At 44.4% G+C, this 110046-nt stretch overlaps 2 protein-coding genes across 3 annotated transcripts; both read right to left on the bottom strand.

The window, feature by feature from the left end:
• Nucleotides 1-761: 761 nt before the first annotated feature.
• LOC137546953 (septin-5-like) lies at nucleotides 762-71952 on the bottom strand. Of its 2 annotated transcripts, none has more exons than XM_068270033.1 (12): nucleotides 71742-71952; nucleotides 46202-46954; nucleotides 39178-39271; nucleotides 37945-38031; nucleotides 36359-36482; nucleotides 31324-31458; nucleotides 26424-26541; nucleotides 16099-16200; nucleotides 13040-13136; nucleotides 10220-10382; nucleotides 4108-4207; nucleotides 762-1314 (listed from the first exon to the last, which is right to left on the bottom strand). In XM_068270033.1, the coding sequence occupies exons 1-12, from the start codon at nucleotides 71742-71744 to the stop codon at nucleotides 1255-1257; spliced, it is 1836 nt and encodes a 611-aa protein (XP_068126134.1). In that variant the 5' UTR covers nucleotides 71745-71952; the 3' UTR covers nucleotides 762-1254. The 2 variants fall into 2 exon arrangements, with proteins under 2 accessions (XP_068126134.1, XP_068126133.1); XM_068270032.1 differs by lacking the exon at nucleotides 71742-71952 and adding an exon at nucleotides 54808-54888.
• A 19874-nt stretch (nucleotides 71953-91826) lies between these two features.
• On the bottom strand, nucleotides 91827-98447 carry LOC137545227 (fibrinogen-like protein 1-like protein). Its single transcript, XM_068266350.1, has 5 exons — nucleotides 98406-98447; nucleotides 97530-97633; nucleotides 95939-95972; nucleotides 94834-94846; nucleotides 91827-92470 (listed from the first exon to the last, which is right to left on the bottom strand). Exons 1-5 carry the CDS (start codon nucleotides 98445-98447, stop codon nucleotides 91827-91829), a joined length of 837 nt encoding a protein of 278 aa, XP_068122451.1.
• Between the last annotated feature and the right edge of the window lie 11599 nt (nucleotides 98448-110046).

Here is a 110046-nt window from a genome sequence, read left to right as displayed (position 1 = left end):
AAGTGTCCATGTCAGTCAGTAGTAAAGGAAACCTGAGATTAGTTTCCTTGGTCTATTTATACTTACCTGGGGCAGCGAGGAAGGCGAGAGACCCCACGCACCTCATGGAGCTGGAGGAAGCTTCAGGTAAGCATAAAGACACCAAGGAAACCCATCTCAGATACACTATAAATAACAGAACTCTATAGCTATTTACTTTTCTGTCATGCACATTCAAGGGTAGAGATAATCAATGGGATGCACATTTATTTTTTTGACTTGTTGCCGTTTGTATGCAACTTAGAACTGGGCCAATCTAGATCATCTCTGACTGCATCTGACTGGCCCAACTGCGGCAAAGATACCTGTGCCAAGGGTATTCTTCAGCTCTCAGAAGGTCTGCAGAAATATGACATCACAACAAGTGAGAAGGGTGAAGGCCCAGCACTGCATTCCAATGTTTGATGTAACGTATCCACTAAGTAAGCATGCTGTCATAAGCAGGTTTTTGTTGCTGTTACAGACCCTCTTATACCTATAATTCTTTTTATGCCAAACTGATCATTAATACCAAGTGTTGTGTTCAACCAAAAGTATTGTTCTACTCATTAATTGTCACAATTAGTGCATATATAGGCCTCTTGCACACTGCAAGCAATTCAGATTCAGATTCCGCTTTTTAATCTGTTTTTACTTCCGATTCAGATTCAGATTTGCAGTTTGCTCCTTGCACACTGCAAATCTGAATCTGAATCAGAGGTAAAAACTGATTAAAAAGCGGAATCTGAATCTGAAATTCTTGCAGTGTGCAAGAGGCCTTAGGCTGTAAAAGGTTAGAATGTGTGGCTTGAGCATGTAGTCTTTAGACTATAACAGCAGTCACAAAAGCTGCCATATCTGTGTGCTTTACTATACAAAAACAAAACAAAAACAACAACAACAAAAAACATAATGGGCAACACATAGAAACCTACTGCAATAAATCAATTTTTTTAAAGTGGTCAGTGTTTTACACGTAAGCAGTCTGCCACTTAAATGGTAACAATACAAGAATATCCTGAACAAAATATATTTGATTTTCCACTATATTCAGCCTAATCTACAATGTGCCCCAGAGGTGCAGTGAGTAGATCATTTCACGGTTTGTTTGGATTGGATGAGCCTTCAGCAGGCACCCGTTCAGTATTCCTGCTCTTGTAAGCTTTTGGGATCTGTCAGGTGGGAAAATTAACAGGAAAATGAGGTCACATGACACGAGGGTAGCACAGGGAGGGTTTAATGACAGTCTTTCATCTGTTTTTGCATTTGCTGCAGCACCTCTTGCATCCTCCGTAACTGTGGACATAAGACAATATCAGTTAGAACATCACAATGATTTAATAAATGGTATCAGCAGCCTAATGCACAGTAGCCCAGATGCCCAGATGCCGTGCGATCGGATATGTAGGCTGACATGCTTATTTCCTTTTAAATAATGCACATTGATTGGCTGTTCTGCTGATCCTCTGCCTCTAATACTTTAAAGTTTACCCAAGGTGAGAGTGATATGGAGACTTCCATATTTATTTCCTTTTAAAGGAAACATGAGGCATTATAATAAAAACAGATCTACTTACCTGGGGCTCCCTCCAGCCCCTGGCAGCCAATGTGTCCCTCTCCGCAGGTCCGCTCTCAGCCATTGTCCTGGGGTCCCCTCCTCGCCAGGTTGCCGGCTGCTACGGAGAGGACAATGGCCAGTAACGGAGCTGTGGAGAGGAACACATTGGCTGTTAGGGGGTGGAGGGAGCCCCAGGTAAGTAGATCTGGTTTTGATTATAATGCCTGATCTTTCCTTTAAAGAGGAGCTGTTAGGTATAGGGTCTCAGAGAAAAAAAACACATATATCAGTAGCTAAATATTGGCTGTACTTACATTACATATGCATTTCACTGTCCACGTTTTGATTTCACAGAATTTTTATATAGTATTTGCAGAGAATGATGCTCCTGACAGCTCATGGCAGGTTCCATGTTTGTCTGTCTTGTATGAAGCCAATTGTGATGTAATATCCTCCCTTACCCTGCTTCCTGATGATTCGGCTCACAAAAAAGATCCAGATCAAAGATTCGAATTTTCATGATCCGGACAACACTACTGTGTAGTGAATATTAATTAGCCATGTGACTAGGAACAATAGCGGACTCAATATGCAGTATACTATACTCTAACGGAACATTGATTTTTCAGTGCTGTGAGTTTAGGCTGCAAGATACAAGCTGCTGTAACATGAGCCTGTAACGTCTCACTGTGAAAGCAGCCTTAGGGCGGGATAGGGAAATGAAGGGGAGGACCAAGGGAGTGCAGTGGGGAGAAGTGGCCCCAACATGCTTTGCAGTATCTGTTATGCGGCCTGCCGGCCTCCTTAGGAGCTTGGGAATAAAGAGCCTTGCTGTTCAGCAAACATCAAAGTAAGAGAGATTTTTAACTTCAGTATTGCCTTTTTGGCTTCCTTCTAAACTGTTTAACACAGTAGAATAGAGGTTTAAATGAGCTTTTGCAGCTTGACAGTTACTCTTTAAGCAGTACTAGTTGCCTGGCTATCCTGCTGATCCTCTGCCTCTATTACTTACTTTCAGCCATAGACGCTGAACAAGCATATGCAGATCAGGTGTTTCTGGCAATATGACAATACTGACTATATAGCTGCATGCTTGTTTCCGGTGTAACTCAGCCATTCGGGGAAGAGGAATATGAAGGCTGCAAACTTAATTCCCTTATCTTTGTTGATGCTCTGACTATAAAGTAAACCTGACGTGTGTCCCCCCCCCCCCCCTTGAAAAAAAAAATCATATACTTGCACGTATTCAACCATCTGGTCAAATGCACCTTCGGGGATCCTCGGAAGCCTTTGAAAGCACTCCCATGCTCAAGTGCTTCTGAAGATGAGTGGCTTTGTACTGTACATGTGTAAGCACTGGCGGTATGCGCACTACGGAGCCGCCCATCCTCAGAAGCACTTGGGAACATGAGTGCTTCCAAAGCCTTCCAATGGCTCTTGGAGGCAGCAAATTCGAACAGGGGGCAGTGTTGGAACCAGGACACTGAGAGGGGACAGGGAAGGCTCTATAGGATTAATAGCCTTCCCTCTCCATAGGCGACCTTTTCACTACAGATTTGGTTTAATATGTTAAAGTAGACCTTAACTCTTGCGCAGGACAGAAGAAAAACAGAGAGCAATACACCCCGTATGTATTTAGAGAGTGTGGCCAGTCTAATTCCCCCTCATTTGTATCTAATCACAAGTTGTAATCTGATCTCTCCCCTGTGTCACATGGCTGCCTACGGCAGAGATGGCAGATAAGCCCATTTGAAAGCACTGGTTGTTAACAATATGTCTGCTTCCATGAATCAGGAAGTAGAAACAGTGCAAATTTATTTTAAGATTTGTATCAGCTGTAACAAAGAAATGTTTTTTTGTTTAAAGGTTATTATGCTGTTGTGTATCTTTCAGAGCAGAGAGGACTTCTGAGTTCCGGTCCACTTTAAAGGGAGTCTGAGGCGTAAAAAATAAAAATAAAACACAAATACTCACCTAAGGAGAGGGAAGGCTCTGGGTCTTATAGTGCCTTCCCGTTCTGCTGGTCTCTGCGTTCCCCGCGGACATTAGGAGTCTACGGCTGCTCGGTTGTAGACTTCTCTCCTCCACTTCCGGCTGAGCTTTGCCATTCTTCAGAAGCACTCAGGCTGCTCCTTACTGTGCACATGCGAGCGCCCTCCCTTGCGCACTCGTGTATGTGCAGTACAGAGCCGCCCGTCTTCGGGAGCCCAAGTGCTTCTGAAGACTGCCAAAGTCTCCTGCAGCAGGAGATTCAAACATAAGGGACCTGTGGGGGAACGAGGACACCGTGAGGAGAACGAGAAGACTCTACGGGACCCAAAACCTTCCCTCTCCTTAGGTGAGTATCTGTTTTGTTTTTGTTTTTTTTAATTTTGCTTCAGATTTTAAGTCTCTGGCCCAGAATGAGAATGCAGATCAGATGCTCTGGCTCAGGTTTGACTCCAGTGGCTGTTTGCTTTATGCTTTATGCACTACAAAGGAAAGTAATTGCATCATGATTTTTAATACAGTTATCATGACTGTTCACTCACCTCTTCATCTTTTTCCCTGATGATCCTCAGTGTGTCGTGATCTGGAGATGGAGGCACACTGGGGATTGGAAAGTCTGTACCACTCTCTCTGGTTAATTTACTGTAAGGAAAAGTGCAACAGTACCCAATTAAAGGTCTGCCTGTATAAACAGGGGGATTGAATATATTTAGTATTAAGGCCATACATGTAGCAATCCATTTGTTTGGAAGAGGAAAAGGCCCTTTGGGAGCATTGAGCGCAATCTTTTCAAGTTACATACACATTCTGATTATTATGATTGATGCTGACAATAAAATGAATCCGTAATCACAACACTAATTGTTAAACAACAGTTTGAATTTTGGTGAATACTTACCAGGTATTGATGGATTATAAACAGTATTGATGGATTATAAACAGTATTGATGGATTAAAAAATCAGATTGCTATTGTATTTTAATGCAGTCAGGTGATTTTTTTAGCACTGCACAGTGCACACGCACCTTCAATAATATCAGTTACCAGCCACAGCTATACTATATGGCATAAATAAGAATTTCTGCAGAAGATATTCACAAAAAAAGCATATTTTTTCCTAGTGGAAAAGTGGCAAACGATGGGCAGATTTCTCACTGATAGTGATGGGAGTTCCTTACTGTGGATCAGAACTATTTGTGAGATTCTTCTTGGACTGGAGTGACAAGTAACTGCTCACGTATCCCAGGCAAGGCTCGGACTGGCTGCCACACATTCCAGTACTGGGGGAACATGGGCAACCTTCAGCAGCATCTGTTTCATAGTGAACAGAAAGGACATCCAATGTTGTACACTTTCTTTTTCACCTGCATAGAATTTAGGGGCTCATTCACACTTAAGTGATTAGCAGGCGATTCCCACTAATTGCTAAAGCACAAGCGCTTTTTAAAGTGCTAGTGCTTTAAAACACTACAGCAGTGTTCTCACTGCCGTGATTGGCACAGATCGTGGGGGGTTTGCGATTAGCGCCAATCGCAAACGTGTTACCTGCAGCATTTTTAGGGGGCAATTTTGGAGCAATTGCAGTACAGTGCTACTAAAGCGATGTCCACGATCGCTCTGAAATCGCGGAAGTGTCCAGTCATTTTTACCATGCTAATTGCGGTAAAATCACTTGAGCAATTTTGCGATTTTAAGTGGGGATGGGCCCTAAACTCACTTGTTTAATGCAGCAGCCACCTAGAGCGACACATTGCTATTTGGCGAGTGTCCCTGGCCTCATCTTGTGTGTTTGCTTTCCCTTGTGTGACTCAAACATTCTGGTTTTCTACAATAAATATGACATGAACTGTGGAAGGGTTTTGGAGTGGTTGTTGAAAGTTTGACCCCGCCGTGTACTGCTGATTGGGTTGGTGCCATTTATCTGCTGGCTTAGAGCAGCTCTTCCTCTATGCCACAGATGTCAAACTCAAGGTCTATGGGACAAACCAAATGTTTATGATTGTAAGAGCATTGTCTCAATGCGGGAATATGAGACAGTAACCTGTGCTGTATACGTAATCACAGAAAACTGGTGTATGTCATTTCCATGGAGATAGCGGGATGTAACCAATGTATGTACACACACGGGAGCGTAACTAGGGGGGAGCAGCCCTTACGACTGCAGAGGGGCCCGGAGCTGTGGGAGGGCTCCAACTACTAACATTCCCTTTCTCTGATACTCCAGATCAGGTGTTTTTGTGGCTACACATGTTATGGGTGTAAAGATCCTGATGGCCACACTTGTTTTATAACCCTTGTAAGATTGGCCCCCAGACTGTGAGGGTCACCAAAAGGGAGGCAAGGAAAGGGTTGTGAATATTAAAGTGTACCTGAGCTTTGGCTTAAGAGAGGGAAGCTTCAGGATCCTATTGAGGCTTCCCTCCCTGCTCTGATGTCCCCCGCCGCTGAGTGCGGCCCCCCAGAAGATTAGCGACAAGGTATTGTCAGTAATCATATTGGGGCCAAGCAGCTCCACTTCCTACAGTGTGGCCGTGCACTAGCCGCGTGAGACGATCTGCACATGCAGTAAGCTGAAGCTGCGGGCTATGTGCTACTGCATATGAGCGAGCGGGCGGGTGGGCTCACGCGGCTAGTACGCGGCCAAGCTATAGGAAGTGGAGCTGCACAGTCCCAATGTGGAGGGGGGCGCTCAGCAACGGGAGATGATGGAGTAGCGAGGGAAGCCTCAACAGGATCAAGGTAAGGTAAGTATCCGAGTTTGATCCCAAGCTTTGGCTCCAGATCACTTTAAGAGGGCCCTATCAAAGTTTTGTTGGGGTTCCCCATGATTTGTAGTTATGCCTCTGTACAAACTGTACATGTAACTTTTTTGCCTTGTGCGCATGCTTGTTTGTACCTACCTCCAGAGGCGTAGGGTGGGGGGGCAGGAGGGTACATCTATTCCCCCCCCCCCCCCCCCTCACAGCATCGGGGCGGCTTCGGCAGGAAGTGAAGCCGACATTCTAATTTTTTGTACTATCCAGGGCCGTCTCTGCTACAGATAAACAGCTGCAGAGCATGGAACTTTGCTGACCCGCTCCCGTCTCTCCCGGCTTTGTCTAGCCTCTTCTCACTGCTCAGCCCGGCAAGATTTTACAGAAGAGGAGAACTGCCACCATGTGGTTGCTGGAGTAGCTTGGGCATGTGTTACGTCACCCATGCACTCATGTATACGCCAGCATGTATGCGGATTGCGGACGGAGCCTAAAGCCAGCGGTGGACATGGACAGGTAAAGTATAATGCACTGGGCACATTTTACATTAGGGGGGGGGGGGGAACAGTGCTGGGGGTTGCAGCATCACAAGGCTAATTTTTGACAGATTTCATGCTGAATTCGATCAGGAATGGGCCTGCGGTGTATGAGCACCTGACAGATCTCTTTCTGATCAGATTTGATTGGAGAGAGCTTTGTCTCTTTTTCAAATCTGCCCATAATCGCTAGATGTATGTCTACCTTAACTAGCCCAAAGGCTGGTACACAGGATCTTATTTCCTGTAAGATCGATGGGTCGGAACGATCATTTCCAGCATGTCCAATCTACTCCTGATCAAGAACAGGATCGCTTTTCAGATCATTACTTCACAGAATCCTGTTCTCTGGGACAGGTCGGACATACCAGAAATTATCAATTCGGCCCATCGATCTGACGGGAAATAGCATCATGTGTACCAGGCATAATGTTTTCCCTTATTTTTATCCCTATCCCCATAATCCTAATCCTTATTTTAAACCTATATTATCCAAATGATTAGAGCTAATTTCCCCTGACCTCTTGGGCAGGCCTACTTACCCCACTGCTAAGTTTATGTACATTTAGCTACACCGATGGCCTTGCCCACATTCTGTTGCATGGTCATGCCCATTTTGGCACAGTGGGGTGCAAAAATTGTCTTTGTCCCCGAGTGCTGAAAACCCTAGGTACGCCTCTGCCTACCTCATCTCCCAATGTGATTGTTATCAGAATATACTGGTAGAGGTCTGGTCTACAGTTGGCATACATGTGAGAAGTTGGGGAGGGAGAATGTATAAAGCACCTCATAGTGTTTTCAGTTACCCACTTCCATTATTCGACTATACCTGAACCCCCACGTGTGCTTCAAAGTGGATCTAAACTCAAAAGTTTAACTCAGCTAAGTAATAAAACATGACTGGACTAGGAAGGGTGGACATGGTGGGAGCTCCTGTAGGGAAATACACACTGAAACCCTTAAAATCAAACATAGTTCTATTCCATATGCTGTCACCAGAAGTGACAGTGCAACAAGAGGGAATAAAGCCTTGGCTGAACGTCACTCTCGGCCACAATAAAAATGTATGTACTGCAACCGCTGTTGTTTGAGGGGGCCTTGTTGTGGGAACATATTTCTCTTCAGTCTTTCTTCCCCATCAGAATCTCTATGTTACCTATTCTCATGACATATTTTATACAATTTCGGCTAGATTCACAGTGGGACGTTGCGTTTTGATGCCACGTTAAAGTCGCACCGCAAGCTTACAACGCAACGCGCCCAAAAAGTGGCAACGCAGCGTTACCGTCGCATACAGCAGATACAGTAAAAAATACAGGCAATGAAAAGTATGCTTCCATTACTGAGCATGTGCAAACAGTCCAACGCAGCTAATAACGTGTACAAAGCACTGCATGCAGTACTTTTACTTAACGTGCAGCGTTGGACACCAACGCAACGTGTGCACTGTGAACAGGGCATTGATTTTTCATTGCAGTGAGTTATTCTGCGTTAAATGCTGTTTTAACGCGCGACTTTAACGTCCCACTGTGAACTTAGCCTCAGTGTTTGAGGTAACTAGTGGAGATACAGGTGTGTAACCATGGAATCAGGAAATTTGGGAGCCTGCGGCTAATGGACTATTTGTGCGTTCCATAGGCGCTAGTGCAAAATATTGGCTATTGGGCACCAAAAGCAGAAATTTGGGCACCACAAAAATAAGGAGCGCTGGGTCTTAGGGTTAGGTGTCAGGAAGGTGGGTTTTAGGGTTAGGCATCAGAAAGGTGGGTTTTAGGGTTAGGCATCATGAAGGGGGGTTTTAGGGTCAGGCTTCAGGAAGGGGGTTTTAGGGTTAGCCGTCAGGAAGGGGGTTTTAAGGTTAGGCATCGGGGGGGGGGGGGGGAGGGTTCTACAGGTCCTTCTCAAAAAATTAGCATATTGTGATAAAGTCCAGTGTCAAGTACCCACAGTCAGTGATGGTCTGGGGTGCCATGTCAGCTGCTGGTGTTGGTCCACTGTGTTTTATCAAGGGCAGGGTCAATGCAGCTAGCTATCAGGAGATTTTGGAGCACTTCATGCTTCCACCTGCTGAAAAGCTTTATGAAGATGAAGATTTCATTTTTCAGCACGACCTGGCACCTGCTCACAGTGCCAAAACCACTGGTAAATGGTTTACTGACCATGGTATTACTGTGCTCAATTGGCCTGCCAACTCTCCTGACCTGAACCCCATAGAGAATGTGTGAGATATTGTGAAGAGAAAGTTGAGACACGCAAGACCCAACACTCTGGATGAGCTTAAGGCCGCCATCGAAGCATCCTGGGCCTCCATAACACCTGAGCAGTGCCACAGGCTGATTGCCTCCATGCCACGCCGCACTGAAGCAGTCATTTCTGCAAAAGGATTCCCGACCAAGTATTGAGTGCATAACTGAACATAATTATTTGAAGGTTGACTTTTTTTGTTTTAAAAACACTTTTCTTTTATTGGTCAGATGAAATATGCAAATTTTTTTACATAGGAAATTTAGATTTTCATGAGCTGCAAGCCAAAATCATCAATATTAAAACAATAAAAGGCTTGGAACTACTTCAGTTGTGTGTAATGAATCTAAAATATATGAAAGTCTAATGTTTATCAGTACATTACAGAAAATAATGAACTTGATCGCAATATGCTAATTTTTTGAGAAGGACCTGTATGTGCGAGTAGGTTTAGGTTTAATTGTAGTAAAATATTGGTAATATTTACCAATGTTTTACTATTGTCATTAACACTGTAAATGTTTTAAAATTTTGGCTTCACCCCGCACTCTTTTAATACCGTTAATTTAAAATATTTATTATTTTAAAGGAGATAAAGATGAAAAAAATGATTCAAAACATTGTTATAAATAATATTTTAAAAGTTCGGCTTCACCTCAAGCCCTTTTAACACCATTATTTTAACATATTTATTAATCTGACGGAGAAAAAGATGAAAAAACAATATTTTGATATTTCAGCTTCACTCCGCACCCTTTTTTCCTCACACCTTTATTTGATTTGCACGTGTAACCACACTGTCTTGTACAGTTAAAATGCCTTGACAATCATCTCTTGCTCATGAGTACACTATTAAAGAGAAACCATAACCAAGATATGAAGATCAGTAGCTGATAACCCCTTTCCCATGAGAAATCTATTCCTTTTCACAAACGGATCATCAGGGGGCTCTGTATGGCTGATATTGTGGTGAAACCCCTCCCACAGGAAACTGTGAGGACCATGGTCCTGGCAGTTTCCTGTCTGTGAACCTCGTTGCATTGTGGGAAATAGCTGTTCTAAATTTCTGGCGCAGTATTTGGTATTAAGCAAATGCAGCTGTCAGGTTCCCCCTTACATACTTGCGATTTCTCTCTCTCACCACTCGCTGAGTCAGGCTCTGGATACACTGAGCCCTGTAGTTCTCATAGTGTGTCTCTCGGGTCACATCCTTAAGGTCTTGCATATGAGTGCGAATCAGCATAGTGCGCAGCTTCACAAAGTCACAGTGCTGCTCATTCTCCACTGCAGAAGGCGACACAAGGTTTAGAATGGTAAACATACCTGAGCAGTGCATTGTACAAAGGTAGATTAAGATAGTATTCATACTTGAGTTACAGATTGCCCAGCAAGCTCGTGGTGAACCAGAACTCCTGGGAGTGTATGAAGGTTGGGGGTGATAAAAAATTACACCTTACAGGAGGAAAAAACACAGAGACAACAGGAGCCCAAATGATGCAGTATGTCAAAGTAGTGGGACAATATTGTAAGAGTGAAGGTAGATTAAACCCATAAAGGTGGGTTGCAGAAGGGCAACCAACCACTGTCGGCAGTTGGAGAAGTATAACCCCGACTCCACTCGGGTACCAGGCAGAGCTCCAGGTACCTTCCTCAAGGAAGCCACCTCACCTTTTTTTCATTTTATTTGTTTTTAAAGTATTTTATTACTCCTGGGCACCTCTTTCCACTATATTCCTAGCAGTGTGTAAGGGGCTAAAAAGAACCAATAAGCCCTCTTACTAAAAACACTATGCAAAACAGAAATTTGCCTTCTTAAAACAGAGGGTGTTTGCGATTATTCAAGTTGGAGTGAGCATATGATGTCTCCCACAATGCATCACTGCTGAATATGCAAATCGTCACTTTGGTGGCCCTGAAAGTCAAACACACCTCCAGAACTGCTGGTTGGTCTTCAGACTGGTTGGTCCTCGTGAATTAATACGGCTCTATGAAGTAGGACTTGAAACATCCAAAGTCTGAAACAATCTGTATGCACGTTGGATAAATGTGGTTGTTAAATTAACAAACGGACACATCATTGCATTGCAGTGGTTCTGGTGAGTGTTTGGTTTTCAGGGACAACTAAGGGACAATTTGCATATCCAGCAGTGATGCACTGTGGGTGACCTCATATGATCACTCCAACCTGAATAAAAAGCAAATACCTTCTGTTTTAAGAAGGTAAATTTCTGTTTTGCATAGCGTTTTTAGTAAGAGGACTTTTTGGTTCTTTTCAGCCCCTTACACACTCCTGGGAGTTCTGGTTCTAGTTAGTAGCACAAACTCAACACTAACTACTGACCTTTTATCTATCCTCCCTGTGTTCTGATCCTAGTATGTGTTTAACACGTTTGCCACCTAATAACGAAAGATGACAAAAATACACTCCATGCGTGCTAATATGTTATTCAGCGTTCTCTGTTCTGCAGCATTAGTAGATCAGTCACATCGGGGGTTGAGTCACAAAACTTCTCATGACTTATCTCACCTTGGCCCACATGCAATTCCCTTTTTCACCTGAGCTTTCTCCTCAGTGATATTTTTAAATATGTCAATAAAAAGCCTTTTAAATCACCAGCAAGGAAAAAAAATACTCAAAATAATTTTGATAGCCCCTTTTCACTTACTTTTTGGCATTTTTTTCTATTGCAAAGTGCTGGAAAGTTATTCTAAATTGAAGATAAAAAATTATCTCCTAGGAGAAAACTCAGGAGAAAAAGTTAATTGCATATGGCCCCTTATGTAAATGTGAAACTCAACAAAAATAGAATATTGTGCAAAAGTCCATTTATTTTCAGTAATTCAACTTAAAAAATGAAACTTATATATGAAATAGAGTACTTGAGAAAGGTCAGGGAGCCTGAAACGTTGTGCTTTCTTGTTGCTGTATAACCGCTGTTGAAAAGCAAATAAAAAATTGAAACTCACTACAGAAGGGTCGAGTCCAGATTGGATTGTATGTGTATGGACTTTATTTGATGGACCTCCTACCTCTATCTGTGACTCCCCGTGATAGATTGGACACAGTCTGAGGCGTGGACTTTTCTTTGTTGTATACTTATATATGAAATAGTCTCATTACATGCAAAGCAAGATACAGTACATCAACCCTTTATTTGTTATCGTTTTGATGATTATGGCTTACAGCTTATGAAAACCCCAAAATCTAAATCTCAGACCATTAGAATATTGTGAAAATGTTCAATATTCTAGTCTCAAAGTGTCAGTCTCTAATCTGCTAAGTAATCCAAAACCCTATGCAAAGTGTTCCAATTTTATATATTAGTTTCACCTTTTAAGTTGAATTACTGAAATAAATGGACGTTGCACGATATTCTAATTTATTGAGTTTCACCTGTATTTTTACCTCCACTACAATGACCCTTATCCAATTAACTTTTTCACCAGAGTTTACTCCAAGGAGCTAATAGGCCCATACACACGTCGGATTTTTGCGAACAACCCGTCGTTTGAACGTTCCGTCGTTCGCACGTCAAATCCGGCGTGTGTACAGACTATCGTTCGGGTGATAAGACTGGTTTTCAGCGATCCGCCGGGCGGATCGCTGAAAACCAGTCTTATCACCCGAACGATAGTCTGTACACACGCCGGATTTGACGTGCGAACGACGGAACGTTCAAACGGCGGGTCGTTCGCAAAAATCCGACGTGTGTATGGGCCTAATGTTTCATCTAAAAATGAGATGTTAGATAAGCAGGGATCATTCTTGAGATAAGTTAAATAAGGAGAGGTAATTCATGAGTTAATTCAGATAAGGAGAGATTACTAATGAGATAAACAGATAAGAAAAGATAATTAATAAGATAACCTTAGGGAATCAACCCCTACAGATTACCATTCATCCATTTATCCATCCATTTATGTGTAGGAATTTATTTTACCTTCCACAACTCCCCAAGGGTACAGTCGTCCTCTCACTCTTTTCCCATTAACTTCTACAATGGTGTTAGAGCCAATCACAGCAAATGGAATGCTTTTCTGAAATTGAAAAGTTAAAATATAAGATAAAATCTGATAAAACCACTTACCATACAAATTATATTCTGTGTTAAAGTGTATGCACAGTTTCCCAGGTTCTTACCTGTGCCCCCAACCACCCCTCAGTCAGCCGCCTGGCTGTCCTTCTGACCCTGTGCCTCTAATGCTTTAATGCCAGGTACACACTATACAATTTTCTTTAATACTGGGAATACACGGCTCGATTCTGAGCCATTTAGATGGCTCGATAGATCATTTCCCCCATATCCGATCTCCCGCCCGATCGTTTCTGTGCTCATTTCTGCATGGAGGACAATGGGAAAAATAAGAGAATCGAGCGGAAGATAAGAGAATCGCCTGCAGAATCGAGCACGGAAAATGATCAGGGGCGGAATCAAGCAGCAAAATCAAGCCGTGTATGCCCAGCATTAGATTTTCTGTTAAGGTGCCCATACACTTGCCCGATTTACTGCCGATAGACAGCAGATTCGATCACTGTGATTGAACCTGCTGTGAAATTGGTACGCAAACGCTGACCGTTCAAATGATTTCCGCCCAAACACGATCGATCCCGTCGATCTGTCCGTGCGGGAAAATTTCGCTTGATCACCGGCGGGTCAGGAGTGCGTCGATATCGGCGTTCCAATGTCCAACGACTGACGCTAGCGGCAATACATTACCTGTTCTGCCGACGCATGTCCCAGCTGTCCCTTCTCCACGCTGGGCTCCAGCTGGCTTCACTTACTTCCTGTTGGGGGAAGTTTAAACAGTAGAGCGTCCTCTACTGTTTAAACTTCCCCAGACAGGAAGTAAGCTGAAGCCCAGAGCAGAGTAGAGACAGCGGAGACCGGGGGCCTCGCGCCGGCCGGATCAGGTAATGCAGGGGATGGCAGCGGCAGCTCCACAGATTGTGAATCGGTTTTCATAGTGAAATCGATTCAAAATCTCTTTGCAGTGTAGGCAGCCAATAGATCCCTCTTTGATCAGATTCGATCGCAGAGGGATCTATCTGCTGGTCGATCTGGCGGCATAATCGACCAGTGTATGGCTGCCTTTAGATTTACCTGCCAGATAGATAATTTCCAACTAGTTGGAAATTATCTATCTAACCACCTATCTGCCTAGCAACTAGGCATTGTTCTACAGAACAGAAAATCTAACAGAAAATTGTATGGTGTGTAGTAGGCATAATGCTGGGAATACACCATACAATTTTCTGTTAGATTTACCTGCCAGATAAAGTTCAACATGTTGGAAATGTATCTATCTTACCATCTATCTGCCGAGCAATTAGGCATTGTTCTACTCAGCAGGAGATGACCAGAAGACAATGCACCAGAGATAATGACCATTCTCTACAGAAAATAATCAAATTATGCATTCTAACAGAAAATCTAAAGGTGCGTACACACGCACTACGGCCACCAACGACGGGTCCATCAGACCCTCCTGCTGGGCGGACTTTCAGCAGATTGTAGTGCGTGTGTACGCACTGTCGGCGGACTGATAAGGCTGTTCGTGAACGATCCATTGAGCGGATCGTTCAGGAACAGCCTTATCAGTCCGCCGACAGTGCGTACACACGCACTACAATCTGCTGAAAGTCTGCCCAGTGGGAGGGTCTGACGGACCCGTCGTTGGTGGCCGTAGTGCGTGTGTACGCACCTTAACAGAAAAATCGAACAGAAGAATCTAACAGAAAATTGTATGGTGTATTCCCAGCATAAGACACTGACGGAGAATGGAGTATGCGGATCAGGTGGTCTGACCTTGACTAAGGGTGCATACACACATTCAATCTTGGTTGGCAAATGTTACCATGCCATGCAGTGAGAGGGCCAACAGAGTTTGAATACTTGAAACAGATTGTGTAAGTTTCATACTCCATGGAAGTGGTTAGATTGATCAATCAAGACTGGATGTGTGCACTAGACTTAAAGCCCAACCACACAAACCACATGCTTGTTTCAGGTGTGTGATTAAGACTGTAACCAAAAGATCAGCAGGACAGTCGGCAATTGTGTTTATGTATCTAAATCCTCCGCCCTGCGCTTAGTGGAATCACTTCTTCATATACTGTACATACAGTATGCCCTGCAGTCACCAGTGCTCAATCAGATAGGTGACCATCACCAGAGATAAACCAAACAGAGAGTGAATGACTCTGTACTGGTACACTTTATTCATAATAAAAACATTCACATTACAATAATAGTAAAAACCATTTACATTGTGGGTCCCTATCACAAGGACCCAACAAGTAGAAATTGCTTTGAGCATGCTCAGTACGCAAAACCACAGGTATGAAACAGACAATGGCCAGTCACTCTTTCCCACAAATGAAGATATACCTCCCCCACGTGAAATGCCTCCTGTCAACAACGTGGGTCACATGTGTGTGAAGAAGAGTGTGGAGACGGAGGCAGCAGCGAACACCGACAAGTAAAGTATTCATGCTGGGGGGGGGGGCGACACATTTTGAACTGGGGGCACCGGGGCTTCCATCCTGTTCTCCGCTTGTCCGAGCATTGCACGCCATTACCACCAGACACCTGATTGAGCTCGTTGGTCCATGATTTTGCAGCATGTCCAATCAACCATGCAACAAATTTCGGCCTGAAATTGGTCACATTGTCGATCAAACATGCTCTTGGTGGCACTAATTTTCATCCAATTATAATTATCAAATCAGATGGTTGATCGCACAAGTCAAGTAATATCTGGGCACATTTATGTAGACATTCAGACATTTAAGGATGAATCTAGATTTTAGCTGTGACATTCAGATGGTAGGGTCAGAATGTGGTGTAAAGAACATGAAATCATGAATCCATCCTGGCAACACTTAAAGGGGCAGTATTGCGAAAATAGTGCTTTTTACTTCATTAAATATAAGTTATGTGCAAGTGGAGCAATACTTTAAACAAGTTTAGTGGCTAAACAAAAGTAGTGTATGTATCACCTTCAGTTCCATATCCTGGATCTTGAATTCTTCATCTTGATCTGAGTCACATTCAGGAAACTGATAGATCCGAATGCCAAAATGATCCAACTCCTCTCGTATCTGAGGAAAACCATAATAAGAATCCATATCATGATAAATATCACAGGTTCAAACTCTCCAGTTCTAGTTGGTCTGTTACATATGGATAGATATAATTGCTTTAGATTAGATTTACCTAAAGATATACAGTAGTACATTATAAAACAACATGCAATTTCCATGCATTTTGTAAGCTCCCTCTTTTAAAGGTACATGGGTGTCATTTCTTTTAATAGGTATTCACCAATTGTCTTCTTGTGTGCTGTAACCTCTCAGTACAGGGCTGCAGAAAATGCTCTTTATAAATAAGTGATAGTAATTCCATTAACTGATTTCTTGTTAAAGGCATGCAGAGAATGGTAATCCTGTGGCTTAATCTGAGATAATGAGATATAAATGCCATGCACTCAGACCCCAGTGATGTCTTATTGCCCAGGCAGGAAACAGAACACAGGGAGCCCAGAGAGGACTGGTTTTATTTACTTTTCATCAGTATCACAGTGCTGAAAAAATCACTTGTTTTCTCTGGATCTCTGTTTATGACAACTGTTCAAAGAAGAAGCCTGCGAGCCTGCTATGGTCAGACTGACAGTTCCAGCCAGAGCAGGTAGGGGGTGAAGGATAATCTGACAGCTCTCTGGGAACTGCAGCTGTTCCCTGTCAACAACTGAACTAAATGCAAACATGTACACTTAAAGAGAAACCGTAACCAAGAAGAATTGAACTTCATCCCAATCAGTAGCTGATAGCCCCTTTCCCATAAGAAATCTTTTCCTTTTCTCAAACGGATCGTCAGGGGGCTCTGTATGGCTGATTTTGTGGTGAAAACCCCTCCCACAGTGTGATGTCAGCGCCTCACAGCCCTGAGGTTATGACATCACCCTGTTACCTTGTTGCATTGTGGGAAATAACAGTTGTTTCCAAATGCAAACAGCATTTCCTTCCTAGTGACATCACCTGCCAGCATTAAACATTTCACCATGAGATACATTTCAGAATGTAAATCAAGGAGAGGAAAGATTTTACAATGGGCAAACACTGACTATATCATTTATACATAATTATTGTAAAAATTAAGCACCTTTTTATTGCATTATTTTCACTGGCGTTCCTCTTTAAGGCTGCGTTCCCACTTGAGCGGAAAACAGACATTTTTTGTCTGTTCTGGCATTCTCCGCTCATTGCTAAGTGGACAGTTAATGGCTCCAATTTTATAAATCGAAGCCATTAACACTTGTCAGGCTGCAGCGGATTCATGGGATCTGTGGCAGAAAGCAGTCCGCACTTCTGTGCAGACCGTGGTAATCTGGGGCCAGGCGGATGTATAGCCTATGGGGAGTGTATCTGATCCGGGCTCTAGCCAGACAAAAGCAGACCATAGGAGCAGACATTATACTGTTGTACAGTTTACCTAGCTGAACCTTTTGACAAACTAAAGGGAGAGATGGGCTGCATTTAAGGTGGACCTGAACTCTGGCACAGGACAGAAGGAAAACATAGAGAAATGCACATTGTATGTATTTAGAGATCTTAGCCTGTCTAATCCCCCTCATCTGTGACTGATCCATAGTGTAATTTTATCTTTCAGCTGTGTCAGCTCAAGAATATCTGCTGCCTTGGCAGAGCAGCTAATTTGTAAACACAGGATGTTAACCCTGTGTCTTCTTCCATGAAAGCAGGAAGTAGACAAACTGCAGATTTATTGTAGGATTTGTATCAGCTGTAACAAAAAAACATTTTCTTTAAAGGTTATTATGCTGTTGCTTATCTTTTAGAGCAGAAAGGAAGTTCTGAGTTCAGGTCTGCTTTAAGTAGCCTTAATGTCCGCAAACTGTGGACCACTCACTCTCCAAATTGTGAATGGGACACCCTGACATGAATTAATTATTTGTACTTTTGTTGTTTTATTTTATTTCTTATAAGTAACTTATTAATATTTTATTTATTTATACCATGAGTTAAATGAATCAAAAACAGAAGTTGGAGGAGCACTCATCCATAGGAAGGAACTGTTGTGTGCCCAAGCCTTGGATCCCTGTATCCTCAGAATCCTCAGTAGTCAAATGTAGAAAGGAGGCTGGCACCACCAGAAGTAGAAAAGTAAAAATTAGCTCTTTATTGATCAGTCATAAAATGACAGCATGGTCAAAAATAAGGCTTTGGCGGCGACAGCCCGCTGTTTCGAGCTGTTATAGCTCTTTCTCAAGCCGAACAGCCCATACAATGTTAGCAACAATGACCACACCCTTATATACTGGTCTATGCATCAATTAGCCAATCATTTCAAAATCAGAAACACCAATCAGAGTGCAAGGGCATGTGGATGGACCTGATGGGGAACAGGCAGTGTGTGATGTCATCAAAACATACCTCCCAGTCAACTGACCAAGGACAGCCCATCGCAGCATGGCAGAGAAAGTTCCACATGTAAAAGCAGGAAGTGCATTGTAAACAAAGATCACATGCACCAATAGGGACAGGCTCCAACAGCCCACCCATCATAATATGGCATGGTATACGCGTACAAATGTCCGCATAATATGCGTCCTATAGACGCGATATCAATGCATAATAGCCGCCGTAACTCGCCATCCAAACGCATTATCAAAACGATGCGTACAAAAAGACGCATAATGCGTAATAATGGACGCTAGAAAACCGCATACCGCTACTAATGCCAACGCAATAATAATGCGTACAAACCGACGTAAAAACGCCCCCTGGCCGCATAACTCTATAATGGACGCGTACAAAAAGACGCATAACGCGTGGTACTGAACGCAACATAGTCGCATACTGTTCATACCAATGCCATGTTAATGCGAAAAAAACGACGCAAAAATGCCTTCCGGGCGCATACAAAATGGATGCACAAAAAGAGGATATAATGCATAGCATCATGGCGGAACTCAAATCAAGTCACGCCTAGAACTAATACACAACATTATACACGTGGAAATCGCATAGCTAGAAAGAACAATTTTCACCAGGCCACAAAGTTCTTCCCTCCATCAGCTCACAGGGACAAAAGAAAGAGAAAAAACACATCACTGCAAAAAGTATCAGAGTATTCAAAAATATTATAATGCTCCCAACCAGTACTCCACACCTCCTAGCACAGCATAATAGTTGCCTCTTATCATTGTAAATATCCCACATCACTATTTACAGATTCAACAGGAAAATTAAGCACAAAAACTTAGATCGTATTCCCTATTAAGTCCTCCCTTTCCCATCACATGCAACCTTTTAATCCACCAGGCCTCTCTTTTGGCCAACTCATCCTGTCTATTTAATCTCCCTCGCCAATTACTCGGAACGCTGTCAATAACCTGAACTTTAAATTGGGACAAATTGTGTCTAGCTGAAACAAAATGGCTGGACACAGCCTGGGTCATATCCTTGCCACGTATGGCTGTCTTATGGCCAGACATTCTGACCTTCAAAGCATTGGTGGTCATACCCACGTATCCCAATCCACAGGGGCATTTAATTAAATACACTACGTAACTAGAATCACAGGTGTATCTGTGTCTAACCGTAAATCTTTCCCCTGTGGTGGGATGCGTGAAAGACCCACCTTTAGCTATATGGCTACAAAGATGGCAACTGAGGCACGGAAAAGTACCATGTCTGTTTTGCATGACTTGTGTCCTCGGCTGGTGATGATGGAAGACCTTGTCTCTAACAGTAGGGGCCCTTCTGAAAGACATTAATGGAGGGTGCCTAAATTCAGGTATCGTGGGAAACGCATCTTGTAACAGATGCCAATGGTGTCGAATTGCCCGTCCAACCAGTTCGCTACACGTGTTGTATGTAGAGACAAATGGCATACGAAATTGCTTAAGATCACAACGAGTTTTGTGATTTCTTGGAATCGGGGTCCTGTCAGGATAACCCCTGTCCAAAAACTTTTGTTTCAATATATTCTTCTGAGTTACTGCCTCAGCATCACAAGAGACTATTTTTTCAACACGCTTTAACTGGCCGGTTGGAATGGCATTTTTTATTGGGGGAGGGTGGAAGCTTTGGTAGTGTAGCAATGAATTTCTATCGGTGGGTTTTACATATAAATTGGTAATTAGTTTATCCTGTCTCCTAATAACACGTGTGTCCAGAAAAGTTGCCTCACAGCTGTCAGCATGTACAGTTAGTCTAATCGCTGGCTATAATGAAGGCTATACAGATACTACAAGCTATGGAGTATCTGTATAGCCTTCATTATAGCCATTATTGTTCATTGTTATTTTTGTCTTGTCCTTCATCAACAGTTAACCCCTTGTTTGCCTGATGAAGCAGGCTTGACCTGCGAAACGCGTTGCAATTACCATTTGGGGTATCGTATAATAAATGTGTTTATTTATATAAGAACAGGACGTCTGTTTGTTTGTGGAGGCAGGTCCACCACTTCCTCCAAACAATTTTAGAATTTTTATGAATTTTTATCCTGCTGGCGCCTCTGTATCAACTACAAATCTATTGCATCCACTCCTGGTGGATGGGAGTGCTACCTCCTTTTCCCAACTCTACAGAGAGCGACTTCTTAGCCCTGAGTGAGGACAGGCTTTATTTCCTCACCTGCCTTTATAGTGGTTACCTGGACGGTAACCCATGTTTGTGAGTATAATCTTTCTCACTTTACCTATTTACCAACCATTCTTGACATACTACACCATATTGGGCTCTCGGTTTTCCTTTTTTTCTCATCTCCAGAGATGTCAAGTGATCTCAATTTGGTAAGGAACATGTCAGTATCTCTAATGTAGGATGCAAGAGAGGTAACAATAGGTTGGAGTAAACCATCTACATATTGGGCAAGGGGTACAAATACAGAACCCACACCGGCCACAATGGGTCTCCCCGGTGGCCGGCGTGGGTCCTTGTGTATTTTAGGAAGAGTGTAAAAAGTTGGGATCTTGGGTGAGTCCTGTTGGAGGAAAGTAAAAAGGTTATCATCAATAATATTACAGGATTTCGCATCATCAAGTACAGATTTGCTACACAGCTGCACTGCTCTCGTCGGATCCCCCTCCACCTTAGCATATACATCCTGTTGTGCTAATTGTCCCAAGATCTCCTGTTCGTAATACAATGTATCTAACACTACAACTGCACCTCCTTTATCTGCTGGACGTATTGTTATCTCCATGCGTTGTCCTAAACCAACCAATGCTATATGCTCCTCCCTACTCAAATTAAAGTCCACACTAAAGGTACCGGCCCTTGACTCTATCCCACCAATCTCTTCCTTAACTCTCTCCATAAACACATCAATCATTGGGTGGCTAGGGGGTATAAAACGACTTTTGTTCCTAATGCTACGTACACACATGCGACAACGATCGTTCGTTAAGAACGACGAACGAACTTTTAATTGATGAAAGAACGACCTAAGTAAAGGTAGTTTTAAAATGTGTGTAACGATCTGATCGTTAGAACGAACGTTACATCACAGAAAGCAACTATTGCGCCTGCGCATAAAAATGAGAAGTTCCATGGAGAAATAGTGAAATGCGCATGTCAAGCCTAGTACGAACGATCGTTTCCAACGATGTACTACTTTTGCAAACGATCGTCGTTGGTTAAAATCCGCCGAGACAGAACTTTCTTTTGTAGCGATTTGGCTCGTTCGTCGTTTGCCTTAATAGTCGGTGGTTCGTTTTTTGTAACGATCGTCGTTGGTAAAGATCGGGGAACGATCGTTACAAACGACTATAGTCGCATGTGTGTACGCACCTTTAGTCCAGTGTTCCTCAGTGACAGCACATCCATGTTTTCTCTATTTTCCACCGGAAAGTCATGTCTAGTACCAAAAAAATGCTTTAGTTTGATGTTACGGAAGAAGCGAAACAGTTCCTTATCAAGCACAAAAAAATCTGGTTTATGAGTCGGGCAAAAAGAGAGTCCATAATTCAGTACTCGTTCTTCAATGGTAGATAATTCATAGCTGGAGATATTCACTACTAGTGAGGGACATTCTGCTCCTTTCTTTGTCTGAGGGTCATCTGGCCTTTGGTGCCTACTTTGCTTATACCTCCTGCCCCCTCTCCTTCTCCTCCTCCTCGCCCATTCGGTGAGACCTCCCGGGAGGATGGTAAAAAATCACTGGATGAGGATTGTGGCTCAGAGGTAACTGGTCTAGGGTCCCTCCGTTTAGGGCGTCCAGGTTTAGGATTCCTTCTGCCTCTCGAGGCTCCAGAGGCCCTTTGCCAGGCATAAACATAGCCTGTAGTGTAATCTGAGAGATCACGATGATATTTCAATCTCTTGAAAAAAAAATGGTGAGGAGATCACTACAGGCTATGTTTATGCCTGGCAAAGGGCCTCTGGAGCCTCGAGAGGCAGAAGGAATCCTAAACCTGGACGCCCTAAACGGAGGGACCCTAGACCAGTTACCTCTGAGCCACAATCCTCATCCAGTGATTTTTTACCATCCTCCCGGGAGGTCTCACCGAATGGCCGAGGAGGAGGAGAAGGAGAGGGGGCAGGAGGTATAAGCAAAGTAGGCACCAAAGGCCAGATGACCCTCAGACAAAGAAAGGAGCAGAAGGTCCCTCACTAGTAGTGAATATCTCCAGCTATGAATTATCTACCATTGAAGAACGAGTACTGAATTATGGACTCTCTTTTTGCCCGACTCATAAACCAGATTTTTTTGTGCTTGATCAGGAACTGTTTCGCTTCTTCCGTAACATCAAACTAAAGCATTTTTTTGGTACTAGACATGACTTTCCGGTGGAAAATAGAGAAAACATGGATGTGCTGTCACTGAGGAACACTGGACTTAGGAACAAAAGTCGTTTTATACCCCCTAGCCACCCAATGATTGATGTGTTTATGGAGAGAGTTAAGGAAGAGATTGGTGGGATAGAGTCAAGGGCCGGTACCTTTAGTGTGGACTTTAATTTGAGTAGGGAGGAGCATATAGCATTGGTTGGTTTAGGACAACGCATGGAGATAACAATACGTCCAGCAGATAAAGGAGGTGCAGTTGTAGTGTTAGATACATTGTATTACGAACAGTAGATCTTGGGACAATTAGCACAACAGGATGTATATGCTAAGGTGGAGGGGGATCCGACAAGAGCAGTGCAGCTGTGTATCAAATCTGTACTTGATGATGCGAAATCCTGTAATATTATTGATGATAACCTTTTTACTTTCCTCCAACAGGACTCACCCAAGATCCCAACTTTTTACACTCTTCCTAAAATACACAAGGACCCACGCCGGCCACCGGGGAGACCCATTGTGGCCGGCGTGGGTTCTGTATTTGTACCCCTTGCCCAATATGTAGATCGTTTACTCCAACCTATTGTTACCTCTCTTGCATCCTACATTAGAGATACTGACATGTTCCTTACCAAATTGAGATCACTTGACATCTCTGGAGATGAGACTCTCCTTGTTACTCTTGATGTCGAGAGCCTCTACACCTCCATCCCTCACGATGGGGGTGTAGAGGCTGTAGAATGGTACTTGATGCAATATGCAGATATGTCTGAACCTCAGAGACAGTTCATTGTGAAGCTGTTGAATATTATTTTGAGACGTAATTATTTCTCTTTTCAGGATTCCTTTTATGTCCAGCGACGAGGTACTGCGATGGGGTCGAATGTGGCCCCGTCCTATGCGGGACTTTTCATGGGTCAGTATGAAGACAGTTTTGTATACACCCACCCACTTTTTCACCAGCACGCTAAGTGCTGGTGGAGATATATTGACGACATTTTTTGTTTGTGGGCGGGGCCACATTCGACCCTCGTTGACTTCGTTGCCTCCCTACATTCTTGTTGTCCAGCAATTAGACTAACTGTACATGCTGACAGCTGTGAGGCAACTTTTCTGGACACACGTGTTATTAGGAGACAGGATAAACTAATTACCAATTTATATGTAAAACCCACCGATAGAAATTCATTGCTACACTACCAAAGCTTCCACCCTCCCCCAATAAAAAATGCCATTCCAACCGGCCAGTTAAAACGTGTTGAAAAAATAGTCTCTTGTGATGCTGAGGCAGTAACTCAGAAGAATATATTGAAACAAAAGTTTTTGGACAGGGGTTATCCTGACAGGACCCTGATTCCAAGTAATCACAAAACTCGTCGTGATCTTAAGCAATTTCGTATGCCATTTGTCTCTACATACAACACGTGTAGCGAACTGGTTGGACGGGCAATTCGACACCATTGGCATCTGTTACAAGATGCGTTTCCCACGATACCTGAATTTAGGTACCCTCCATTAATGTCTTTCAGAAGGGCCCCTACTGTTAGAGACAAGGTCTTCCATCATCACCAGCCGAGGACACAAGTCATGCAAAACAGACATGGTACTTTTCCGTGCCTCAGTTGCCATCTTTGTAGCCATATAGCTAAAGGTGGGTCTTTCACGCATCCCACCACAGGGGAAAGATTTACGGTTAGACACAGATACACCTGTGATTCTAGTTACGTAGTGTATTTAATTAAATGCCCCTGTGGATTGGGATACGTGGGTATGACCACCAATGCTTTGAAGGTCAGAATGTCTGGCCATAAGACAGCCATACGTGGCAAGGATATGACCCAGGCTGTGTCCAGCCATTTTGTTTCAGCTAGACACAATTTGTCCCAATTTAAAGTTCAGGTTATTGACAGCGTTCCGAGTAATTGGCGAGGGAGATTAAATAGACAGGATGAGTTGGCCAAAAGAGAGGCCTGGTGGATTAAAAGGTTGCATGTGATGGGAAAAGGACTTAATAGGGAATACGATCTAAGTTTTTGTGTTTAATTTTCCTGTTGAATCTGTAAATAGTGATGTGGGATATTTACTATGATAAGAGGCAACTATTATGCTGTGCTAGGAGGTGTGGAGTACTGGTTGGGAGCATTATAATATTTTTGAATACTCTGATACTTTTTGCAGTGATGTGTTTTTTCTCTTTCTTTTTCTTTAGTCCCTGTGAGCTGATGGAGGGAAGAACTTTGTGGCCTGGTGAGAATTGTTCTTTCTAGCTATGCGATTTCCACGTGTATAATGTTGTGCATTAGTTCTAGGCGTGACTTGATTTGAGTTCCGCCATGATGCTATGCATTATATCCTCTTTTTGTGCATCCATTTTGTATGCGCCCGGAAGGCATTTTTGCGTCATTTTTTTCGCATTAACATGGCATTGGTATGAACAGTATGCGACTATGTTGCGTTCAGTACCACGCGTTATGCGTCTTTTTGTACGCGTCCATTATAGAGTTATGCGGCCAGGGGGCGTTTTTACGTCGGTTTGTACGCATTATTATTGCGTTGGCATTAGTAGCGGTATGCGGTTTTCTAGCGTCCATTATTACGCATTATGCGTCTTTTTGTACGCATCGTTTTGATAATGCGTTTGGATGGCGAGTTACGGCGGCTATTATGCATTGATATCGCGTCTATAGGACGCATATTATGCGGACATTTGTACGCGTATACCATGCCATATTATGATGGGTGGGCTGTTGGAGCCTGTCCCTATTGGTGCATGTGATCTTTGTTTACAATGCACTTCCTGCTTTTACATGTGGAACTTTCTCTGCCATGCTGCGATGGGCTGTCCTTGGTCAGCTGACTGGGAGGTATGTTTTGATGACATCACACACTGCCTGTTCCCCATCAGGTCCATCCACATGCCCTTGCACTCTGATTGGTGTTTCTGATTTTGAAATGATTGGCTAATTGATGCATAGACCAGTATATAAGGGTGTGGTCATTGTTGCTAACATTGTATGGGCTGTTCGGCTTGAGAAAGAGCTATAACAGCTCGAAACAGCGGGCTGTCGCCGCCAAAGCCTTATTTTTGACCATGCTGTCATTTTATGACTGATCAATAATGAGCTAATTTTTACTTTTCTACTTCTGGTGGTGCCAGCCTCCTTTCTACATACAAGTTAAATGAATGTTTTTTTTCCCACACAGACACAAATATTGTTGCCACCAGAAGTCTATTTTTTGCTCATGCTGCAAAGTACTTAGGAGACCTGTCTCTCCTGTCCATGTGACCAAGTTATCATGCTGATCATGTGACTTGACCACTCTCTGTACACCTTTGGATCCTGCTGAAAGAGTGACGTCAGGTTCAGACATCTTGTGACAGCGAAAGGGCTTCAGGACAGTGGCTAAGCCATCAAAACCATTTCATTTTGCTTTTGAGAACCAGCCTTGCATTAGAAACAATGAAAAAATAACAAACAAAGGTTTCACATAGTGTCATTAGTTTCTCTCACCCTCTGCTTTTTCTGAATAAGCTCTTTAGGTGTTAGAGTGTCTGCCTTCCCCAGAATAGGAACAACATTCACTCGGTCCTGCAGTGCACGTAAGAATTCTACATCAAGAGGTCGCAACCTGCAAAAATATAAGATTGTTCCACTTTATAATGTTTACGCAGAGTGAAATCACACTCAGATTTATACAGGAGTACTTGATGGAATACTATGGCAAAACTGAACTGGAAAACTGGTCAGGTATGAGGTGGAAAAAATTAGATTTTCTTGCCTAGGTCATACCAAAAGATTGTAGGGGGTTACTGAAAGGGTAGATAAGATTTTACTGTGAATGGAACTGCAGTAAAGGTGCCTATTAATGAGACAATATTACCACTTCTATGTAAAATAAGGTATTACCTAAAGCATCTAATCAAAGTGTATCCACTCGGTTTATCCTTCTACTACATAGACTTGGTAAGATTGTGCAATCAAGACTGTATCATCGATAGGCACCTTAAAGCGTACCTAAAGTTACATGTGACATGATGAGATAAACATAGCTACATACGGTACTAGCCCTACTAAGAAACTGTCCAAAGTCCATTTCTGTTTTCCATTGTAGCAAGAGCTAAAAACTAGAATTAAGTTCCTAGTTAAAGCACTGAGACTCGCCTTAGCACTTACAGTATGCCAACATATTGCCCAGCACTAATATTTACACATTCATTTTTAGTAATGTTACTTTACTATCTGCACAACAGAATCAGGTAAGGGTCTTCTATAAGGTTTGGAAAAAGCCTTGCAGCGTAGCGTCATTTTAAAGAAGCACTATAGTGACATATTACTACTGTAGTACAATGCAGTAAAACATTCGGGATACCCACTGTAACTTTCCTGGTCTCAGTATCAGGAGCACGTCTTATATCTATATATTGCTGTATGTTGGTATATAGGCCCGCCTTACAGTGATGTTGTGACGCCGTCGATATGACATGTCGAATGCGTCATGGAGTTACGAACGCCAGTTTCTTCGCAAACCAACCAAACTGACATTTGTTGGTTTAAAATCCACTTTTTTTCTCTTACTCTCTGGCTGCTAACAAACACTGGCTAATTACATAGCTTCTCTCCAAGGGTGGAATTTGTCACCTAGCCTTGCTGGGGGTTATACAGCCCATCCATCACAGATACGGCTGACATAAATCGTAAATCCCAAGTTTCTGGGAAGAATGGTGTCTCTGGCATTCTCACCTCCACACAGAACTAGCAAATGCCCAGATCTTATCAGTTTCTCTCTGGAAGCAGCTGACCTGCTGTGACCTCAGGAATCCCAATATTCATATGTTCTCCATATTTCCTTCATAATTCCTGGCATAGCAGATCTCCCTGCCCATGAAATCTGCACAGGTTGTGGGATTCCGCAGGGCGCTGGTTCTGACAGGTTTACGGACCAATCGGGCTGCCAGATCTAGCGTAAGATTGTTTTAAAATAACCCTCTAATACCCCAGGGGTCTGATCCCCCAAGTTTGGTATCAACGTTCTTGATAAATTCTGGCAAACCTAAAAATGTTACTAGATGTAACATAACTTGTATGGTTTGAAGATTAGCACACCTATCATGAGTCAGGAATATTTTTGTGTTCATGCGAGGGGTGGGCAGATCTCCTGTTCCAAAGAGGTGTGTGATCCATGCCCCTATCCCCTCCTTGCTAGAGTGGGGGCTATAACCACAGAGAGCCCAGAAAGCTCTGGGTCCTTCACCTTTCATCTGACGTCGAAGTAACATCAAATCGACCAGCCCGCAGGACACGGGCCCAAAACCGCCATCTTGGACTTTACGCCAAAGACTTGCGATTGCCGCATGGACTACCAATAACGGTATTTGAACTGTATATCCAGACATTCTGTTTCTTTTCATCTCTACTCTCCATCAAACCAAACTGTTCTAAAGTAAGCTGTGTGGATGTAGTTTAGAAATAAACTAACGATTTTTATCGTTCAGTCGTGTGCCTGTTCTGGTCATCTGATTGCTGTTATAACGAATCTGCCCTCTGAAGAGTCAGTCATACTACCGCATTGTTTTATGATTTGCTTATAAATTGTTGATTTGCTAGCTAGGTTGTAAATAACCGTTTCTTCCTTCTAGGATTAGCTAGTACCAGATTTCCTGTGCGAAATTGATAACTTTCGTTTCTCAATTGTTAATACAATTCGAGATTGCATCATATAGGGACTAGAGATGTAGCGAACGGTTCGCCGGCGAATGGTTCCAGGCGAACTTTGGGGGTTCGCGTTCGCCTGGACCAAGCAAACTTTTGCGGAAGTTCGATTCGCCCCATAATGCACTATGAGGGTCAACTTTGACCCTCTGCATCACAGTCAGCAGGCACATTGTAGCCATTCAGGCTACACTAAGCCCTGGAGCCCCCCCCCCTTATATAAGGCAGGCTTGCCGACCATTACACTCACTCGTGTGCCTGCTAGAGACAGACTAGGGACAGCTGCTGCAGACTTGTTCTCCTAGGGAAATATTAGTTAGGTTCTTGGTCTTGGCTTGCTCCTGGCTGATTGTTATTGCTAAAATAGCACCCCTCAACAGCTCTTTTGAGAGATAATGTTTTCCATATGTGTTTTTTTGTGTGTGTGTTGCTCACTGACATTATACAGCCCTATCTGTTGCAGCTGGACCTTGGTAATTGTTATTACTGTGCCAGCCAGGCCCTGCCTTACTATCTATACTGGGACACCTACCTATGCCTACCTAACTACTGGGGCACCTACTTACCTATACGGGGACACCTACCTACCTACCTATACTAGGGGACCAACCTATGCCTACCTACCTATACTGGGTCTCCTACCTATGCCTAGCTAACTACTGGAACACCTACCTATGCCTACCTACCTATACTGGGTCTCCTACCTATGCCTAGCTAACTACTGGGACACCTACCTATGCCTACCTACCTATACTGGGTCTCCTACCTATGCCTAGCTAACTACTGGGACACCTACCTATGCCTACCTACCTATACTGGGTCTCCTACCTATACCTAGCTAATTACTGGGACACCTACCTATGCCTACCTACCTATACTGGGACACCTACCTATGCCTACCTACCTATACTGGGACACCTACCTATGCCTACCTACCTATACTGGGTCTCCTACCTATGCCTAGCTAATTACTGGGACACCTACCTATGCCTACCTACCTATACTGGGTTTCCTACCTATGCCTAGCTAATTACTGGGACACCTACCTATGCCTACCTACCTATACTGGGACTCCTACCTATGCCTAGCTAACTACTGGGACACCTACCTATGCCTACCTACATACAAGAAGATAATAAGGCCGTTGCTTCATTGTGGACAGACTAAATTTGATCAGCTGGACAGTCACTGTTGTTCTATCATTGAGCTACCACAGCCCGGCGACCATATGGGCTTGAAAACCGCCATGGCCTACACTCTGGCCATGTTGCGCATCAGTCCAGCACGGCCGTCACTACGCAAACAGCTGTTTGCGGTGCATTACACAGTGAGTTTGGTGTGTCGGTGTGAAGCAGTACTCTAATTACACTACCTGATTGATGTATACACATGCAAGATGCTTTAAAGCACTTTAGGCCTGCAATTTAGCATTCAATGTGATTTCTGCCCTTAAAACGATGCTTTGCGTCACATCCAGATTTTTCCCCGGGACTTTTGGCATCTATCCTACTCCGCGATGCCCCCCTCCAGGTGTTAGACCCCTTGAAACATCTTTTCCATCACTTTTGTGGCCAGCATAAATTTTTCTATTTTTCAAAGTTCGCATCCCCATTGAAGTCTATTGCGGTTCGCGAACTTTTCCGCGAACCGAACCTTCCGCGAAGGTTCGCAAACAGGGTTCGCGAACCGAAAATCGGAGGTTCGCGACATCTCTAATAGGGACCCAGTAACCTTTCTTTAACGTCACATTGCTCACAGTCTTTAAGCTGTCGGAAGTGACTATTCCCCGAACGGTGACTGGAGCATGTCGAACATGATTGGGCTGGCTACCATATTATGATAACGGGAGTCTCTTTCCTCCCTACTGAACTGAAAGAGTGGTGGCAGTGTATTTACCCACTTTCCAGCGGGAAATCAATATTTTTTTTAGTTTACAGATTGTACATACAATCAGAATTGTACATGTATGGGCACCTCCAACCGATCTTAACCGTTTACTACGCACACAGTGAATTTTCCTCCAGCAGTCTCTAGTGCATGAGACCTGCATGGCAACAGTGGCCTAGTAATACGGGATTCGTGGATGTTTGTTCCATTACATATTGTCGGCAGCTGCGCGACCAATCTTTATGATCAGTCTGTTCACCGTACTTCCTGCGTATGCTGACGGGAGCAGATTAGACGGGATTGGCACGCTCTGTCACCTTTTCTTTCTTACCTCTGATGATCCAGCCACCGGTCTTCATTCTCCATCTGCGCCCGTACTTCCTGCATACGCTAACGGGAGCAGATCTCGACGGGATCGCGAGGCTGGATTGTCACAGATGTCTAGTCTGATTAGATATGTGAAATCCCCCCCCCCCTTCCTCCATTCTGGAAGACCAGTTGTATTTTCTACTAGCTTTAGAACTTTTAGTAAACATTTTGCCAAGATCAACTGACAGGACTAAATCATTTATAAATGGATACTGAAAAAAATAAGTAATTTCATTTATTACGTTATTTTGACTACAGTTTCTTTTTAAGTATTGACTAGTCACCTTTATGTCCACAATGTACAGTTTCTTTTTTAGATAAATATATACATGGTATTTTAAAGTCCACATACCCATGGATTACATACATACATACATAGATTATAGTCTACATACCCATGGATTACATGCCGGTACATACAGTACATCGATTTTAGTCCACATACCCATGTCCAAGTGGTGACAGGAAATACAGACAGCAATGTACGCGGGTGTCTTGGAGATTCTTACGGTTTAGGCCACTCTCATCTCTAAAGTATTGCTCAAATTGTTGATCAAGATAGTCAGCAATTGGCTTCCAGCTAAGAGAAACATACGCAAAGATTAGAACGCTCAAATTATAGACATGCAAATATGTAAATGCTTCAGTGACCTTGCTGGGGAGATTTCCTCTCACATTGCTGAACCTTTTGGAGGGAGTGAGTGAATTGCTGTCCCACTTTACACCATCTCACTATACGCTTATGGTTCACCATAAGGTCCAACATGACTAAAATCAGTGGTAGAGCTTGTTTGGAGATGGGCTCACCTCAGAGCATCTGCAACTTGGGCATGTGTATGAACAGTCCTCTGACAGTGAGTGCAAAGCAGGTCCTTGCAAGTTGGTTGGCACATCACTGCTCACATATAACATAAAGCTAGTGCTCAGTGTTTTTTTGGGCTACTAAGGCTTTGTTAATCTTTGATATCACTCGCACTAGTTACTTCATCTTATATTTTGTAGCTCAATACTGCACAGCACTGGTCACTTTGGATTATATTTTTGCACTACGCACTGTGTCCAGTGTCTTTTTAGACCAAGAAGTTTTAGACCCATTTGTATCATCCCTGGAGCATATCCGACAAGAACCTGTCAGATGTGTGCCATAGTGAATAGCACTCTAACCTTACACTGGGTCTCCAGTTCAAATCCTAGCCAGGGCACTATCTGCACAGAGTTTGTATGTTCTCCCCCTGTCTGTGTAGGTTTCCTCTGGGTACTCTAGTTTCCTCCCACATCCAAAAAACATACAGGTAAGTTGATTTGCTTCTCCCTTAATTGGCCCTAGACTACAATACATACACTACACGATACATACGATATGACTATGATAGGGATCCGATTGTCTGAGGGACAGTTAAGTCACAAGACTATATATACTCTGTACAGAGCTTTTTTGTAAAAAAAAAAAAAAAAATAGTATTTGCATTTTTACATTGAAGATACTGGCCGCCGACTTTAGTGGTTAATAGCCCCCTTAAGTGCTAAAAACACCACATTTGCAGGGTATGTTAGAAAGAACAGGGGGAACAAGTGACTTTGCTATTTTTCACTCTAACTTTAACATGGATTTTCTTAATAACTATAAGGTCTACATTTTTTTTTCCTTTTGTACCCACCGTCCTCCCCCACATACCCTGGCAATTTGGTGTTTCTCGCACATAAGGGGACTTTGCTATTAACTGCTAAAATCGGCAGCTGGGGAAACATTTCCCACACTCTAAACGAGAACTTTAAAATTGATTTTCTTAAAAACGATACTTTGTTTGAAAAATGTTTTCCTCTTGTACCCACTGTCCTCCTCCACATACCCAGCAAATGTGCTTTTTCTAGCACATAAGGGGACTTTGCTATTTACTGATAAATTCGACAGCTGGGGAAACATTTCCCACACTTTGAACGAGAACTTTAAAATCAATTTTCTTAAAAACTATACAGTCTTTTTGAAAAATGTTTTTCTCTTGTACCCACTGTCCTCCTCCACATACCCAGAAAATGTGCTTTTTCTAGCACATAAGGACACTTTGCTATTTACTGCTAAATTCGGCAACTGGGGAAACATTTCCCACACTTTGAACGAGAACTTTAAAATCAATTTTCTTAAACACTATACAGTCTTTTTGAAAAATGTTTTCCTCTTGTACCCACTGTCCTCCTCCACATACCCAGCAAACGTGGAGCAAATGTGGTGTTTCTAGTACATAAGGGGACTTTGCTTTTAACTGCTAAGTTCAGCAGCTGGGGAAACATTTCCCACACTCTGAATGAGAATTTTAAAATTGATTTTCTTAAAAACGATACGTTCTTTTTGAAAAATGTTTTCCTCTTGTACCTACTGTCCTCCTCCACATATCCAGCAAATGTGGTGTTTCTAGCATATAAGGGGACTTTGCTATTAACTGCTAAATTCGGCGGCTGGGGAAACATTTCCCACACTCTGAATGAGAACTTTAAAATCAATTTTCTTAAAAACTATACAGTCTTTTTGAAAAATGTTTTCCTCTTTTGCCCAACTGTTCTCCTTCACATACCCAGCAAATGTGGTATTTCTAGCACATAAGGGGACTTTGCTATTAACTGCTAAATTCGGCAGCTGGGGAAACATTTCCCACACCCTTAACGAGAACTTTAAAATCTATTTTCTTAAAAACTATAAGCTCTTTTTGAAAAATGTTTACCTCTTGTACCTACTGTCCTCCTCCACATACCTGGCAAATGTGGAGCAAATGTGGTGTTTCTAGTACATAAGGGGACTTTGCTTTTAACTGCTAAGTTCAGCAGCTGGGGAAACATTTCCCACACTCTGAATGAGAATTTTAAAATTGATTTTCTTAAAAACGATACGTTCTTTTTGAAAAATGTTTTCCTCTTGTACCTACTGTCCTCCTCCACATATCCAGCAAATGTGGTGTTTCTAGCATATAAGGGGACTTTGCTATTAACTGCTAAATTCGGCGGCTGGGGAAACATTTCCCACACTCTGAATGAGAACTTTAAAATCAATTTTCTTAAAAACTATACAGTCTTTTTGAAAAATGTTTTCCTCTTTTGCCCAACTGTTCTCCTTCACATACCCAGCAAATGTGGTATTTCTAGCACATAAGGGGACTTTGCTATTAACTGCTAAATTCGGCAGCTGGGGAAACATTTCCCACACCCTTAACGAGAACTTTAAAATCTATTTTCTTAAAAACTATAAGCTCTTTTTGAAAAATGTTTACCTCTTGTACCTACTGTCCTCCTCCACATACCTGGCAAATGTGGTGTTTCTAGCACATAAGGGGACTTTGCTAATAACTGCTAAATTTGTCAGTTGGGGAAACATTTCCCACACTCTGAATGTGAACTTTAAAATCAATTTTCTTAAAAACTATACCTTTTTTGAAAAAGGTGTTCCTCTTGTACCTACTGTCCTCCTCCACATATCCGGCAAATGTGGTGTTTCTAGCATATAAGGGGACTTTGCTATTAACTGCTAAATTCGGCGGCTGGAGAAACATTTCTCACACTCTGAACAAGAACTTTAAAATCTATTTTCTCAAAAACTATAAGGCCTTTTTGAAAAATGTTTTCCTTGTGTACCCACTGTCCTCCTCCACATACTCGGCAAATGTGGTGTTTCTAGCACATAAGGGGACTTTGCTATTAACTGCTAAATTCGGCGGCTGGGGAAACATTTCCCACACTCTGAATGAGAACTTTAAAATCAATTTTCTTAAAAACTATACAGTCTTTTTGAAAAATGTTTTCCTCTTGTGCCCAACTGCCCTCCTCCACATACCCAGCAAATGTGGTGTTTCTAGCACATAAGGGGACTTTGCTATTAAAGAGACACTGAAGCGAAAAAAAAATGATGATATTATGATTTGTATGTGTAGCACAGCTAATAAATAAAACATTAAGATCAGATACATCAGTGCCCAACTGTCCTCCTCCGCATACTCAGCAAATGTGATATTTCTAGCGCATAAGGGAACTTTGCTATTAACTGCTAAATTCGGCAGCTGGGGAAACATTTCCCACACCCTTAACGAGAACTTTAAAATCGATTTTCTTAAAAACTATAAGGTCTTTTTGAAAAATGGTTACCTCTTGTACCTACTATCCTCCTTCACATACCCGGCAAATGTGGTGTTTCTAGCACATAAGGGGACTTTGCTATTAAGTGCTAAATTTGTCAGCTGGGGAAACATTTCCCACACTCTGAATGTGAACTTTAAAATAAATTTTCTTAAAAACTCTACCTTTTTTTAAAAAAGGTTTTCCTCTTGTACCGACTGTCCTCTCCCACATACCCGGCAAATGTGGTGTTTCTAGCACATAAGGGGACTTTGCTATTAACTGGTAAATTCGGCGGCTGGGGAAACATTTCCCACACTCTGAATGAAAACTTTAAAATCAATTTTCTTAAAAACTATACAGGCTTTTTGAAAAATGTTTTCCTCTTGTGCCCAACTGCCCTCCTCCACATACCCAGCAAATGTGGTGTTTCTAGCACATAAGGGGACTTTGCTATTAAAGAGACACTGAAGCGAAAAAAAAATGATGATATTATGATTTGTATGTGTAGCACAGCTAATAAATAAAACATTAAGATCAGATACATCAGTGTAATTGTTTCCAGTACAGGAAGAGTTGAGAAACTCCAGTTGTTATCTCTATGCAAACAAGCCATTAAGCTCTCTGACTAACTTTAGTCGTGGAGAGGGCTGTTATCTGACTTTTATTATCTCAACTGTTCCTGGACTATTTACTTTTCCTCTGCTAGAGGAGAGGTCATTACTTCACAGACTGCTCTGAAAGACTCATTTTGAATGCTGAGTGTTGTGTAATCTGCACATATTATAGAATGATGCAATGTTAGAAAAAACACTATATACCTGAAAATAAAAAAGATGAGAATATTTTCTTTGCTGCTAATCTTCTAGTAATTATTCATAGTACACAACCAATTCACTATATCATATTTTTTTTTCGCTTCAGTGTCTCTTTAACTGCTAAATTCGGCAGCTGGGGAAACATTTCCCACACTCTGAACGGGAACTTTAAAATTGATTGTCTTAAAAACTATAAGGTCTTTTTGAAAATCTTTTTCCTCTTGTACCCACTTTCCTCCTCCACATACCCAGCAACTGTGGTGTTTCTAGCACATAAGGGGACTTTGCTATTAACTGCTAAAGTCGGCGGCCATTCGCCTGCCATTTAAGTCTATGAAGCCCACCACAAATGGCCGGTTTGGGAACATTTGCTGCAAATTTGCATTTGCGAACTGAAAATTTGATGTTCCTACATCACTGCTCTGTGGAAAATACACTAGTCAGCTGTAGAAACACCCGCAATAAACAGCAGAAGCAACAGCAGCAACAGCAGCAAACACAGAGAGGAAATCCTCAGAGATTCACCCTTCTTTATTACTATATCTCCATTTATGTCATACATACCATTCTTCATTATTTACAGCATCTCCAAAACCTGGTGTGTCCACGACTGTAAGACGTAAACGGACACCTTTCTCCTGAATGTCCACCGTCTGCTTCACAATCTCCACAGTCTGTGTTACGCACTCTGTGAATAGATGATCATTTCTATTAGAACACTAAAGCTGGGTCTACTTCTTCACAGGTTGTTATAGATGGGGTGCTCTGCTGGTTTTAGATAAAGAAAAAAACATATTGCTTCACGGTGTAGAAAACTCCATCCAGGTCTCTGACACAACTGCACATGAGAACTCTGATTTTAAGTGCAGATGCACAAACTATAAAGCAAAGCTGTATGAATATAAATCACATTTTAATCTGGAGCAGCATCTCCATCCTCTCCCCTTGCTTTCACGCTGTGCTGGGGAGTGAATCACAATATATGCTTGTGGGGGGCGGAGCTAAGCACTGGTTTGGGGGCTGACCTGAGCACCAGTTAGGGGTGGAGCTTCACAAAGCAAAGGCCAGCCCTGATTGTTCCAAAACTACAGCCCGAAAATGACCAGGAAGGAACAATATCTAGTGTGCCTACTTGACTTTAGCTTACACAGGAAACATAAGTGCCACATGATAATGACTAGCAAATTGGAGTCTTACAAAGCTATCACCTGATAACACTGATCACATGGTTCTCCACTGCACACAAACACAAGCAATTCTAGAGATGAGCACAGTGTGATGATTTCTCCACACTGTCCCTCCCCCTCACCTTCTAGAAAAGTACATTCATTCAGATGCACTGGAGGTCCTATTTTTCGTACTTTACAACTTTTTGAGATAAGAAAGATAGACACTTTAAGACACACCCCTAATGATGCCCTTGTCATACCCCTAGTCACTGATACCAGAAATAATTCAGCAGCAAAAGACAGTTTTATAATTCAGACCACACTGGTCCTCGTTATCATTGTTAGTGCTCAGGGGCGGTTCTTCCATGAAGCAATGTGAATCACATGCTTCAGAGCGGCAACAATTAGAGGGCGGCAAGAGGCGGCTCCCCTCCCCAAATGTCCCCATCCTCGCATTCTCCACCTCCACCTCTTTAGATGCGCAGCACCACTTCACTCAACTGCTTTCAGCGTTCCAGTGATAGGATCTCCATCTGCCTGTCCAGTGTTCTATAGCCATAGCTACAGGAGTGCCTAATGGGATCTGTTATGTGCTGCCGGGACATATGAGGCGCCGCGGTAGTCAGAGAGGAAGCAGGACTTCAAGTGTTGGTGATCCCTTCGCTAATCTGCTGAGAATGGGTGAGTGCCTGCATTGCACAGCCTGATGTGCCTCTCCTCTCCAGTGTAAAAAAATACACATATTTACATAGATCTGTATGTCAGTCCTGACAGAGGGACAAATGAGGAAGAGAGGAACAGAGGGATTTAGTTCCCAAAGAGGGACTTGTCCCTCTAAAAAAGCACAGTTGGGAGATGTATTGTTCAAAGTTCATATCCTGTCATGTGTAAATGAGCTTGATGTGCACTGCAATGTATTTGCATACAGATAACATCAGAATCTGGAATGTGTTAATAAGAAATAGACGAGCATTAGAGTACCTTCTGGAATGGGCAGTTGCCGGCCGCGGTAAAGATCCGTCAGGAAAAGACTGTTTATTAGGGTGGACTTTCCAAGACCCGATTCACCTGTTGAAGAAAAACAACTGTGACTGCTGATGCCCTTACTACACTGTGATTATTGAAAGACTCAGACTTTTGTCACTGGCAGACAAATACAGTATAATTGTGGACACACTGGCCAGATTCATATAACAATATGAAAACAGAAAATAGAAGGTTCATATACTTTTAGTCCGGGAGCACACTTGTCTGTGCAGAAAGGTTTGTGCTTTGAGGCATGTGCATTTCTGCGTTTGCATTTTTCTATTTGTGTTTGTGTTTACAGTTGCATTTTTATGTGTTGGAGTTTTTAATAATCTGCCTTTTCAAGCAGGGAAAAAAAATACAATCAGATGTCATTTTTACTAAAAGGAAAGCATTGTATGCCAGTCATGCAATTCACATACTGTACAGTATGGGGGAAAAGGGAAATTGATGTGTGATTTTAAAACGCACACCAATGCAATATTTGTGCTGCCCATAGACCTACATTATAGGCGATTTTGCAGGTGTTTTCCCTTTCCACCATGCGGCAAAACACAAGCAGTTCCAATAAGTGTGCTCCTTGCCTTAAGCATTAATACAGATGAATAATGGAACAAACAGTTATAAAAAGCACTAAAACAGCACTATTAAAACAAATTAAGAGTTGCAAGACACGGGTTATTTTAGCGGCCCATCCATAACAGGTTCTGTTTAGGCAAGCAGAGCTCATCTATTGGATGTTACCATTTTGGCTTATTCAATAAAAAAACAATTTAAAGTGTACCCGAGACGACATAATGAATTCAACATGTGTATGTAAAGCACAAAACAAAATAATAACCAGGCTGTTTTTCTTTTTTATTTTGGGTACCTTGTCCGGAATATAGTAAACCTCATTGATAAGCAAATTACAGCCATAAATGTTTTCCTGGCAGAATATAACTTCTGAGGACAGGAGGGAGAACAACGTCAATTGCTCATGCATTTTAACTCTGGGACACTCAATAAGCTGCCATAGAGCAGACACAATAAAACATTCAATATACATTGTAAATATTGAAATATAAAATAAAACATGGGACATCTAACATGAAAAAAAAAATTAGGAATAGGAGTATAAAAACAATGGTTTATCTCATCAGGTTCTTTTCACTTAGGGTTCACTTTTAAATATTCTTTTTTTCTTACCTGCAACCATCAGAGTGAATTCAAAGCCTTTCTTCACGTATTTCCTATGAACCTGGTTGGGAAGGGTGGCAAATCCAACATATTCTCGATCCTCCTATATTGAGATGAAACAAGAATTGGGTGGAAATTGCTTGATATTATTAGTATTTTTTATTTATTATTAGTATTTTTAAACTACTCAGACCCCTGAAAGATAAATGCTTGCTGCTGGCTTTTGAGGGATTGCCAGGGATACAAAATGTCTGCGAGGCTTGACTGGTGATTTGCAGCCAGTACTACTGGGAAATATCTGTGACAGGTTCACTTCTGTACACTGTTGTTTCTGGTGCAAGTAGTGCAGGACTCATTCATATGGAGGCTGCCATATTTATTTCCTTTTAAATAATGCAAAGTGCCTGGTTGTCCTGCTGAGCATCTGCCATAGACCCCAAACAAGCATGCAGATCAGTTTGACTAAGGTTTAACTGGATTTGCCACATGCTTGTATGGAGTGTTGTATGATCGATCAGCAAGACTGCCAGGCAGGGCTGGATTTCTACTCTTTACCGCCCAAGGCCACTGTCACTAGCCACCCCCCTTCAGTATAGGTAGCGAGATAACCCCTCCCCCGTTACCTCCAGTATAAGTCACCAGATGACCCCTCCCCCTTTTCCTCCAGTATAGGTAGCCAGATGACTCCCTTAATTCCTCCTTTTCCCACACACCCCTTTCAGTATAGGTAGCCAACTCACCTTCACACCGCAGCAGCCATCAGTGTCACTTGTTTCTTTGCTCAAGCTTCCTCTTCCTTTCCGTCTCCAATGCTGTCCAAGTCCATAGCCACCGGCCACAATGCAAACGTGCACAGAGAGCAAGGTGGCTGCTGCAAAGGTGGCTAGCAGCAGAGTACCGTGGTCAGGCGCTCGCCTGATCTCCCTGCATTGCAGCATTTGCAAGCTTGCAAATGTTGCACCAGTTTAGCCTGCTGCTTTGGTGCCCTTGCTTCTGTGGTGCCCTAGACCATGGCCTAGAAGGCCTTGGCCTAAATCCGGCCCTGCTGCCAGGCAACTGGTATTGTTTGAAAGGAAATAAATATGGCAGCCTCCAAATCCCTTTCACTTCAGGTGTCCTGTAATGTTAATCTTTTGTTCATTGGAAAGCGCTGTTCTAAACTCTCCAGAAACATCATAATCTGATACGACATAGAATATGTGATCCAGTCCACAAGTCAACAGCTGAAGATGTGTCACATGGGACAAAGTTGTGACAGTGGACAACTGGACATACACCATACAATCTGCATTATACACGATTTAACCAAATCAATCGGTTTTCCCATTTTACGATACAAATAATCACTTGTATAGAAAAATAGTTTTTTATTTCCAATCATGAAAAAAAAAAAAAAAATGTTTTCAAGATTTTTTTGATAAATATATGATCAGGTGTGTTAGAAAAATTTGATAGAGAAATATAAAAATTGTATTTACTAAATCAATTTTTTCAACTTTTGGGAATAATTGATCTCACATGTATGTTTTTTTAAATTACTCAATCAAGCGAGGGGGAAAAAAAACACATTTCTTTGGTGCTTTTTCATTATTTTTTCTAAAATGTCTGCAAAACCAGCAAAATATTGATTGAAAGCAAAGTTCTATTTGATTTCTTAATTCAATTAATCATTTTACGCACAAATAATATCCAACTTTACAATAATGTTGAAGACTGAGCCTCTAGAAACAATGTCACTAAATACACACAAATCGAAACTTGTTATGGTAAAAGTATTATTGCATAACTTACTGGAAGTACACTCCAAGGTACACAGATTATACATGGAGAACTATAGGCAAAAATGGCTGGTATAGTGCTATCGTGTGCAATATAAGCAATCCACAATACATTATTTAATAATGAAAAGAGCTTAAAGCAGTGGTTCCCAACCTGGTGGCGATCGCCCCCAGGTGGGCGATTTGGGTTCTAAGCGGGGCGGTAAATTTGTGGGGGGCGACAGGGGGGCGATCAGTATGAAAAGGCAGAAAAAATAAAGTGTTGCAGTGTCACTCGTTTTTAAGAAAATTATGGGCAAAAAATATGATCTGTATAAAATATGCAAGTGTGCATGATAGAGTTGCGTAATTCCTCAGGGCTCGTTGGTCACGCGCCGGTGTAATGTCAGATATTGCAGCCCGGAAGCAGCCTTCCTCACTGAGTATCGCGCATGCTCAGTGGGAAGTTAGATATTATTTGCCTGAAATATCTCCGCTTCCGCACCACGTACACTCCCGAAATTTTCAGGGGAGGCAGGGGACCCCCAGATCTAGCTCTGTGTCAAATTGCAGCCCCCGAGCCCCGCTAGTTCCTGAGATAGGTGTGCTGCAATCAGTCTCGGGAACCAGCGGGGCTCGGGGGCTGCAATTCGGCACAGAGCTAGATCTGGGGGTCGCCTCCCTCCCCTGAAAATTTCGGGAGTGTACGTGGTGCGGAAGCGGAGATATTTAGGACGTTTTACGTGGCTGCACAATTTAATGGGACGCAGGCTCCTACTGCGCATGTGGGGCTGCACAACATGCGGGGCTGCAATAGCTGACATTACACCGGTAAGGGGATTGGCGCAAAGTAGTTGAGTCACCGGCTATTTTTAGCTGGCAAGGTCACAGCGCTACCCCCTCCACTGGCACCACCACCTGGCGTAAGGGTATACCGTACTAAAAGAAGGGGGGTGACAGGGGTGAGTCGTCTTCCCCTAAGGGGCGATACCTCATAAAAGGTTGGGAACCACTGGCTTAAAGTGAAAGTAAACTTAGAACTTACTCTCTGCTTGTAGGCCTCTTTCACACCAAGACGTTGCGTTTTAGGGGACGTTAAGGTCACATAACGTGCCCCTAACGCAACGCCTCATGGTGTTGAAGAAGGACGTCAGAGTGAGCCGCGTTATGCAGCTCTTGGTGCGCAGTATAGACTGCAGAGACCACGTGATCAGAACACTCCGCGTCACGTGGTCCCGCCAGCCAATAAGCGGCCGCTCCAGGAAGAAAACACTGAAGTGCAGTGAATATTAATTAGCCATGTGGCTGCCGACAATAGCGGACTCTCCCCCCCTCCTCTCCTGCACAAAAATATAAAAAAAAACAAATTACTGAGCATGTGCAAACAGTCTAACACGGCTAAAGCCGCTTAGAACGCACAGCATGCTGCACTTTCCAATAACGTCCAGCGTTACACTGTAACGCAACGTGGGTACTGTGAACAGCCCATTGATTTTTCATTACTGTGAGTTGGGCTGCGTTACAGGCTGCTCTAACGTGCGCCTGTAACGTCCCACTCTGAAAGCAGCCTAAAAGATAAGCCACTGCATGATAACCTTTAAGGGTTATTTATGAAAATCCTAAAAAACAGTAGAGTAATTCACCCATCAGCAATAGCCGTTGGCCAAATTACGTGTCTCCCCGAGTTGCTACAACTTGGAGGGGGAATAGCAATCAGTGCGGGCCTGGAGTTTGTGCAGGAGCAGGGTGAGTCATTTTTTTGGCTTCCCCCTGCGTCGCAATGGCCTGCACTGATGATGAATGAATTAAATTAGGCAATTTTTATTGTGTGCTGGGTAAGTGTTAATGTCTACTTTAAAATACAGCAGTGGCCTTCAGCTTCCAAAGCATCTTCAGGCCTAGGAATATTTTATAATATTTTTAATCTTGACAGAGTTTATCCTGCAGTCCCAGAACTACCAGCTCACGCTAAGTATCACTAGAGACTTCCTTTGGTACAGAAAAGCCACTTAGTGCCCCATAAGTAGCTTTGCGCGCAGTAACAGCCGCGCAAAGCTACATCGTGCATAACCCCGCTCAGTGTGCGCTCAGCACGGTGCGCCGGTAACACTGCGCAGTGCGACGATAAGGTCGCACCCGCTGCCCTGTAAACGTTGCACCTGATGTGGCGAAAACGACGCATTGTATGCGTACGAAACGACGCATTAATGCGCCACTTCAAGAGCACCCGATGCGCCGTTTTCATCGCACCGGGTGCGACCTTATCGTTGCACCGCGCACTATTACCGGCGCAGCGTGCTGCGCGCACACTGAGCGGGGCTACGCGCGATGTGTGGGTGTAAGCCACTTAACTCCGTGGTTTGTGCCCACTACCTCTTAAAGCTCACTAACCGGCTTAGCGCCGGTTAGTGAATCAAGCCCCATGCCTGTTATATACGGCCATGAATATCATGCATGGACCTGCATTACAATGAATGTCTATTTGAAGGAGTGGTAGCTATGAACTTTTCCTTTGATCTGGAAACAATACTACAATTATATTGAAATATCTGAGACTGTATGTGCACAGCTATGCTTACTGGATGTTGCAAATGGACATCTATTACTTCTTTGGATTGATGACAACAATGCTGTGATAGTATGGTCACTGTTGTTGCATGGATACTGCGATTGAGCATCCTTAATCATCTTTCTTGTTATGTGGACACTATGCCTTATGTGTTTGCCTTTCTTGTGCTAAGGAAAATGCTACCACAATAGACGCTGCGATTGGACGTCCATACAACTCAAACACTTTGTATTACCTTTTTCTTGGCAGTGCAGACACGCTGGACTTATTACAACAACTTTTTGTCCATTTTTTTAATAGAATTAACAAATGGGATACAGTGATCAAGAGCTTGCATCATATATAAGCATTACTATACTGGATGTTGCGATTGGACATCTACTGACTTCTGGAATTCATCAGAAATACTGTGCCAAAATATTTTGCTAATTACAAATACTGCAAATTGAGACATAGCTACCTCAGAATCAGCCTCCTTTATACTGTAGGTTTATTACATGTATTGGAAGCCAAATGATTAATATTATCTAGCTGGATTTTGGGTACTGCTGGGAATCGCATGCTCCTTCCCTGCCGTAGGGTGTATTTTTTATATTGTTTTTGTACTTAATAAATACTTTTTCGTGATTTTACCTAATGACCCATTGAGTGTGTTTGGTTTACAGACTGGGTTCTGCTACCACAATTTCAAAATCTGGGATTGCATTGCATGATGTGGGCTGCTAGTTTCCTGCATCATGCGCATGGAATGCCATATCAGTCACAAGTGGGTCCAGGGATCAAGCCGGTTCCGGCTCCTCCCTGCTTACATGTTTCACCCAATCACCTGGGCTTTCTCATCCAGTGTTGCCTTGAGAAAGCCCATGTGATTGGGTGAAACCCGTAGGCAGGGAGGAGGCTGAACCGACTGGATCCTGTTCCCAGGTGTAGATGATACAGTGTTCCGTGCGCCTGATGCACTACACTTCTGCATAACTTACCTCTGGTAAACCAGGCTTAGAAGCAGTTGAACTGACACTACCCTTTTTGTGATAATCATCAGGTGATGGATTCCAGCTAGGGTTTTCACAGAAGCTGGCCAGTGCATATGTGTGGTGTGGATGGTCAGTGCATGGGACTGGTGTGATTAGCCAGGGCTATGCATAGGGGGTCACAGGGTCCCCCCTCCTACCCAATCCCCCCCCCCCCCCCCGGTTTCCTGTTTTTAACAGGTTGTGTCATGATTCTCCTTAGTGTGTCCTGTTACCCTTATCGATGAATAAAGTTTTCTACACAGCAGTGAGCACCGTTTACTTTATTTTGTGCTATTCATGCTGGGTTTTACGGTTTGCTCCTGCAGTTTGCTGCAGTAACTGTGGTATAAATAGGAGTTGTGCCCGTTCAGGGGTTTAACAATAGACCCTGCAAGGGATGCAGCCGTAAGGGGGGCCTAGAACCCATAGGGGGCCCCATTCTGTGAGTCTGACAACTAAGGGAAGGAGAGAAAAAACTTTCCGTTCTTTGCACAATTGTTCTAATGACTGCATCTGCTAAGCCACTGATAAGGAATCATTCAAAGTTTTGCAGACAAAGATTTGTAGACAATCCCTATTCAGTGTTCAGTAGGGTCTTGTGTATAGCCTGTTCTACCACCAGCCTTTCTACCCCTCCCCAAGTGCTGTGTCCTGTAGTGATGCTTGAAAAGTCTACGCACAAAGAGAAGCGGAGGCCCCATCCAAACTTTTGCAGGGGGGCCCTGATTTAAACTTACGCCCCTGGCCCTGTTGCATTCTTTTGTGAATGCTTATATTTAGTACTCTCAACAACTCTTCCTTGGTGATTGAATTTTAATCTTTCTCTTTCCTGTTGTAGGCCTCTTGCACGCTATATGCGATTATGATTTTTTTTTATACGATCCGTTTTTTTTATTCCGATTAAAAAGCATACTGCTACTTTTTTTTAATCGGAATAAAAAATCGTGTCGTATAAAAAATCGGAATTACATGTAGTGTGCAAGAGGCCTCAGACTATTGACTCAGACTCAGAAGAAGCCAACGTAAAACATGTCAGATTGTATCTAAGCCGTATAAAAAATTCAAATCGATCCCCTGGTCAAATAAACCACAAGCATATCAATGAGTTCTCCTTAAGGAAAATGTGTGATAAATAGATCATCTCTTTGTTTGGGGGCTTAGATGCTTTCCTTGCTTTGAAAGACATCCATGGCTACAATTACTAGGTAATGCCTAATGATTTTGATCCAGGGATTTTATCTGATTGCCATCTGGAGTTGGGAAGGAATTTTTCCCTTTTGGGGCTAATTGGACCATGCCTTGTAAGGGTTTTTTTGCCTTCCTCTGGATCAACAGGGATATGTGAGGGAGCAGGCTGGTGTTGTACTTTATACTGGTTGAACTCGATGGACGTATGTCTTTTTTCAACCAAAATAACTATGTAACTATGTAACTATGTTTTACATAAATAAACAATATCCCTTTCACACTGAACGTCTTCTTAAAGTGGAACTAATTCAGAACTTCTGCTCTAAAACATTAGCCACAGCATGATAACCTTTATGGAAAAAGTATCCATTACAATTAATGGAAATCCTAAAAAAAAAAAAAATGAAGTTTTGGTCCACTTAAAAGTATTATCTGTTTTTACTGGCCTTAGAGAATTTTAGTACCACGATACATAAAAAATATTACATAGTTATTTAGCATTTTACCTCACTGGAGTCATAAGGGTCAAGCTTTCCCCACGGACTCTTAGGCCTAGAAGGACTTGGTGGAGGTACCAGTGGTGGACAACCCCATGCTGGAGCCTGGGTAGGGAGAGTTTGGCTAGAGACCTTTCCCTCATCAATGTCCTCTTTAATATGCTGAAGAGAAATGAGCTCAGACTCTACGTGAGGCTGCATGGTGTCATTATAAAAGGCCTTCTCATGCTCTCTACGAGTGTGTTCGTTGTGCTGCTCTCTAGGGTATTTTGATGGATCCTCTGTTTGTTTTGCCCTGTCTTGCGTCCACCAGAGGTTGTCTCCCAGATATTCTTTATGGTGATCCCTATGTTGCCTTTCTTCGTCCTGTTGTTCCCTTCTGAGAGTTTCCTCCTGATGTTGTCGGTGAAGCCTTTCTTCTTCTTCACGTGGCTGCTCCCTGCGGAGCTTTTCATCCTCTTCCCGCTGCTCTCTGCGTAGCTTTTCTTCCTGATACTCTCGGCGGAGTCTCTCTTCCTCTTCTTGATATTCTTTGTGCAGTGTTTGATCCTCTTCTTGTTCTCTATCCTCTTGCTGTTGTTTCCTCTGGAAGCCTTGCTCCTGCTCGTACTGCTCTCTTTGCACTCCTGCCTCTTGCCTTTGTTGCTCTATGCGATGACTTTCCTTTGGCTCTTGTGCTCTGTTTCTGCTTTCACCAGGAATTGAACGAATTATTTCTTTTAACTCTTCATCCTCTGAATCGTTGAGCAGAAAATTGCGGATCTGGAAAAATCAGACAAAAAGAGACAGGAAACTGTTTAGTTTAAGCAAACTGTTTTCCCAAGCTCTGCAGATCCGTTTCCCTCCTATGACCAATCATAACATGAAACAGCCCAACTTGCTTAGGTTTGCATTTACATCTAACGTAATTAAGACCTCAAATGGAGCACCGATCCAATTAGTAAGAGCAAAAAATAGACAATTGATGGTAGGTAAAGATCATGTCACAAGTGATTCCGCAAACTTGGACTGTATTTTTTTTTTTAATTTGCTTATGCAATTAAATGATGGCACAATCATCTTTCCAGTGATAGCAAACTTATATTGTTTTCCTTTGCAGCCCCAGCAACAGTATTCTCTGTACTTTTAGGGCAGGCATTCCATACAGTAGCTATAAGACTCTCCAGTAAAATCCCTGACAAGGACAGGTAAAGGAAAGTTCAGCAGGAGTTTATTTTTTTGTTTACTCTTTGGGGCATATACTGTATACCAGGAATTAAATGTGTTAGTATCTATGGCAACCTCTGTACTTACATTTAGAAAGAACTTGAATGCATTCCTAACTGACCCTCAGCTATGAGTGTTGTGCTACATGTGCGGAAATGTTACCTGGATCCAGCCAGAGATTTTCTGCCCCTGCGGCTTCTTTCCTCTGGAGTGAGGTGCAGTGGGGTAGAAATTGATGGATGCTTTTTTTTCACCCAGATGACCATCTAATTATAAATTTTGCATTTTACAATTCTGAATATATTTTCAACGTGCTTTATGGCACTTTCCAAGTTCACCTGAAACTAGCCCCCTCGACTCCCGGTACTGCAGGAGGGCCCGGGGGCTAAGGGGTGCCCACTACTGCAGGAGGGCCCGGGGGCTAAGGGGTGCCCACTGCTGTTGGTAGATGCAGAGTGCGTCAGCACCATACATTACCTGTTTTCAGCTGAGCTTCACATCCTTCTTAGGCCTCTTGCACACCACATGCAATTCAGATTTTTTTTTTATACGATCCGATTTTTTATTCTAAATAAAAAATGTACTGCATGCTGCTACATTTTTTAATCAGTATAAAAAAAATGTTTTTTATGAAAAATCGTAATCGCATGTAGTGTGCAAGAGGCCTTACTCCTTTCTTCAGCCGTGTACAGTTTAGAGACTGTACGGTGTGGCTTAAGACAGGGGTGAGGACAACATGTAGCTCAGCTGAAAATAGTTAATGTATGATGCTTCTGCTGCCACACTCTGCTATATCAATGTGGGGGAGGGGGAGGGGTGCGGGGGAAGAGTCTTAGGCAAAAATGCTGATCCTGGGGATAAGTAAGGGGGAGGGGTTTGGGTAGGTGCTGGGGTGGTAGGCTTCTGCCAGCAGCCCGGCTGGCTCAGTTTGCTGAGGGGCCCGCCAGGTTCTTGGTACTCCCCTGCACATGTATATAGTCAGGCAGCCAGTCACATATTGATATGGTGACATGTACCTTGATGCTAAGTGATGGTGACAGTACTACAAACACCAATGTTGGCGAGTTGTCAATTGTATTGTGGCATTCAGGTTGTCAAATATTTTTTATTTATTGTTACATTTTGTAAGCCTTTTCACAGGTAGGCAACTATTAAAAAATATACGGTAATTAACTTCCATCATTTCTGCTACTACTATTTGTTGGAGAACAAGCTGTTCCTGTGGGGCCCAGCGCATAGTTAAGGCAGATTATACAGTACAGTGTGTGCTTGTGTTTCTAGCAATGTTTTGTGAACATTAACTGAAAAACTCATTGATTGTGTCAGCAGAACCCATACGGAATACATAAACAAGGCAAGCAATCAATATGTTCAATTGCAATGACAAAGCAGGGAACATCAGTACAGTTCTGTCACAATGCGCTTTGCTCCCTTTTACCCATCCTGTCAGGCTTAGCACCAACGTCGTTTAAATTACACTACTGAGTCCTACTTTCACTTTCCATGAAAACTTTAAAGCAGATCCGAGATGAAAAACTAACTATAACAAGTAACTTGTCTATATATCTTATCTAAAGTTTAGATAAGCTTCAAAAGTTTATGATTATTTATTCCTGTGATACAATGAGGGCAGCCATGTTCTGTTTGTCACATTGTCTGAGGGCTGGAGATGCTATCAGCTTGCCTGTGTGTAAATTCAGTCCCCTCTTCTCTTCCCTCCTCCCCTCTGCCTCTGAAATCAATGGCTAGTAACCTCCTCCTCCTCCTGCCCAGACTGAGCTCCCATTAGCCCTTGCTACAGTGCCAAGGCCCAAAAGGAGCTGTGGGCAAGGCTTGTTTAGTTTTAAAGGGAATTAGAGTATTAAAACAAAACAAAAAAGTATTTGGCTTGAGGAATGCCCTATAAACTATATGAATTGAACACAATTATGCAATGAGTAAAAGTTTATCTCGGATCCACTTTAAATATGATTGGCCTGAGTCAGTATTGGAAGTTGCTGGCGCCACGTCCAGGTGGAGCAAGAACTATGCAAGATAAAATGTTCATATATTGTCGGCAATTTTTTTTTTATAGTTTAATAACTCCTAAATAACAATGGTCCAGTTGTTACGTGGTGGAGACCCGACACCTGCATATCAGGCTGCTGAATTTATGACAGTGGTGTCAGGCTTGCAAAGCATGATGGGAGCCTGTATCTGGAGAGTAGTGTATTGTTTCTTCTGAAATAGAGCTCAGCAAGTCCAACCAGAGTGCATGTATATTACAGACTGAAAACCCTGTTCCACTCCATGGGGTATATTTACTAAACTGCAGTAAGGTCTAACGAATAAGTGGTAGACAGAAAAGAATCCTACAGGTAATGTGTGGTCATACATAATGCACATAAGTAACGTACATTACACACAATTTACATATGCATTATGCGCAGTTATCATAATGTGCGTTAAACTCTATTAACCTGTGTATGCGGTATTACTGTATTGCATTAAGCTCTATTCATCATGTGTAAGACTTTATGCAAATTATTCTGATTACCACAGTTTAATGAACATATCCTCATGTCTAGAATGCTCAAACAGATATACCGTAGATATCTGGCTCATTAATTATTACAACTGAAACGTGAAGCAAACACAATTGTTTGTTACTCACTTTGACTTAAAGAGGAGCTGACAGCCATACTATCTCAGGGAAAAAACACATATATAAGTACATAATTACTTGCTCTACTTACATAACCTATGCATTGCACTGTCCACATTTTGATTTTAGTGATTTTTCTATAGTAAAAAAAGAAAATCCTTCTTAGGATTCTCCATCTTAACTGTGTTTATTTTGAAGCCAATCCTGATGTCATTTCCTCCCTTTCTCTCCTCTGCCTGATTGTGTATGCATTGCCCACCCTCCTCCCAGTCTTCAGGCACTCCCACCCAGCTCTGCAATAGAAAATGCATTGTTTCAGCATGAGAAATATTGGCCAGTCAGAGAGGATCAGAGGCAGGGGAGGGGAAAACAGGAGGGGAAGTGGCTTCAGCCAATCAGGCTGCATTAGTTAAGTCTGGGGGGAAAGTAAAGCAGCAAAATAGACAACCCAGCATGCCCTGCAACTTCCTTTGTGTGATAGATGTACCAAATAAGAGCTACGGAAACTGGGGAATGTTTTATGGATAAGAAAACAGAGTGATTTTTAACTTTTGGATTGCCTGGTTAGCATCCTTATTACTTATTTACCAGATAAAAATAGAGAATTGATTTTTGATTTGTATGCCCGACAGTTATTCTTTAAAGAGACACTGTAGTGACATATAGAATGTAGTAAATTATACATGATATTCACTTTTATGCTAATTATCCTGGTTTCAGCCTCATAAACACTTCCTATATCTATATATTTCTGTATGTTGATATGTAGCCCTGCTCTCCCAGTGATGTCACAGTTTAGGCTTATTAGTTAGGCAAAATTCTCCACCCAGTGCATTCTGGGAGACCAGGTATTGTTTCTACTGGCTTCAGAACACCACTTATACAAAAGTTCTGCGGAGCTGTACCTGGCACCATTAAAGTTGCCACTTGCCACCCGTGATACATTTTAGAATGTTAATCAGGGAGAGGAAAGGGTGAGAAAAGATGGGCAAACACTGACTAAATAATATATTAACATTGTAAAAAAAATTAAACAATTTTATTAATTACATTTTCAGTACTAGAATTTTGCCCCCTGAAACGATAGTTTGTGATAGACTCGACAGAAGGTCAGCAAGGAGTCTGCAAAATCAGCCAAGTTGACTGCTATTTTAGTCTCCATTTCATCTCAGAGCAAGACTCCTGTGCTCAGCTTTCCCTGTCCTATCTCCATAGGCTGCCCTGCAGACAGCTTGTCTTTACAACAATCATTAGTAACATTTTACCCATAATAAAACAACATCTATATATAGGCTTAATGCAAACCTTTGAGACTCACAAAAACAAAAAACGAGACTACTGGGAAACCAGGCCCTGAAACTGAAATATCGTAGGTAGCACATACGATGGACAATGTAATCAGAATGGCTAGCTACAGTATATTAGCTATACTGCTACCTCTAGTGCCAATACTACAACTACAGCTTCTAGTAAATAATAAAAAATGATTAGAAAAACAAAAACCTCTGAATAGAACATCAAAATAAGCATATGATTATTACTCTATTCAAGTGTAGCAAATACAAATGTTCTCACATGCCTCTATAGGCAGATAGTTGGTTTCTACTCTCTAGCCACTGCCAAGCTACCATTGATATATCGATTGGTACAATGCCCTCTGTGCGCTGACCTTCACACTGTCTAATCCTATGAGCTTTATTCAGATACATTTCTGTCTGGTTCCCGCTCCTACAGTGCAGCATTTCCAGGCCATCAACAAAGCAAAGACTCTGATTCTGTTATACAATCAGGTTCCTAGTAAGAGGAATACATTGAAGCCACTGCACAATCTCAAGAATATTTGAAGACAATTGGAAATCAAACTCCTCTTCAGAGGTCAGCGCTATGGTTGTAACTGTCCTAGACAGTGGTGTAGCAGTAAGGGATGCTGAGGTTGCGACCACATCAGGTCCCTTGGGCCAGAGGGGCCCCGTGGGGCCCTCCCTCAACCACAGTATTAGCTCTTTATTGGTCCTGTGCTTGTAATGACCACTTCTATAGATACTATGAATGATAATAATCATTAAAAAGCTGTTCCCCATCCCCTTCTTGCACCTCTGACACTGTGGTTGTCCTTGGCAGGGTTTGGTGCGCGGTATCAATTGTTATGTATAGAGTGCTTGGGAGGCCCCATGTACAACTCCCACCGGGCCCATAACTCCTAAGCTGCACCACTGCCTCTAGAAATAAAACTAGAATTAGTGTTGCTATTTAGATTTGTATAAGTTTCTACATAAATAGCAAGTTCCCTTTTCCCTTTACTAAAGTTCTTAGGCCCTATTCAATTCACTTTAGGCCTAATCCAACTCACTTTTTCACATAAGTTTTCTACTAGTAAATAATTTGTCATCTTCTGTTTAAAATAACTTTTCAGCAATTGAAAAAATGCCAAAAAGTATGTATGTGAAAATGTGCTTTCAAAATGACAAAAAGTACCAAAAAGTAGGTGAAGGAGTACTATCAAAATTATTCGGAGTATTTTCTGGCTTGTTGGTGGCTTAAAGGGCATTTTATTGGTAAGGTGGGAAAATATCACCTAGGAGAAAACTTAAGAGAAAAAGCGCCCAATTCAAGTTTTCGCTAAGTTAATTATCCTGGTTTTACCATCAGAAAAACTTCCTACACCTTTATATTGTATATTGGTATGTAGCCCCACCCTCACAGTTATGTTTAGCCTAGGCTGTTTAGCTATGTGGAATTCTCCTCCCAGAGCATTCTGGGAGACCAGGCATTATTTTCACTGGCTGCAGAGTTCTCAGAAATAAACATTGTGCAGAGCTGCACCTGACAGGACAAAAGATGTTGCAACCTGTGATAAATTCCAGAAGGTAAATGAGGGTGAGGAAAGCTTTTACAATGGGCAAACACTGACTAAATCATTTATAAATGAACATTGTAAAAAAGAAGCATTTCACTGTTATTTTCCATACAGTTCCTCTTTAAGTTGTAAGGGTCTTTCCAAAATCTTCCATTTCCCTTTCTCCAAGTAGTTAATGGTGAATTTTCAGGTATGTGTTGGCATACAGACTTCACTGACTTAGTGGAATCCATTCTTCCTTCTACCTATGATGCGTTCTGTGCCACTGGTTGTCACATAACCCCAAAAGATCATGCACTCACCACAATTATCAAGTGATAGGATGTATATTTTATAAAACGTGATGGTTTTCTTTCCAAACAAACCTCTGATAATTGTTGCCAGTCAATACATTTTTAAATATCAGTCCACAGCACTTGTTTCCAAAGTTGTTGAGTGACAACCCAGCGTTTGGTTTGTCAAAGACTTTTCAAGTTTGCTATTGTCAGCGATGAACAGCTCCTAATGGCTATTAAGACCTAATAGCTAATTAGGGTTAAGGACCTTGCAAGTAGTCAGTTGTCCAAACATTTTCACACGTTACAATTATCTGATTAGGTTTTATATTTGAAAGCCCATAAAATAAAATAAAAACATGTGCATTATATATGTATTTTTGAAACACACAGGACTTTATTCAATTCACTTTTTCTCCTAAGTTTTCTTCTAAGTGATATTTTCGCACCTTATTAATAAAATGTGTTTCAATCCGCTAGCAAGCAAGAAAATACTCAGAATAATGTTGACAGTACCTTTTCACCTACTTGTAGTCACTTTTACTCTTGCAGAGTGCTGAAAAGGTATTTAAGGCTTCATTTACACTGCAAATTGCAATTCCGATTCCGGTTCCCAATTTTCGCTGGATGTCAGCAACACAAGAAGAAAAACACAGAAAAAATACAGCATGCAAGACTTTTTTAATAGCATCAACAATCAGAATTGAAATCACGTGTAGTGTAATAGAACCCTCAAACAGATGAAAAATTACCTCCTAGTAGAAAACTTAGAAGAAAAACTGAATTGAATAAGAGCCACGATTTCCATCAGAAATTGTTTGGGGCAGTGGAGCCTAAACGCTTGCATGCAACTATAGGTGAAAAATAGTGTATCAATCTCAGGTTGTCAAGCATTGTGTAGATGGGAGGAGCAGAGATCCGAGGTAATCTCTTAATTATTAGCTTGGCCAATGGCCATTACAGGTTACACCACATTTACACTACAGTTTGCAATGGAAGACCTCTCTAACCATATTTCTGTAATTAACACTTGTCTTATACAGCTTTCTGTTGCAAATTTTGATAGAAAATGGCAATGCTGTAAAATGTAATAAAAGTGACTAATATAACCCTGTAGGTTGATTTTTTATTTTTTTTTTAAACTGGCAAATGAGATCTACCCTTACAAACAACCACAATAAGTAAGAAGACATTTTAAATAAAGGTTGAATTTTATACAAAGTAACAAATATTCACACTGTATAAAATCCAGACTGACTTTTACTTTCGGTGTGGTTATTTGTTACTTTGTATAAAATCCAACCTGTAAAAGCTCTTCTTACTTCCAAAGTAACAAATATCCACACTGGATGTAAGTCAGTCTGGATTTTATACAGTATGAATATTTGTTGGCTGGATTTTATACAAAGTAACAAATATTCTCACTGTATAAAATCCAGACCGACTTACTTCCAGTGTAGATATTTGTTACTTTGGAAGTAAGAAGAGCTCTTAAAGGCTGGATTTTATACAAAGTGACAACTTCATGCGCTGAAAGATAATATTGCAGGGTGTTACGGTGTTATAATTCAGACTTTAAGTATATAACACCTTTATTTTCTCAGTACACCGGTTGGTAAGTGCACCTCCTTACCTGGCTCTCTTCTTCTCCATCACTCCCTGTCTCGTCACTGCTGCTCTCCATATTCAACAACTAGGCATCCCTGGGGGATCATTACTGCTTATATATAGATCAGCACAGCTACATCAGGCACAGTGACTGCCCAGAAACACATTATTCCACCACCCCACGCCCCCCAATCACCGGCAGATTTACTACTGCATGATTTGCACATTCGAACAAGCTTTTTTTATGGTATGGCAAATGGAATTCTGACAAGCGCTGGACATGTACTTGCATAATATTAGCTGAAAAATCAATGCGATTTTCACAATGAGCATTCACACAAATCACTCACATTGTGTCACCTTGGATGGCTTTCACAGGATCTGGCAGACAGAATTTAGTGTATAAATATGGTTACATCTCAAACTGCGCACACAGTAGGATTTCTCTTCCATCCAGATTAGTATTGCTGATCTATGCATTTTACTTATATTACATTGTACTTATATTATTCATTTATAAAGGATGATTGTAAAAAAAATATATATATTTAATATTTGTATTATTTAGTCTCTGCCCACTGTAAGAAGTTACCTCTCCCTGATTTACATTGTGAAATTTATCACAGGTGGCAACATCTTTAGGCCTCTCAGGTGATCTCTGAAGAATGTTTGTGAGGGCCCTTTTCCACTAGCAATCGCTAGCGTTCGTGCTAAACGCTAGCGATTGCAATTCAGCAAAGTACAAAATTTCCCGGCGATTGCGATCGCAATCTTGCTATGCAATGCACTGTATAGCAACATCACAGCAAAAATCGCTCCGCGGCGCAATTGCGCTTGAGTAAAAAACAAATCGCGGTAGTGGAAATGACTTACCGTGATTCCTATGTTAAAAAGCAAACTGTAGCGATTTTAAAATCACTAGCGTTTTGCGATTTTGCGATTCAGCATCGCAATCGCTGCTAGTGGAAAAGGGCCCTTACTGAGATAAAAAATAATGCCTGGTCTCCCAGAATGCTCTGGGAGAAGAATTCTGCATAGCTAAACAGCCTAGGCTAAGCAACACTGGGAGGGGGGGGGGCTACATATCAATATAGAGATATAGGAAGTTATTCTGATGCTGAAACCAGGAAAATCACTAAAGGTGGGTATCCTGAATACTCAACTGCATTCTACTATATGTCCATACAGTGCCTGTTTAACCACTTGAGGACTGCAGTGGTAAACCCTCCTAAAGACCAGGGCAATTTTAACTAAATAGGCCACTTTAAGGCATAGCTGCAGGCCCGTACAACTCAGCACACAAGTGATTCCTCCCCCCTTTTCTCCCCACTAACAGAGCTCTCTGTTGGTGGGGTCTGATCGCCCCATCTGTGTTTGTTTGTTTGTTATATAAATATTTAGGTTTATATTTTTAATAAAAAGTGCTATTTGTTTAATGAGGCTCACTCTGCTCGGTCCCTCCCTCCCCCCAGGCAGCCAATGACGCGATCAGCTGTGATAGGCTTCAGCCTATGAGAGCCGATCGCTCTCTTGTGTGACAGGGGGACAGCCGTGTCACATGGCTGTCCCCAGTACAGCGCTGGTGCCGATCGCAGCGCTGTACTCAGTAGAAAGACGGCTGTTTCGCAGTCTAACAGTTTACTGAGCGGCAGTCGCCCCCCAAGCAGGAGATGCGAGCGCAGCCTGCCAGCCCCGCCAATTGGCGTTAGGTGGTCCTGGGGCTGCCGCCGCGGTCACGCCCACGGGCATTACCCAGTCTTTAAGTGGTTAAGACACAATCTTTAATATATTTTTGTTTTATTTACTTTTGTGAAGTGAAGGAATTGATAAGTTTTAAGTGTCACAAATTGTGCACCTTTGGAATCTCTCATAATGTTGTTGGTGGAGCAATATCTGACATTTTTTAAAGTCCAAAATGGGGCTGTTTTATGCACAGGGCCAATAACCATGTTCTATAAGCAAAGGGCTAGACCACATAAAGTGTAACTGTAATTGTAGTTATAGAGCAACCTTCAACTGAGATTTAATGATAATACTGCTATGGTTACACAAGGTAATTAGCTTCTACAGACTTGCTGGGGTACCCTTACACTGGGGACACACCATACGTTTTTCCGCTCGATAGATGGGTTCTTTAGATCATTTCCGACATCTTTTATTCCTTCCGATCGTTTTTTGGGTCAATTTCTCATAGAAGTGAATGGAAAAAGATAAAAAGATAAGAAAAACTAGCGGAAGATAAGAGAATCGAGCGCAGAATTGAGGAGATAAATGAGCGGAAAAAACAATTGGATGGAAAATCGTACAGAAAAATGTATCGTGTACCCTGCATCATTCCTGGGACATATAAAAAGTGGGTATTGTGGCGACTTAGTAAACTGTGCATGCAGATTCATTATAACAAGATAGGTAAAAGGAGAAACTGCATATGATAGTGAAAGAAACACCAACCTCAGACAGTTTTGTAATATATTTAAATCTTCCTCTCAAAGGTATTGTTTTACAAAAGGGACGCCTCCTAGATTTTCTTTGTATCAAATAATTTATTCACAATCACTTTAAGTGGAGCTACAGTCAAAATTCACCTTCTGTTCCAAAAAACTAGCCACAATATTATAGCTTCTTTAAGGTAAGTACACATGTCCAACTTTTTCGAACAACTTGTCATCCGACTTGTCGTTTGAATGACAAGTAGGACGTGTATCTGTGTGGGTCTAGGGTGCTCCCTTCACAATGGAGGGGATTATCCTTGAGCTGTAGAAAAGGTGAGACCGGGAGCCCTTATGGTGCAGTATTGTTAGCATAAATTGAAGATGTAGATTTGTGAATAAAGTATACTCACAAAGGTGGGTTGCAATCCTGCAACCACCGTAAGTGCGTGAGGAAGAATAACCGTCTCTGGGTGGTCGCTCTCCTCCTATGGTCCTGTTCCCCGGTAGATTGTGTCGCTCAGAGATAGAAGTAACACCTCAAAGAGGTGTTGGATATACAAGTGAAGCACGTCGGTGGAGGCGCCCAAAAGTATGTTATGGCAACAACTAGATCATTTTACTAATAAAAGATTAAGATAAAATAATAAATAATGAGATAAGGAGGTCTCTTACCTCCAAAGAAGACTCACGTAGACAGAAAAAGGAGTCTTTATTAAAATAACGGTTATACTGTAGACAACGCGTTTCACGGGACTCAGCCCGCTTCCTCAGGTCAATAAAACAGATAACCTTAATAATAGCCGTGGAGAGCTCGGGTGCATAGATCAAATTGGACGTGTGTACACGCTGTCAAGCAACTGATAACAGTCAGTTTTGCACTGTCCGCTCAGCTGATCCGTTGGACTAACTGTCGTTTAAACAACTGTCAGGTCCGTAAGTGTTTACAAACGACTTTTAGTCGTTTGTCCACCTAATAGATGTTCAAACAACAAGTTGTTTGATCAGTCATTTAATCTAGTCCATTGTTCTATCTAGTCCATTGTCCATTGTATCAAATTGGTTAACCACTTGCCGACCGCACGCTTATACCGTGCGTCGGCAAAGTGGCAGCTGCAGGACCAGCGACGCAGTACTGCGTCGCCAGCTGCAGGCTGATTAATCAGGAAGCAGCCGCTCGCGCGAGCGGCTGCTTCCTGTCAATTCACGGCGGGGGGTTCCGTGAATAGCCTGCGGGCCGCCGATGGTGGCTCGCAGGCTAAATGTAAACGCAAGCGGAAATAATCCGCTTTGTTTACATTGTACGGCGCTGCTGCGCAGCAGCGCCGTAAGGCAGATCGGCGATCCCCGGCCAATCAGCGGCCGGGGATCGCCGCCATGTGACAGGGGACGTCCTGTCACTGGCTGCACAGGACGGATAGCGTCCTGTGCAGCCCCGATCACCGGGGGGACAGGTAGGAGAGGGAGGGGGGAATTTCGCCGCGGAGGGGGGCTTTGAGGTGCCCCCCCCCCGCAACAAGCCTGCCCACCAGAGCGATCAGACCCCCCCTGCACACCATCCCCATAGGGGGGAAAAAAGGGGGGCGATCTGATCGCTCTGCATGAAACCTGATCTGTGCTGGGGGCTGCAGAGCCCACCCAGCACAATCCACAAAAAATAACGCTGGTCCTTAAGGGGGGGTAAAGGGTGGGTCCTCAAGTGGTTAAACGACATGTAAATTAGGTAAATTAGCATATCAGCTGCTTTGTTGGTCAGTGTGTACATGACGTTTGAACGACTGGTTGATTGCACTCCAAGTCGTTTAAACGACAAGTCGGACGACAAGTTGTTCGAAATAGTTGGACATGTGTACGCACCTTTACAGTGCTGTAAAGTGTTAATAAGCTTACTTTCATTTTCTGCTCTGAGCCATTACAGGCTGCCAAGAGAATTTGTTTAGCAGAGAGCTATTGTCGCTAGGTAAACTGATAGAAGGCTGCACATTTCAGGTGAACTGGATATTACATTAGGATGCAGGATGCCTGCTTTCATACAAGGAGCTGTGACCTCTGAGACATTGATTTTTCATAAAGATGACATTACTTTGGATAAAAGGCACTTATGATAGCTATGTAACTAATAAATAATTAATTAATAGTAGACAGGTTTTAATTGAATACTCTTTCAAACAGTTGATTCCCTTTGCAACATGGAGAGAAAAAACTACCAGTAACTGTCATTATTAGTATTGTGTCATCATACTTTTTATTTTTTGTCATTAGGTTGGACATGTGTTATCTTCACTATTTCACTTGAAGTTAGCACAAGACTGAGCTGGTATAATTTCATGGTTGAAAAGACCAGTACAGTGACTTCTTTTCCTCTCTTACTGCAATCCATTACAAATTATTTCCGCTAACTATACAACTGAGGGAAATCCCATAATCCTCTTTGTGTACTATGCTAGTCTTTGGTTGCCATAGCCACAAGTGTTTTGTAATGTGTCACTTCCACCTGGGATGCTCCCAGTCTTGGCTTTATGATCTGCTCTCTTCTTCTTTCCACAGTAGTAAACTATCATTCAATAGATATATTGAACCGTAATGACCACATTATGTAAGTGCTCGTTCATCATAACAGGTGATACACAGCCTGATTTACAAAGGTGAGGGACTGCAGTTTGCATCCCCTGGCTTTGCCTGACAGCAATCCTTGGGCTGGAAGCCAATTTATCCATTCCTGTCTGCCGGTGAGCTGCTGTGATGTGCAAAACTGTGGGCTATTGTTGTTACCTGCTCAATAGGAGCATGTGTCTGGCCCACATCCAGCTTTTGGTAGAAATGAACAGGGAAACAGGGCACATGCATGCACAGCTCCCTATTCACTAACCAACATTAAGCTAGTTATACATGTATCAATTTATATAACCAACTCACTCTTTTTTTTAACCCAAAACTACATGTGATAAGTGACATGGCATAGAAAGCAAAGTTTTATGGGAGAGGACCATAACGGTGACATAGACCACATCATCTAGTCATTGACAATGCACAGGTAGATAGTGTCACGGAAGAGCAGTGAGAAAAGAGAACGCAATCGCAATCGGTTTGCTGCACTGATTGTCGTTGCGTTGCCAGATCTAGATTGTATGTCTATGGATACCAGGCAGTCAAGCCTGGGGGTCTCTGTTGTCTTCATAGGTGTTAGCATAGTTCTTTTCATGAGAGCCAAGTATGCTTTCTGATAAGGCCTGTGTGGTTAATTAACTGGATCAAAAGAATTCCTTTCCTTGCCAGTGACACTGAGGTGTGAAAGCTCCAGCAGTAAGCCCCCAAATGGCAAGTGTTACTGCCTTTTGAAGAGACAGGTTAAACTCAGCATGAGACCAGACTGCCTGACTCCGTCAGAAACAGAGAGTAAATTAATGCTGTATATGATTTTTTGCCTATTTACGGAATATAGTATCTAGGATAGTTATGAGAGTTGGATCATTGGGTTTGTAGTGTTTTACTGAATCTTTTGATACCAGTCTTGAGGGGCAAGGGGTACTCTACAACCAAGTTATTAAACTTCTCAGGAACTGGACCCCCTACCCCAATCACATCTGATGTCATAGGAATTGTCATAATATGAGGAATATTATCAGCGCAAATGTGGCATTTATCAGTTTTGAATTACAGCGTTTTATAAGTTTAAACCTAAATCTCTCTCCAAGGGAATGAACTGTGATTGGGGGGCTGGCTTTGTTCCACCCCCAAAACTAGCTTCCATAAAACCATGGTGCATACAGGGAGGGGCAGTCCTCCAAATCCCATCTTCATGAGAGCATGCTGCTGCTAGCCAGAGGACCATGTGGTTAGCGGCCATCTTGTCTGAACTTTGCTCCTGAACTGAAACAAAGGAACTTTACGAGTTTTCCTAGAAAGGACATACAGTATTTCCACGAACTTAAGTATTTTCTCCCTTTTCATTTTTTTTACTGCGCTACTAATGTCTCTATAATTGTTGATTTTAATGATTTTCTGTATATATTAATTATTTATATTGCATTTTTAATAAACAACGCTAATGTCATTTATTTGTTCGGCTACACCTATTATTCAGCAACACAAAACTGAACCCTGGCTTCTGAGGAGTCGCTACTATTGTTGATAGCTAGATAAAATAGAGTGTGTTTAACTGTTTTCTATTTGCAGGTCTAGAATCAGCCAGTCAGTGGGTTCCTCTGTCCCATGGTAACAGAGGTGGTGGCCGTTATACTCTGAAATAGTGTGTAATTTGCACTAACGTAACTCACAGGCTCCCTTCTAGTCCGTCTGCTGCCAAAATCCCAGCGGTTTCTGCACACCGATTGCAACCACAGCTTGCATGGTCTGTGTGCTGAAACCGATTGGAAGGTATTGTGCCACTAGCCACTAGGGGGCTTGTGACAGATAGTAACAGTTATATGTCTCTTTCTCTTTGTCTCATGCAAAATACATTTTGTTAGCGTTTTTATGCACATATATATAAATGTCTTGAAGGGCAGACTGTTATCTATCCTTCTAGGCCAAGAGGAGGGGGTTGGTGCTGTGGAGACAGCAATTTCAATGCTATCTCCTGCCAAGCAGCAAACAGCATTTCAGCCATACGAGTTTTGACAGAGGTGTGGAGTCCTTAAATGACAACTGACCTGAGAGGTATATGGAGGCTGCCATATTTTTTTCCTTTTAAACAATACCAGTTGCCTGCCATCCTGCTGATCTTTCATGCATCAGTAGTGTCTGAATCATACACCAGAAACAAGCATGCGTCAAATGTAGTCAGACACTACTGATGCATGAAATATTAGCAGTATGCCAGGCAACTGGTATTGTTTAACCTCCTTGCCGGTTCAATTCCTCCGGCAAGAAGGCAGTGCAGGAGGTTTTTTTTTGTTTTGTTTTTTTTAAATCATGTAGCGAGCCTAGGGCTCGCTACATGATAGCCGCTGAGCGGCGGCATCCCCCCACCCACTCCGATCGCCTTCGGCGATCAGAGTAAGCAGGAAATCCCGTTCAGAACGGGATTTCCTGCAGGGCTTCCCCGGTTGCCATGGCGACGGGGCGGGATGACGTCACCGACGTCATGGACGTCGGGACGTCATAGGGAATCCCGATCCGCCCCTCAACGCTGCCTGGCACTGATTGGACAGGCAGCGCAGGGGTCTGGGGCGGGGGGGAGCGACTCGCCGCGGCGGATTGCGGCGGATCGGCGGCGAGCGGCGGCGATCGGAAGTTACAAGCAGCTAGCAAAGTGCTAGCTGCTTGTAACAAAAAAAAAAGTATGCAAATCGGCCCAGCGGGGCCTGAGAAATCCTCCTGCGCAGGTTACCCCGAACAGAGTTCAGGATAACCGGCAAGGAGGTTAAAGGAATACTGTAGCGGGGTCAGGGGAAAATGAGTTAAACTTACCCGGGTCTTCTAATGGTCCCCCGCAGACATCCTGTGCCCGCGCAGCCACTCAACAATGCTCCAGCCCCGCCTCTGGTTCACTTCCGGAACTTGCAACTTTAAAGTCTTAAAACCACTGCACCTGTGTTGCCAGGTCCTCGCTCCCGCTGCTGTCACCAGGAGCGTACTGCGCAGGCCCAGTATGGTCTGTGCCTGTGCAGTACGCTCCTGATGACATCAGCGGGAGCGAGGACACGGCAATGCAGGTGCAGTGGTTTTCAAACTTTAAAGTCGGAAATTCCAGAAGTGAACCGGAGGCGGGACCGGAGCATCAGTGAGTGGCTGCGCGGGCACAGGATGTCTGCGGGGGACCATTAGAAGCCCTAGGTAAGTTCAACTTTTTTTCCCCTTACCCCCTACAGCAGTCCTTTAAAAGGAAAAAATATGTCAGCCAGAATATTCATCTCTGGTGAGTTGTTCTTTAATCCTGCATTACTTCTAAGTTCTAACACAGAGAAGAATGCGTTTGGGGTAGCCAAATTCCCTATTCTTCCATGCAGGCTTTTTATGACTTGGTTCCAAAAGGCCACTTTTTGGGGAAATGTCCATATTAAATGTAAATAAGAGAGGAAAGGGGGATGACATCTGGGGCAATGCAAACCAGTATCCTCATTGTATTTTGCCAGTCTAGCAGGAGTAAGTTATGCCTGGTGCATTATGTATAAGTATGTAAGATGCTCAAGCATGGAGATGTCAGCTAGATCATCTTCACATTCTTTTTTTAGCAGGACACCAGATTTTATCCACTTATCTTTGAGTCCAATGGTGCACAACTTGGATTGCATGATGGAAGTATCCAATGGTGTAGCTAAGGAGCTGTGGGCCCCAATGCAAGTTTTACATTGGGGCCCCCCAAGCACTCTATACATAACAATTGATACGGCGCACCAAAACCTGCCAAAGGTAACTACAGTGTCAGAGGTGCAAGAAGGGGATGGGAAGCAGTTTGTTAATGATTGCCACTATTCAAAGTCTCTATAGGGCCTCTTGCACACTGCAAGCGATTCAGATTCTGCTTTTTAATTGGTTTTTACATCCGATTCAGATTCCGATTTGCAGTGTGCAGGGAGCAAACTGAAAATCGGAATTGGAATCGGATGTAAAAACTGATTAAAAAGCTGAATCTGAATCGGAATCGCTTGCAGTGTGCAAGAGGCCTAGAAGTGATTATTATGAGCACAGGACCAATAGAGAGCTAATACTGAAGTTGAGAGAGGGTCCTTTGGGGCCCCTCTGGCCCATGGGCCCCGATGCGGTCGCTACCTCTGCACCCCCTATTGCTACGCCCCTGGAAGTATCAAAAACATTGCCACCAAGGGCTGGGAATTTAAAGGAGCGGGATTATAAGAAAAAAAAAAGATATCAGCTTATCTTGATCTACAATTTGACCTAGGCACACTACTTCGCACTGCACCCAGAAATGTACATCTGGCACAGGGGACTGCTCAGGTAGATTGGGGTTATTCCATAAAGGGGTATAAAATATAAGACCTAAGGAGGGTCCAACTCAACCACAATGGTCAAATACCCCCCCTCAGAGCCGGGACAAGGTCCTTCAGCACCCAAGGCTGAGACACCAAAGTGCGCCCCTGCACCACTTTCACCCCAGCTGTCACTCACTGATTGCTGTTAGACTAAGAGGGCCACAGGGCCCACAACCTCCCCAACACCTTAATATCTAGTTATCTGGCTTGCAGTCATTGCGCCCCCTCCTACACTGCGCCCTGAGGCTGGAGCCTCTCCAGCCTATGCCTCGGCCCGGGCCTGCCCCCCCTACATATCTGATCTATTTTTCTTTTGTAACCAGAACATAACTGATCTATTAATTAGTATTCATTTGGATGGAAAATGTGATCAGATATGTTGGAACATTTCCATGCAAGAGGGGGGTGGGTTTGAGGTGGATGATCAATGGCTGTGCCATTTTTCCCTGCTTCAATTGGTACAACACTTGCAGTTCAATTGATGCTCACTTAAATTCTGCTGAGATTTGTTAATATTGAAGAATTACAGTGCTGTGCAGGATCAATCTGCTCAATTTCCAATTAATAGGCATGGCATATTGAGATGTAATTGACCCATGCATGCCTAGTTTTACAGCACTTATGCTAGGTACACACTATGAGATTTTCTGGCAGATTCACTGTCAGATCAATTGTTTCGAACATGTCCAATCTGATTTGTGAGCGATTTCTGATCATTTTCCGATCGATTTCCAATAAAAGTGAACAGAAACAAGTTTGAAAACGATCGGAAATCAGATCGGACATGTTGAAAATAATTGATCTGACAGTAAATCTGCCAGAAAATCTCAGTGTGTATCTAGCATTAGTAGAGAGGCCTTTATCAAATATATGTGTGGCAGCCCTGCATTGCAAAGCAAGGTGGCACTCTGTGATGAGGACAGACACAGAAGAATAATAGAGGATAAATGGAAAAAAGAAACTATTTAGTGGAAAACACACAGATTACAACTCTGTGTTTTAACAAAATATTTTATATATTTATATATGTGGATTGGTACAGGATGAGGGACAGAGCCCCACTGTAACGATCAGTGTCAGCACACAGAGAGAATCTGATTGTTGATGATCTGCAGAATCATCAACAATACAGATGTATACTCGATTATGGATGATCTGCAGAATCACCAATAATACAAGTATGACTAACCTCTGGACACCTAATGAGTTAAATGTATTGGATGAACGAGGAGTGGGAGATATAAGAGACTCGGCCAAGAGCCACCCGAGGGGCAGGTGACCCCGGGCAGTGCAGAAACTATCTCTAAATAGTGAGGACCTGGTAACCAGGGATAACAGTATTAGATGGTGAACTGTACTGCACCAGAGGGAGGGACCACTGGCTGCTAACAGGCCGGACTCTCTGAGGAGCGGGAGTCCTGGTTGCAGCTGACACCTGATGGAATGGTGTCACTGCTAATATTGATAGACTGAGCACTCAGGAAGAGTGAAAGCTAGGATAGTCGGGCAGGCCAGGTCGGCAACACACGAGCAGATGAGGTACACAGACAGAAGACTGATTCGGTAACCGGTACAGGCAGGGTCTGGAAACAGGTAGACAGATATGCAGAGGTACCGAATCAGAAAGCGAGAGAAAGGTCAACAGAGCAAATAGTCATAACATATAAATATAACAGGGTCCTAGACTGGGGTGTGAGTTCCTTGGTCTCGACACCCGGGAACTAGTCTAGAGTAACACAGTAATGACAGAGAGTTCCTAAGCTTGGGTGTGAGGTCCTTGGTCACAACACCCTGGAACTGGTCTAAAGTATAACACAGCAATGACAAGGTATCCCTAAGCTTGGGTGTGAGGTCCGTGGTCTCAACACCCTGGAACTGGTCTAAAGTATAACACAGCAATGACACAGTATCCCTAAGCTTGGGTGTGAGGTCCGTGGTCTCAACACCCTGGAACTGGTCTAACATATAACACAGCAATGACACAGTATCCCTAAGCATGGGTGTGAGGTCTGTGGTCTCAACACCCTGGAACTGGTCTAACATATAACACAAACGTATTCTGGCTAAGTGTGAATTCCCAGATCCTCCTGGTTCTAACACACTGTGGGATCTGACTGGTCTGAGTGCTCATACGTAAGTATTCGCAACGGCAGACAACCAGCAACTGACAGGCAAGAAGTATATATAGTGCAGCGATCCTCAGCGCCGCCCAGCCCCACTTAGCCAATCATCTACTACGCTGGGATCAGCTGATCCCTCTCCTATTGGCATAAATGTCCTGCCTCCTAGCGCGCGCGCGCTTAGCTCTCCATCTGTGTGCACTACTAGGCTCAGACACACCAGACGCACGCTGCTGTGCGGAAACCGCCGGCCTGAACGCGGAGACAGCAGCCCCGCTGTCAGGCCGCGCGGCGGTGTCTCCGCAATACATTACACCCACACTTGAGGACACCTTACATTTCTGGCCTGCATGGTAGATGAGTTTATACATTTTGTAGGAAGTGGAGATCTCCCCTTAATAATATTATAGTGAACACTGTTTTATTTTTCTTAATAATATAATTGTTGGTATGATATTTACTTGTGCTTATCTTAATGTTTTTCTGTCATTTGTTTTTTAACATGTAAAAACAACAGTATCGCCTTGATACCAATGCTATGCCACTACCCTGAGGATGCCATTAGAGTGAAATCAGGCAAAGTGGAAAGCAGGCAGCACAGTTTTTAAATGACTTTCTTATCTCTGGGCATACTTCCAAGTTAAAGGGGCCTGCTATCCAAGACTCTTAATGTGAGCTTCCAAGTTTTTTTTTTTGTTTTTTGTTTTTTTTTAACTTGCTTGGATGTGGTTTTCATGATCTTCTGTATATATGACATTAAAATATAGTTTATACTTAGTAAACATATTTTTTTCACTTTAATACTTGGATGGAAGTATACCCTGGGGAGATGGCTACCAGAAGATGATGGTGTGGACTGGATTACAAATTTACAATCAAGTGAGTGCACAACCCAAGCTCTGGTAGAAATAGCAATAGGACATAATGGATGCCTCTGCCTGACAACTATTGGTACCTCTGAGATATAGTGATGCTGAAAGTGTTTGTTCCTATGGAAAATGAGGCACCTACTGTACTGTTCTCAGCTCAGATGATGATGATGATGATGATGATGAATAACATCCTGAGGGCAACCAGGTTGTGCAAGAATGTTTGAACGCCCTCTGAAGTCTATGGGGACATTCACTTTTCCACAACTGTTGCAGTGCTGTAATTACTAGAGACAGGCTGAAGCTTTTTGGACACCCTTTAGGTAAAGTGAAGTATAAATCATTAGGAGGCTACAAGATGTTGGTACTTCCTACTTAATTCCTTAACAGGATATGTTTACTGGTTAAAGGAGCTTTACAATAAAGTCAACACCTATGCAGTCGGGCTCTCCCAGAAGCAGCCATTTAATGATGGAAGTGCTGTATTACTTGTAAAAGCAAAACAGATGTCTTGAAAAAGCTACATATTCTACATAATATGTATAGGGGTTGAACAGTTCATTACATTTACTTATAATAATTCCTAATGTACTAAATGTACTTCAGTAAATAGTCATTCCGTGTAGTGGGCACAGAATGAGTTTTAAAGTAGGGATGGGAGGGTGTGGCTGTTCTGCTCAAAGTCCATTCCCCAGAGGTGATATTGGTTTCATTGCAAAGACAGTAAGTACAGCTTTTGCCACTACTACTACATTGCAACAAGACAAAAATGAAATGCTAACATGTGTACAGTGCTTTTCTCCCATTTCTCCAATCAGGCTCAATGAGCCATATGAAATTCACTTTTTCTCCTCAGTTTTCTCCTAGGAGAACATTTTTACTCTTCTGTTTAAAATAACTTTTCAGCACTCTTCAAATGAAAAAGTACCAAAAAGTAATGTTATTCGGTGTATTTAATTACCTGCTGGTAGCTTAAAAGTGAAAATATCACTAATATCACTTTTTCTACTGAATCTTCTCCTAGGAGATCATTTTTCATTTTATCTTTAAAATAATTTTTTCAGTGCTTTACAATTGAAAAAGTAGCAAAAAGTATGTGAAAAGGTACTTTCAAAATTAGTCCGAGTATTTTCTTGCTTTGATGGTGTTTTAAAGGGCATTTTATGAACAAGGTGTGAAAATATCACATAGGAGACAACTCAGGCAGAGTCGGGACAAGGTCCTCCAGCACCCAAGGCTGAGACACCATCCCTCCCAATCCAGCCGTCATACACTGATTGCTATTAGACTAAGGCTCAACACACACCATACAATCTTGGTTGTACAGATTTACCAAATCTCTGTAGTATAAGGGCCAACAGATTGAAAACACCTTGAATGACTGATTGGATAAGCTCTTATACTACATAGATTTGGTAAATCTGTACAACCAAGATTGTATGGTGTGTGTTGAGTTTAAGAGGCGCCCCAGGGCCCCCAACACCTTAATCTCTAGTTATCTGGCTTGCAGTCTCTGCCGTGTATCCCTTTCTCTTATTTTTCTGCTTCAAACACAATAGTGGAATGAAAGCTGAGTGAATTGTGCACTGTGCCCTGAGGCTGGAGCCTCTCTCACCTCTACCTCGGCCCGGCCCGGCCCTGTAAATGGGGGAGTATTAAGTATACATGGAGGAGTATTTTGTATAAATGGGGGAATATTAAGTATAAATGGGGGAATATTTAGTACAAGGGGGAGTATTTAGTATAAATGGGGGAGTATTTAGTATAAATGGGGGAGAATTAAGTATAAATGGGGGAGTATGTTGTATAAATGACTGAGTATTTAGTATAAGAGGAGTATTTAGTATAAATGAGGGAGTATTTAGTATAAATGGGGGTGTATTTAGTATAAATGGGGGAGTATTTAGTGTAAATGGTGGAGTATGTTGTATAAATGACTGAGTATTTAGTATAAGAGGAGTATTTAGTATAAATGGGGGAGTATTTAGTATAAATGGGGCAGTATTAAGTATAAATGGGGGTGTATTTAGTATAAATGGGGGAGTATTAAGTATTAATGGGGAGTATTTAGTATAAATGGGGGAGTATGTTGTATAAATGGCTGAGTATTTTGTATAAATGGGGGAGTATTAAGGATAAATGGGGGAGTATTTAGTACAAGGGGGGGATATTTAGTATAAATGGAGGAGTATTAAGTATAAATGGGGGAGTATTTAGTATAAATGGGGGAGTATTTAGTATAAGAACAGTATTTAGTATAAATGGGGGTGTATTTAGTATAAATGGTGGAGTATTAAGGATAAATGGGGGAGTATTTAGTATAAGGGGGGAGTATTTAGTATAAGAGGAGTATTAAGTATAAATGGGGGAGTATTTAGTATAAATGGGGAGTATTAACTATAAATGGGGGTGTATTAAGTATAAATGGGGGAGTATTTAGTATAAATGGGGGAGTATTTAGTATAAATGGGGGAGAATTACGTATAAATGGGGGAGTATGTTGTATAAATGGCTGAGTATTTTGTATAAATGGGGGAGTATTAAGGATAAATGGGGGAGTATTTAATATAAGAGGAGTATTTACTATAAGAGGAGTATTTAGTATAAATGGGGGAGTATTAAGTATAAATGGGGGAGTATTAGGTATAAATGTTACTCAGGAGTTACTGTTAATTACATATGGGTCAAAGGGGATGCACGTAGCTGCGGTAATATTACCATTTCTACAAGCTGCAGTTTACCATCAGTTACGCTATTAGCACCACCCGATCATGCTCCCATGGCTGGGAACATTCTGCACAAGTGCATTTACAGTCTTAACAAACTGTGCATGTGCGGAACGCACCCTGGCCACAGGATTGCGATCGGGTAATCCACTACTGAGCCCAGTAACAGATTTTACAGCGGCACAATGGAGGGGTTTGGGAGAACATCAAGGAAGCAGGCATGCTACAGGGGGCCGGAGGAAGTTCCAGGTAAGTATAAATCCCTTTGTCCATTTGCCTCAGGTACACTTTTAATTCCACTTGTTTAAGCTTCACATAGTCACAGCATTAGGTCTAGCAAAACAGCACTACACAGGACAGGGATAATCAGATATCTTCTGTCCTGATTTTAAAGCGGACCCAAACCAAACATTTTTTTTTAATTCAAAATATTTAGTTGCACCACTCTGACACATACAAAGATAAATAAACACTCCATCAAGCCTATGAGCATTTCAGTGCATGCTTTTCACCCTTCTCTTTTCATAACCAGGGTTATACAGGTGGCAGCCATTAGTAATTCCTCCTTTGCCGTACACCTCCTACTCCACCAGTCTGCCGGATTCTGTCCCGACAATATGAAATGAATGGAGGGGTTCCTCCAATAAATGTAAAATATTTTATATTTGTCATCATGCAGCTGAAAAAAGGCTGCTATTTATTATTACAATTTAGAAAATAGATTTTATTTCTGAAATCTTGTATTTTTAATTTGGGTCCACTTTAAAGTACAGGTGGAACAAGTGGCTTTCATATTATGATCTAGAATTAACTGATTAACGTTGATATGGTCACCTAATTTGATGATATTATAGATTTCTGGAGAGACGTGATTGGACCAGACCCTCCGGGATCTCGGAATCCCACCCTACCGAGCAACACTTTCTGTTGGACTGCACCTTGTAATTATTGTATTGTACTTGTTAATTGTTTTATGACACTGTTTGTCACTAAAATTTCAATAAAAATATTATTTCAAAGAAAAAAAAAAGTACAGGTGCTCTTTACAATTAGTGTTACCTCTTCCAGTAGGTGGTTTGCAATTAGCGTAAACAAAGCAAAAATGCCAACAAGCCACCAAAGAACGTAAAATCAGTAGCTGCAGCGCTATCCTGGAGCTGCCAGGCAGTGACATTGAATTCCTTGAAGTTACACTGCATTAAGGAACCTGATGTCTTAGAGCAGAATGGAGATTGGCAGTTGTGTGTCCCCAGAGGTTGTGCAAACCCCTAACCAGGGCACTGCGCTGGCTTCTCCATCCATATCGATGCATTCAGAATTCTGCATTCTACTGCCTAATGTTTCTTAGTACCTATGTGAATGTGCTGATATATGAAGTCTTAATTAAGATGAACATGAATTGTAAATGCTTCCAATGGCAATCTGGCAAGGGATCTCACTGGTTTAGTACAGAGGGAATTGAAATGCACAACTCTGCAGCAGATCTGGATAGCCCAGAGGAGTACATATGATATAGACTCAAACTTTAACAACATTAGTACCGGCTTTTTTAAGTAAGTATATGTGTGTGTTGGTAATGGCTGTAGTAATAAAGCTCTCAGTTGCTGCATCCACAGTATAACATATTCATTCATTCATTTTAATTCAGCATTCAAATATTCTATCTTAACATTTAGTTATCACCTTAAAAATAGCCATGCAGAGAAATGACATCCAAGTCATTCAGGCTTCCTTTTGCCCTTGCAATCCTGGCAAAAACATTTAATCTGCCCCTTCACTGCAGCCTCAGTAAGCCCAATTATAATCCTGTCTGCATCTCTTAATAATCTGTGCATGGCTGTAGTAAGTGGCCAAGAAGTGACATAAGAAGCCATCCTTACCATTTGCTGCAGTGTGAGACTCTCCCCCTCTCTGGTCTGTATGTTTTCCTGCACCTCTCCTTCTCCTGCCAGCCTCTGTATTGCTACACCAGCGTACGTCACTGCTTCTACTCTACCTCACTCTGTCCTGATTCTTCAAAGCACACAACGCAGGCAGCAATACTGAGCTCAGAGCTCATTCACTGTCATAAGGCTCTGTGAGTTTATGGTAGGCTAGAGTTTGCTTCTGTCCATTACTCTGAAAGCATAGAATCCTCTGCCATGAATATGTATCTCTCTCTCTCTACTTGTACTGATTAGCAGGGGGCAGGGGAGAATGGAAGCTGCTCACACTGCTGAGTCTGTTGCTTGGCTCCAGGTCACTGCCATCTGCTCCCAGCCCTATCTCTGTCCGTCTCTCTCTTCTCATCCCTCGGGATCTTTCGCTTTGCTCACTTCCCCCCCACACACACACACTATTACCTTCGCTCTCACTCTTTTTTCTTAGTCTAAAAGTAATACGCTCTTATTTATATTGTCACAATTTCCCTCTCTAATTTGTCAGGGTGATAATGCAGAGGTAATATAAATAATGCACTCTCATTTATACTGTAATTAATTCCCGCTCATTTTTAGGACTTCTTTATTAGGGTAATAGTGCATGAGTGAGTCATTATTGCATCAGTGAGCATTAGTGTGTCCAAAAACATCATGAACAAGCCAAATGCGTCCGAGAAATATAGCCGCCAGGAGACTTTGGCACAGGATATAGCTGAGAAACGGCCTACCCTGCTGCTGCACAAGTCCCGGTGGCGTTAATTACTATTCTCCCTCCAGGTCCACATCGATGGTGGGGAATGATGTAATTAAGCTTCCAGCTATTGCGAGCGGACGAATTACAGTGTTTTAAAATTAACGCCAGCGCCGTCATCTGAAGGCGCCGAATTTACTCACTGTAAATTCGGCACTGTAATCTCCGGCACTGTAATCTCCGGCACTGTAATATATGTTCGAGCCAAATGCTTATTGTTCTGAGCATGAGGAATCAGAGTGAGACTTCTCTGTATACACATACCTTCCAACTTTTTGAGATGAGAAAGAGGGACACATAAGCCACACCACCTGCAACATCCTTAATCACATCAGGATTCCCAAAGAAGGACTGTCCCTACAAAAGAGGGACAGTTAAGAGCTATGTATACAGTTGAGTCATGGTTATCTGGAATTCAATTAACCAACAGTCTCAACCAAGCAGCACAAATCGATGGTGGTACTTACAATGGTGAAGGCCAACTTCTTAGGCTGTTTTTGTATTCTACGGTTCTCACCCTTGGGGGAGCCTTGGATCCCAGTCTTTAACATGCAGGTCGGGCCATTTATATGGATATAACTTAAAGGGAAGGTTCAGGGACGCTGCGAAAAAAACAAAAATCCAAATCCACTTACCTGGGGCTTCCTCCAGCCCGTGGCAGGCAGGAGGTGCCCTCGTCGCGGCTCCGCAGGCTCCCGGCCTCCTCCGATGGCGCGCCCGACCTGGCCAGGCCGGCTGCCAGGTCGGGCTCTTCTGTGCTCCAATGTGCGGCTCACTGGTGCGCGCTGACGTCATCGGACGTCCTCCGGGCTGTTCTGCGCAGGGTCAGTAGTTCTGAGCCTGCGCAGTACAGCCCGGAGGACGTCCGCGACGAGGGCACCTCCTGCCTGCCACGGGCTGGAGGAAGCCCCAGGTAAGTGGATTTGGATTTTTATTTTTTTCACAGCGTCCCTGAACCTTCCCTTTAATAAAATGGGAATGGTTGGTGATATTAACTTCCTGTTTATGACACATTAGTATATGTGAGGGGGGAAACTTTTCAAGATGGGTGGTGAGCATGGTGGCCATTTTGAAGTCAGCCATTTTCAATCCAACTTTTGTTTTTTTTAATAGGAAGAGGGTCATGTGGCACATCAAACTTATTGGGAATTTCACAAGAAAAACAATGGTGTGCTTGGTTTTAATGTAACTTTATTCTTTTATGAGTTATTTACAAGTTTCTCTTTGTTTACAGCCATTGGCATGTCGGCGAGATGAACACGTGAGGAGCGGATAGAAATTGTGTTGATGTCTGGTAATTATCTGCAAATTGATTGCCTATAGCTGTTACTAAGGACATTGGGGTCAGATATGTTGACATTTGAGTAAATAAACATATCTCAAGATAAAATGCCTTTGAAGGGCCAATGTATAACTTACACATGGTATTACACAGACAAATGCCCAAAAAACAGTTAAACTTACCTGGCTATATTCATCCTAGTGTGAGCAAAGAATTTCTCTGGATGAGCATGCAAATATTGGTAAATAGACTGGAATTGGCCCTTCCAATCTCGGCTCACATTCATGGGATGCACACAGTACCGCTACCAGCGAGGCCTCGAGCTTCCTCTCATGAAAGCAACAGCAGACAAGAGCAACACCAACTCTTCCTCCATTGCTATACTCCTCTCTACAAACCCACAAAGCATTGCAGGTACCACCCCCCTTATATATCCCCGTCAGTGCACTCATTAAACAATTAATTAGACTAATTGCAATTATCTAGGTAAGGGGCTGTTTAAATCTGGCCAAAAACTAGCTAAAAATGAAAAACGCCCCCCCCCCCCCCCCCAAAAAAAAAGCGTAGAAAACGCCTGCCTAAAAACGCAATGCACAGGTAAGTGCTGGGAGACACTAAAAAAATTGCACAAAAAAATCGCAAAACGCTGGCGTTAGCTGGCGTTTAGGTGTGAACAAGGCCTTGAGGCTTGGTCAGTCATCGGGAGCTCAGTCCATTTGCGAAAGGAACGCTGTACCTATGCTGATGCAAATTTGCATGCGAATCGCTATAGCCATGCCATACATGGCCATTGGGATTTGACTGCGCTGTGCAAAAAACTGCAGCAACAGTGTTACAACAGTCTGCGATTCAGCTGCAGTCAAAATGTGCCTTTATACTTCTGTGATCATTCCTGATTAAAAAAGGATGAAAAGCAGATCTATACAGCCAAACAGCTAGGCAAGAAATCAGAGGCGTCGCTAGCGCTATTTAATCGTGGCCCATGCCACGGACATGGCCTTAGGGTGCCCCTAATGTCTTTATTGGGGTGCCCAACACAAGTGCCCCAAACATAGTTCCAAGCACGGCCGCCGTTCACTCGATATGGCGGCCGCCATGATATGGGCAGTGCTCTTCCGGCTCCCGACATCCTTAGTGACAGGCAGCATGCGCCCCCTGCCCAATCAGAAGTGGAGCGCCTGACAGGGGGTGTGGAATTTCAGTGAGAAGGAGAGCATGAGTAGCTCCTCCCCCTGCACACGTAGGCATCTCTGACCCAGCACATGGCGTCCGGCTGCCACCCACCAAACACAATCCTCAGTGACCCCCACAGCCGCCACAAACCTCACCCACCACCCACAGGTGCACAATTTTACTGGCCTGCCACATTCGGGTCCACCATTCAGACCGCCTCACCACCGTCCACAGTGCCACTGCCAGAGTGCCACTGCCAGACAGTACACCTACCTATACTGAGGACCCCATACCTACCTACCTATACTAAGGACCCCATACCTACCTATACTGAAGGCCCCATTTCTACTTACCTATACTGAGGACCCCATACCTACCTACCTATAATGAAAGCCCCATACCTACCTACCTATACTGAAGGCCCCATACCTACTTACCTATACTGATGACATACCTACCTATCTATACTGAGGACCCCATACCTACCTACCTATACTAAAGGCACCATACCTACCTACCTATCTATACTGAGGACCCCATACCTACCTTACTATATTGAAGACCCCATACCTATCTACCTACACTGAGGACCCCATACCTACCTACCTATACTGAAGGCCCCAAACCTACCTACCTATACTGAGGACCCCATTACCTACCTATCTATACTGAGGACCCCATTACCTACCTATACTGAAGGCCCCATGCCTACCTACCTACCTATATGGAGGACCCCATACCCATCTATCTATACTGAAGGCCTCTATACCTACCTCCCTATACTGAAGGCCCCATACCTACCTACCTATACTAAAGTCACCATACTTACCTACCTATCTATACTGAGGACCCCATACCTACCTACCTATATTGAAGGCCCCATACCTACTTACCTATACTGAGGACCCCATACCTACCTACCTATACTGAAGGCTCCTATACTTACTACCTATAATGAATCTACCTATACGTAGCTACCTATACAGTAATGAACTAAAGGCCCTTATACATACCTGCGTATACTGAAGGCCCCTATACCTACCTACCTATACTGAAGGCCCCTATACTTACCTACCTATACTGAAGACCCCTATACCTAGCTATCTATACTGAAGGCATCTATACCTAGGTTCCTATCCTGAAGGCATCTATACCTAGCTACCTATGCTGAAGCAAAGCCCCCGGGCACAGTGGGCACAGCAAAGCAAAGACCCCAGCAAAGCAAAGACTCCAAGTCCCAGCCTAGCAAAGCCCCCAGCAAAGGTAAAGCCCCTAGACCCCAGACAAGCAAAGCAAAGCCCCAGCATCGCAAAGCCCCCAGGCCCAGCAAAGCAAAACCCCTGGGACTCAGCCCAGAAAAGCAAAGCCCCAGGGCCCTAGCCCAGCAAAGCAAAGCCCCCAGACCAGCAAAGCAAAGCCCCAGCCCAGCAAAGCACAGCTCCCAGCAAAGCAAACCCCTCAGCCTAGCAAAGCCCCCAGCAAAGCTAAGCCCCCAGACCAGCAAAGCAAAGCCCCAGCCCAGCAAAGCACAGCCCCCAGCAAAGCAAACCCCTCAGCCTAGCAAAGCCCCCAGCAAAGCCCCCAGACCAGCAAAGCAAAGCCCCAGCCCAGCAAAGCACAACCCCCAGCAAAGCAAACCCCTCAGCCTAGCAAAGCCCCTAGCAAAGCAAAGCCTCCGGGCCCCAGCCCAGCAAAGCTTACATCCAAGCAAAGCTCCCAGCTCAGCAAAGCCTAATAAAGCCAGGCCGGCACAGCATCACCACCAGCCAGGCAGCTCAACATCACACAACACACAGGCCAACCAGCCGAAAACAAGACAGAAGCCAGGTGAAGGGCTTATTTATGTGAAATCGAATATTTAAGTTACACCACTGCTATGTCCATGTCCATTTGGCCCCACCTATGACCACGCCCACTTTCTGCAGCATGACCACGCACATTTCATTCCCTCTTGGTGCCCCGGATCTCCCAGGATTAGAAACACCCCTGCAAGAAATAATTCTGAAAAGAGAGTGGCATACAGTATTCTTCTAACATTCGATTTTTATTAGAGCAACCTGAAATACACTTAAGGTGGCCACACACCATACAATTTTTTAAATATCTGTTCAATTTAAGAATTGCAATCAATTTTTCTGACTGATTGTAACATTTAAAAAAAAAATAAAAATATGACCCATGTACCACACACTTATGTTCAATTTTTTCCTCAATTATGATACAAATGATTGGAAACTCAGAGAAAATTGCGAGGGTGTATATATATAAATTAACAATCCAGCACACACCATACAATATTTAGTAGAAATTGAAGAGAATATCTGGCATTCCGGATCGATTTAAATCGAAAAAAACGGGAAATCCGATCGGATTTTTTAGTCGAATAAAAAAAAGTTTTCGATTTTTCCGAGAGATCCGATCGTTTTTATCTAATTACTGTAAAATCGGATCATTTTATTGTATCGTGTGTGGCCACCTTTAAATAGAACCAAAGGCAAAATAAGATTGAGAAACTTGCCTAAAGGTGGCCAAACACGATACAATAAAATGATCCGATTTTACAGTAATTCGATAAAAACGATCGTATCTCCCGAAAAAATCAAAAGCTTTTTTTTTCATTCGACTGAAAAATCCGATCGGATTTCCCGTTTTCTTCGATTTTAATCGATCCGGACTGCCAGATATTTTTCTTCAATCTCTGTAAAGATTGTATGGTGTGTGTTGGATTGTCAATTTATTAATATACACACCCTAGCAATTTTGTTAGAGTTTCCAATCATTTTTATCATAATTGGGGGAAAAATTTAACATAGGTGTTAAATATTTTTTAAATATCTGTTCAATTTAAGAATTGCAATCAATTTTTTTGACTGATTGTAACATTTCGAAAATCTGACCAATGTTACAATCAGTCAAAAAAATTGATTGCAATTCTTAAATTGAACAGATATTTAAAAAATTGTATGGTGTGTGGCCACCTTTAGAAGAGTGAAGCTTCTGGATCATCTAGAGGCTTCCCACCACCCTCGCTGCCTAGCACCCTCTGGAAGTTCGCTTCCGAGTGCCTCTTCATGCGCAAGCTTGGTTGTGCTGCACATCTACCAGCAGCTCTGGCTTATTGTGCAGGCATGACCGTACTTGTGCAGGGATAGTACAGCCACATCTATTAAGTGGAGCACGGCCACAATAACATATCTGACAGGCTCTCATTGGGTATGTTCTGGGGGTCCATGCGTGGTAAAGGTGAGGGTCAGGAGGGCATGATAAGCCTCTGAAGGTTACAGAGGCTTCCCTCTTAAGTCAGTATCTCATATTTTAATTTTACTCATCCTGGGGTACACTTTAAAAGACACCTGTAGGCAACTCAATAAAAAAAGTTACATATTCACCTAAGAAAAGGGAAGTCTCTGGATCCTTTAGAGCATGCATGTCAAACTTTGGCCCGACGGCCAAATCTGGCCCACAGAGCCATCAAATATGGTTCCCAACTGGTTTCCCCACTTTGCATTATGTTTGGCCCACTGTAAACAGCCAAAGTTATTTAAGTAAAGCCTTAGAACACCAGAGATCACCAGAGAAGCCATATAAGGGAGGGGGAAAAAATAGACACCAGAAAGCAATACAGGGGAGAGAGGGAGTCACTAGTAAACTGTTTAGGGGTGTGAGGTGGGACCACTAGACACAAAACATTTATATTGCGCTTTTCTCCTGGCAGACTCAGAACACCAGAACTGCAGCCACTAGGATGCACTCTATAAGCAGTAGCAGTGTTAGGGAGTCTTGCCCAAGGTCTCCTACTGTATAGGTGCTGGCTTACTGAACAGGAAGAGCTGAGATTCAAACCCTGGTCTCCTGTGTCAGAGGCAGAGCACTTAACCATTACACTATCCAGCCACAGCTACATTATCCAGCCACTAGACACAAGACAACTGTTTAGGGATTGGAGGGGGACCTCTAGACACCATGGAACTGTACAGGGGAAAAAAGGGGGCCACTAGACATCAGGGAACTCTATAGGGGAGTGAGAGGGGCCATAAGACACCAGGAAACTGTATCAAAGTGGCCACTAGACATTGAGGTTGGCCAGCAACTTGGTCGCCATGTTTAATTTTGGCCCACATTGTATTTAAGATTAACACCCTGGTTAAAGAGCCTTCCCAGTCCTCTCTTTTGATCTCCTCATTCTCCTGCTCTACACCTTCATCTTTGGGTCTCCTTGGAAGTTTCAGTGTACTCGGGTCTCCAAGTTCTTCTAAAGACTAGCGGCTATGTACTGTGCTTCCATGTGCGTAGTAGAGAACTGCTCGTCTTCTGAAGTATTCAGAGACCCACCCAAGTACTACGGAAGCCTTCAGATGAGACCCGAAAGCTTTAGTAAGGCAAGGAGCACACTTAACAAATTCACATGCTTTTTGTTGCATTTGCCTTTGATTTGAATGTCCCAATTGGGACATCGCAGTTTTTCCATGATTTTAAATTGGACTGCTCTCTCCTTTTTCCTGCAGGAAACATACATTTCCAATTCTAATGCATTTTGCTGCATTCTGGAAAATTGCTAACAATCATGGTAAATTGCTGGGAAAACACGACTGCAAACACAGAGCATTGAAAATCCTGAAAACACCAATGAAAATGGAGGGGTAAGTGTGGCCCCTGCCTAATGGCTCTTTGCCTCTTAGAAACGTGATTGCAATTTCCTAATTTTCCCCACCACAATTCCGTCACGATTGGGTTGTGATCCCGTGATCAAGGGTGTACGGTGCAATTGCTTTGTGTCTCATGTTTACGAAAAATTGCTGAATAGAGAGGTAAATTGTATAGCGGTGTAATTGCTATTCGATTTTCCTATGTTCATATGCAAAGAATAGGAGCTGAATCACACAGAAAACATGGCAGGATGACAATTGCGTTCACAAGAAAATTGTGCCGAATACGGATCTCACTAATGGTGGCCATACATGGTACAATTTTTTCATACAATCTTACCATTTCTATGTAGTATAAGGGTAAATTAAGTGAATATACTGAAAGGATAATTTAGGCAGTTCCCTTATATTACATAGAAATGGTAAGATTGTATGAAAAAATTGTACCATGTATGGCCACCATAATAGAAATGTTAGCCACTGTTTTATTCCATTGGTTTTAGCTGTACTTAGCGGTATGTGATCTGCTAGCGATCGGATCGCAAAACGCTGGCAGTGAAAAAAAGGCCCTTAAAGGACCACTATCGCAAAAAAAGAAGTCAAGGTAATTTTTATTGGATTTTTCCCCCAAAAATTTTAAAAAAATAACATTGCCAACATAAGGCATCATCAGCATATATCGTAAATTATTACATTTATGACAGATTTAGACAGGTCTATGTAACAATAGGTCTACAAGAATAATAACAGAAATATTACAGAAATATTACATCTTCTCATGAATATTGATATAAACAGTTGCAATTGTACATATTTGTTAAGTAAATACCCAATAGCTGTTGTATTTTAGCATAAGGATCAGAGTTAGTTGGTTCAATTGTTATCTTAAATGTGGAGCAGGACCTGCTGGGATACTGGGGGACGCCCTGCTAAGTACCCAGCATTCGCATCCAAAATACATTACTAATGTATAGAACTAACTCACTGAAAAAATCTATAAAACTATATATGTAGAGCTATTCAGTAGTTTACTTCTTGGCATGTTTATTATGTAAGATAACTTAGGGGATTCTTGAAAGAACCCAAATCTATAAACATATGAGTCTGATAACTACTTGCTAAATTTAAGAACAGGGATAACAGGGAAAAAGGTGGGGTAGGAAATTGGCATTGCCCAACAGGGGCTTTGTAGTCGAGTATAACTGGTATGTACTTATTTTACGTTGTTTTAAATTTGTTGTTATAAATAGTGCATCTTACATAAGAGAGGACAGTAGGGACTCAATGAAGGGATATTTGTATGTTTCATTGTAGTTGCAGGTCTTGGTTGTGATACTTTCAATATTTAGATAGTTTGGAATTAGGAAACAATAAGCCACCGATAAGACCTCCAAAGGAACTTTTCTAGTGAACCATATCTCAAAGCCTAGGATTTTTCAGCAATTAGCTGGAATTCAACAATTTTGAGAATTTCTTCAATGTTCAGTACATTATGTGATTTCCAATTATCAGTAATTGACATCCTGATGGCTATTATAACATGGCTGATCAGAAATCTTTCCTTCGGAGGTAGGTCACAAACTTGGTGGAATATATGATAAACTCATAGGTAGTTTCTTTAGTAAAAGTTCTATTGATTCCCAATGGGGTTATCGCAAAAAAAGTAGGCAGTTAAAATCTGTCAGAACTAACAGGTTTTGGGCCAGTCCATCTCCTCATGGGGGATTCTCTGGCTTTTCTTTGTTTTGAACTGCATTTACTGAACAGCAGATGCAAAGTCTAACTGACAATATAGTGTGCAAGTGAATAGGGAGGCTGGCTGGTATCTTACTGTTTTGGCAGTTAAACTGCTGTGCAGGAGAGCTTTTTGCAAGCCTATAGGCACAAGTTGTCCTGACACCTTATGCTGGGTACACACTATGAGATTTTCTGGCCGATTTACTGTCAGATCAATTATTTCCAACATGTTTGATTTGCTTTCCGATCGATTGCCGAGCATTTTCAGATCGATTTCCGTTCACTTTAATAGGAAGTCGATCGGAAAATGCTCGGAAATCTATCGGAAAGCAAATAGAACATGTTGGAAATAATCGATCTGACACTAAATCGGCCAGAAAATCTTATAGTGTGTACCCGGCATAAGACTTTGCCTTCCATGAACTGGCTGACCCAGCTGTCACGTCTCCTTACTTCCCTATGACTCTTAGTATTAGGTAGCCACAGCTATCCTCAGTATTATGAAGCTAGAGGTGCCCCCGACTGAAGGGAGATCTGGTTAGTGAAATTTCGAGACCCGAGTGAGTAACCTCCCAATTACAGTTCATTCGGGACTCTGCATAGGGTAAGAAGGGGGAAAGCGCTTGGGGAGGGAAGTAAGCCGTCTTTCCATCATCAGGAGCCTGCCTGTAGGCACGTGCATACAGTGCCTTATGGTAAATCCGGCCCTGCAGTGATGTGTGTAGAACAATGTATGGTGATGATATTTCACATTAAAATAAAGGTATTTTCTGCTTTCAGTACTTTTTTTCTCTTGGTAATATACCAATAATAAGAATAAAAAAAAATGTTAATTATGATCTTAACAGTGGATATGGTTATAAGAAATTCTAACTGACTAGGAATTTCAAGGTAATAGTCACCATGTTTAGCTTCTATTACATCCTCTTTATTATGATGCTCCTAGAGCATTTTCTATTCTATGTGTATAGTACTCCTGTCCTAGTTCTCCCTGTTATGGTGTCCTACCATTAATATGCTTCTATATGTAGTGCTCCTTATTTATAACATCTTCTGTAAAGTGTCACTCTCACAGTGCTTCTGTATATAGTGTCACTATCTTGCCAGCGGGAGGAGGGCATTGGGATCCCTTCTTCCAAGGATCTGAATGTTCAGAGAGTGAAATGGTGACAAATAAGCGTATACGTTGGTGACACAAGGTTGGGATACAAACAGTGGTGGACACAGCCAGCAGCGGGCCCCTGTGCAAAATTCCAATTGCGGGCCCCCATGACAAAATTGGGTGTGGCTACAACCTGCGACGTGGCAAAATGGGCGTGGCAATGACAGGATGAGGGCGGAGCTAACTGTAATTTAACGTGAACCCGGGGTGAGAGTGATATTGAGGCTGCCATATTTATTTCCTTTTAAACAATACTAGTTGCCTGGCTGCCCTGCTGATCTATTTGGCTGCAGTAATGAACTGAATTACACCAGAAACAAGCATGCAGCTAATCTTCTCAGTTATGACAATATTGTCAGAAACCCCTGGCTGCATGCTTGTTCAGGGTCTATGGTTGAAAGAATAAGAGGCAGAGGACCAGCACGGCAGCCAGGCAACTGGTATTGCTTAAAAGGAGATAAATATGGCAGCCTCAATATTATTCTCACCTCAGGTTCCCTTTAAAAGTGCAACGCAAAGACAGTGGGCCCAAGTTTTGGTGACCCTTTCCCCAGAAAATTCACATAATTGTGCAGGTTTTCTCAAGAAAATACACATAATGTGAGCAGATTTGCCCAGAAAATACGTTCAAACATGTCGGCAGTTTTGACCAGAAAATACATTCAATCATGCCAGCAAATTTGACTAGAAAATATGTGCAATCATGTGGCAGATTTGACCAGGAAATACGTGCAATCATGTCGGCAGATTTGCCCAGAAAATACATGCAATCATGTCGGCAGATTTGACCAGTAAATACGTGCAATCATGTAGGCAGATTTGCCCAGAAAATACATGCAATCATGTAGCAGATTTGACCAGAAAATACATGCAATCATGTCAGCAGATTTGCCCAGAAAATACATGCAATCATGTAGCAGATTTGCCCAGAAAATACATGCAATCATGTTGGCAGATTTGCCCAGAAAATACATGCAATCATGTGGCAGACCTGCCCAGAACATACACAACATACACCTGCTAATATAAGTAAAAAAAAAAAATTTACTCACATGCAGCAGAAGACCACCTGTCCAGCCTCCGTCCGGTGCGCAGCTCCCATGGGTGGGTGGGTAGGTAGCCTGGTGGGTGGTTGGGTAGGAAGGTAGCCTGGTGGGTGGGTAGGTAGCCTGGTGGGTGGGTGGGTAGGTAGCCTAGTGGGTAGGTAGGTAGCCTGGTGGGTGGGTAGGTAGGAAGGTAGCCTGGTGGGTGGGTAGGTAGCCTGGTGGGTGGGTGGGTGGGTAGGTAGCCTAGTGGGTAGGTAGGTAGGTAGGTAGGTAGGTAGCCTGGTGGGTAGGTAGGTGGTGGGTGGGTAGGTAGGTAGCCTGGTGGGTGGGTAGGTAGGTAGGTAGCCTGGTGGGTGGGTGGGTGGGTAGGTAGGTAGCCTGGTGGGTAGGTAGGTAGCCTGGTTGGGTAGGTAGGTAGCCTGGTGGGTGGGTAGGTAGATAGGTAGCCTGGTGGGTAGGTAGGTTGGTAGCCTGGTGGGTGGGTGGGTAGGTAGCCGGGTGGGTGGGTATGTAGGTAGGTAGCCGGGTGGGTGGGTAGGTAGGTAGCCAGGTTTAGGTAGCCTGGTGGGTGGGTGGGTAGGTAGGTAGCCTGATGGGTGGGTAGGTAGGTAGCCTGGTGGGTGGGTAGGTAGGTAGCCTGGTGGGTGGGTAGGTAGGTAGTCTGGTGGGTGGGTAGGTAGGTAGGTAGGTAGCCTGGTTGGTGGGTATGTAGGTAGCCTGGTGGGTAGGTAGGTAGGTAACCGGGTGGGTGGGTAGGTAGGTAGCCTGGTGGGTAGGTAGGTAGGTAGCCGGGTGGGTGGGTAGGTAGCCTGGTGGGTAGGTAGGTAGCCGGGTGGGTGGGTAGGTATGTAGCCTGTTTGGGTAGGTAGGTAGCCTGGTGGGTGGGTAGGTAGGTAGGTAGCCTGGTGGGTGGGTAGGTTGGTAGCCTGGTGGGTGGGTAGGTAGGTAGCCAGGTGGGTGGGTAGGTAGGTAGGTAGCCGGGTGGGTGGGTAGGTAGCCTGGTGGGTGGGTGAGTGGGTAGCCTGGGGGGTGGGTGGGTAGGTAGCCTGGTGGGTGGGTAGGTAGGTAGTCTGGTGGGTGGGTAGGTAGGTAGGTAGCCTGGTGGGTGGGTAGGTAGGTAGCCTGGTGGGTAGGTAGGTAGGTAGCCTGGTGGGTGGTTAGGTAGGAAGCCTGGTGGGTAGGTAGGTAGGTAGCCTGGCGGGTAGGTCGGTAGTCTGGTGGGTTTGTAGGTAGCCTGGTGAGTGGGTAGGTAGGTAGGTAGCCTGGTGGGTGGGTAGGTAGGTAGTCTGGTGGGTGGGTAGGTAGGTAGGTAGCCTGGTGGGTGGGTAGGTAGGTAGCCTGGTGGGTAGGTAGGTAGGTAGCCGGGTGGGTGGTTAGGTAGGAAGCCTGGTGGGTAGGTAGGTAGGTAGCCTGGCGGGTAGGTAGGTAGCCTGGTGGGTTTGTAGGTAGCCTGGTGGGTGGGTAGGTAGGTAGGTAGCCTGGTGGGTGGGTGGGTAGGTAGGAAGCCTGGTGGGTAGGTAGGTAGGTAGCCTGGTGGGTAGGTAGGTAGCCTGGTGGGTGGTTGGGTAGGTAGATAGCCTGGTGGGTGGGTAGGTAGGTAGCCTGGTTGGTGGGTGGGTAGGCAGGTAGATAGCCTGGTGGGTGGGTAGCCCGGGTGGTTGGGTGTCTGGGTAGCTGGTGGGCTAATAGGTAGCTAGCTTGATGGGGGCGGGGGGGCCCAACTCCAATCCTCCCTCCCTCACCTTGGGGGGCCCCCTTCCCGGTACACATGGCGGAAGAGTGGGAGAGCGGCAAATAAAGGAAGTCTCCGGTGGTTCAAGCAGGCGCTAGAGGTTCAGCTGCCTGGTCTACACTGTCTCCTCTCCTCTGTATGCTGCTCGCTACTTCCTGGTTTAGTGCGAGCGACATACAGAGGAGAGGAGACAGAATTGACCAGGTGGCTGAACCTCTAGCGCCTGCTGGAACTGCCGGAGCCTCACTATATCAGCCGCTCTTCCGCCGCATGAGGGGGGTCACGAGGTGAGGGGAGATAGGAGTCGGGGCCCCCAAGGAAAAAAAAACTAATAAAAAAAAACAGCAATACTTAATGGGCCCCTGAAGCATCGGAACTTCAGGGGCCCTCGTGCGGTGGCACGGTTTGCACGGCCGTATGTCCACCCCTGGATACAAAATAGGAAGTGGAACAGGTAGTGAGGAGGAAATGGCACAGATTTAACAGGGGCACTGGCAGTGCTTGCATTTATAGTGACATGTAAGGTCCCTTTTACACTAGCAGGGTTGCATTACCTTATTTTGCTGCAAGGGGTCATAAAAGCTTATTGCGGTCCCTTGCAGTGCGCCGGAAGTATCCTGTGCCAATGCAAGGGCGACAGCGCTTTAGTGGCTGGATAGTGTGGATTTAGTGGTTGGATAGTGTGGATTTAGTGGTTGGATAGTGTACTGTGGCTGGATAGTGTACTGGTTATGGGCTCTGCCTCTGAAGTGGGAGACCTGGGTTAAAAAAGCCAGTGCCTATTCAGTAGGAGACCTTGGGCAAGACTCCTTAACCCTGCTACTGCCTATAGAGCGCGTCCTAGTGGCTGCAGCTCTGGCGCTTTCAGTCCGCCTGGAGAAAAGCAAGATATAAATGTTCTGTGTTTGTTTGTAGTGCAAGCACCTCGCTTAATGCTTGGGGTAATGTACGTCTATGGGGGATGCACATAGTGTAACCGATGGAGCATGGTGCATCGCAGCGTGCATGCGCAGACCAACGGGAATCCCAGTGATGTAGTTCCTGCCCAGCAGGGAGTACATCACTGAGTGGTGCTATGCAAATGACCCTGTCAGTGCACTCTGCAACAGAGTCATATGCAGGGGCGTAGCAATAGAGGTTGCGACCGCATCAGGGCCCTTGAGCCAGAGGGGCCCCGAAGGGCCCTCCCTCAACTACAGTATTAGCTCTTTATTGGTCCTGTGCTCATAATAATCACTTCTATAGAAACTTTGAATAGTGGTAATCATTAACAAGCTGTTCCTCATCCCCTTCTTGCACCTCTGACACTGTAGTTGCCATTGGCTGGTTTTGGTGTGCTGTATCAATTGTTATGTATAGAGTGCTTTGGGGGCCCTATTGTAAAACTTGCATTGGGGCCCACAGCTCCTTAGCTATGCCACTGGTCAAATGTTTGTAATTTTTTGCGTTGCAGTGGGATGCGGCAGGAGTGTTGCATCCAGGGGTGTAACAATAGACCCTGCAAGGGATGCAGCCACAGGGGAGCCCAGAAGCCACAGGGGGCCCTGTGGGGGGAAGTTTCTTTTCCCTGTACTCATGGGCGTCGCTAGCCCTATTTTAGGGGGGCCCATGCCCCCAACCTGTCCTAGGGTGCCCCAAACTATTTACAGGGGTGCCCCGGCCCCACTGTCCCCCCCGGACGTCCCAGCTGTCAGACAGCCCAGCGTACGTCAGACCTCGATCAGCCGGCGACCACTAGTGCGGGCGCTAGGACCTAGCAGACACCGCACTAATATGCGGAAGTGACATCACTTCCGCATATACAGCGTGGTGGGTCCGTGCGCCCGCTCTAACTGGTCGCCGGCTGATACTGAGGTCTTACACTGCATGGTGAGGGGGGCGCCTGTCACTCACTACCTAACTGGGGTCCCTGTCACTCACCTAACCTGGAGGTCCCTGTCACTCATTACCTAACCTGGGGGTCCCGGTCACTCACTACCTAACCTGAGGGTCCCTGTCACTCATTACCTAACCTGGGGGGCGCCTGTCACTCAATGCCTAACCTGAGGTCCCTGTCACTCACTACCTAACCTGGAGGGTGCCTGTCACTCACTACCTAACCTGGGGGGCGCCTGTCACTCACTATCTAACCTGGGGGTCCCTGTCACTCACTACCTAACCTGGGGGCACCTGTCACTCACTACCTAGCCTGGAGGTCCCTGTCAATCACTACCTAACCTGGAGGGCGCCTGTCACTCACTACCTAACTGGGGTCCCTGCCACTACCTAACCTGGGGGGTGCCTGTCACTCACTAACTAACCTGGGGGGTGCCTGTCAATCACTACCTAACCTGTGGGTCCCTGTCACTCACTACCTAACCTCAGGGTCCCTGTCACTCACTACCTAACTTGGGGGTCCCTGTCACTCACTACCTAACCTGGGGGGTGCCTGTCACTCACTACCTAACCTGGGGGTCCCTGTCACTCACTACCTAACCTGGGGGGCGCCTGTCACTCACTACCTAACCTGGGGGGCGCTTGTCACTCACTACCTAACATGGGGGTCCCTGTCACTCACTACCTAACCTGGGGGCACCTGTCACTCACTACCTAGCCTAGGGGTCCATGTCACTCACTACCTAACCTGGGGGTCCCTGTCACTCACTACCTAACCTGGGGGGCGCCTGTTACTCACTACCTAACCTGGGGGTCCCTGTCACTCACTACCTAACCTGGGGGCACCTGTCACTCACTACCTAACCTGGGGGTCCCTGTCACTCACTACCTAACCTGAGGTCCCTGTCACTCGCTTCCTAACCTGGGGGGCGCCTGTCACTCACTACCTAACCTGGGGGGCGCCTGTCACTCACTACCTAACCTGGGGGTCCCTGTCACTCACTACCTAACCTCGGGGCACCTGTCACTCACTACCTAACCTGGGGGGCGCCTGTCACTCACTATCTAACCTGGGGGTCCCTGTCACCCACTACCTAACCTGGGGGTCTCTGTCACTCACTGCCTAAACTGGGGGGCACCTGTCACTCACTACCTAACCTGAGTGGCGCCTGTCACTCACTACCTAACCTGAGGGTCCCTGTCACTCACTACCTAACCTGGGGGTCCCTGTCACTCACTACCTAACCTGGAGGTCCCTGTCACTTGCTACCTAAACTGGGGGGTGCCTTTCACTACCTAAACTGGGGGGCTCCTGTCTCTACCTAAACTGGCGGCTCCTGTCACTACCTGTGGGTCCCTGTCACTCACTACCTAACCTCAGGGTCCCTGTCACTCACTACCTAACTTGGGGGTCCCTGTCACTCACTACCTAACCTGGGGGGTGCCTGTCACTCACTACCTAACCTGAGGTCCCTGTCACTCACTACCTAACCTGGGGGGCGCCTGTCACTCACTACCTAACCTGGGGGGCGCTTGTCACTCACTACCTAACATGGGGGTCCCTGTCACTCACTACCTAACCTGGGGGCACCTGTCACTCACTACCTAGCCTAGGGGTCCATGTCACTCACTACCTAACCTGGGGGTCCCTGTCACTCACTACCTTACCTGGGGGGTGCCTGTCACTCACTACCTAACCTGGGGGGCGCCTGTTACTCACTACCTAACCTGGGGGTCCCTGTCACTCACTACCTAACCTGGGGGCACCTGTCACTCACTACCTAACCTGGGGGTTCCTGTCACTCACTACCTAACCTGAGGTCCCTGTCACTCGCTTCCTAACCTGGGGGGCGCCTGACACTCACTACCTAACCTGGGGGGTGCCTGTCACTCACTACCTAACCTGGGGGTCCCTGTCACTCACTACCTAACCTCGGGGCACCTGTCACTCACTACCTAACCTGGGGGGCACCTGTCACTCACTATCTAACCTGGGGGTCCCTGTCACCCACTACCTAACCTAGGGGTCTCTGTCACTCACTGCCTAAACTGGGGGGCACCTGTCACTCACTACCTAACCTGAGTGGCGCCTGTCACTCACTACCTAACCTGAGGGTCCCTGTCACTCACTACCTAACCTGGGGGTCCCTGTCACTCACTACCTAACCTGGAGGTCCCTTTCACTCACTACCTAAACTGGGGGGTGCCTTTCACTACCTAAACTGGGGGGCTCCTGTCTCTACCTAAACTGGCGGCTCCTGTCACTACATACACTGGGGGTCCCTGTCACTACCTGAACTGGGGGCACCTGTCACTACATACACTGGGGAGCTTCTGTCACTAAATGAGCTGGGGGACTTCTGTCACTAACTGAACTGGGGGGGCTCCTGTCACTGCATACACTGGGGGGCTCCTGTCACTACCTGAACTGGGGGGCTCCGCTCACTACCTGAAAATTGGGGGCTCCTGTCACTACTTTAACTGGGGGGCACCTGTCACTACCTAAACTATCCAGGCCAGCCAGCCCAGCATCACCACCAGCCAACCAGCCCAGAATCCCTGTCAAAAAGGCCACAGCATCACCACCAGTCAGGCCAGCATTTACTTCAACCAGCCAAGCACAGCCCAGCATTACCGCCAGCCAGGTCACAGCATCACCGCCAGCCAACCCAGCTACAGCATCGGCCACTGCAAGCCAACCCGGCCACAGTATCACCGCCAGCCAGGCCACAGCATCACTGCCAGGCTTTTAAACCCACACATCATCCCTAATCCAGCCGAAAACAGTATTGCCAGGCACAGCAGCCAGTAGAGGAGAATTCAGAAGCTAGTTGAGAGGTGTCTACCATATTAAGGGGGCATTCTGCCTATTTATGTGAAATGCTGTCTATTTATGTGCCTCAATTTTTAAAAAATTTGCCTCAGGCGGCAAAAAGTCTAGGGCCGGCCCTGGCCTCATGATTGCTGAATTTGTCTTGATAGGGGCCTCATGATTGCTGAATTTGTCTTGAAAGGGGCCTCATGATTGCTGAATTTGTCTTATTGGGGGTCACATGATTGCTAACTGTGAGACTATGGGAAAAGCTGAATCATCATCGTATGAGACAATAGCATTAAACCTGCTTTTTTAGCTTTTTAAAACAGAAAATAAAACTGGGTGGTTCTAAAAAAAAATGAATATATTTTTCAAGAGTTGGATGGATGAAATTGTTTATCTTCACAGTTTATTTTCACCTTGGATTTTCCATAATGTTCATGTATGAGTTAAAACGTTTGTACAGTATTGTACTACATCTGCTCAGCCACTGATAACGAATCATACAAAGTTTTGCAGGCAAAGATTTGTAGACAGTTCCTATTCAGTGTGCAACAGGCTCTTGTGTACAGTGCCCTGCCCCCAACCTCTCTACCCCTCCCCAAGTGCTGTGTACTGTAGTGATGCTGGAGGAATGTAATAAGCTGAGGCTGGGAGCACATTTATCACAGAAGCTAATGTAATTGATAGGGAAAATGATCCCAGCGCTTCACAAGTGTGCACTAGCCAATTGAACAACGTTGGTTCTCAGCTTACCTGTGCAGAAGAGGGGGGGCATCCAAAGTTTTGCAGGTGGGGGGGGGGGGGGGGGGGCAGTGATTTCTAGTTACGCTCCTGACTGCATCCCCATCACAATGCTAAAAATAAGTGTAAAGCCAGCCTCACTAGACTTACCATGGGTGAAGTCCATTACAGTGCTGTAGTGTTGATGTTCATATGAATTCACACCTGAATATTTCCTATATAAAAGTCCTAGACCATGAAAACTGAGTTTTTTACTTTTTGCATCTTGCTAATTAGATATGCACATATTATTTACACAGGTACTTACCATGTGCATATTGAGTGTTTGTGTAATTAGGACGTGCATATTTAATTAGCGGTCCAAGAAAATAATCTCAGATTCAGTAGTTCAGAACGTCTATTATTTGGTGCATATTCACCTAAAGGGGCCCATACACTGGTCAATTTCAGCCGTTGATCGACCGATCGATTCGAGCAAATCGTTCAATCGTTCGGAAATCGATTGGCCGATCGATCGATTTCCGTCCGATTTTGTTCGATTTTGATCAATTTGGTCGATCTGACAGGATGGAAAATCTGGGTCGATCTGCTGCCAGCAGATCGATGGCCCATAGAGTTACATTGGATCTAATGGTCCAATAATGCATTTAGATTGATTTCCAATAGATATAACTTCTGAAATCTGTTGAAAACCTGTTCCTAGTGTGTGGCATACATCAGAAAGATTCCTGTCAAATTCTGACTTGACAGGCATCTGACAGAAATCTATCTGATGGTCGAATCTGCTGCAAATCTATAAGTGTATGGCCACCTTAAAGATGAGCTTGAGCGTACTGGGAAATCCAGTTCTGCACATTCTTTGTTTGAGGTACATTACTGGGTGCTTTTACAAGAAAAGATAAAAATTATTTGTTGTATTGTTATTTAGTATTGCAGTAATAAAGATGACAAGGGGTAATAATGAAATATGCATTTCAGGACAAAACAGTTGACATGATAACATTATTATGTATAAATTATCAGAATCAAAGCCTCTAATGGTAAGCATTGTTTGGAAAAGAATAAAAGCAGTCTGTAGTGTATTTAGTCAAGGTAAATGCAGTAATCTGCTGGTCGGATTAATAAAGTTGATCCCTTACAGTTCCCGTTGCAGAGCCCCTGCCAGTGTATACCATTCTTGTTGTTGAGTTTGGAGGCAAAGCAGGCTGCGTACCACCAGGCACCTCCATAGCTGGATGCACAGTTTGCACCATAGATGTCTTGGTCTTTATCTTTACTTGAGAACTTCATGTTATCATGTGTGGTTCCAGCCTGTATTGAAGACATTGCATCTCCTGCAGTGCCCGTGTAGCTGCCCAGCCTCAGTCTGTAGCCACTTGCTTCATCCTCAACACTGAAGAAGTTGTAGTCAGCATGTTTTTCTTCATTATTATTGTCAAGAAGGATGAAACGTGCCTGGTAGACTTTTTGTTTAGTGATGTGGTGAATATACTCAATACCCAGCCAATAGTCCTTCTCAACATTCCCAAATCCATACTTGTAGGTGGTCCATGACTCATCCCACGTAATCTCGGAGTTAAAGGAATTGCGCTGGATGACAATCCAGCCCCCGCTGTGGGTTGTCATGTCACAATACACAATCAGTGGGTGGGGAAAATTCTTTGGTTGGATGGCATAGACTCCACTTTCTTTCTCTCTTGAGATTTCACTGCAGTCTTTTGGTAACTCTAAAAGAAATAATTCTCAGATATATTAACTGAGACATAAAGCAGACATAAAGTTTTCTGAGTGGGCTGGACCTTACAGAAGATCATGGACAGAAAACGTGTCAAAGGGAAATTAGTCTGTTTTGCTTTTCTCACTCAGTAACGTCTTTTCCTGAATTTAATAATCTATCTTAGTAGTGAAGAGGACCAGCATGCAAATGGAGATAGACGTGTGCTTAGCAGAAGGAACCCTGTAAACCAACAGGATCTTAAAAAGAAAAAAGGAAGATTCTGCAGCACCATGCCAGTAAGTATGGCTCTTTATTGAAGTTACAAGAGAGATAGCCATTAAATGCGGCAGACGTTGTTTCAGACGCATAGGCATCAATTTACCAAGTATTACTGCATTCGGTAATGCTGAAAACAGCTGATTTTACCGATCACTTAGGAAAGTGTCAATTCATCAAGGCTGTTACTACATGACAAACTGTAATTACCCAGCAGTGAGGTAAAGTACCGACTTGTGCGGTAAACACCTAAAAAAAATGTCAGTAAGTGTCAATTCATCAAGGTTATAGCATGCAGTAAAGCCCTGGATGATTGCCGGCAGTTCACCTCTGTCAGAATCAGTGCAGGACTAACAAAACTCACAGGAGCAGAGGTTATTACCTATGACTGACAGGAGCCGAAACCAATAGGAACAGCCCCTGTCTCATGCAAGTGATTTTGATTGGACCCGAAGCCTTCTCTAGCAGGTCCTGCTTTCCTGCGCCCCAGGCAGTGAGCAGAGAGTGATGGAACAAAACAGGTTTCGCCTGCATCCCTTGGGCAGTTTAACCTCTTTGGTTCCTGTTTGAAGATGCAGAGGAACTAGTGGGGGAAATCACCTAAGCAGGGCATGTTTAAAGTTTCTTAGAAGTTCATCTAAGCTGTGGCAAAGAAATAAAATGTTAAGAAAGACTAATGGAGACTAATAGACAGGTTCAGAGTGAGCAGAGGCAGTATAACAAACTATGTACATCTAAAGGGATGCCTCTTACTAATGTAATGCTTTCTCGGCATGGAAAACAGCATGTAACAACACAGACAACTCACACTCTTCTGCTGTTACCGACAACTGGGCTTCGGGAAATTACCGAACTTCTACCGCACGTGTGAAAATATTGATGAATTAGCACACAAAAGTCTAAAATACTGAATGCAGTATTTTCCCAACTTGTTTTTAACAGCCTTGATGAATTGACGAATTGGCCAACACAGTTTTAAAAAGGACTATGTGTATGAAACAGCTTCTGTCACTGCTAATGGCTATCTCTGTTTTAACTTCAATAAAGAGCTATACTTACTGGCATGGTGCTGCAGAATCTTTCTTCTTGTAATCTATCTGTAACAATCGTTGGAGAGGCAGCTGCGGTGAACAGTGCTACCACCGCAGCTGCCTCCAGCTCCCTGCCTAGCAATCTATCCGTGCCTCGGGCGTCTAGCACGCCGAGGACGGGTCTGTCAGCCGCACATAGGGTCACATTGTCGCGTGCACGCGCACACAGGCAGGACCTTTATGCGGGGAGGAGGCGCGTCAGCTGACGTCAGAGGAGACGCTCGCCGCTCCTTATTGGCTGATAGGAGGGGGCGTGTTAGCGCTCAGACCTTTTGATAGCTTAATTATCTAATTTGATAGACTGTATATTATCTGTGTATGACTCTGGCTCGTTCTGACTACTCTTCCACTCAGTGATTCTGTACTTCTGCCCATCTGATCTTGCTTACGACTCTGTCTGTTAAACCTTCTTGTTCTTACTTCTGATTTTGTACTGTATCTGTCTGTCTGTTGCCAACCCGATTAGTCTGACCACTCTACTCTCACCAGAGGGCCCTGACTCTGGTGAGGGGCTCTGTACTGTTAGGACCCACCAGCTCCTCCGGTGAGTTATTGCTAAACCTACCAGTACTACTGTTGCACCAAGCACTATACTTTGCTAGTAGCTATCACATCAGCTGTCTGGTATACTTGTATTATTGGTGATTCTGCAGATCACCATATAATCAGGTATATATCTGTATTATAGGTGATACTGCAGATCACCTAATAATCAGAACTCTATTTCTTGCTGACACAAATCGTTACAGAACAGCAGACCTTAATGTCTATGGACGCACTGCGTAGCCAGGTTGAGGCACTGACCATAGCGGTGAACAATTTAACCGTGTTGGTCAATGCCCAACAGACTCAGATCACCCAGCTGTCTGGAGTGGTGCGGACCCTCCAGACTGCAACCGCACCAGTGCATTCCCCTTCAGTTATAGAGCCTAGAATGCCTCTCCCTGAAAAGTTTTCAGGGCACAAATCTGATTTTCAGAATTTCAGAAATCGCTGTCTTTCTTACTTTGAGATGAGACCTATTTCATCAGAGACAGAGAGTCAGAGGGTGACCTTTATTAAAACCCTATTATCAGGGGATTCACAGACATGGGCGTACAGTCTTCCTAGTGGTCATGAGGCATTATCATCTGACCAGGAGTTTTTTAAGACCATGGCTATCCTATACAATGATCCTGATATCGCAGTCACTGCTGAGAGGAAGCTTAAGACCCTCAGGCAGGGAAGTAACACAGTGGAAACTTATGCCGCAGAATTTAGAAGGTGGACTGTGTCAGCTAGATGGGGACAGTTTGCTTTATTCTATTGTTTCTTAACGGGGTTATCTGACCCGGTCTCTGATGTGATGCTACGTCATCCAGAGCCTAAAGGTGGCCATACACTGGTCGATGTGCCATTAGATCGACCAGCTGACAGATCCCTATCTGATCGAATCTGATCAGAGAGGGATCGTATGGCTGCCTTTACTGCAAACAGATTGTGAATCAATTTCAGCCTGAAACCGATTCACCATCTGCTGAGCTGCTCCTGCCGCCTGTCCCCCCCCCCCCCCGTATACATTACCTGATGCTGGCTCCCAGGCATCTTCTCCGCATTGCACGGCTCTGTTCCGGCTCCATCCCGGCGCTTCCTGTGTTACTCCGTGACCAGGAAGTTCAAATAGAGCGCCCTCTATTTGAACTTCCTGGTCACTGCAGTGACACAGGAAGCGCCGGGATGGATGGAGCCGGAACAGAGCCGTGCAGCGCGGAGAAGACGCCCGGGAGCCAGCCTCAGGTAATGTATACTTGATCGGATCGGCCGCCGCTAGCGACGCGCACTTTACCCGCGGGCGATCGAGGGTAATTTCCCGCACGGCGCGATCGACGGACCAATCCGATTTCGGGAGGAAATCGGATCGGCGGCTGCATTTACCGTGAACGATTGGCAGCAGATTCGATCCCAGGATCGAATCTGCTGTCGAAACGGCCGCGAATCGAGCCAGTGTATGGCCTGCTTAAGACAGTAGATGAAGCGATTGCATTGGCGGTAAAGATGGATCGCCGCATTCGTTATCAAAGGCAGACTCGTGGGAGATATTCTGTGAGGTCTGTCCCTAACGCCTCTCCTACAGCTTCTCCCCCCCTGGATGAACCGATGGACATTCTAAATTATCAGAGGTAGAGAAGAACCGAAGACGGTCAGAGAGGCTCTGTTTATACTGTGCAGAAAAGGGTCATGTGATACAGAATTGCCCTAAGAAGTCGGGAAACGCTGCCGCCTAGGTGTAGTTAGAGGTACTACCCTAGGCGAGCCAGCGTTACCTATAACCGATAATCGATTGCTCCTCCCCTGTTCAATCACCTGGCAAGGTCAAATTTTGTCTACTCAGGCATTTTTGGACTCAGGCTCTACAGCCAATTTTATCGACTATGATTTTGTTAAGAAATTAGGGATTCCCCTAATCCCTTTAGACAGACAGATTTTGGTTACAGCAGTGGATGACTCCCCTCTGCAGTGTAAACAGCCTCTTTCTCAGACTCCTGTACTGTTGTGTCATGTGGGGGTATTGCATAGAGAAAAATTACAGTTTTTTGTGCTTCAAATGGCAACCTCCACTGTGATCCTTGGGATGCCGTGGTTGCAAAAGCATTCTCCTCAGATTGACTGGAGTTCCGGCCAGTTGTTAAGCTGGTCGTCCTTTTGTCATCTTCATTGTATGGAGAAAGTTGCTGTTTGCGCCACCAAGATTCAGGTGGAGGGTGTACCTATGCAGTATGCAGAATTTGCTGATGTGTTTTGTCCCAAGTCGGCAGACAAACTTCCTCCACACTGAAGTTTTGATTGCCCCATTGAGTTAAGGCCAGGTTGTATGCCCCCTAGAGGTCATTTGTATAACCTTTCCAGTCCTGAAAAACTCGCTATGCAGGATTACATTAAGGAAAACCCGGCCAAAGGGTTTATTCGTCCTTCTAAGTCTCCGGCCGGAGCAGGTTTCTTTTTTGTGCAGAAAAAGGACGGTGGGCTTCGCGCCTGTATTGATTATCGGGGATTGAACAAAAATACCGTAAAGAACCGTTACCCACTCTCTCTAATTGACGATTTGTTCTCTCAGGTGACTAATGCGAGTATCTTCTCTAAACTCTATCTAAGAGGGGCATACAACCTGGTACGCATAAGGGAGGGTGATGAATGGAAGACAGCGTTTAACACACCCGACGGGCACTACGAGTACCTTGTCATGCCCTTCGGGTTGTGTAATGCTCCTGCTGTCTTCCAGGAGTTGGTCAATGAGGTGTTCAGAGAAGTTCTGGGGAAGTTCGTTCTGGTATAACTGGATGATATACTGATTTTCTCATCTAGCCTGACAGAGCACAGGGAACATGTAAAGTTTGTCTTGAAAAAACTTAGGCAGAATTCCCTGTACGCAAAGCTAGAGAAATGTCTCTTTGAAGTGTCTGAAGTTCCATTTTTGGAGTATATCATTTCTACCTCCGGGCTCTCCATAGACCCCGAAAAAGTCTCTGCCGTTCTGGAGTGGCCACAACCCATAGGGTTATTATTATTTATTATTATTATTTATTTATAAAGCGCCAACATATTCCGTGGCGCTGTACAATGTAAGAAAACAAACAAGGGATACATAATGATACAGACAATGATATACATCAAATATAAACACTGATACAAGATACAGCACTGCTGATTACAATTTGATTTAACATGATGACTAAAATGTATAAATGTCTAACCGTGTGCAAGCAAATTAAATTAATAACAGTCCATGACACAAAAGGGTGAGAGCCCTGCCCTTGCGAGCTTACAATCTAAAGGAATGGGGTGGAAACAAGAGGTGGGGATGTATACAGTATATGTACAGGCAGTGCGCAATTAGGTTATTTAGTGGGTGCATGACCTAAGCTAGAGAATATGCTTGTCGGAAAAGGGTTGAAGGCACTCCAGAGATTTCTAGGCTTTGCCAATTATTACAGAAAGTTTATCAAGGGATTTTCCTCTGTAGTGTCACCGCTCACTGACCTTACCAAAAAAGGGGCTGACACTTATAATTGGTCACCTGAAGCACATTCTGCTTTCTCATCTCTGAAGAAATTGGTTTGCTCCACCCCTATTTTGCGGCATGTGGATGTCACTTGTCCCTTTATAGTGGAGGTGGATGCATCGGAGATTGGGGTTGGGGCTGTACTGTCTCAACACTCGGGTTTCCAGGGCAGATTGCATCCATGTGCCTTCTTCTCACGTAAATTCTCTCCCGCTGTGAGAAATTACGATATCTACACTAAAGTAGACAACACAGAACCGGCACTGCAACTGCTTCTTAAACGTGCATAGAAAGCGTAGTATGAGAGGGTTAGTAACGGGTCATGCTGTAGTTTGCGTGCTCAGACTTGAAAAGCAGCAGGTCATGGTAAGCAGAATGTAAGAGGATAGTCGGCACATGCAAGCAAGGTAGCATATAAAAAAGCTTTATTCTTGCAGCTTCATGCGGATTGCATAACAACACAGTTATAGGTAAAAATTGTCCTACCCGTTACTTCAAGTGGCTGTGGGGTGAGGTGGGAGCAGTAGGGGCCACCTTACAACCGTTTCGCTCTTCTGAGCGTCTCCAGAGGCAATGCGCATTGCCTCTGAAGACGCTCAGGAGAGCGAAACGGTCATAAGGCGGCCCCTACTGCTCCCACCTCACCCCACAGCCACTTGAAGTAACGGGTAGGACAATTTTTACCTATAACTGTGTTGTTATGCAATCCGCATGAAGCCGCAAGAATAAAGCTTTTTTATATGCTACCTTGCTTGCATGTGTCGACTATCCTCTTACATTCAAATTACGATATCTGTAACCGAGAGCTGTTAGCCATTAAACTCACGTTTGAGGAATGGCGTCATTGGCTCGAGGGGGCAGAACATATGATTACGGTCTATACCGACCACAAAAATTTGGAATATATTGAAGGAGCCATGAGGCTTAGTCCTCGACAGGCTCGCTGGTCATTATTCTTTTCAAGATTCAGATTTATCATTACATATAAGCCAGGGAATAAAAATGTCAAGGTAGATGCCCTGTCTAGATGTTTTGAGCCCGAGACAGTACAGCCACCAACTCCTGAGAACGTACTGCCCGAGAAAATTGTCGTGGCAGCCACCGAGACATGGGAGGATTGGTTGCTTGCTTTGGGGCCCTATCAACCAAGGGGAAACCTGACGGAATTCTATTTGTGCCACTTAATTTTCGTCTGCAAATTTTACAATTGTTCCATGCACATAAAAATGCAGGGCATCCTGGGGTGGCCAGAACGCAGGATCTGCTGTCTAGGTGTGGGTGTTGGCCATCACTGGTCCTAGATTGTAGGGAGTTTGTCAGAGACTGTGCAGTCTGTGCCAGGAATAAGCCATCCAGACAGGCTTCTGTGGGCACCCTTCAGTCATTGCCAGTGCCTGAGGAACCATGGACCTATTTATCCATGGACTTTGTGGGCGAACTCCCCAGGTCCGAGGGTAAAACTGTTAACTGGGACGTCGTCGATAGTGGTGCTCAGCAGAGCTCGAATATTCGAGTAGCTCGAATATTCGAGCTCTTTTTCAGCTATTCGAGCTCGGTATTCGAGCTCCGAATAGCTGGAGCTATTCGAATGGGCTATCCGAGTACACTCGAATAGCCCATTCACTATTCGAGCTATTCGAGCAACCCGGCGCTATTCGAGCTCGGTACCGAGCTCGAATAGCGTCATAGCCCAGATTGATGTCCTTAGAGCCAATCAGAGGGCTCCCAGGCCCTCTGACGGCAGCCAATCACAGAGGGGGACCCTGGCCAGCCCCTACCCTATAAATAGCGGCCGCCATGTTCCGTTTCTCCATGCTTGCCTGAGACTTGTACAGAGAGAGAGTTGCTCCTTTGTGCTTTGGCTTAGCAAGTGCTCTATTGTGATCATTTACCTAGCGTTTTTGCTCACCTACACCTGCCATATACACCTATATTGTTGTTAGTTAGATAGACATTGTATTTTAGTTAGTAGCTTGTGTGTTACATTAGAGACAGGCAGCTGCTGCAAGCTTACAGGTTTAGGCCTCAGGGGGGCCTTGCCTCTGTGGGCAGCTGTCCTCTGTTTATTTCTCTCATCTATACCAGTATTTCTGCTGTCCTTTACTAATAGTATTGTAGTTATACTGTACTAGGAGTAGGACACTCACTGACTGTCACTGTTTATAGGCTACTAGCTAGCTCCTGCGTGTGTGCACTCACTCACTGTCTGTGTGTACACACACTCTATTTCCTTCTGATTACTGATAGATTATTGTTATTTAGTTGTACTTACTTACTACTTACTCTTACTGTACCCGTAGGGACACTCACTGTCACTGTTCATATAGGCTACTAGCTCCTGCGTGTGCGCACTGCACTCACTGTCTGAGTGTACACACACAACACACACTCTATTTCCTTCTGATCGCTGATTGATTATCGTAATTAGTTAGTTGTACTTACTGTTACTACTTACTCTTACTGTACTAGGAGTCTAGGACACTCAGTCACTGTCCATAGGCTACTAGCTCCTGCGTGCGTGCACTCACTGTCTGAGTGTACACACACCCACACTCCATTTCCTTCTGATCGCTGATTGATTATCGTAATTAGTTAGTTCTACTTACTGTTACTACTTACTCTTACTGTACTAGGAGTCTAGGACACTCAGTCACTGTGTTCATAGGCTACTAGCTCCTGCGTGTGTGCACTCACTGTCTGAGTGTACACACACCCACACTCCATTTCCTTCTGATCGCTGATTGATTATCGTAATTAGTTAGTTGTACTTACTGTTAATACTTACTCTTACTGTACTAGGAGTCTAGGACACTCAGTCACTGTCCATAGGCTACTAGCTCCTGCGTGCGGTCACTCACTGTCTGAGTGTACACACACCACCCACACTCTATTTCCTTCTGATCGCTGATTGATTATTGTAATTAGTTAGTTCTACTTACTGTTACTACTTACTCTTACTGTACTAGGAGTCTAGGACACTCAGTCACTGTGTTCATAGGCTACTAGCTCCTGCGTGCGTGCACTCACTGTCTGAGTGTACACACACCCACACTCCATTTCCTTCTGATCGCTGATTGATTATTGTAATTAGTTAGTTCTACTTACTGTTACTACTTACTCTTACTGTACTAGGAGTCTAGGACACTCAGTCACTGTCCATAGGCTACTAGCTCCTGCGTGCGGTCACTCACTGTCTGAGTGTACACACACCACCCACACTCTATTTCCTTCTGATCGCTGATTGATTATTGTAATTAGTTAGTTCTACTTACTGTTACTACTTACTCTTACTGTACTAGGAGTCTAGGACACTCAGTCACTGTGTTCATAGGCTTCTAGCTCCTGCGTGCGTGCACTCACTGTCTGAGTGTACACACACCCACACTCCATTTCCTTCTGATCGCTGATTGATTATTGTAATTAGTTAGTTCTACTTACTGTTACTACTTACTCTTACTGTACTAGGAGTCTAGGACACTCAGTCACTGTGTTCATAGGCTACTAGCTCCTGCGTGCGTGCACTCACTGTCTGAGTGTACACACACCCACACTCCATTTCCTTCTGATCGCTGATTGATTATTGTAATTAGTTAGTTCTACTTACTGTTACTACTTACTCTTACTGTACTAGGAGTCTAGGACACTCAGTCACTGTGTTCATAGGCTACTAGCTCCTGCGTGCGTGCACTCACTGTCTGAGTGTACACACACAACACACACTCTATTTCCTTCTGATCGCTGATTGATTATCGTAATTAGTTAGTTCTACTTACTGTTACTACTTACTCTTACTGTACTAGGAGTCTAGGACACTCAGTCACTGTCCATAGGCTACTAGCTCCTGCGTGCGTGCACTCACTGTCTGAGTGTACACACACTAAATTTACTTGTGATTACTACTGATTATTGTAACTGCTAGTTGTACTTCCTGACTGTTACTACTTACTTACTGTACTAGGGGACACTCACTCAGTCACCTCACCAACCAACCCACTCCATTAAAGTCCCCCACTTTTCAGCCGCCCTTTTAAAAAACTTTTCTCTATACGCCCAAAACATTGAAGATGTCTGGAAGTGGCAGCCAGCGCGGTTTGGGCAAGGGGAAGGGCAGCAAGGGAATCAGGAGGAGAGGGAGCAGCATTGTGGCAAGCCGCGGCCGCGGGCGCGCCACCATGCACAGTTCCGCAGCAGCAGCAGCGTCAGTGGCTAACATTCCTCCCATAGCCACTGGCCGTGGACGCCTTGGGCGCCGCCCAGCAGGAGCATCTGCAACTCACGCTGCAGAGACACAGCAGCAGCAGCGTGTAGCACCTGCTCCCATTTTCCTCCAGCCGGGTCGGAAACGTCCCATTGAGGTAAAGGATGCAGACACTGTGGTGCAACTCATGACGGAGGATGAGCAGCCCACCATCAGCTCTGCATCCGAGGCCTCCACCCTCACCACCACCACCACCACCACCCCTGTTCGCAGCAGCCGCCCAGCAGGGTCTGGGGAGGAGGCCAGTTTACCGTCACTCGCCGACCTGTCATTCAGCAGTCTTTTGACCCCAGGCATCATGAGTAAATTGTCTGCTGTTGTTGGCGATCTTGAGGAGGAGATGCTGATGGGCACTTTGGGGGATGAGGGATTGGACAGCAAGACTGTGTCGACAGTCAAGCAGCCCATCCATGCATCAGGAGAGGAGTTTGGGGGGTCCTCATCCCAGCAGGACATGTTTCAGGAGGGGGAGGATGATGATGACCCGGTGACAGACAGAGACTGGGTGCCACCACCTCCAGGGGATGTCGTCCTCAGCAGCTCTGAGGAGGAGGAGGAGGATGCTCTTGTGGGCCTTGCAAGGAGGCGCATCATTGCAAGCATTGGCAGCAGCAGTAGGCAGGTCCCACAGCCTGCTGGTGTCTCAGGCTCAGCAGCAGCAGCAGCATCTGCCAGTACCACCACCAGCCGCACCCAAGCCCCCCAAGCCCCCCCCCCAACCACCACAGGGAGACAGGCAGCAGCGCTTCCATGCCGTAGGGGGATGTTTAAGTCACCAATCTGGCGATATTTCACCATGCCCACTGTGTACAGCAAGTACGCCACTTGCAACCACTGTCAGCGGAAGTTGAGCAGAGGTGCAGACCCCTTAAAGTTCTGCACCAGCTCGCTCATCAACCACCTTGCGGCTAAACATTTCCACCAGCATGAGGAGTTCCAGAGGCTGAAGGCATCTGGTGCTGGCAGTGGCACCACACCCATCACTGCACAGCCTTCAGCAGCAGCAGCAGCAACAGCAGCCACCCGCCCTCCTGCTCCTCCAGCAGCACCAGCAGGAGTGCGGAAACGCACTGCTCCTCCCCCCTCTGCAACTCCTGCCGCCGACACTGAGGCCTGTTCTGGCAGCCAGTCCTCAGTGGCCTCCTCTGCTGTGTCTGCTGATTCCCGTGTCAGCAAAAGGCCACGCCAGAGCCTTTTGAGCGAGTCCTTCCAGGGGGTGGTTAGGGCTCTGCCTCCCAGCAGCCGTCGCGTGCGGCAGCTGAACGGCTTGCTGGCACGGGCCATGTGCTCCCAACTCCTGCCGTACACGCTCGTGCAGGAGGGGAGCGACATTCGTGCGCTGCTTGCTTGCGCAGCCTCAGACTGGCAGCTCCCCAGCAGACACTTCTTTGCCCGCAAGGCCATTCCTGCACTGCACCGCTTTGTGATGGCCAATGTGGAGCGAGGGCTGGAGCACGCGGTTGGTGAAAGGGTCCACGTCACCATGGACTCCTGGAGCAGCCGCTTCGGGACAGGCCGCTACCTGTCCTTCACTGTCCACTGGGTCAGCTTGGTGGAAGGGGGTGAGGATGGGAGAGCAGCAGCGGGCACAGCAGCAGCAGCAACACAGTGGGTGGTGCCACCCCGCAGGGTCAGGGGAACTGCAGCAGGTTCCTCCGATCCTCTGCCATCCTCCGGCACACCTGGCCAAACCCCCCGCCTCAGCAGCAGCGTGAAGGCCCGCCACTGCCAAGCGCTGCTGCACTTGGTCAGCCTTGGGAAGACCAAGCTGACGGCAACCCATGTGTTGGCCAAACTCCAGGAGCAGGAGAGGATTTGGCTGACCCCCAGAGGCCTCAGAGTCGGAGAGGTGGTGGCCGACAATGGGGCCAATCTGGTTGCCGCAATAGACAGGGGAAACCTGACCCACATCCCCTGTCTTGCCCACGTGCTGAACCTGGTGGTGCAGAAGTTCCTGCGCACCTACCAGGGGATGGGCGAACTGCTGGAAATGGCAAGGAATGTTGTGCGTCACTTCCGGCGCTCGGCTGCAGCCTGTGCGAGCCTGGAAGACGTGCAAAAGGAGCTGGATCTGCCACGCCATCGGCTGATCCTTGACGTTCCGACTCGCTGGAACTCCACCCTGGCGATGTTGGAGCGTCTGGTTGAACAGAGGCACGCTGTCAAACAGTACCTTGCCCTGGCCACTGTTTCCGCAGCTCAGAGAAGGGACAAGACCAGCAACATCCCGTCCATCGTCCCCGATGATGACTGGAGGCACATGCAGCAGGTGTGCTTTGTGCTGGCTCCCTTCCTGCAGGCCACAAACATGGTGAGCAGGGACCATGCTATGGTCTGCGAGTGGGTGCCCCTGGTTTCTCTGCTGAACAGGGCCCTCGATGCTTTGCTGGAACAGGGAGCGGCAGCCTTGGACCAGCAGGAGCGGCAACCAGCTGCGCAGTCCACCTCTGAGGGGGAGGAGGAGGAGGACTTGGTGGAGGTCCCTGACCTGGCTGCTGATGAGGGGGATCAGCACAGCGCAGCTGAGTTGGTGCGGGGGTGGAGAGAGGATGAGGCGGCAGAGGAGGAGGATGAGGACAGCACTGACGTCGATGTGCCAGCAGACGTGGCCCGCCTCTTCCCAATGGCAGCGCACATGCTGACGTGCCTGCGCAGGGACCCCAGGGTGATCCAGATGAAGCAGAGGGAGGAGATCTGGATCAGCATGATGTTGGACCCACGCCTCAAGGGGAAGTTGAGCCAGTTCCTGCCGCCTGCAGGAGGAGACCCAGCGCAACAAATAAGGAGCTTGCAGCAGGCCCTTGTTGAGCGTTTGGAGGAAGCCTTCCCCCAGCCTTCCACCCCCACTGTCCAGCAGCCAGCACAGAGGCAGCAGCAGGTGCCTGCATCCAGCAGCAGCAAGCGCCCCACAGACCTGCTGTCTCTCAGCCACGAGCTCTACAGGACTGTAGAGGCTCCGGCAGCAGTGACTAGAGAGGAGATGCATGCAGCAGCATCCTCCTCCGGTCACAGCCAGCGCCTGACCCGCATGGTGGCTGACTACATGGGGTCGTACAGCGGGCTTGACAGCGATGCCCCTGTTGATCCCATGGAGTATTGGGTCAAGCGCATGGAGATCTGGAGCGAGCTGGCGCAGTACGCCCTGGAAGTGCTGTCCTGCCCCCCTTCCAGCGTGCTGTCCGAGCGCTGCTTCAGTGCAGCTGGTGGCGTGGTCACCGAGAAACGCTCACGTCTGTCTCACAAGTCTGTGGACAGACTGACGTTTCTCAAGATGAACCAGGCGTGGGTGGAAGGCGAGTTCCTGGCCCCTGTTGTCGGCGAGAGGGGGACATGAACTGGCTGCCGGAACCATCGTTAATGTGCCTTACCACCCTTTACCACCTCCTGGCTCCTGCTCACTAAGCCAGCCTGGTTCACTTTGACTATTACGTCGCCTGCAGCCACACATTTTACACCTACAGTGGGCTGCTGTGTACTGCCCTTCTGCTGTCTGTCTGTGTTTCCCACTGCCAGGGTACACAGAATTACCTTCTTCTGCTGCCACTCTGCCACCAGCTATTACGTCAAACAATAGCTATATTGGTTGTAAAACCAAAAACCAAAAAACCATTAAAAAAAAAAAAAAAGGTTTAATTTTTCTGAGGTGCCCGGGTTGAAAACTGTGTTGTCCCAGTTGTGTATTGGACACAATGTGGGCTGCACGACCGCTGTCTGGGACCTCCTGTTGTGTTTATTTACAGCCCTGGTATCACCGCTAGGTACCAGGGCTATTATGTCACGCTGCCTACCTGCTGCCACACTCACACTGCTCCTCCATACCTCCTCCTGCTGCTGCTGCTGCTGTCTGTCTGTGTTTCCCACTGCCAGGGTACACAGATGATTTACCTTCTGCTGCCACTCTGCCACCAGCTATTACGTCAAACAATAGCTGCTCGCCTACTCCTCCATTCCTCCTCCTGCTGCTGCTGTCTGTCTGTGTTTCCCACTGCCAGGGTACACAGAATTACCTTCTTCTGCTGCCACTCTGCCACCAGCTATTACGTCAAACAATAGCTATATTGGTTGTAAAACCAAAAACCAAAAAACCATTAAAAAAAAAAAAAAAAGGTTTAATTTTTCTGAGGTGCCCGGGTTGAAAACTGTGTTGTCCCAGTTGTGTATTGGACACAATGTGGGCTGCACGACCGCTGTCTGGGACCTCCTGTTGTGTTTATTTACAGCCCTGGTATCACCGCTAGGTACCAGGGCTATTATGTCACGGCGAGCTGCCTGCCTCATTGACTGCCTGCTGCCACACACTCATCCTCCTCCTCCTGCTGCTGAATTTACCTCCTGCTGTCTTTGTGTTTCCACTGCCAGGGAGCACATACAATGGCGCTTCCAACATGCGTGCGCCCACCAGCTATTTGTTACGCTCAAAAATAGCTGCATTTCTTTAAAAAAAAATTGAAAAGAGAAATACGTGAAGATGATGAAGAAGAAGATGAAAAAGAAGAAGAAGATAAAGAAGAAGAAGATGAAGAAGAAGAAGATGAAGAAGAAGATGAAGAAGATGATGAAGAAGAAGATGAAAAAGAAGAAGAAGATGAAGAAGATGAAGAAGAAGAAGATGAAGAAGAAGAAGATGAAGAAGATGAAGAAGATAAAGAAGAAGAAGATGAAGAAGAAGAAGAAGAAGATGAAGAAGAAGAAGAAGAAGATGAAGAAGAAGAAGAAGAAGAAGATGAAGAAGAAGAAGAAGATGAAGAAGAAGAAGATGAAGAAGATGAAGATGAAGAAGAAGAAGAAGATGAAGATGAAGAAGAAGATGAAGAAGAAGATGATGAAGAAGAAGAAGAAGATGATGAAGAAGAAGAAGAAGAAGATGATGAAGAAGAAGAAGAAGATGAAGAAGAAGAAGAAGAAGAAGAAGATGATGAAGAAGAAGAAGAAGAAGATGATGAAGAAGAAGAAGAAGAAGATGATGAAGAAGAAGAAGAAGAAGATGAAGAAGAAGAAGAAGAAGAAGAAGATATAGAAGAAGAAGATCTAGAAGAAGAAGAAGAACGATAAAGAAGAAGAAGAACAAGTATATACAGTAACACTACTGAACAAAATTTAGGACACAACTTCTCTTTCCACATTTTTTTTTAAAGGAACATCCCCACATAATCACTTGCTGTTGTTACTTGGAAAAAAAGATGTTTCTTGCATCATTCACCCTCAAAACAAGTGTTGGAAGCTATTTAAGGCCAATTCGAATAGTCAGCTCGAATAGTGAGCTCGAATACCGACTCGAATAGTGAGCTCGAAGTCCGAGGTCGAATCGAATAGTAAAAATTATTCGACTCGAATATTCGACTGACCTCGAATAATTTACTATTCGAATTCGACCAAACTCGAATTTTAAAAAGGGGTATTTGAGCATCACTAGTCGTCGACAGGTTCAGCAAAATGGCTCACTTTATTCCACTGGATGGACTCCCCTCAGCCCAGGACCTGGTGGATCTCTTCATTCAACACATTTTCCGTCTACATGGGATACCAGAAAATGTGGTGTCAGATAGGGGAGTCCAGTTTGTGTCCAAATTCTGGAGAGCCTTTTGTCATAATCTTGGAATGAACCTGTCATTTTCCTCCGGCTATCACCCACAAACCAATGGACAAACTGAGAGGGTTACTCAGTCCTTAGAGCAGTTCCTTAGATGCTATGTGGCTGATGTGCAGTTCGAATGGGCGAAGTTCTTACCATTCGCAGAATTTGCGCATAACAACCTGAAAAGTACCTTTTCAGGCTTTTCTCCCTTTCAGGTGGTGAGAAAAACAAAAATTTGCTTTCCTAAAACAGAAAGAATTTGCGATAATTCAGGTTGGAGTGAGCTCGAGATGTCTCCCAGGCACCACTGCTGAATATATGCAAATTAACCATTGTACCCTTAGAAGCTAAACACACCTCCAGAACCGCTGGAATGCAATGATGTGTCAGCTTGTTAAATTGTACAGAGCCATAATAATCCAACATGCATACAGACTGTTTCGGATTGTTTGATCCTCATCAGTGCATGGCATGGATTAATTTGGCTCTATGGAGTAGGGCTTGTAAACCGAGAGGTACAGACTAACCAGCAAGCTCATGGTGACCCAGAACTCATTGGAGTGTGTAAGGGACTACAATGGTCCTAAAAGCCCCCTTACTAAGATGTTAAGAAAAACAAAAATTTGCTTTCCTAAAACAGAAAGAATTTGCGATAATTCAGGTTGGAGTGAGCTCGAGATGTCTCCCAGGCACCACTGCTGAATATATGCAAATTAACCATTGTACCCTTAGAAGCTAAACACACCTCCAGAACCGCTGGAATGCAATGATGTGTCAGCTTGTTAAATTGTACAGAGCCATAATAATCCAACATGCATACAGACTGTTTCGGATTGTTTGATCCTCATCAGTGCATGGCATGGATTAATTTGGCTCTATGGAGTAGGGCTTGTAAACCGAGAGGTACAGACTAACCAGCAAGCTCATGGTGACCCAGAACTCATTGGAGTGTGTAAGGGACTACAATGGTCCTAAAAGCCCCCTTACTAAGATGTTAAGAAAAACAAAAATTTGCTTTCCTAAAACAGAAAGAATTTGCGATAATTCAGGTTGGAGTGAGCTCGAGATGTAATTTCAGGTGGTGACGGGGAGATCTCCCAAATTCTCTCCATTACAAGTGGTATCTTCTCCTTTCCCTGCTTTGGAAGATTGGCAGGGATCTTTTAAGGAGATTTGGACCATGGTCAAAAGGAATCTGGAAAAGGCCTTTCAGACCCAGAAGAAGCAGGCTGATAGAAAGCGGTCAGTGGAATGGGAATTTGTACCCAGGGACATGGTGTGGGTTTCTACCCGGCATCTGGCCCTGAAACAACCTTCAGCAAAATTGGGCCCCAGATTTATAGGCCCATACCCTGCTTCCAAAAAGATTAATAATGTCACTTATGTCATTTCACTGCCACCCAGTGTGAGAGGTGTAAAGTCATTCCATGTGTCTCTGTTGAAGCCGGCTGTGCATGTGGATTCCTCTCCCCCAGTGGTGATTGATGGTGAACCTGAGTATGAGATCGAGCAGATTTTGGATTCTCGTCGGGTGCGTAACTCGGTACAGTACCTGGTTCATTGGAAGGGGTATGGGCCTGAGGAGAGATCTTGGATGCCGGGTTATCGCATGCATGCTGAGGAACTTAGGGAAAAGTTTCATGAATTGCATTCTGAGAAGCCATGCAGGACGTGTCCGGAGTCCACGCCTTAAGGGGGGGGGGGGGGTACTGTAACAATCGTTGGAGAGGCAGCTGCGGTCAGGGACAGATCAAGACCAAGTTGCGCCTGGGGCAAGGTCAGGTTTTGGCGCCTAAACTGCCATTCATTTTGCCGCCTTTTTAAGAATTCAACAAACTGCGCCTGGGGCAAGATACCAGCTTGCCCCCCCCCCCTAGATCCGTCACTGGCTGCGGTGGACAGCGCTACCACCGCAGCTGCCTCCAGCTCCCTGCCTAGCAATCTATCCATGCCTCGAGCGTCTAGCACGCCGAGGATGGGTCTGTCAGCCGCACATAGGGTCGCATTGTCGCGTGCACGCGCGCACAGGCAGGACCTTTATGCGGGGAGGAGGTGCGTCAGCTGACCGGCCGGTCGGCTGACGTCAGAGGAGACGCTCGCCGCTCCTCATTGGCTGATAGGAGGGGGCGTGCCGGAGGGGTCTCCTCTGCTTCATAAGCCTAGATGAATCACTCGCAACTTGTCTGCTGTTGCGAATACTTCGTGTTAGCGCTCAGACCTTTTGATAGCTTAATTATCTAACTTGATAGACTGTATATTATCTGTGTATGACTCTGGCTGGTTCTGACTACTCTTCCGCTCAGTGATTCTGTACTTTTGCCCATCTGATCTTGCTGCCAACTCTGCC

The sequence above is a fragment of the Hyperolius riggenbachi genome, chromosome 2 (assembly GCF_040937935.1).
Source record: "Hyperolius riggenbachi isolate aHypRig1 chromosome 2, aHypRig1.pri, whole genome shotgun sequence".
Taxonomy (NCBI): domain Eukaryota; kingdom Metazoa; phylum Chordata; class Amphibia; order Anura; family Hyperoliidae; genus Hyperolius; species Hyperolius riggenbachi.
The sequence above is the reverse complement of the archived record's forward strand: the minus strand, read 5'-3'. Positions and strand labels throughout refer to the sequence as shown.

What these genes read in the sequence shown, in the direction of transcription:
- LOC137546953 (XM_068270032.1), bottom strand. Translation starts at nt 54,858, where the DNA reads ATGGAGAGCAGCAGTGACGAGACAGGGAGTGATGGAGAAGAAGAGAGC. An exon ending in TTATTCAGAAAAAGCAGAGG is followed by an intron (nt 16,201 to 26,423) that starts GTGAGAGAAACT and finishes GGTTTTCCTCAG; the next exon opens with ATACGAGAGGAGTTGGATCA. An exon ending in TCCAGGATATGGAACTGAAG is followed by an intron (nt 13,137 to 16,098) that starts GTGATACATACA and finishes TTTCAATTTCAG; the next exon opens with AAAAGCATTCCATTTGCTGT.
- LOC137545227 (XM_068266350.1), bottom strand. Translation starts at nt 98,447, where the DNA reads ATGCGCATTGCCTCTGGAGACGCTCAGAAGAGCGAAACGGTT. An exon ending in CTCAGAAGAGCGAAACGGTT is followed by an intron (nt 97,634 to 98,405) that starts GTAAGGTGGCCC and finishes CCATTCCTTTAG; the next exon opens with ATTGTAAGCTCGCAAGGGCA. An exon ending in TTATACATTTTAGTCATCAT is followed by an intron (nt 95,973 to 97,529) that starts GTTAAATCAAAT and finishes CTGATAATTTAG; the next exon opens with AATGTCCATCGGTTCATCCA.